At 39.5% G+C, this 144,179-nt stretch overlaps 2 protein-coding genes across 3 annotated transcripts; one reads left to right on the top strand and one right to left on the bottom strand.

The window, feature by feature from the left end:
- Positions 1 to 33,432: 33,432 nt before the first annotated feature.
- On the bottom strand, positions 33,433 to 43,717 carry LOC120537566 (tubulin alpha-8 chain-like). The gene is made up of 5 exons (XM_039766596.1): positions 43,498 to 43,717; positions 39,915 to 40,063; positions 38,458 to 38,610; positions 37,362 to 37,889; positions 33,433 to 33,726 (listed from the first exon to the last, which is right to left on the bottom strand). Exons 1-5 carry the CDS (start codon positions 43,676 to 43,678, stop codon positions 33,433 to 33,435), a joined length of 1,305 nt encoding a protein of 434 aa, XP_039622530.1. The 5' UTR covers positions 43,679 to 43,717.
- Positions 43,718 to 52,695: 8,978 nt separating this feature from the next.
- Positions 52,696 to 105,960, top strand: LOC120537567 (NACHT, LRR and PYD domains-containing protein 3-like). Of its 2 annotated transcripts, none has more exons than XM_039766598.1 (13): positions 52,696 to 52,729; positions 68,294 to 68,449; positions 70,643 to 70,809; positions 73,358 to 73,523; positions 77,079 to 77,144; positions 77,236 to 78,964; positions 81,462 to 81,635; positions 87,840 to 88,013; positions 88,457 to 88,630; positions 89,419 to 89,592; positions 96,005 to 96,131; positions 101,987 to 102,098; positions 105,465 to 105,960. In XM_039766598.1, exons 2-11 carry the CDS (start codon positions 68,359 to 68,361, stop codon positions 96,126 to 96,128), a joined length of 3,039 nt encoding a protein of 1,012 aa, XP_039622532.1. In that variant the 5' UTR covers positions 52,696 to 52,729; positions 68,294 to 68,358; the 3' UTR covers positions 96,129 to 96,131; positions 101,987 to 102,098; positions 105,465 to 105,960. The 2 variants fall into 2 exon arrangements, with proteins under 2 accessions (XP_039622532.1, XP_039622531.1); XM_039766597.1 differs by having other exon boundaries at positions 102,000 to 102,098.
- Positions 105,961 to 144,179: the final 38,219 nt, after the last annotated feature.

Genomic DNA, 144,179 nt, shown 5'->3' on the forward strand with positions numbered 1-144,179 from the left:
AAATCGCAAAAAAAGTAGAAGGACCCACAGCTGAAACTGTTATTTCTATTTATTTAACATTCCACTCCTAATTATTTGCAATTGGACTACATGATTTAGATTTGCAACTTTCATGCAAGCTATCAATTTTAAAAGCTTGAGCTAGACTCAAAGAACCAAACTTCACCACTGACATAGTAAACATTGTACTGATTATAAGGAGATTAATAGCTTACCTTTTGTCATTATTTATCATGTTTGCTTTTACCTCCATTTCAATTTCTTTTTTATTTACTTTCTTTTTTGTTGTTATTTTGGTGACATCATGTTCCCATTTTGTGTATTTGCTTTTTAATTGGCAGTCTCGTTTTGGGCTTCTAGAGTACATGGAAACCCTGAATTGTGTGTGTTTGGTCACAGTAACAAGCTGTGGTAGTATGTATATGATCTGTGACATCAATAGCTACAATTTAACAGTATTTTGTGTTACAGACCCCTTGCATCATTCCTTAAAAAATATCTTGCATAATCCATAAAAAAATAAATAATAATAACCCCAAAGGTGTATCTCTGCTGATTTTAAAATAGCATTTTGTCTGATTGGATTTTCTGTCTAATCTCAAAGACCTTTGACATCTCCAGTTTGGAGAGCATGGGCAACCTAAAATACTCGGAAGCCACAATGCATTTGTTTTGTGATTTTCCCTATTTGTCAAGGGGCATCAGATAGCAACAGCAGGGAGGAATCCTAAATTAAATTGGACCAGAAGCTCATTGTCTAGGGGATTGCAAAATATGCTCAACTGTTGCACACTTGCTCACAGAGAAAAGTAATGTTGGAGTGGATTCTGCTTGGTTTGTTCCTTATAAGAAGAGATGTTATGCTAAGAGGGTGTTCATTAATGATGCAGGGCTGATAGCCACATTAGATAAACTAGTCATCCCGCGGCGTACCATATGCCGCATAATCAGGCCGGTTTTTTAATGATTTTTAAGCACAGGGAGAAAATTAACATTTGAAAAATCGGTAATGTAATAAATCAGCAAGAAAAGCCACATTGTAACAATGCACGGAACGAACCAACACACAATCGTCCGTGACTGAAAACTGGCGGACCGCCCTCGCGCCTTCTCCTGCCAGACGGAGGGATGGGGGTGCACGGCGCGGAGTCTGGAATGGGAGGAGAGGAGAAGGACGTCCATTCAGCTCCGTCCGTCATGCTAGTCTGCTGATTTCTCGTTCAGTATGCACTGCCTGCTCATGTGCCCACCTACAACTCGTCACTTGAGTCGTCGTCTTTTTCTATATATAATCCACCAAGACAGCCGACCATGGTAGTAGCGAAGTGGGAGGGGTGTGTGTAACAAAGGGTTGGGACGCAACCAGTGGGAGCGTATGAGTCGCACTTAGTGGGAATTCCACGGTTTGCAGCCCGAATGGGGTTCAACGGCTTACCCACGCCGGGTAGACACAAACTCAATGTCATGCATAATTATTTATTGAATGCTAAACACTTCTGGAAAGACACGGTTGTCTAAAACGGATTGGTGTGAGAATACAACAGTAAGCGAATGAAAAGATGGAACTCTGGAGAGAGCAAAATACACCACAATAGTGAACCTGCGGCATAACAAACGCCACATAATTATTTATTGAATGCTGAACACTTCTGGAAAGACACAGTTGTCTAAAAAGGGAGGGTTTGAGGATACAACATAAAGTGAATGAAAAGATGGAATGTGCGGTTTTGGCTGCCTTTCCATATATAATTCACCAAGACACCCGACCACGGTAGTAGCGAGGTAGGAGGGGGGTGTGAACAAAGTGCAGGAGCATCTAAGAAGACACATGTTTGTCGCCGATGTGAATTGCTATATGTTGCGTGTAAAACAGTTTGCTATGGTGCACGCGGTCGTGCGTCGTAACCGAAAACTTGGTTTTTAAAGACTGCTTACTTCATTGTGTTTTAACCTCAGTTGTAAAGGAGTGTTTTAAGGACCCCATGGGATACCCCTCGGTTTTGGCTGCTTTTCTATATATAATCCACCAAGATACCCGACCACGGTAGGAGGGGGGTGTGCACAAAGGGTAGGGACGTAATGAGTGGGAGCGTATGAGTCACACTTAGTGGGAATTCCACGACTTGCAGCCCGAATGGGGTTCAACGGCCTACCCACGCCTCTCTGCGCTGGGTAGACACATGGTCAATGTCATGCATAATTATTTATTGAATGCTAAACACTTCTGGAAAGACACGGATGTCTAAAACGGGTTGGTGTGAGAATACAACAGTAAGTGAATGAAAAGATGGAACTCTGGAGAGAGCAAAATACAACACAATAGTGAACCCGCGGCATAACAAACGCGCATAATTATTTATTGATGGTTGAACACTTCTGGAAAGACACAGTTGTCTAAAAAGGGACGGTTTGAGGATACAACAGAAAGTGAATGAAAAGATGGAACTCTGGAGAGAGCAACATATAATTGTCCGTGAGTGAAGAAGACGCATGCTTGTCGCAGATGCGAATTGCTGTATGTAGCGTGTAAAACAGTTTGTTATGGTGCACGCGGTCGTGCGTTGTAACCGAAAACTCATTTTTTAAAGACTGCTCACTTCATTGTGTTTTAACCTCAGTTGTAAAGGAATGTTTTGAGGATCCCATGGGATACCCCTCACAAACAGTTTTACACGCTGCATATGGCGATTCACCTCCGCGAGAAACATGCCTCTATTAACAGTCAACATGGGTCAGAACTGCATGTGACCTCTACGACAGACAAATATAAATGACGCCGGTTTTTCTGTGTCGTCGCGTCTGAGTTTGTGGGTGTGGCTCTACGAGTTGTCGTCGTATCCAATGGTCTTGGAGTTAGTGGGCGTGGCTCCTTCCTGCGTGCGCCATAGGTGTCTCACTTGTCGGCGGCTTAGTGAATCCACGCCCCTTCCGGCATGCTTTCCATGGTTGTCTTGCCTTTCCATGGGTGTCTTGCCTTTGTGAATTATATATATAGATGCTCCAAACATACCTTAGTTCTGTTAAAACTGAACTTGTGACTGGTGACTTTTAATTGTGTGCCTGTGACTGACTGGCCATCTGTGCCCTCTGACATACTTGTACATTCTGCCTTATATTGTGAGGAGAGGCTCTGGGTCCCTAGGAACTACACAAGGATCAAGTGGGTAGGTTGGATCCACTTCTGGGTGGGTGTCCGGAATGTTGTCCCTTATGGGAGTACACTGCTTTTAAAAATGAATGATCATAAGTTTGTTTTCTTAATCAATACAAGAACAAAGCATGGATCCAGTACATTAATCAAGTAAAGCTCATCTGAGCCAACATATAAATTTCTGTTCCTGGCAATCGGTAACTTATTTAAGTTAGTCCATTACAGCCAGTCCATTATAGGGCCCACGCTGTCTCACACACACACAAATTTTAGTATCTGGGTGGAAACTGGAGCACTTGGAGAAGAACTCCTCCAGACACTGGTAGGTCATACAGGCACGTGCAGACTTCCTTCTGCAGATATCAAAGTGTTGTCCACTGTGCAGTGAATTTAAGCAAGGAAATAAATGCACAGATGTTATGTGACAGACAGTGACTCTGCTTGCCTTACAAGAGAGAGGTAGGGACAATTTTAGGCAAGGGATATTTTTGCCACATAGCACAGCAGAGTTTGTTAGAGTGGTATTTTTCTTTCTAAATGAGTAATTTATACAGTTGCACTCTAACACCAAATGTTTCAAGTCATGAAGAAGTCCCAGTAGTGTTTCCTGTCACACTTCTGCTGAATGATTTGTTGGCTGAAGGTCTTCAATGTTAGTGTGTCAGAAAGTGAATGTGCAGCATTGTTCATAATGGCTCTCTAGCCATCACAGAGTTGTAGAAGATGTGAAGGATGTCACTACCCTCATTAAAGTAACATCGTCTCCTAAGAAAAAAACAGCTTGCTTTGCCCTTTTTTATATAGTATATGTTTTCTGAGACCACTCCAAAATGTCATTAATGTGGACCCCCAAGTACTTGGAGGAGTGCACCACCTCCACATCCACTCCCTATATGGTGACTGGACATAGAGGCTCTTTTGTGTGGTGAAAGTAAGTAAGCAGTTCTTTGGTTTTACTGATGTTAAGTTGCATACTATTATTTCCGCACCAAGAAACAAAGTTCTCCAACTGACTCCTGTCCTCTGTCTCATCCCAATTATCTATAAACCCTAAAAGTACAGAATCATCTGAGAATTTCTGCAAGTGACTTAACCTGGTGTCCTATTTTTAGTCTGAGGTGTACAGAGTGATTAGAAAAGGAGACAGGCCTGTTCCTTGTGGTGCTCAGTGTTGCTCACGCAGTTCTTGAGCCACACAAACTGCAATCTACCCGACTTATAGTCCATTATCCAGGACACCATAGGCTCATCCACTTGCCTATCACTGAGTTTACCCTTTAGCAGGGATGGCTGGATGGTTTGGCACTGGAGAAATTCAAGAAACATGATCTTCACTGTTCTGCCAGCTTTGACCAGGTGAGAATAAGCTTTGTGAATCAGATAGATAATTGCACCCTCCAATCCAGCCATTGTCCGTTAGGTAAACTGCAGTTGTAGCCTTCAGTCATCAGTTTAATCCTAAAAATGTGTTTGTAAATGAACTAATGCTCACTCTAGGCTTAATATTTCTTTTGAGGTTTCAGGCTGCTTGTTGCATGATGTCACAATAAAGTTACCTTTTTCTTATTCCAGTTTGCATTTCAGTTTAAATAATATAAAGGACCGAATTCAAGCACTAGGTCACAAACAGCATGGCACCACAAGACTTGGCCAAGGTCACAGCTGATATAACATGAAGGTCAGCTCTTGCTGATTAAGTGATAGCCTTTACTCTGCGAGTTTGGAACTGCTCCCTTCTCATGCAACATACCTTTGATTGTGACTTTTATTTGTAACTCGTGCTGGCAGTGGCTAAAAAGGGCTTTATTTATATCAAATACTCACCCCTTTAGGCTACAGGATTCTGTGTTCTACATCCTTCCTAACAGGAAACTGCGAGCTCTGTATGGAAGCTCTGTATTGAATTTTAAAGGGGCGTTCACCCTTTTAAATTTTGAACTCATAATGCTTATAGGGCTTGTATTGATATGTCAGATTTGAAATTAATTACACATTACATTATTATTCATTTTATTATTTACAGTAATTGAAGGGTATTTTTAGAGATGCATTTGATTCTTTGTGATTATTTTTTTTATTAAATCAAAAACAAAAATAATAAGAGATACAATGTAAGAAAACCATAAGAGTAAAAGAACCCAGCCCAGTATTTTAAGATAACACAACTGTCAATAAACAGTCAAGGAAAGAGACTGCAATCAGACCATGACAGCAAAAGCCTTTGGCAGGTAGCCTTCTGTCTTTAGGACTGTGAAGGCTCACTTTAGGTGATGACATGCTCCTTATTCCAGTGTGTTGTCCTCTACTCTAGCTTGGTTTCAGTGTAAATCTGTAATTCATTTTTCTAAGCTTGCTTGTAAATTTAGTGTTAAAAAGTGAATGTGTTTTTTTGTTTTTAATTCAGGGAACCACTGTTACATGGAATAAGTGGTGTGATATTAGGTAGCAGGACTTTGGGGACCTTCAAAACTTGACTGGGTGATATTTTGTGAGTTTGGAAAAAAGGAATTGACAAGCTGTTATGGGCTGAATGTGATGTTCTTGTAATTAAAACACTTTTCAAGTGTATATTAAGGGGTTTGCACATTTTTGAGGATTGGTTTTTTTAAATTGGTTTTGCTACCTACTTCACATCTGCAACAGGTCCAGCAGGTGCCAACCCCCCGTACCCCATCCCTTTAGAGGAAAGGCAGAGTCTCAGGGCCACAGTGTGATGAGCCCTCCTTTAAAGTGTGCAGAAAATGATCATGAATTGAAAAATGTAATCCAAAACAGGGGAAGATGGCATGAATTTAGAATTTTGAATTTACTTGATTTTAGGTTTATGCTGTATTTTTGCTTGGAGTTTGTTTTAATATTGTTAAAATATTTTTTGTACTGTTTTTGACTTTTCCATGCCACCATTTTGTGCTTTATTTTTGCTTAGCATTGCTACTGTGTGACCGCTGGAAGCCGCAACATGTGATACCATGGCCAAGATGGCTTTGTGCAAATTTCTGAATTCACAGTGCAGAAATTAACATTTTGATTATCAATGGCAATGTTTTGCTATGGGTTTTAACTAATCTGGGTGTAGTTTCATAATATCAATAACTCTTGGAGGTAACAAGCGACTTTCAGATGGGCATACAACAGTGGTTCTCAACCTGTGGGGCGAGCCCCCCTAGGGCGGCGCGAAGTAACAAAAAGGGGGACATGAAGATGTGAAAAAAAGAAAGTAAGAATCAAAAATATGAAAAAAAATCTGTTGAAACCAAAACAAATTAACTTAAACTACATTCTGATACTAGAACAATAAATATAGAGTTAGATAAATGTCGATAAAAGTAAAGTAGATATAATAAAATATGCATCTACATTTTAAAAAAATGGTAGGGGGGGGGCGCGATTAAAACTGTTATGAAAACTCGGGTCGCAAATACTTAAAGGCTGGGAAACACTGGCATACAAGCTACTTTTTTGTGGGTTTCCCAAACCCACCTCTATTACCAGCAACCACTATACAAATAAATATAAAGTAAACCAATCATTTGCAATGCTTACTTTGAACACTTACATTTGGGAATGTTTTTGTTCCTTTAGTGTGAAGAAATAAATTTGTGAAAAATTAATTTGAAGGAAACATGGAATCAAAATGTAATATCCAGACAAGTCAAGGTGTACAGAGCACAAAATCAGATGCATACTGTTTCTAAGACGAATGTGGAATAAATGACATGTGCCGTAAAAGAAATCCCACACTTCTAAACAGCAGCTTGTACTTCTTTTAGGTGACTACAGAGTGTTATGAGATAGTTGCACATCACAGCCTAACTTTACTATTTTTTCAGACATACAGACATTACATAAGCAGCCAACATTGTTTATGCATATATTTAATTATACTGTATAATAGGTGGATTTTCCACAATCCTCATCTGAAGCAAACAAATTACAGAACATAGAAAAATTGGAACACAGTCGTTAGGATAGTGCACAGTGTATTTCTTACAACTCAAATATAATGAAATGCACACAAAGTATAATAATTAGAAACTAATGAACAAAACAAATATTTATGTAAAAACGTTAGTATTGATGCTGATGGCTTACCTAGCATCTACGCCAGCCAGGTATACATTTTCTGCCCTGACATAAGGAAATGTACTATTTCTAGCCTCCATCTCTGCCTCCTCTCCTTCTGCCATTGGGTATCCTGGCTGTAATAGTTGCTATGAATCACTACATGTACAGCTGTCACCGCTAGGGTTATGGTGAAATTCAGATGCCATCAGGCAATTTATGAAGACAGTGACAGTGCATTCTGAATATAGCTATACCTTTACCTGACATTTCACCACACTGTGGGTTTGCTGTTGTCCTGCACTGTATTTTTCTTTAGCCACTCTCTGAGGGTTTGTTACAGATTTCAAAGACTAGGACAAAATGGATGCCGGCTATGAACCAGCAGTCATCCACTACCAAATTACTGTTTCTTGCCTTCTGACACACTCCCAGATTATCTGAAATGTGGTCATTGTTGGTAATCCTTGCCGCAGAATCCATGAAAAAGTCCATAGTTACTACAGATCAATTGTACCCTCAAAGCAGAGGACCTAACTGGGAGTGTAAATGAGAATCACCTACGGCCCAAAGATCAGTCACTTGGAAGGCCACATTAATGTTCTCTCTCTCTCTCTCATTTATCAATTAATTCATTATTTTTCTTATCTTCTAGTACTACTTGAGGCTGTGGCAGGGGTATTTTTATTTATTGATGGTTTTATGGTTGTATTTTATTTGCACTGTCACTTCTCAAATGCACAAGTTCTCAATCCCCCTTCTTCCCTTTTCTTTCTTCCCACTTCTCTTCATCATCAATTGTAATTGTAACAGAAAACATCTCTACTAAAGTATAGCAAGCGTCAACATGAGAGAACAGATTCTTCAAGACTTTTAAAGAACTTAGAAATATTATAAATATATACATTTGTAAATATTTGCAGTACAGATAATTTACATTTTTAACAATTTACTACTATATTATTATCCAACAAATACATGAATGTATTTCATCATTTCAACTACAACCTCTGAAGTAAAACTGTAGAACTGTCACAATGTAAACTTATTCTTATTCTAGCCACGAAGTGCTTAGCAATTAATGAGTAGTTGGGAAGCATGTAGGTTACTAAGGAATTGCTGTGGTACTTTAGTTAAAAGTGAGGTTTGAGAAACACTTGCAAATTAATCTTTGATCTTAAGAATCTATTTAGAGCATAAAACAATCTATACAAAATAGCAGGTCCATGTTGGTCGTCTCCCACTGCTGTTTTATTTTAGCCCCTTGTCTTATTTTGAAAAACCCTTTTTATTTCTTTGTTTGGTTCTTTATTATGTAATTCCTATCATTTATGTTAATATTACTATTTATGCGGCCATCTACTGACGCACTAAGGTACTTAGAGTAATTCTTTGTCAACATTATGTTATTAGTCATTTTTTTGTTTCTATGTGTGTTGTCTTTACCTGTGTTCATCACTGCTAGTTGCTGCTCCCAGCCACATGAAAGGTATGCTGGGAAGTGCAGTCTCCACGGTTCATTGAATGTACATTAGAGAAGTTATGAGCCTGTTTTGTGAGCATTGCTGTTTTCATTGGATTTTTTTATTCTTCAACTCTCTTTCCTTCTGTTTTAGGATTACAATTTAGAATTCTCCTTTCACCTCCTTTTTACTCTTTATAGAGACTGTTTTGTAGCCCATCTCTCTATACAATTTTGATTACATTCAAAGACAAATCCCATTTGGCCAGTTGCAGGCCGTAGGCCAGTGGTTCTTAACCTGTGGGGCGGGCCCCCCTAGGGGGGTGCGAAGATGTGAAAACAAGAATCAAAAATATGAAAAAAAACATCTGTTGAAACCAAAACAAATTAACTTAAACTACATTCTCATACTAGAACAGTAAATATAAAGTTAGATAAATGTCGATAAAAGTTAAGTAGGTATAATAAAATATGCATCTACATTTCAAAAAAATGTTATTGGGGGGCGCGATTAAAACTGTTATGAAAACTCGGGTCGCAAATACTTAAAGGTTGAGAAACGCTGCGTAGGCAGACACTAAATTAGCCCTTGAGTGTTCCTGATCTGGACAGGCAAGTTAGAATTCTGGCCTGCGTTTTGGCTTTGTTTTGGATCCTTACACCTTTTTGCCATTCTTGTGTGTATAAATCATAATAAGTGCTATATCGTCAATTTCTACATTTAGGAATGTAAGAAACATAACATGTGGCCATCTACTGAAGCCGTCAGGTACTTTTTTAGAGTAATGTGTGTGCCCAGTCTGTCTACAGGAAAGAGGGCAATGTGTCTAAGGTAAATAAAATGGACTGTGACATTAAATTGGGTATATAAGATATCTTGGAATTTACAACTGTGTAACTGCAAGCTGTTGTTATAGTTGATTTTGTGAGTGTAATATTTTACTGTAGAATTAAATTTGAAAATATTAACAGTGAAAATGTTAGCATTTATTGACTTTTGCAAAAGTTAGCAGTTTTCTTAAAACCTACTTATAATATTTCAGTTTAAAACCACAAACATATTACTATAAATAAGCCTTACAATGTGCATTAAAATTAAAGGAGCAAGTAAATGACAAAGATCGCCAAAAGCATAGATAATGCATTTATTGCATACTGTATTGACTTTTGCCTAATTAATCAAGCAATAAATTATCAATTAATCAATACATTCAATGCATGTGTGTTCTTCAAACTATCTTGTTTCTTTATTCTTCACCTCCCACTACAGTCCAGGGGTCTACAAGCTTTTTATTCCATTTTTTGTTTTAATGTGAAGCCAAAGATTCACATTCCGTCTTCCAACTCACCATGACCTTCAGATGGACCTCCTCTCCTGGTTTTAAGGCAACCTCCTCTCTCAGTACTGTCAGCCAGGTCAGTGGCACCTTCTTCCTGCTTCTGAAACTGATTGAAGTTAATGGCAACCCCAAATGTATGTGGTTATGTGGAAAAATGAAGGAAACAGGATGATATACAGTAGCTATAACAACAATAACATCAACATTTATTTATATAGAACCTTTTCATACAACAATGTAGCTCAAAGTGCTTTACAAGATGACAAAAGAAATATATGGACAAAATATATTAAAGAATACCAAAAATAAGGTAAGGTCAGATGGCCAGGAGGACAGAAAAAAACCCAAAACAAAATCTGCAGGGGTTCCAAGGCCAAAAATCTATCCAGCCCACAATTGTGCATTCTACCTAATATAAATGTTCCTAAATCAAACCTCTTTGTTTTCATGCTTCACCTGATAAGGGGGCTGAGATATCCAGCTTCATTCCAGCATCTCAGGAGGCTGCATGGTTCTTTGATCAGGTGGTGGCAACACAGATCGCCATCACAGAAGAACCAAAAAGAAAGACAGCAGAGAAGAGTGGGGATTAGTAGTAGATCTCTGAAGAATATGGACCTCTGACATCACATATCCCACCATATTTTAATAGTTGGAATGAATGGCATTGGGCATACATAGTACTGGTAATAATAAATCTGCAAGGTACCAACATTAACTTCATACAGCAAAAACACTCACAAACATTAACCACAGTCTGCATGTCATAAATACTTGACATTTTGGTGTCATCCATCCATCCATTCTCTTCCGCTTATCCGAGGTCGGGTCGCGGGGGCAGCAGCTTAAGCAGAGAGGCCCAGACTTCCCTCTCCCGGCCACTTCTTCCAGCTCTTCCGGGAGAATCCCAAGGCGTTCCCAGGCCAGCCGGGAGACATAGTCCCTCCAGCGTGTCCTGGGTCTTCCCCGGGGCCTCCTCCCGGTTGGACGTGCCCGGAACACCTCACCAGGGAGGCGTCCAGGAGGCATCCTGATCAGATGCCCGAGCCACCTCATCTGACTCCTCCTCTCGTTTTGGTGTCGTAGTAGTATAAAATAGTGACATTACTGTAGTGTCTTCTTGGGGTGGGCATTTGGATATGTGGGGAGGGAAACTAAATGCCAAAATAAGCAACTGCTTATTTTTACTAAATTTTCATTGGGTGGGCACTGTCCAGCCCTGCCTACCCCATGCTATCGCACACCTCTCCACACTCCATTACATCCTTGCACATTTTCAGTTGCTGCCTACAGGCCTGATTAGTTCTGTCTTGTTAATAGCAGCATGGGGTGTCATTTTTTTCAATATCATTCATTTTTTGACTGGCTGTCACAAACCACAAAAACAAAGCACTGCCATAGTTAGCCTGATGGCCAGATGTTTCACAAATGAGCACAACATGTGACGTTTAATGGTAGATTAGTTCTTCTGCACTCGGAGCACTCCTCATCTTCTTGTGAGGCAGCGCCATTTGCTCTATATAAACAGAGACATCAGCAATGTATGCTGTACATGTCATAAATGTGAAAGGCATGCACAGCCTGGCGTTCTGTCCAGGGTTAGCTCCCGACTCATGTTCATTACTGCCTGGTTTGGATTAGAGGGGCTAGAAAATGTTATAATATGTTAGCTATTTCCTTTCCACTTAGAACTTTATGGGTCCTGGGTATAAAATTAAATTGCATCGGGCTCTGCAAGTAGTCCTCCAACTAGCAGAGAAAACTTGGGGGTTGGTGGCATGATTGGCACTCCCCAAAAGAGTTGAAACTGCTGGAGAGCCAATGGGGTAAGGCCAGATTGGGATCAAAGCCGGTGTGGTGCTGAGGCGACACCCTCTGCACGGCAGTACTTGGGTGCACAGACCTGGGGCTGGCCAGATATCTGTAGGTGGGTGTACCTTTTATTGGTCTGGTCTCTCTGATTGCTGTCATACTCTGGGAGTAGCTGTGCCGGATCTGCTTCTTCCAATGGTGTCCGATGTCACTCCTTTTAAAGAGAGTATTAGGAGATTCAAATTAAGGCACTCTCTGGGCACCTTGTCTGTTGCCTCAGTATGTGCCACAACTTCACTCAGTGGTTGATGGGTGTCCACGAGGTGACACTCCTCCGGTCATAGGTGACTTCATTGCGACCACTAGCACTGCCACAGCTGGCTATGAGGATTGTGTCAGTCTCCATGGGTCTGGCGACTGTGGTGAAATTAGTTCCATTTTCATTGACTGCAAAAAGTCAGGGGCTGCGGATCGCTGGATCATGGAGCCACATCATTAGACTTGGAACTCCAATACTGGTGGTGCGGTGAAGAAGATTGATCACATCCTTGTGGGAAGATGCCGGAAGCTCTTACAGAACTGCAGGGTCTACAGCAGTGCCCAGTGTGGTGGATGGCCGGGAATGCAGCTTTTCCAGGACACCGCCTCCCCCAAAATGCTAGATGGCAGCTTCCCTGGGATTTGGCAGTGCCCCGGATTCCCCCAGGGTATCCTGGGATTTGGAATTCAGTTGCACAGCCCCGTTTGGTGCTGTGGGTGCTACCAGGGGGATCTGTAAAGGAACAGAAGGACTAATGCCATATTTATAGCCCAGAAGTACTCCCAGGTCACGAGGACAGGAGTCCCAAAGTACTTCCGGGCTAAAGAAAAATCCAATTCTCCATCTGACCCGGAAGTGCTAACAAGTCATGTGAGTGGAAGAACAGAAGCACTTCCGGGTCAAGGACTATATAAAGGACTGCTCGAGATCCAGCAAGTGAGCTGGAGTTGGGAGGTAGAGGATAGAGCTTGCGGGGAGGTTTGGAGGATAGAACTGTTAATATTGTGATTTATTTACTTGTGTATGGTGGCTGTGGTGCTTAGAACAATATTACTAAAGAAGAATAAAAATTTAAACTCTTTTTAGTACTTTTACTTGGTGTCCTGAGCATCATTTGTCTGTTGGGTAAGTGGAGCAACAGCGACTCCTAGTGTTACACCAGTTTGTGAATTCTGATCATAGACTTGTTGTTTCTACTCTGAAGGTTCAGTTGGCTACCACCAATTAGAAGAATGAGGCTGGACTTAGCCAGATTCCAAGATCAGGTTGTTTCTAATGACTGCACACAGTTTTTGTGAGGAACTTGCAGACTGTGGTGCGACTACCAATCCTAATATGATGTGGGAGGCCTTCCATGACAAGCTGAGGGTTGTGCTGGTGTTAATGGTGCTCCCAAAAGGAGGTGTTTCATCTCGCAGGGCACCCTGGATATCATGACAGCAATTCTGGAACCAGAAACTGAGAAGGATGGCTGCAAGGGCTCTGAGGGCAGATAAGGAGGCGTTTGTTAGAGGAATCTGTGAGCAAGTGACACACCATCTATGGTCTAGTGACCCACATCCTGCTCATCCAAATCTGTTCCTCAAAGTCTCAGTCCAGGCAGCTGATGACGCTGCAGTTGTGACCAGCTGGTCTGTCTACTTTGAGCAGCTATCTAAAGCTGATCCTTTGGGCTAGGATGTTGGACATCTCTGGTTCCATAGTTCTTGAAGCTGATCCTCCAATTAGCTGTGAACCATCTCACTGAGATTGCACAGGTGATAAACCAGTTAAGGGAATGGAAGGCTGCAGGGATCTGTTGTATTTGGGGTGAACTTCTCCAGGCTGGTGGTAAGGCTGCCCTTCTGGCATTGCAAACAATCTCTGCCTCCATTTAGAGACGGGTGTCATCTCAACTGACTGGAAGACAGGACTTATCGTCCCTATCTGGAAAGGAAGCATGCAAGGCTATTGTAGCCTGTTGTTCCAGAAAGTCAGCTAGGTCAGCGAAATGTGGGCCTCTGTTTTCTTTTCTTTTGATCTTCGAAGCTGCACCTTTACAACATCCTTGCAGTTCTTTGGGAAGTTTTAAGGTTATAAGACAAAGATTTGCACTGTTGACAAACTCATTTCTCTTCTTCATGCTGGACGTAACATTAAGTTACAAAGAAAGATTGCGAATTCCCCCAGACCTGCTCCATCATCCAGTTTTATTTGCGGCCACTTCTTGACTTTCTTCATGTATGCATTGGCTATTTGTAGCTGGTTTCCATAAAAGGTCTCAAACTTCTTCCTGGCCCTGATATGTACAGCCTTCAAAAATTTCATGAGGTGAACCTTGGTAAATTGTGCTAAGAATTCTAATTTAACTCGGGTTTGGGTTATCCACCACCTCATCAACGGCGCGGTCAAATGCTCTGACAAAGTTCACATAGACTAATAGGTCACTGTCAAATACTGGGACCTTTCTATAAGGCACATAAGGTACTTGTGCCTTATTTTGCTGTTCAGAGTATTCCTGGTGAGGTTCATGTTTACTTTCATTAGTATACAAAAAAACTACAAACACTTGCACTCTTCATTCCTCTCATCTGGTTTCTCAGGAACATTTTTGGGATTTGGTTTACTTGGAATGTGACTGCATCCTTTAAGAGCTCTCAGTCTTGCATTGGATTCTGCAATTGCTGCTTTTAATGCCAGTTGATGTCTTTTAGCCTTTAGCTGTGCTTCTTCAAATTCTCTTTTTGCTCTCAACTATAACTCTTCCATATCTAGAGGCTGGTATGGTAAGCTCCTCGCTTTCATCATGGAGATGATCCCCTATTGTTGTGTCACAGTCTTAGGGATGACCACTCAGGCTTCCGCGTGGAGATGTCATTTCAATCATGCACCAGGACAGGCTTCAGGCTCCCTTTAAAGTATTTAAGTTATTTTATCTTAGTTTATAAAGTCACACAAGGAGCACTTACAGTTCTTTCAGTTCTTCAACTCCAATCAAACGATGTGCCAATGCATGCAAAGGTTAAGGTACCTGTGAGTCTTTCATTGCTGTTTTCTTCAGTCACATGCTGACGTCAGGCTTAAACAGGCAGGTTTCAAACTTCCCAAGCTGTTTCGTCATGTGATGAGTGCGACGACGCACTGTATCAGTGCATGCTCCCTGCCCTCCCCTTTGTACTAAGCTTTATAAACATTTCAGTGATTCCACTTTTCTCTAAAATTAGTCACTGGTTCAATAAAATGATTTTTAAGAGTTCTCACTCCCTAACCTTCTAGAGTCCTATTCAGGGTCACAGGCTCTGCCCAGTAGGACTAGGTGCAAAGAAAATACAGATATGGAGGAGAGAAACCAGTCACTGACACAGAAAGACATATTTGCTTTCTCCTGGTCCATTAAGACACAATGCAGCTCCTTCTGGCCTTCTCTATACTTCTCCATCAACACCCTCAGTGCAAACATCGTATCTGTGGTGCTCTTTCTTGGCATTAAACCACACTGCTGCTCACTAACCATCACCTCATTTCTTAACTTAGCTTTCACTACTCTTTCCCATAATTTCATGCTGTGGCTCATCAATTTTATCCCCCTGTAGTTACTACAGTCCTGCACATCCCCCTTATTCTTAAATATCAACACCAGTACACTTCTTATCCACTCCTCCGGCATCCTCTCACTTTCCAAGATTCCATTTAACAATCTGGCTAAAAACTCCACTGCCATCTCTCCTAAACACCTCCATGCTTTCACAGGTATGTCATCTGGACCAACAGCTTTTGCATTCTTCATCCTCTTCATAGTTGTCCTTACTTCCTCCTTGCTAATTCACTATCTCCGCATCATCCAACCTCTTCTCTCTCTCTCTCGTTCTCTTCATTCATCAGCCTCTCAAAGTACTCTTTCCATCTGCTCGACACACTCTCGTTTGTGAGTACATTTCCATCTTTATCCTTTATTAACCTAACCTGTGTGAAAGGGCGCCAGGACACAGACAGACGGACATCGTTGTTTCACCCAACACACTCATATTTATTATGCCAATATTTACAAGAAAGTTCAGTGCACGTCCCAGTGCCTCCAGCACCGATCCCCCAAAGTCCAGGCCTCACAGTCCAAATGCCTTTCCAGCCGCCTCCAGTCCTCTCTCCAGCTCCGTCCTTCTTCCACCCAACTTCCGCCGTTGAATAAAGGGAGGTGGCCCCTTATATAGGAACCCGGATGGGCTCCAGCTGCTTCCCAGCAATCTCCTGCGGACACACCCCCGTGTGGCGGAAGTGCCGGCTGCGCACCCGGAAGCCCTTCAGGTGTCCCTGCTCCTCTTCCCTTCAGCACTTCCTGGTGTGTCGGAAGTGCTGAGGTCCAGGGTTGTTCAGGCACCGGGGCGCCGCCTGGTGGTGGCCATGGGTCCCTACAGGGTTGGGCTTCCAAGCCATCTACCTGTGGCCCTCAACATAACCAGGGCAGTCGCCCCCTCGCGGTCTGGAGGAGGTACAAGCCCTCCTCCGGTCCTCCTGGGCGTCGCGGCTGGGTTCCCACCCCAGCCGCATGCGACAGTGCCCCACTGCCAGCGAAGACATGTTGGTCTGAGCGACACATCCCGAGAGGGCAGCACGTCCCCGGAGTGGGTCCTACTATGTACCCAGGGTCCATCACGGCACCCCCTCCAATGCCGATGCGCCCCTCCGGTCTGCACCGCTCTCGCCTCCACGGACCCCGCCAGCCGGGGCACCATGCGGTCGCCGGTAGAGAGTCCTCCCGCGGAGCAGCACGTTCCAGGAGTGCAGGTTCCCAACGGGGCAGGTCCTACTGCTCGTCGGGGCTTTGGTCCTACAAAGAGACAAAAGGGAGAGCCAGAAGCACTGCCTGGACACCCGCACCAGGCGTCCCACCAATCTCTGTACCGGCAGCGCTCTTCCCCCCTACCGGCAGCCCGCGACTTGCCTGTTCAGCTCCTCCGCCGCAGGTTCCATGCCCGTCTGGACGTTGTTGGCAGGACCACTCTCACAGGCGGCTCCCTCCACCCGCCCAGGGGTTTCCCTCTGCCTCCGCAGAGGACGGCCCTTCACTGGACGCATGCACCCAGCGACACGTCCCATCCTATCAGAGGAACCAGCTTTCACCCCTCGGTTCCTCCTTTTCCTCTTGGACGCTCTGACGGTCTGGGTCTGAGCATGGTGAAAGCTCAAATCCAGCCCCGTCTGCATCCCTGCAGAGCGACAGGAGACTGCCGCGGGCTTGGAGCACAGGGCGCTAGCACCCAGGGCATTCATCAGCCCTTGTCCTGCCAGCCCATGCGATCTCGCTCTACTCGCTTCACGTGCAGCCTGCACTGCCGCGTCTGCTGTTGGAGAAGTGCCTACTTGTTGCCGGTCATTCTATTTATTGTCACGGCCGTTTTCGGCGAATTCTCCCTCATGCTGTACGGGGAGGGCAACACTCACCTTCTCCGCCGTACTCTCCCGGCCAAAGGCTCCAGCGTCGCGCCGTTCCTCTGTACCACACGGCATCTCCAATGACGCGACCGCCTTCCCCTTCAGCTTCTCCAACTCGACGGAGAGAGCACGTAGCACCTGTAATAAAGGTGACTCTGCGGGCCGAAGGGACTCGTCCGGCTCACGCAGAGCCACCGGCGAGAACAGGGAGACAGATGTCGGTGGGCTTACCTGTCCATCAGCCGCACTCGTCGTCTGCCTCCTGTGGGCCACTCCCTCTGGCCCAATCGGGTCTCTTTCAGGCACGTGACTGACATTCCTTGGTCCCGCCTCTATACAGTCATTGGCGGGCACACAAGACACACCGGCCAATCCCGTGCCTGTCAGCGGGTGGGACTTCCGGCCTGCAGCCATCTTGTCTCCAGGTGCGGTGGCGTGCCTCCTGGCAGCCTCGCAGCTCCTGTGATTTTTTGAGCTGCAGCAGCTCCAATTTCGCAGCCTCCTCTGCTGCCGACAGCCTGTGGTCCAGCATGCTCCAGCCACGGACGCGGATCCGGATCGTCCCTGCCTGTGGAAAACAAGGTACGTTTGACCCCGAAAGGCCGATTACCGCAGGGCAGGGCGACACCTGCTGCACATCTTTCCCAGCTCGGTCCCTCTGTCTAGCCAATTGGTACAAGTCCTTTTCTCCCTCTTTAGTGTCCAACCTCTCATACAACTCATCATACGTCTTTTCTTTAGCCTTTGCCACCTCTCTCTTCACCTTACGCCTTTTCTCCTTGAACTCTTGACTACTTTCTGCATCTCTGACTATCCCAGTTCTTCTTTGCCATCCTCTTCCTCTGTATACTCTCCTGTATTTCCCCATTCCACCACCAGGTTTCCTTTTCCTCCTTTATCACTCCAGATGTCATGCCAAGCACCCTTCTTGCTGTCACCCTTACTACATCTGCTGTAGTTTCCCAGCTGTCTGGTAACTCTTCACTGCCACCCAGTGCCCGTCTCACCTTCTCCCTAAACTCATCCTTGCAGTCTTCCTTTTTCAACTTCCACCATTTGATCCTTGGCTCTGCCCTCACTCTTTTCCTCTTCTTGATCTCCAATGTCGCCCTACAGACCACCATCCTATGCTGCTTAACTACACTTTCCCCTGCCACCACTTTGCAGTCTTTAATCTCCTTCAGATAAACTCTTCTGCATAGGATGTAATCTACCCGTGTGCATCTTCCTCAACTCTTGTACATAACCCTATATTCTCCCCTCTTCTTAAAATACTTATTCACCACAGCCATGTCCATCCTTTTGGCAAAATCCACTATCCTCTGACCTTCTTCATTCCTCTCCTTGATACCATACCTACCCATCACCTCCTCGCCTACAGTTCCCTTCACCAACATGTCCATTGAAATCCGCTCCAATCACCACTTTGTCCCTTGGGTACACTGTTCATCACTTCATCCAACTCACTCCAAAAATCTTCCTTCTCATCCATTGCACACCCAACTTGCGGGGCATATGCACTAACAACATTCATCATCACCACACCTCCAATTTCCAGCTTCATAATCATTACTCTGTGTCTGACACTCTTTTCACCTCCAAAACACTCTTGACGTACTGTTCCTTCAGAATAACTCCTCCTCCATTTCTCCTCCTATCCACACCATGATAGAACAATTTGAATCCACCTCCGATCCACCTGGCCTTACTCCCCTTCCATTTAGTCTCTCGCACGCACGATATATCAACCTTCCTTCTCTCCATCATATCTGCTAACTGTCTCCCCTTACCAGTCATACTGCCAACATTTAAAGTTCCTACCCTCAGTTGAACTCTTTACCTTGCTCCTCTCCTCCTGCCTCCGGACATGTCTCCCCCCTCTTCTCCTCCTTCTTCGACCAACAGTAGCCCAATTTCCACCCGCACCCTGTTAGCTAACAGTACTGGTGGCAGTCGTTAACCCTGGGCTTCACCTATCCGGTATGGAAATTTGTATTGTTGTCTGCATGTTGATTTGGCAAAATGTTACACAGGAAACCCTTCCTGACATAACCTTCCCCATTTATCCGGGCTTGGGACCAGCATGAAGAAACACACCCTAACCCTGTCAAAATTGTAGGCATAAAAAGCAACTTGCATAAAACGTTGATATAGTAGTTAAATAGTAGTTAAATGCTTAATCCAAGATTTATTTAAAGCCTACAGCAGTCAAGTATGTCACAAATGTGATCATGGACTTCCTGAATTGTGATTATGGTCACTCAGTATCAGGAAGGACCAGTTCATTCAAAGTCAATGTGAGACTAAGTGATTGGAACATAGTAGAAACAAATGTGGTCTTAGAAGAGCATAGTCCATATACAGCATATTCAAATAACTCATTTGGTAGTTGCATTTGTCGCAAATAGCTTACTGAATTTTATAAAACCTGTGGGTATTTAAGGCTTGTCAGGGAGCCTCTAGCCAGGAGCTTATCTGCACAAATGTGATGTTGATTCTGTGTCTCAAGAGCAATCCCTCCTGCACTCCACCAAGTGGAAAGACTGCACTGCAGCAGGTTGAGTGTGTGTCCAATCTTGAGTTTCTGAGTTTCTTTCGTTCCCAATCACAGTGAAACTGCTGTGATATGACGCACACTCCAGCAGACATGTGACTGCTTTATGCTGAGTCAAGTTCACATCCACTGTCATGCGTGCACAGATCATACTACTGACAGTAAATGAAGTACAAACAACAGACAAGGAACACAACACCACACGATGTAAAGGTACGAGTGGTAAGTGTCACCATTTATAGAGGGCAGGGTAGAATAACCTTACATGGAAAAAATGATGGCCCTAACGGGAGTAGCCAAAAGAAAAATAAAAAAAAGGAGGGCAGAATAGCTTTTCCGGTGCACAAGGGAGGATAACCCGAGGATAACCCATCTAGTACTCTGCAGTGCAACTCTGTAGCATAGAAGACATAACGGAGCACATGATACAGATGGGTGTGGAACGGACACTAAAAGTCCCTTCAGCTTTGAGTTGGGAGATTGCTAGTGGATCTAATGTGAAGGAGATCAGAGGAGAATATCATTGTGGACAACTGGATAAACCCCCAAAGAACGTTTTGGTCATCTAGTTAGGTCTGATGGCATACTTTTTTTCTTTATAATTTGTTAATACATTCCCATTTTTGCTACTACTCTGGACTCACTCTTAGGGTTTGAGACCAGCTCTTGAGCACCTCCTAAAGTTCACAAATTTTAATACAGTAAAGCTCAAATGTGTAGTTATTTCTAGGCTGAAGAGGTATGCCGTGATGTGTTTTAGTAATGCACCCAAATGAATGGGGTGGTATGGAGGTGTAGTGGTAGCGCTGCTGCCTCACAGTTGGGAGACCCGGGTTCGCTTCTCGGATCCTCCCTGTGTGGAGTTTGCATGTTCTCCCCGTGTCCACGTGGGCTTCCTCTGGGTGCTCCAGTTTCAGTCCCACAGTCCAAAGACATGCAGGTTAGGTGGATTGGCGATCCTAAATTGTTCTTAGTGTGTGCTTGGTGTGTGGGGGTGTGTGTGCCCTGCCCAGGATTTGTTCCTGCCTTGTGCCCTGTGCTGGCTGGGATTGGCTCCAGCAGACCCTGTGTTGGGATATAACAGGTTGGATACTGACTGACCCAAATGAATGAGATGTTTTTAAGACGTGGCATATGTGTAAGATCCTTCTGGATGATGTGCAGAATCATCGGGGATGTGCAGTAAAAAAAACAAATTAAAGCAAATGATTACAAGTCAGGAGACTTTGAGAAATATGTTTATTTATACACAGTTTTGGCAATCCATATACAAAAATAAACAGCAAGCACACAACACATTGTCTCACAGCGTTTATCTGGCTATGTTCAATAATGTTCCATTAGTCTCTTACATTTTATATTACAAGCTAAACTGCACTGTATAATTAGTTGTTTCGAATTTTTAAATACTTACCAATACTTTACTGTTTTATATTGAAGAATGGCTAAGTCAAAATGTCACACAGCAAACGTAAACCTTTAAATGAGAGCAACTGTAATATTTATTGCTAAACATCTTGAAAGAAACAGCACTCTTGGATAGACATGCTTTTTCTCCCAATCTTTTCTTCATTAGGAGACAACTTACCTTTCGATAGAAATCCAAGTCTGGTGACCCTTAATACTCTTTAATGTCTTACTGAAATCGGTGATTGGAAAATATTAACTAGGCAGTAAACAATTGAATGTCAGTGTGGACCAGAACATACTAGATAAAGCAACAGAAAACCTCTTGAAGGATTTCAAATTGATGGCTTCATGAGGCTCCTCTGTACTGATGTAAAAGGAATGCTGTGACATGCCAGACTCCTTACCTGTCAGCTAAGAACCTGACAATGTGACTACTGTTGGCAGATGATGACCTTAACTGGACTATTGAAGACCTAGTCTAAAGAGTATGAACCCACACTGCTTGTGTCAACCGTACAGGCTAGTGATGTTTCTGTAAAGGTGTCTGGCATGTTTTCTTGTCATACATTAGAACTCTTCACACTACCCAAGTGACAATACAAGACCAAAGATTTTAACGTCCTCTTGTATACTAAATATTGCAATGTTAAACTGTCTTTCCTTACATACCCAATACACCAAAATTGTCAATTATCAGGCCGTTTCCCCAAATAAGCTTAACAATTATACACCTATTTCAAATCAATTTTTCTTTATAAAGTTATTAGAAAAGTAGCTGCCATGAAGGCTTCAGTCTCACCTTACACATTAAAATCTACTTGAGGAGTTCCAGTCTGGCTTTCTCAATGGTCACAGTACAGAAGCAGTACTAACTTGTCTTGTAAATTACTTTTAAATATTTTTGTGGAAGGAAATCCTATGGTAATTATGTTAGATTTAAGCACAGCCTTTGAAACCATCAACCACTCTATTATGTTAAATAGACCTGAAAAATACACAGGGTTCTCAGGCACCATTGTTGTGAGGTTTAGCTCACATTTAGCAAATTAATTTCATTATAGACTTAAATGTTCTGAGATTAATCTGCTATTCAGAAGTTAAATATAGCGTCCTACAGGGCTCAGCATTTAGACCTACTCATATGCAGATGATACCCAGCTATCCCTTTGTTCCAATTAACTATGTCAGTGAGTTAAAAGAGTAAATGGATGATAACTGCTTGAAGAAAAAATGTTAAGTTATCGGTGACATAGACTGCAACAATATTCTGTCACTTATTAACTCAGTAGTTTTCAACATTAGTTTAACAGAATTAGCATGGAACTTAAGACATCATCATTGAGACTAATATGAATATTAAGCATACTTTAGGAGATTATCTAAAACTTCTTTTTCCTGTTTAAAAATATTGCAAAATACTGAGAAATTAATGAATGCCATTATTTCTGGTCAGACTGACTACTGAAATTTGCTATGCACAGGATGTTCAAACATTTTTATCCATCCATCCATTTTCCAACCCGCTGAATCCAACCACTGGGTCACGGGGGTCTGCTGGAGCCAATCCCAGCTAACACAGGGCACAAGGCAGGAACCAATCCTGGGCAGGGTGCCAACCCACCGCAGGACACACACAAACACACCCAGCACACACTAGGGCCAATTTAGAATCGCCAATCCACCTAACCTGCATGTCTTTGGACTGTGGGAGGAAACCCACGCAGACACGGGGAGAACATGCAAACTCCACGCAGGGAGGACCCGGGAAGCGAACCCGGGTCTCCTAACTGCGAGGCAGCAGCGCTACCACTGCGCCACCGTGCCGCCCCCAAACATTTTTATATTCAGGTAATTTAAAATGTGGCTACGGGTAACTCCATATCAAATCATCACAGATTTTAATAAAGCTTGGTATGCTGATATGGTCATATGAGTAACCCATGGAACTGAAATTGTATACGTCTTGGATCAATATTATTTTTAAATTTAAGCTAACAAAGCAATTATGATTATGACTGACTGGCTATATCTCTCTAAATATAAGTTGCACAGAAATGGTTCTCATATTGTGTTAAAACTCTTTTTTCCAGCTCTGTATTTTGTGTAAATACTCTGCTATGCCCAAAATGAAAAATTACTATATTATGAGTGATTATATTATTAAAAATTGAATATCAAAAAAAAAAAAAACTACTTTATTTTAAAATTGGTCAAGAGCTGCCCATAAGGGTTCAGCAGTGGCTGCAGCACCCCCTGGCATCACCCAGGGAGTCTGAGGCACTGTTGCAACCCAGGGGGGCCACCACCTAGCGCTCCTGGGGAGGTAACGCTGTAGATATGCTCCCTCCCCGGTCCTTCCAGTGTGGAGCAAGGGCCCCGGCCATATGCCACACTAGCTTATAATGTCACGAACATCTCCAGAAAATTTGGTCTTTGGCTTTAGAGTCGTTGCTGAGCTATCATTACTTATAGGTGGCATGTGGCTTCATATCACTAATGGGCCTTTTTCACAGTAGCCATATTGACAGTAAATAGTATGGCAAGAACAGGCGTAAGTAATTAATTAAGGTTTCTAATGTGCAATACTGAAATTGAACAGAAGCTTCATTAATGCTACAAGTGACACCTGTGCTTGCCATACTAATTCATGTCAAAATGGCTACTGTGAAAATGCCCCATTCCAATGTGGCTAATATTCCATCCATCCATCATCCAACCCGCTATATCCTAACTACAGGGTCACGGGGGTCTGCTGGAGCCAATCCCAGCCAACACAGGGCGCAAGGCAGGGAACAAACCTCGGGCAGGGCGCCAGCCTACTGCAGATGTGGCTAATATTTCCAATGCCAATCAGAGGGTAGTGAGGTGTGCAAATCGGTGGAGATATAAGCATTGTCTTTGCTGCAGCAGTATACATTTTTTTTGGTAGAGGAGTTGTTTAGACTCGATCAGAAATCTTGTTATGACCCTTTCAAATGTCATCTCAAGAAGATAGCCCATGATTTAAGAGACACCAATGCAGAATCACCCAAGTCTCAATTTAAGGTCAGGTCAGCGCATCTGCAGGAACTGAAAATCACACCCAACAACAAGCAGATCTGTCAGTCAGACCCCTTCCAGTAGTGACTTAGCAGACCCTCCCGATCCTGAACCTATGACTGGACCCTCAACATCTGGAGATGAAGGCACATGGATAGGATGTGTTCAAGAAACTATGCCTGGCACTGGAGAGTTGAGACTGAACTTTTTATATCCTCATGGAACATCTCCATCCTACTCATTCCTATACTGTCCTTATACACAAGTGATGGATCATCAGGATGTGCTTTTAGTATTTGAATCTGTGACAGCAACAGGATGGACATACACAATTTCAAGCAAACACACGATTTCTGCATCAAAGGCTCTGGTGGAGTATAGACTGAGAGTGTAGCCATTGTTTATGCTCTTACATTCCCACCTTACCATTCAAACAGTACAGCTTGTACGTAATTTATTCATGATCCACCCAAGTTGAATTTTGTTCCTCACTCTAGTGGTCTAAGAGCCCATCCAGTTTCAGTTTAGGTTTTGTTATAGTTTTTCAGGTTTATGAGGAAAAGCTTGATGTATATTTTCTGAAAACATAAAATGAAAGCGTACATGATCTCAAATATGATTTACTTAATTCAAGGCCCTTTTTAGTAGGCCAGTGTCTCTCAAGAAGTCAAAAATGTAAACTGAGATAAAATAAAACTATTCTGAATTTACCATTCATTCTATTTTGTTTTAGTTACTTTGGCGTTATTGTCTTTTTTATTCATTTTTACCTGTAAGTTTTATTTTTATTTCAATTAAAATTGTATTTTTACTGCTAGTTCTGGCTTTTGTCTTAGTTTTCATGAACTCTAATAACCATGTACTATTCACTGACCACTAATTCAACAGCATTGTAAGGAATTGTGGTTTCGATCCAGACCTCAGATAAGTAATGATAGCTTAGAAACGACGCTAAAACCAAAGACCAAATTTTCTGGAGATGTTCATGACATTATAAGCTAGCTTTAGTAAAGAATGAACAATTTTAAAATAGTTTTTTTTTTGCTATTCAATTTTTAATATTATAATCACTCATAACATAGTAATTTTGCATTTTGGGATAGCATAGCATGTACACAAAGTATAGAGTTCAAGAAGACCAATTTCTGCGCAACTTATATTTAGGGAGATACAGCCAGTCAAAGTCATAAACCCCTATAAGTTCAAACTTTGTTAGCTTAAATCTCCCTTTATATTGATTGATCCAAGTTTTGTTAAATCTGTGACAATAAGGTCCAAAAGTGTGATGATTTGCCATGGATTTATACCTAAAAGAAGTTTCACAAGAACTAGAAAGTGTAAACACATAACTCCTGTCCTTAAGGGCTTATTTACACATGAGAATTGTACATTTCCAATGTTTAGAAGTTTTAAAGCTTTTTAATAGCTTTTTGCATGTGTTTCTCAGCCTTTTTTGGACATTATTCAGGCACTTTTCAGATTTTTCTAAGCATCTTTACAGTGTTTTCAAAGAAGCATTTTGCAGAAAAAATATAATTGACATCATTTCCATTTTGTAGGCTGTGAAGTGATTTTTATTCTTCCATAATGTCTTCTATGACTTTAGTGCTTTTACTCCTGGTGTACTAAAGAGCAGGTGACGTCAGCATCATGATCACACATTTTGAAAAATTCCAGGATTATACATAAGTATGTAAGCAGTGAGATGTGGAAAAAAAATTATTGTGTTATTTTACCAAAAAAATGCCTGCTGCTATTGGTGCAACATCATGGAAGTTCATGATCTGGTCATCTATTAACAGATAGTGAGAAATGGATAATCGTGCACTGAAGAACTGAACATCCATTGAATTCATATACATTCAGACCTGTATGTACTAAGGTGTTAATCTAATCTGCCTAATTTGAGGATGCTGGGAACTAATGATTATCACAACAGCACTGGGTGTAAGGCAGGAAGCGTAAGTAAAGGACGGTGCACCAAACCTTTTCATGGCCCAGTTGCATAGCCAAACAGAGAAATCTAGTGACACAAACCATTTTATTAAGGTATCTTTAGTTTTCATTTACTTACTAAGGATATTTTGAAATGATGCGAGACAGTGGTGCAGCAGCCAATATTACACAATACAATACAATTTGTTTTTTGTATAGCCCAAAATCACACAAGAAGTGCTGCAATGGGCTTTAACAGGCCCTGCCTCTTGACAGCCCCCCAGCCTTGACTCTCTAAGAAGACAAGAAAAAACTCCCCAAAAAATCCTTTCCAGGTAGGTTGGGCATGCAGTGGGTGTCAAATATTCACCTGGATGGCTCAGATTGTCAATGGTTGTTGTAACTTACTTCAAAGAAAGTGCATCTAACACATTTCCAGTACTCAGTGTTAAAATGGGTAGTCATCCACAGTAAGGCAAACTCATTAATAATACCAATCAATCAATCCAGAAACGCATAGGCAGAACATACAAACGACACAGTTAGCGCTGTAAGGAACGAATGCCTGCTCTGCACTACCACTCTGCCTATATGTACTAAACTTCAACCTAATTAAAACTAAATGTATATCTATAACTTTGTTGAATTATTTCATTGGATTGCAAGGTATGTGGACACTTAAGAGTTGATTTCAAAATCTTTCACCCTACATATGAAGTTTTAAATGGCCAAAAACATGTCCGACTACCAGAACTTAAGATTAGCAATAACAACAACTACAAAATAATTAAAGAATTATGTTAATCAAAATAAAAAAGCAAACTAAAGGCAGCAAAAAACAACAAGATTAAAATTGCTTACTTGAAAACGGAAACAAAATTAAAATGGGTAAATTTGAAATAATATATTTTCAATAAACCAGTAGTTTATCTTCTAATATTTCCTCTAATGTGCACACAACGTTTTAAAGTTTCAGAGCACAACCTTTTTTAGTAACACAAAGAAGCAAATGACGAAATCTACATCCTCATTCCAAAGCCCCAGTAACAATGGCAGGTCAAGCTTTAAGCTACAGCACTCAAGCTCAAGATATGGGATGATCTGCCTGCTTCTCTATGAGATGCCCCTTTGGTCTCAGCTTTTCAGTCCAGGCTGACGACTCACAACTTTAGTGTTGCATTTAGAGCTGCCAATGAGATGTTTCTATTGCACCTCCATTTGTTAGTGATTACCTTAAAAATATAAACATTAGAAACTGTTACTGAACCTGCTCTCTTCTGTTTCTCTTCTTGCTACCCTGCTGTGGCAGTTGGTGCAACTGCTCTACTACCAAGCTGTTCTCCTGCATATGGGAAAACACTAGAGTCTTGAATTCCAGGTATGAATCCATGGAGGAAAGGATTTTGTCATCATGTTAGATTATTCTGCACAATCTTATAAAATACTGTAGGATGCCCAGGAGGAGTCTCCAGTTCAGTGACCTTGTCTAAATTTGCTTAAGACTTTGACTTTTACAATGAACTACGGACCATTCAGAGGTTTATTTTCTCCTTGGAGTTTGCCTTCCTCTCCTCAAAAGCCCATATCTCACCATTATTATTGATGGGACACTCTAGACAGATGTTTCTAGGGTTCAACTTGTTAATCAGTTTGAAATTATTTTGCGTCTGTGTATTTAACCCAAAGTATATTTTTGTGTGTATTTTGTAAATTTTGTACTTTGTATTGTATTGTCTATAGGGTGGCACAGTGGGTAGTGCTGCCGCCTCGCAGTTAGGAGACCCGGGTTCGCTTACCGGGTCCACCCTGCATGGAGTTTGCATGTTCTCCCCGTGTCTGCGTGGGTTTCCTCCCACAGTCCAAAGACATGCAGGTTAGGTGCATTGGCAATCCCAAATTGTCCCTAGTGTGTGCTTGGTATGTGTGTGTGTGTGTGTGTGCCCTGCGGTGGGCTGGCGCCCCACCCGGGGTTCGTTTCCTGCCTTGTGCCCTGTGTTGGCTGGGATTGGCTCCAGCAGACCCCCGTGACCCTGTAGTTAGGATGTAGCGGGATGGATGGATGGATTTCATATATAAAGATGTTACAGTGCCTTAAGCATGTGCACAGTGAAAAAGACTATTCAAAAAAATAAAACTAATGAACTCAATTGAACTGAATTCCACATTGCATTAAAGTATTATTGCTGACTATGTCAATCAATGTCTAACCCGCTTAGCCCTAAACAGGGTCCCGGGGGATGCTGGAGTCTATCCCTGGATGGGACACCAGGCCATCATAGAGCACACACACATACACACCAATCACACACTAGGGCCAATTTAGTACCACCAAGCCACCATGTCTTTGGCCTAAAGGAGGAAACACATGTAGAGAGAACCCAGGATGTTAACCCCAGACTCCTTACTGCAAGGCAGCAGCAGTACCACTGCATCTCCATGCTGCTCTTGCCGACAATGTGCTTACCTTCAAGTTCAGTCCATTTTTTTTCAAATGGAAAATGCTCAATATCACAAAGCATGCAGCATCTCTAGCTGACTCTATGAATATGACAGTGACCTGAGGTGACTCTGATGGGCCTCACAGTCCCCAGTGCAGTACAGCATCTTTAGGATGAGGTGGAGTAGGAGGCTCAGTATTAAGATTTTGTGGCAAAAATTCTGCAGAAATTGCATGATAATAGTTTGGCACAGGCTACAATCCTTATGCAACATTTACAGCATTTCACTGAATCTATACCTCAAAGAAGTTAAGCTGTTCTGAAGGAAAAAGGGATGATGCCTAGTACTATAGTGTTATTCTGCATTGCTTTAGTTCTACTGAAGTTGCACAACTCTACACTGTTTAGCTGGGGAGTACACCAGAAAAAAATGGTACTTCATTCTAGGATTCATACTAGCAAGTCATGCAATTACCAACAGGAGACAAAAAACAATAAATGTAAACATACCAGTCAAGTAGACTGGTAGGATGCCTAGTAGAAGACCCTATGACATACAGTAAGTGGAATTATTGCCAGTTATTTCACATATTTCTGCCTCCAAAGAGCAGTGGCTCAATTTATGATCACATCTCATTCTGTAATAAGCCTACAGGCAAACGTGAGGTTGCTCAAAGATTGTGCTCAGTTAAGACCACCATACCTGAATACATGGAATCAGTTTTACCTGAATATAAAGGTCAAAATTTAACTAATGAAAATAAAATTGTTATGCATTAAATGAAGCCACTGTTTCTCAGCACAAGGTATGAGGAAAATAATTAGAAAAACATAAGGTTATGAACTAATGCCTCCAGAGACTAATTATTAACAACCAATTAAAAACCAAACATATCCCTTCTTTTCTGCATTGAAGTACCAGAAATAGTGAACTCAGAAAAAGTTAAGAGGATGAATATTAATTAGACAGGCAAAACTGCTACATCCCTGTTAGAACCTCAAATGATGTTTAGATTAAAGTAGCTGAGAAAAAATTGATCTGAAGTCACAATAAGCTTGAAGGACACACTGTTGGAGTGGTGTGTGGGTGGATCTTATAGTTTAGTAAAGACAAAACTGAATGAGCAAGCAGAGTGAAAGGGTGCTATTTCAGTGAACCCTTTAGTCCTAAGGAGGCACAAATATCCAGTATGGCCTCGTAATTCATGAGATGTGTAGTCTGTCTTTCTCCATCTACTCAATTTTGGAAACCACTAGTCTCAGTTTATCCACGCAGTTTTTCAGCAGGATATCAATCCATCACACAACACACTTGCACATGTTTGGGATGTGAAAGGACATTTAAGCAGATTAACAGCACCCATATGAATATGGGTAATGAGAGAAAAAAGCCAGGCTAGATAGTGAGAAGTGGTGCCTTATGTCCAGAACTGTGGTTTACCACTGTGTTAACAGAGTGAAATATCTACAGTATATATAATGTACTTCATATTCTACTTCTATATATAATCTACTTCATGTGCACAGAAAATATGCTGGCAGGCAGGACTAAAGTTCATTCAATTATGTCTTACTATGGTCTACATTACATATTTAATGAGCTGCTTACAGAATTTCATATAAAATATATTTTTGTTGTTAACTTTTATAATATCACATTGCTCAGTTTCCATTGTTATTATACATTCTTGCTTTTTATCTCCCTTGTTGTGCCCTGTCTGTCTGTGAGAAAAATATTTCTTGAGCTCTGCCAGGAGATATGCCAGCCACGCTTTTTTTTTTAACAATAGAAAAAAGGGTGGCAGAGCTCCTACTTAAAACACTGATGGGTTTATTGTACCAAAACGTTTTCAAGTTGTAAAAAGCACTGACACACCCTGGGGCTTGGAAACCCCAAAAGCACTATATATCAGAGGTGCTGGAGCACCTCAACTGCTGACCTGCTAAAACTTTGATTAAAGTCCAGACTTCCTTATCGTTCCTTCTGTCAGTTTTCTGCATGCTCCAACAGCAATGGAAGATGATAACAATCAGAACACCAAGAGCACCATAGCTAACTACTGCATTCGTCTCAAATTTCCAGTGGTATTTTCCCAATGTAAATTGCACACTGAAATTTTCAATACAAGGTGATCACAGAAAATGCCCTCCATTCCCTCCAGGAGGCGCTGTCTTGGAGCACCTTTTAGCCACATGTTCATTCCACGATTGTATGCTAAGAAGCACCTCTGGGTGTTTTTTCTACCCACTGCTATCAGACAATTTAAATTTTCCACCTGATTTACTCAGTTTATTTTTATTATATAGATTTTCTGATTGATTGATTAATTGGTTGGCTGTATTATTTGTCCTATGTATCTGAATCCTTTTCTTTATGATTATGCTGTTGTATGCATTTGAATTTCTCATGGGACTAAAAATGTTTATCTAATCTATTGTAATCTAATCCAGTCTATTATAAAACTATTACTTGTGCGGTGATTAGTTTTTCTTAAATGTTGTCTTTGCTGTGACTTTGAGGCAGTAGTATAAGCAGAGTGACATTTCCACAGTGCGTTTTCCAGCACTGCCACCGGGCCATTTGAGGAGTTGACGCTCCCTTGCTGGACATGTAATGTTGAAAATCAGACACTGACATCTTGTTATGTGTGCACTTTTTACCCCCTGGGAAATGCACTTTCAAACTCTGCTTGTCATTTCACTAGCATTTCTTTCATCTCTGCAACTCTCCTGTACATTTACTGCAGCAGTATTTACAGTTTATATACAGTATGTACACATTAAGATTAAATATCAAGTTTTTAATAGGTGTGAGAGGAGAAGTCCAATTGGAGTTGCATGTCATTGTGTATCACATTTTACTAATCTGGAATTAATTCTACGTAGTGAAATTTCTAAAACCATCAAAAAATATTAAGAATATAAAAAAAACATGATATTAAAAAAGTGTAAAGGGGTATTTGTAAGTTACATTATTTGTTCAAAATTGCAAATGAGTCCTACAACAGCCAAATCAAACTGCATTCCATTCATCTAGCCATTTGGAGAACCTAATTTTTGCATTGCTTATTCCTATCAGCTTTGGATGCAAGCCAGCAACAAGCTCCATACGGGACACCCTCATTTAAATCGGGACAGTTACAAGTCGGCAGTTAGCCTAATCGCATGTTCAGATTGTGGAAGAGTAGGTGTGTGTGCACCCAGAGAGAACGCGCACACTCCAATTAAAACACATCCGGCTGGGAATCCACCGAGCCATTGTTTAAACTAGTACAATATATCATAAGGAATGCAAAATTCGCAAGCAACCTGAAATTTCCTTAAAATACAATGATTAATCTTTCTCATTTTATTAAAAAAAAAAAAAAAACAGTACTCTAGGCACGCAAGGGAATATCATTGAAGAATATGTTATCTGATTATAATTTCTAGGTGGCTCCTTGGTTATTTTGACCCATCCGTTTATTGATCCTGCTTAGTTCAATTACAGGGTCTTGCTGAACTGGAGCTTGTCTTGGCAGCTTCGGGCACAAAGAAGGAACCAATCCTGGATGGCAGGTGCCAGACTTCTATTATGTACAAAAAAAAAAATTTTACTAAAAAATGGGTGAACCAAGTAACTGTCCAAAGGATCTCACTGCCACAAATGCAGATTATGTATTTATAAAGACAAGGGAAATAAAAGGAAGAAGTCTGGCCTGTGTTAGTATTGGAAATTAATTTGGATGATACTTGTCACAACAATATTAATGATTAATCATTTCGCTTATTTTTTTTTTTTAAATAAAATGTGTTCTTTTATTATTATTTATTTGATATGTTTCTCCATTATCAGCCAGGTCCAGCTCCAGCGCAGCTATCACCAGGAGCCAGTTCTAGTTTAAGGACTTGGGGGAAGGTCTCCCATCACTAACAGCACGGGTGAGGACTTATGGATTGTCTATGTCATGGGTCACTATGGTTGGCCCACTGCCTTACAGTCAGTTTATATATATTTTTCCATTATGACCAGGGTCTAACTCCAGTGTAGCAGTGTGAAAGATCTTTTTAGATATTCTAATATACAGCTTGCAGTGTAATCTTTATGCCCTAATTATAGATTTTTTTTATTTTAGCTTCAGCTTTGTCAGTTTATTTTAAATAATTTGCCAGATTCTAGATATTCATCATCATTTAGTGATCAGTCAATCACACTATAAAAATGTATCCACCAGCATCTCCTACTAGTGCCAGCCTGCCAGTCTCACACCAGCTAGTGGGGTCAGTCCTTTCTCTTATGCAGTATCCTTAGCATCATCTTTTGTGTGTGTGTATGTCAGGTAGCTCCTAGTAGACTCGATCACACTAGTCACCTGGACTCCACATGTCTTTCAGACTCAGTCCCACCAGCATGCATCCTGAGGCTCAAAGTATATCAGTCATAACATGTACAGCAGCACTTTTCCTGTCATTTTTTTTTTGGATAATATTCCACCAATCCATTTTGTCATCATTGTTTCTTGGGTTAAAGGCGTCCCTATTTTTCTATTTTCTGAATATGTTATTCAAATCATAGATTAATAGTAAAACACTCCTTTTCATTATCATCACTTTTCAGGCTTTTTGCAACTTCTGAACTAATGTTTCTGAGCTGATTAGTAAAATCATTTTTAGGCCTGGAATTGAAGCCATTACAAGATATACTGTTCTGAACTGTTTGGGATGTTAATGTATAACTCATAGTAGCCTGTCAGCCTGTTTCATTTAACCTGAGATGGATTGCTTCACCACCACCACATATTTAATATTCATCCTCCTCAATCTCGGCCTCCATCACATCAATGCCTACCTCTTCATAATCCTTCTCCAGAGCTGCCAGATCTTCTCTGGCCTCTGAGAACTCACCTTCTTCCATGCCCTCTCCTACATACCAGTGAACGAAGGCTCGTTTTGCATACATCAGATCAAACTTGTGATCCAGGCGGGCCCAGGCCTCTGCAATGGCAGTTGTGTTGCTCAACATACAGACGGCGCGCTGCACTTTGGCCAGATCTCCTCCAGGAACTACAGTTGGTGGCTGGTAATTCACTCCAACCTAGAGAAGCAGTAGAAATGTAAGACACCTCTTTTTAAACTTGGTCTTTCTGTTATTCAGGGTAAAAACTTTATTACCACAAAAATATCACTTACATGAAATTGGATTCACTGCAGCTCTAAATGTAAAATATTAGTGCAAATGCACAACATATGGACAACAGCAACTGACTTTACCCAATAACCCACAACTAACCAAACATAAACACATGATTAATCAAAACTTATGGTCAAGAAATTAGGTTCATTGATTTCAAAACTTATGAGTAAGTGTGCTTTAAAATCTGGAAGTCCTGGACTTGACTGACCAGTGCTGCTCACAAGACAGCAGCATCCTAATTACTGTAATAAAGGATTTGTGTGAGAAGCAAGGATCAGCCTCAAGGAGGAGACTAAAACTAAATGGACTGAAGGAGCGAGTTATGGCTAAAGATGATTGGTCACTGAATTAGGAGAGGCACTACTAGTGCCCCTTTGCATACTTTTGGTCTCTATGTCTCTCTCATTTTCTTTCTCCCTCCATCATCATGTCAACCAGAGACTCGAAAGGATATTACAGGCTCTTTTGATATTACTGCTAAGCTTCAGTAAGCTTTCTATGACTATATATATATATTAAATTCCTATAGTCTTTATATTTGAGTGACTGAAGTAATAAAGAAAGTACAGTGCACCTGGTGTAACAGAGATTGCCACAATCTTTTTCTACAAGGTTAGCAGGCTAGGGGGGAACAGTCCAATAAGATGAATATGGGGACGTGCAGTACACCATTAGAAACAAGACATTGGTTGAAAATTTTGCAGATCATTTCTACTGTGGCTGAGCACCTTTGTTACTTGTCCTTCAGACACAGCGGAGCATATGCTGGTACAACCTTAGACATGAGAAAGTCCACACAGACTTCAACTTGCTATAGTTAAATTAGAACGTTCATCTCTCTAACTTAGGGGTGGGGGTCGACTTGTTTTCAATTCTACTTTTTGTAAAAATTGATTGATTTGTGATTGCATTCACTACACTTTTGGCACGCAGACTTATTCTGATAAACTGGAAGAACCCAAACTCTCCTCTTTTAAGTCAGTGGGAAACCGATGTGTTATATTATTTGAAATTGGAAAAAATCAAATACTCAGTTAGAGGATCCGTACAAACTTTTTTCAAAACATGGCAGGATCTAATCAGTAATATTTTAAAATAAGTTCATAAAGCACAGAGAATTTATTAATTTAGGTATGTTTACAAGCCTTAAATTTAACGCCGTTTGGCTTGCTCTCTTTCTCAGGGGTGGGGATCGATCTGTTCTTAACTCAATTTTTCTTTTTGTAAAAACTTGATTGCTTTGTATGGATTGCAATAAAATGAATAAAAAAAATTGATTTTGTATGGAATAACTGCAATAAAATTAATAAAATCTCAAAAAAAAAAAGAAAAGACAAGAATGTTCACGTGAAATTAAGTAGTGTGTGGCCTACAAGTCGTAAAACTGACAGTGTGTTTGTTTCAGTGGCTGAATTTATATAAATGTGTGTTTTTCAGAAAATGCATGGTATAAAGATAATTGTGGACAGCAGAATGAAATAGAGGTAGAGTTCTGGCTACTTTTGTTAAAATTTATATTCTGTATTGCTATTGTAGTGACTCGACCACTGAGAGAAGGGTCAAGTGAATCTCTGCAGGGAGGGAGGCAAAGCCATGTGCACTGAAGGAATATAACAGGAGGTGCAATGAAAAGAGAGGCAGGTTGGCAAAGGGAAGGAGGCATCTCGTGCAGTGTGAAGGCTTATGAGGCCAGTTATCCCACTTGAAGAGGAAGTGCAGTGTCTTTAATTCCCAACAGAGTCATTAATCAGGGCAATAAACAGTCCTTTCAAGAACTAGTAAACAGCTGCTTGTTTTCTGTGTGTTAGCCTTTTGTCATGCCTTGGGATGTTCTATTATAATTTGTATATCGTATAAGGTGATAAAAAGTACTTTTTGATGAGGAAAAATACAGACTATCAAATTTTGAAGGGGTCAGTTTAGACTTGTAAAGTTATCTCACTGTCAATGCGCTTTCTGTAGAAAATCTGATCACGTATGCATTTCACAAATGTTAAACGACTAAGCTGCTAAAAATAATTCAAAGATGCAAAAATATTAGGAAAATAAGCAATGACAGTTTTTCTGTGTTGCCAACAGAAAATAAATTTGTGATGTGACTTAATCTAATAATAATAATAAGTAGGTAAAGACTTTTAGAAATTTGTAATTAAGCAATGATAAGCATTATTTTCACATCTTTGCTATAAATTATGGTTAGAAAGCAATGGAATGTAAGATATAAAGATATTTTTTCATTATGATACCTTTTTAGAAAACTGTCCACCAACGGTTTCTGTGAAGAGAGGAACTTAAAAACTGAAAAGTGTGCCCTCGAGGACATTTAAATTCTTATTTTATTATTTTGAACTGTACAATTATTATAGAATTACTCCAGTTGATTAAAGTGGTTCTTATGAAAAGAAATCTGGAAAGTATATGCAAATATATTATAATGTGATATATACTGTAACATATTATTTTTTTAATATATCGTGTGTCAGAGGTGGCTGGGGTGGCGACCCGGCCGGAACACCCAGGAGGACCAAAGGAGGGCTTGTGCCTTCCCCAGACCATCTGGGGGCGACCTCCGTGGTTCCTTTGGGGGCCACGGGTACAGAGCTTTGAAGTTCCACCCTATAGGGGCCCGTGGTCGCTGCCAGGGGCCGCCCCCATGCCTTTGGAGCCCTGGACCTCAGCACTTCCACCACACCAGGAAGTGCTGGAAGGAAGAAGAGCAGGGACACCCGGAGTGCTTCCGGGGTTGCAGCTGGCACTTCTGCCACATGGGGGTGTGTCCATGGAAGATTGCCGGAACCCACCTGGAGCACATCCGGGTGAGGATAAAAGGGGCCGCCTCCCTTCATTCAGCGCGAGAGTCGGGAGTGGAGTGGACTGAGCTGGAGAAGGGAGAAGGAGGTCTGAAGAAGGCATTGTGTGGCCAGGACTTTGGGGGTTTTTGTGGTGCACTTTGTGACTTGGTAGTGTAAATAAACGTGTTTGTGGGTGAAATTAACGTGTCCACCTGTCTGTGTCCGGGCCAGCCTCCACACGTGATATAAATTTTTGTCCATGCTGCCCACCAATTCATGGATATCAGGGTGAGAATAAAGAATCCTGTTGGTGAATGGTTTCAACCAAGGTGTATTAGCCTCTATGTGTCTAGGTTATTCTTTGGGACAAAGGTAGCCATAGGTTTAAGTTATATCTGGGGGACAGCCGGGTTTTATGCACCACAAAGTTAGTAAGTCCCTATGTAGAGTACTGGAGAGACAAGCTGCGTAAGAATTTCTCATAAGCAGTGCTTATGTGGATAGAGTGTGTGTGTGTGTGTGAAGTTTAGAGTGTGAGAGTGGACCAATTCAATAATGAATTGGTGAGCCCTTCTCATCCCATGATAATACAAACATACTTTTATTACTAGAACACAGGCAGTTTAAGTAACTCACTCAAGATCCTACAGTGAGTCAGACAAGTGGTCTGAACCAGCAGGCTATCTGGTTTCCTTTGTGATGTCCTTACTGCCACACCACACATTCTAACACTATTTGACTCACCTTGAATCCAGTAGGACACCAGTCCACAAACTGGATGCTTCTTTTGGTCTTCATAGCAGCAATGGCAAAATTTACATCTTTGGGCACTACATCCCCACGATAGAGCATGCAGCAGGCCATGTACTTCCCATGGCGAGGGTCACACTTCACCATCTGGTTTGCAGGCTCAAAACAAGAAGCTGTAATCTCAGCCACAGACAGCTGCTCATGGTAGGCCTTCTCCGCAGATATAACTGGGGAATAAGCAACTAGAGGAAAGTGAATACGGGGATATGGCACCAGGTTAGTCTGGAACTCGGTCAAATCCACATTTAAGGCACCATCAAAGCGTAAAGAGGCTGTGATGGAGGACACAATCTGCCCAATGAGTCGATTGAGATTGATGTAGGTGGGCCGCTCGATGTCCAAATTTCTCCTGCATATGTCATAAATAGCTTCATTGTCCACCATAAAGGCACAGTCAGAGTGCTCCAGGGTGGTGTGTGTGGTCAGAACAGTGTTATATGGCTCCACCACAGCTGTAGATACCTGTAGGAATGACCATGGACAAAAGTTTTAATTGAACCCGCCATCTCCTATTTTCGGCTTTCCCAGTTTCCCACCCATTTTTGTTGAGCTTGTTCTCATGCCCCTTTAAGAGACAAAGCTAAATTGTTTGTCTTGTCACTCTGCTACCTCAATCTAAGTGTGACATTAGCCAAAAACAAGTTCATGAAATTCCTTAGGGAAACCACCACAACCCTGCAACTTCTGCAACCCACATCTTCATGCCATTCATATATCTAACCTTTATATCAAGTTCCATTAACTAAACATCATTAAAAATATGCTTTCCAGAGCCCACCCATATAATTCTGTCAGTATTGGGCACAAGGCAGGAGATATCTCTGGCAACAGAGGACAACAGTCCATCACGAGGCACTCTCATGTGTGCTTGTTCTCCCCTACACACACTCTCTCATGACTCATTTAGTTCTACAGATAGGCACATCATTTGAACATGGAAAGAAAACCACACGGTGACAGGGTGAGGATTCAAGTCCAGGCTTCTGGAACTGTGTGGCAATTCAGACTGAACAAATCCTTTAAACCTTACCTGAGGGGCTGGATAGATAGCAAACTCCAGTTTGGACTTCTTCCCATAATCAATACACAGTCGTTCCATGAGGAGAGAGGCAAATCCAGAGCCTGTGCCCCCACCAAAGCTGTGGAAGATCAGAAAGCCCTGGAGTCCGGTACACTGGTCAGCCTGGGAAGAATAGTTAAAGGCACACTTTGTAAGCAAAGCATACAACATAAGTTGTTTAGATTCATTACAGTTCCAGAATAAAGATTCATTTTGAAACTAGAAGGTGCAGGCATCAAAGCAGAAAAGCGGATCTCAAGTTGGTTTATCAGCAGATGATAATGAGTACAGATATGAGGAGAATGCTCTAAGTGGAGTGAAGGCATCAGTGGAGTCCCTCAGAGGTCTGTGCTTGGACTGTGCCTTTTTCTAATTTATATTAATGACATTGATTCAGGTATAGATAATACATTAGTGAAATTCGCAGATACTAAAATTGGGGGACACAGAGGAGGCAGCAAAAACAATTCAAAAAACCTTTTAGAACTGGACAAACAATTGGAAAATGCAGATTCATGGAAAAAAAGAATGGCCAATTATAAACACAAGATTGCAGGATGCAACCACTGAAAAAGATTTAGGGGTTTAAGTTGAAACAATACGTTCATCATGTAAGCAATGTACTCGAGCAATTGAAAAGGGTGTTGAATGTAAAATGTTAGGTTATATTGTAAAAACTGCTGAATATAAATCAAGGGATGTTATGCTCAGACTATGCAACTTAGACCACATCTGGAGCATTGTGTACAGTTGTGACCACCACACTACTGGAGATAGCAGCATTTGAAGCAGTGCAGAGGAGTGCAACCAAGTGCATCCCAGGACTTGAGGACATGCCCTACTTTAACAGATGCAGAATTAAACCTGCTTAGTCTCGAGCAGGAGACTGCAAGGGGACCTAATCCAGGTCTTCAAAATTCTCAAAAGGTGTTGATAAAGTATACCTAGTAGAATTCATTCGACTAAATGGTGAATCACATACTCAAGGATACCACTGGAAATTAAGTGGAAGTGTATTTAGAACTGAAGACAGGAAGCACTTCTTTGTGCAAAGAGTTTGGGCAATCTAGAACTACCAAGACATATAGTTAAGGCAAATAACCTTTAACAAGCACCCTGTGGATGAGATAGTGGGACATATTAGCTTAGTAGTAGAAAAGAAATGAGCTTGATGGACTGAATGGCCACCTCTCACTCAATGTATTTCTTATGCTCAGATGGGACCAGTTAAACGGATTACATTTGAGTTATTCTTATAATAATCAGGTTGCAGAAAGCTTTCAGATTTTCCTCTCCTAAGCTAAAAATAAAAACCTAGGATTTGCAGTCACTTGACTATTTCTGTCTACAATAGCTTATAGTGGCTAATGGGATACTGCTGATTACAAACTGGCACTCATTTTGCTGCAAACAGTACTATTGCTCACCAATTTACGAATACGATCCAGAACCAATTCAATGATCTCTTTGCCAATCGTATAATGCCCACGGGCAAAGTTGTTGGCAGCATCCTCCTTGCCTGAGATGAGCTGCTCTGGATGGAACAGACGTCGATATGTTCCTTTTCGCACCTCATCTGAAAGTAAACCCAACACATTGCTTTAGCCATTGACACTCTATAGGCAAAGCAAATCCACAAGTGGAAAAGATCCACGAGTTGATTGCTGTGTCTTGCACAAATATTCAGCATTTTATGACAATAAAATTAGTTTTAAAAACAGTGGAAATTCTTTATAGCCTGAATTCAGTCTTGCTTACTGAGCACAATATGTCCATGACATGAATAATCATGGAAAGAAAAGTCATCTAAAAATCAACTGTTCGAATCCATTTCTGTAAATTTTAAAAATGTTTCGCTCTCTGACATTCCTCTGCATCATCGAACATCCAATAAACTTGTTCAGAGCTAAAGTGTTGTCAGCTCTGCAATGCAAGCGTTTCTTCACTACATATCACCAACATCCTAACCCAGACAGACTGCATTTCTGAGCAGCATTGCCATCCCAGAACTTTACGAATAACATTCATCTTCAGCCATGTACTGAGCAAACCATCACCTTTATTAATTTTCCCTATTTAATATTTTACTGTAAAAATCACTGAGCATAGCAAATGTTTAGGAATCATCGCTGGCTCTGTTCATGTCATGTAACTAAAGGTTTATTCATCAGATCCCTCAAAGTCTGTGGGCTTTTCCGCTGGATAAAATTATTTTCACTGAAGTCTCTGCAGCAACTCCACTGGCTGCTAAAGTCTTTAGAAATCTTCGATGGAATCTGAAGACTGGCCTGTAAGGCTCGGTGTGTAAAACGGTTTAGACTTATTGGTAAGGTAAGAACCTCAAACCAGGGTGACAGGAAACTAAGGTTCATCCAGCAGTATTGGACACAAGGCAGAAAGCAGCACTAGACAGTGTGCCAGTCCATCACAGGCTCCACTCACACTGAGCCAGTTTGGAATTGTCCTCCTTACCCTGACCTGCACATCTTTGGGCACAGAATTCAAACCCAGGATGCCGGACCTGTGAGATGGGAGTGGTAATTGCCACACCACCATTCTGCAGTAATTAGTAAGGTTCTTTCATAAAAATCAAGAAACAAAGTTAAATTCATGAAGTTACGTTTATCTGAGAATGGAGTTCAGAACAAGGCAGCATTCAGTGCCATTATAACTTTTCAAAAAAAACTAGAGGTATTAGATTACCATGTCATGAACTCAAGTCAAATCAATGCCCCCAGCCAACGCATGGCCATGAAGATAAGTTGAACACCTTTGAGTTAGTCTGAGCACAAGTGTAACTGAAGTCAAAACTACATACTCTGGGAAAAAAAACAACAATTTATCTTTTTGGCATTATGAGTTACTTTTGTTTTTTAATATTCTTATTGGTGTTTTGGCAATATCATCAAGTTAATTGTGTGAATTTGTTTTTAAATGGGCATCAGCATGAAGGGGTATCATTTAGCAATTGGCAATTGTGGTGGCCACCAGAGGATCACTTTGAGAAGCCAATGTAGTCCTGGTGATTAGCTGAGGCACTGAATAGAAACACTTTTTAGGGGCTTTCCTCCTAATATTAGACTTCATTTAGTTCAGTTTTTTGTTTGCTTCTACTGTAAATTCTAGTTACTTTTGCTTTATTATTCTATCTTAGTATTTAATAATTGGTTTGTTTTTATTAATAGTTTAGGGTGAGGAGTGCTAACATCCAGGAGAGACTCGGAGTAGAGCCATTGACCCTCTGCATCGAGAGGAGCCAATTGAGATTCTTGTATCAGATGCCTGCTGGATGCCTCCCAATGGAGGTTTTACAGGCACAACCTGCTGGGAGGAGATCCCAGGGAAGACCCAATGCTCCGTGGGAGGATTATATCTCAGACAGATAGGGAACGCCTTGGGATCCCACAGTATGAGTTGGCAAGTGTGACTGGGAAAAAGGATGTGTGGGCCTCACCGCTAAGACCGTTACCCCCGTAACCCGGCTTCAGACAAGTGGTGAAAAATATATGAACAAATGAATAGTTTGTGGGGTTTGTGTTTTCTAATTGCTTAGTTCACTTTTTCCTTTTCCTCTGTTGGTTTAGTTTTTGCTGTCACCCTGCTTCTTTATGTAATTCATTGTTTAAAGTATTAAAAATTACTTTTTCGATTATTTCCTTTATGTTTTGCTGACTAAGTTGTTAATGAAAATATCACCTAATTTCTAACTTAATTATTCTTTTGAATGAATTTTTTCATTTAGTCACTTTTAGATTTTTAAATTAATTTCATGTGTGTCTAATTTAGTTCAAGTGTGGTAAGTGATGGCCTTTTGTTGAAGTCTACTTTACATCTGGTATGTGTGACATGACCAAGGAATGATCAACACGCGTCCTGACTGAGTCTCTCTAGTGCTTGATTTAGTTCTGCCCAGGCTCTTCTGGTTTCTGCCCCAGTGTGACTCAGCTTCACTTCATTCACTTCTGATCTGAACTTTATGGAAAGGTCAAAGCTGTTACAATCTTATCATGCCATTGTGAACAAAATAAAATTTATATTAAAAAGATATTTATTGCCAACCAACAAAAGAGATATTCAGGGGCTTTCCAATGCAAAATTATGAAGTGTTTAATACAAAGCTTTTGACCCTAAGCTAGCAGACCACTGAGCATGACTTTGAACCTATGGCCACTGACCACCTCAAAAGCAACCAATTGGTACAACACAGAAGGATACACTTGTAATAATCTAGATTGCATCCAGACATATATAACATATACAAACTTAACAGCAAATGAACATTTGCTGCCTTAGAAAGTTAAACAGTATTATTTAAAGACCTCAGCCAACCTGCAGGCATTTTTTGTACCTTCTTTCAAACAGTAAGGAGACTTTTGGCCCACACACCTATAGAGTTAGGGACAGTTTCTATCTCCAGACTGTAAATTTAATGAACAGTCAATCATAATAATGAATATTATAATATTATCATTATGTATACTTTTCATTATTTGCACTCATTATGTAATTAGTAATTTGTAAGGTCTGTATTTGCATTTTACCTCATCACAGTACTCTGTGCTTGTATTTAGAGAGAACAGCACAATACAAAAATAAATTTAATTGAATTGAATATCTACTGTGTATGTATAACAAATATATTTAATGCCATTTTATTGTATAGCTATAAATACATCAATATATGTTTTAAATATATCTATATATACACACACACACACACACAAAGAGGTTGAATTCTGAGTTATGTTTATTTTTTTTGCATTTTCATGCTGGTATTTTATTATCACTTTTCTGCTTTTCTGTGTAGACATACAAGTAAAATTTCACTGTACTATGCACACATGACAAGAAACTTAATTTTAAACAAATGTAGATTTAATAAAAAAAATACATCTCTAGCTGTTCTATCTATGTTGTTGTCATGACCCCCACCAGTTTTAAAAGGCTCAGATCCACCTAAAAGCAATAATAGATCAGAATTTGCATGGATTGAGAAGAAAAGGGACTCACCAATCACCGTTGGCTCCAGATCCACAAATACAGCTCTGGGATTGTGTGTGCCAGCCCCTGACTCATAGAAGAAGGTGTCATACGAGTTGTCCCCTCCTCCAAGAGCCTTGTCATTAGGCATGTGCCCATCTGGCTGGATACCATGTTCAAGGCAATACAGTTCCCAGCAGGCATTGCCCATCTGAACTCCAGCTTGCCCAACATGGACAGAAATACACTCACGCTGGAAAAGGCAACACACTTTATAGCTTAACACAAGTCAGGCCTTTTGCAAAAAACAAAATCTGAAGCCTTCTTCAGAGTGAAGACAAGAGACAAGATGCCTCACATACCTTTGTGTAAGGCAACCAAAATTAAAATCACCTGATTGACTGGAATTTACTGTATACAAAAAAGATGCATTTAGTAAAGGATAGTCATACTCACAAATCCACTTTAGTAAAACATATGAACTTAGCTCTGCCATAGCAAACTAGATGAAATATTTAAGGAAGCCAGGCCATCCATGGACATAAATACACACCACAACTACACACAAACATATACACACACATATTCCTTTAATCTGTTAATGTGAAAACTAATTACACACAATCGAAAGGAGAACTCATAGCCCTCACAATATTATGCTTTGATTTTAATTTAAAAAAGCTAATGAACTGACCATACATCTTGTGCTACTTAACATGTTCCATACTTTCCCAAAGGACAGTTTTTCACATGTGTGCAGAGTACAATAGCTACAGTTCCTTTCTTGTTCTTGTTTCCTTTCCTTTATGAAATGTTTCAAACAAGCCATGTCTTCATCATCATGGATGAATTGGTGTGATCACTGTCCTCGTATCTGGCAAATGGCTTAGGTCAGTCTGGACCTGACCTAATATAAGCAAGTTTTGTTTAAACATTTTTGTCATCAGGAATTTTTACTTAGCTATTTGAGGTATTTTGGTTATTTAAGGGTGGCATGGTGGCGCAGTGGTAGCACTGCTGCCTCGCAGTAAGGAGACCTGGGTTCGCTTCCCGGGTCCTCCCTGCGTGGAGTTTGCATGTTCTCCCTGTGTCGCTGTGGGTTTCCTCCCACAGTCCAAAGACATGCAGGTTAGGTGCACTGGTGATCCTAAATTGTCCCTATTGCGTGCTTGGTGTTTGTGCCCCTGTGGGGTGCTGGCCCCCTGCCCAGGATTTGTTCCTGCCTGGTGCCCTGTGTTGGCTGGGATTGGCTCCAGCAGACCCCTGTGACCCTGTAGTTAGGATATAGCGGGTTGGAAAATGACTGACTGACTAATTGGTTATTTAAGGTGTTATATTCTATTGAGTACACTAGTGCATCTGACACTGATGTAACTACAGTCTTTTAGCTTTCAGTGTCATCTGTCTTGGTGCCTGTTTTGCTGGCTTGCAATGGTCAATATCAATGAACAATTAATGGAAACAAACTCTATATAAGAAGTTGAATTAATAAGAAAATCATTAAATAGAGTTAAGTATCCAAAGCTATAACAAAATAGCAATATTGCCAAATTTGCTCAAAAATATACACTACAGCACTTTTCTGAATTCAGAATAAGAGAAGGCCATCAGCCAAACAATGACATCAGTTAGCAGTCAACTGAATCAATGATTGTGAATTGAGTTAGAAAAAGAAACCTGCAGCCACCATACATTTTAACGTGATGGGGACAAAACCTCGAAAACCAGTATGGAGTGGACAAAGCACAAAGAACACAAGTTCAAATACCAATAAAATGGACTTCAACAGATAGCACAAAATTAATCATAGTAACTTCTTAAGTGTATTGGTATTTCACAACAAAAAATATTACAGAATTATACTCTTTCCATTAACCCTCAACACTGAAAAAGTAAGTATACCTCATGGAATCTTTTTTTTAATAACATACGTGGACATACATATGAAGATGTGATCTTCACTGAAACCATATCAATAGATAAGGGTAATATAACAAACATCATGTCACATTTACATTTTGTAGTCAATTGTATAGTTAAAATTAGAAAAATGCCAACTTCACATGTGGAAACAGTGCACCCCCACATTTATCTCTACCACAATTACCTAAGATTAGAATGAGGTGCAAATTATTAAACACAATTAGAGAGATTCCTGAAAGAGTGTGTTATTTAAAGTATCAGACATTTAGTTTGATTAGCTTTTTGTTATTGAATCGTGTTTTATCATCATGCCTCAATCAAAAGAGCTTTCTGAGTCCTTCAGAGAGTCTGAGAAGATATTTAAAAATATCTCCAAACATCTGTAAGTCAACCATTCTACTGGATGGAAGATCATCTACAAATGGAGAAGATTTCAAACAACTGCTAACTTGTCCAGGCCAGGCTGTCCCATTTGACCAGAATGCAAAGAATGGTGGTGGAAATGTTATTGTTTGGGGCTACTTTTGCTGCATCAGGGCCTGAGCAATTCATCGTTACGGATTCCACAAGAAATTCTTTATGGTACCAGTGGGTACTTGAAGATCATGTGAGACCATCTGTCAGAAGATTGAAGCTCAACTGATAAGGGATCATACAACACGACAATGACCGTAAATGTACCAGTAAATCCCCTATCTGGAAGGACCAAATCAAAGTCGAAATATGAATCCCATCAAGATGATGTGGGGAGATTTAAAACAGGCTATGCATGTAAGACATCTCCTCAAGCTTAAAGTTTCAAGAATTCTGCGTGGAAGGAATTGGAAAACCTGTTTTTACCAATTGATTGTCTGAGTCTGGTAGTCAGTTATAGGAAATGAATGTTTGAGGGGGCAATACTAGCTATTAAAGCCAAGGGTGGACTTGCGTTTTCCATTGAGAGGAATGGCACATCTGTTCATTTTTTTTTTTGTTCTTGAAAAGTTCATTCTTCATTTTTTTTTTATCTAAAAAGGTATTGTTTAAATGATGGTAAAATCTTGATTATGTCTAAACATTTCACAGCGTGTTAACTACCTTCTCACATAACAGTAAGTTTGAAAAGGTTTCCAGTATGAGGATATTCGGATTTGAGTGTGCACATAATAATCCCATTTTGCGCCTCAGCAGAAAAAAAATGTATATAATTAAAGCAGTTAAAGGTACTTACCATGTTTATTTAATTTTTTTAACTGTAAGCAAAAGCTCAAGATGATGTTCAATGGCCTCTTTATGGCTCAGTCTGCTTTTACTGGGGACCCCAAAGAATCAACTTTAAGGCTAAAATCAAATTAAAAGAATCAATTTAACAAGATATTTTTTACATTCCATTGGTAAATGTACTCTACAGAATGCCCACTACTGCTTATTTATAGGTTCATCTGAAAATCCAAATTAGCAGACGCTGTTGCTTCAACATGACTGAGGATAAAAACACACAGAACAAATTGTGTAAAAGAGCTGCACAATCTCTTATGGTCTCCTAAAAATATCCTTTTAAATATTGTGCTCATTTACCCTTATAGGTTAATGAAAGGGCAAAGCACTGCCAACCCTCAAGTCTCTCTCGTCAGGTCTGGGACTGGCACTGGGCTGCTAAGGAGCTTTCAAGTGTTGCTGGAGTTGCTCAATATTTTTATGGGGGGTTAACCTTCAGGTTAACAATTTAGTTGGTGTTCACTCACACCCCACTGCCCCCTCCCAGTCATCTATGGGTGGTACAGTCTAACTACCAAGTGAGGACGTATGTTTGGCCATTCTCTTTGTACCACAGATTTCAAATACAAAAACTGCCCATCCATTTTCTCAACCTGCATATTTTATAATGAGTTGTAATTCAATAACAATTTTACTTGGAGGTGCTATATGTTATGGCTAACAAAAAGGAGAGTGAGGATTATCCTTAGCCGCTTATACAGCCCTGTCCTGTAACTGAAATTTTAAGCCTAAACCTTTCAGTCATAGCCCAGGCATGTACTGGACACAAAAGTAAACTGATCACTGAAATTACATTAGAATGTCTACGTTCTGGCAGCTAGCCTATCACCTCCTTGTAAAGTGACACCTGCGTGTCATAATAAGTGTGCACAACATCACAAAGCCTTTAAGCCCGCAGAACAAAAGCTGTACCAAAAAAGGAAAATGAAAAGCTAGCCAAGTCACAATTATCAGTTTACATCAAGCATGATGAACATATTAACAATTAAATGTTTTATGAAAACAATCTGCCATCAGATTTTTCCTTTTTAGGGCCACTGGAAACCAACCTTTACCTAGGAAGCGCTGTCAAAATACAGGGACAAACCATTAAAAGTTACGGATTTCCATCACAGGACACAGCTACACATATACATACCCATGGTTACTCACAATGGTCCAATTTGGAGTTGCCACTAAACCTAACCTGAACATGTAAGAGAAAGCCAGACTATGTGAAGAAAACCTGAGTAGGAGCTGAACCTTTGACCCTCTTCACCAAAGATTGATTTCCTGAGCCCATTCGTTATAATGTAGGGTCATGGGGAACTGAAGTCTGTCCCACAAACTAAAATCAAATTAATTCTTAAAATGTCATATTAACATTTAAAAGTTTATATATTGCAACCCTGCTCAGGATTAAGCAGGTTTAGAAAACCGTATTGTATATGTTGGAAGAATATTTTTATACAAGATATACACATTTTGAAACTGCCAAATTTTCTGGGTAGAAAAACTGTGTTGGAAAACAGGCACCAAACCTTCCATGAGACTTGGAATGTAAAATCAATTTAGCATGCCCATCTTTGGGGTGGTGATGGGACCTCAAAAAAACCCCAAGAAGACACAAGGAGTTTAACATTGATCCCTGGAGCTGTTAAACAGCTGGGCTAACTCCTGTGCCAAAATGATGGCCAATATTTTTAACCTGAAATTTAGATATATACAGTAGTGCTACCTGATCAGCCAGGAATGGAATGGAACAGTAGGTCCACAACAGTGGCTGAGCTTGGTAGAGCTATAATAAAACAGACAGAAATGCTATTAATATGACAAAGAGAAAGGATATAAATAGGCAGTGCAGCGTATTTACCACCTCGTACACTTCAATAATAACAAATACAGTAAAACCTCGATTATCCGTCATGGATTGGGACCGAGGCCATGTTGGATAAGAGAAAATACCAATAACAGAACAGCTACCTTAAAAATGATATACAAGAGATTAGTTTAGCGAATAGTCATATTTATTTATAAAACAAAACTATATTAACAAAATATTATATACTTTTAACAAAGTTAATTAATTCATATACAGTAATATTGTAACAACCAGTGTAATAAGCAAATACAACTAAAGTACTGGAGTTTTTAATGTTTTATTTGGAGTCTTTGTTCCCTAACAAATGGTGCCCTGTCTTATATGCCGTTATCTGGGTAATGGAGCACACCTCCAAAACAATACAATAATGGAGCATACCTCCAAAACAATACAAGAAAGCTTTCCCTACCAATCAGTTTATTTCCTGCCACTTACATTTTTTTTTTCTCTATATTGCAAACACTCCTGCTATTGTCTCCTGACTCCCTACTCAAAGCTTCCTTCCGCCACACCTTCCTTTTTCTCCGAACTTTTCCTGTCACTCATCTCCTAACAGACGTGTCCGCTCCACACAGAACAGAAGCCCTTCACCCAGTCTCATCACTTACAGCATTCATTCCACCCTTTCTGCTCCTTCACGGCTCATCACAAGCTACCACCTTGCACCTTCCCCCAATGTATTAATTTGAGGAGGGCCCTTTGCTTAACTTTAAGGTATCTTCTAGTACAGTTGAAGTTATCTTGATATAACTTTATGCTCACACTGGAGATAACTTTAAGTAATTTCCTTTATTTTTAGCATTGCATTTTCAATTTAAGATATTTTGAAAACATCTGAGATATCTCAAATATGTTTTAGATGTGTAAATTGCCCTTGAGGTATTTCAAAGTTATTTAAAGATATCTTGGAATGGACAAATTCACATTTACTTCCCAGTGTATAAGGTATAATGAAATTCTTGCTTGCATATCTGGCACAAACTTGTGACAGTGGAACAATAAAAAGACAATGAATGAAACACATGCAATATATACAGCATAAGTCGATACAAGCTGCTTTTGGTTAGCCGTAAGGCCTATGAATTAGGGCATAGTGGTGTGAGTGCCATCAGAAAAACAAGTGTGCAGAATGGCTGAGGTCTTTAATAATACCATTATTCTTTGAAAGGCATCATGCCTTAGATATGTCCTGAACAGAATGCAGCTAGGTGCTGGTAATATTCTGAGCAGGTTTCAAAACCAAATCAAATACCGTAAAGGCACTGCAGATATCTTCAGTTTGACTCCCATTTAAATTGGTAAAAAATAATTATTAGATGTCTTAAACTTTCTAAAATTGTAAAGTGGATTTCTCCTCCATTTCATACACACTTTGTGTTTTTAAGGATCTCTAGTTATCTATAATATATTTTAACATTCACAAAACATCACGGTTATGGCAGGCTAAACCTTGTCCTAGCCACATTGAAGATATATGAACATCACTTTGAGTTGCCTAAAGTAAAACTGAGTGGCAGAGCCATGTTGTGGTTAGCACTTCTTGCTCACAGGTCCAGCATCCTGGAATCAAATTCTATACCTAGTCATCATGTGTGCGGTCTTTGCATGTTACTCCTATATCCACATGGTTCCGTCTGGTATTGCGGGTTTCATCCCACACTCCCAAAGACATGTTAAATGAATCATAATTATTGCCAGTTCTAAACTGACTGCAGCCAGAAATTGACTGGCACCTCACCCAGGGCTGCTTTCAGGATTACCTCTGGCCCAGTGACCCTGAATTAGACTAAGCAAGTTGGTTTGGTAGATGGCATAAAACCTGGTGATTAAAGTCTGTAAGATCCTTGTAAATAATGTGGTAGTATAAAGTCTGTAAGATCCTTGTAAATAATGTGGTAGTATTCCTATCCAGAAACAGCTGGCCCTTCTAAATTTACTGTTTAGCCCAGTATAATAGCAGAGCCAAACCATGTGAGCTCATACTCCACTCATGGACCTGGCAAGACTTTAATATCCAACTCAACACTGAAGGACTCTTGAAGAATAATGATAGTATTAACTACTAGAGTTCTACACTCTCTTACATAAGTAAACCTGGAACTCCATGGCTCAACCCAGCCTCTAGTTAGGAGCCGTTTTCTCCCACAGCTAGCTAGCAGCAAAGACTTGACATTGTAAGGTATCATAGCAATAAAATGAACTGATAATCAAATCCTTATATGATGCTGGAGAAACATTGTCCACACATAAATTACCCTTCAAACCAAACCAAAAGACTTAAAAAGCCATTGAAGAAACCTCTTTAGGGAGGAATATTAACGACCTGATAGCCGTTCTCTCTCTGTCCCATTGGGAATGGGCCCATTTAAGGCTGCTGGGGACTTTTCTAGAATTTCTAAGACAACACCACTTTGGATAGTACAGGGGTTCTCACAAAAATTCAGCAGATATATTTGGGAGAGGGCCATCTCTTTTATGTGCTGGACACTCATTATTGGAAGTGAAAACACCACAATATTTTAAATATTCAGAGATTTTAGATGTAGCCATATTATTTCCCTGTTCTTGATCTCATTTCTGCCCCTCCATTCTAGCACATGGTATAATTCCATTGTAAAGTAATTAATCACAACACATTAAGCATGTTACAAGCAGGACTGGGTTAATTCTGGATGCTTCAAGTCCTTCATGATTATTAATGAAGAGTTCCTACACCATACAATAATAAGCTAATAATAGTTTACCAGTGAAAAGTACCATGCTGAAATAAAGGGTTTGGCAATCAGAGACTGACGTTCACTTACCAGCACAGGTCTCTTTGTGACAAACTCATAACAACTCCAGCTCAAACCCCGAGTTAGTCAAGTCGCATATTCTGCCGTGTCTGCACTTCTTTTTCTTCAAGATACTTCAGTTATCGTCAAACATCTAAAACACAAGAATAGATAAAAAGTCACCATATCAGACAGTAGGACGAGCAGAAATCAAAGTCACTGTGTTAGATAGACAGAGGAAATGGCAGTGTTACAACAGCCAACATGCAAAAAAAAAAAACCCAGCCTGCACTCATGTAAATGGCAGATCAACAAAAAGAAAAATAGATTAGTTAGATTAGATCAATAATCTAACTAAAGTTTACATCTCAGCATGGCAGATGTGCATACATAAAAAAACCTGCAGCCTGCATTCATGGCTAATAAGTACAATAAACAGATAAATCAATAATCTAACTACAAATAACATCTCAACATGGCAGAAGTGCACAATCTAGAGAGAATGTAGGCTTTAAAATCTACTATCTGCTGCTATAAAAGCCCTAGGTTTGTGCTAAAGGTGCCCTTTGGTTTGTTTGACCAGGATGTCATGGAGGGTATGTGACACATTCTTTATGACAGCCAGGCGCTTAGCCAACATCCTTCTGTCTATTCTGCCTCCAAAGACTCCAAGCTAAAGCCATGAAAAAAGCCAGTCTTCCTGTTTTAAGTCAGTGTGCATCTCTCATGCCACTTCTGCACAGAAGATCATAATGGACACAACAGACTGACAGAACAGGTGTAGAAATGTTTCGCCCAAAGCAAACAAACTGAGCATCCTCATGAAATACTGTACAGTCAGCTCTGGTTCTTAAACAGCATCTGTGTTTGAAATGATCAGCAAACGAATAATCACCTGGCAACACTTCCTGGCTGTCCTTACACCATTACACCTTTACAAAGGCAAAACATTCAGCTCTCCAGTGAACAGTCAGTGGTGGGATATTATGACTGTTTGATATAGTTAAGTCACGAAACAAGTACACAACACAAAAAGGTTTTAGATAGTGTCTTTTGGGAGAGAATGCCATCCTGAGGCGTTTTACAAGAGAAGAGCTATACTACAGCTTTTTACATATTTTATTTAATGGAGTCCAGGATGATTTCACCAAAGGAAACTGTCAGAGAAAGCTAAATAGTAAAGTAGAAAGATACAAAGAACTTTGTGTTTATCATGAGCAGTAAGCAGTGGTGACGTGCGGGTTACCAGACAGGTTTCTGATTCTGCAGGCTGAGTTATGTGCATCGTAGCTCAGGTTTCACTAGGTCTACACATTTCCTTGACTAGTACAGGTGAAACGTCCTGCCTCCAAGGAGCTGCAGGGGTGCTGGCCATTTCTTCACAGTGAATGCCACACAGATGGGCCAATGTACCTGAACTGCGTGCCACTGCTGTCAGCATCTGCTGGTGAGTTTGTTTTTTATTTATTACTAGGGGGCTTTGCCCCCTGCTCGCTTCACTTGCCAACCCCTGCTTTTGTTTTTCCGAAAACACCACTTTTAAGATTCTTTTTTTCTTTGAATTGTTGCTATTTCATTAGTTTCTCTTTTATTTCAGAACTTCTGTAAAAACAATATTTGGAATCTTTCGAGTCCCAATGTGCTGAATCTTTTAATGAGGTCAGTGAGACTTGTGTTTAATGACTTTGTACCATAATTCAGGATAGGTTTCTTTGTTTGGAATTTCAGCACAGAGAAAACGATCTTCCTCATCAGCAGTTAACAATTTTTTTTTGCAAAGTAACCAATAAATGCATGTGAGGTAAACTCCATTTTTGAAATTCTCTGACTTAAACTTCAAAGCCTTACAATATTTACATACTTCTGACATATCACCTGTGTCCATATATTTGATCTCTATTCGCCCTTTCGTTATTTCTCCGAGTAATAATTTCTCTTTCTTTTCGCTAATGCGATCTTTACTTTCTTTGTTTTGACACTGTCGTTTTTTTCTGCTTTCATATTCTGTATCTTGCGCTGCATGTGTTTCGTGCCTACTTTATTTTGAGTTTTTTTGAATTCCAGTTTTCATTATTTCTATCCTGTTCCGCATGTGTTTGCCCCCCTTGTTTTTTAACCTCTTTATGACATTTTCCTTTGTTTTCTACTCTTCTCTTTTTTTTCTGACCTCGCTTTGTCCTACTTTTTCTCAATGAAACCTGGTCCGTGGTGATTATTTTCCCTTTATTGAATAATAATTTCCGTTTGTTTGCGCTACTGCAATCTTTACTTTCTTTTTTTGATACTTTCTAATTTTCCTGCTTTCATATTCTTTAACTTTCTCCACATGTGTATTGCACCCACATTTTTTTTTGAGCCTTTCAAATTCCACTGCTTTCCTAATCTCTAACCTGCTCTGCATGTGTATAGTGCCAACATTTGTGAACGTCTTTATGTAGTTCTACTTTGTCTTTTACTCTGTCTTTTAATTCTGAGCCAGATTGGACATGGTTTTTTTTTTCTCGACTCCACTTGTTCCGGGCTGATAATTGCTTTCCTTATTTTCTGAATTTGCAACTAGATTCTTCTTTTTCTTTTTTTTCTCTCCAACACTTTTGAATCTCTTTTCTTTGCGTTGCTCTTTCGTCTTCGCTTAGTCGTCTACATTTCATTTATAACGTATTGTCCTTATACGCTTTATATGTGCTGAGAGCCCTGGATCTGTGTGTGCTCAAACCCTTTGCACGACTGAGTGTTTTGCTACCCGTGGTCTTATTTGATATTGGTTGTAAGTAGGGCATGTCTTGCAAGAATCTCATGTTCTACGTCATCACGAGACGGTCCTGGGTCAATCTCTTGTCACAAAGTCTCATGTTTAAGTTCCCCGTGAGACGCTCCATGGCCAATCTCTTTCGTCTTGTGGGTCTTTTAAGTGTCTTCCGTGATCTTCACATGAAGATCACATCTCGTCTCTCTAGTGTTTCTCTCCAGGATTTTTTTATAATAGAGAGATATATTGTTAGAGTAAAGCTAAACATCAAAAGAATCTCAAATGAGTGTCTTGAGTGAATATAAAATTTTATTATTAACCTACAAAGCTTTAAATGGCCTCACACTGGACTACATCACTGACATTCTCCATCACTACACTCTTGTTTGCCCTCTGATTCCAGAAATCTTGTTGTACCCTATACTAACCTGCTCTCTATGGGTTTCAGGGGCTTCAGCTGTACATCGCCCAGACTTTGGAATGATCTCACTAAATTAATTAGATCAGCTGACTCCATTCATTCTTTTTAAAAACAACTTAAAACTCATCTGTTCAGGAAGGCTTTTAACTTCACCTGACATTCTGCCTCCTCTTTCAGTCTTCCACTCTGTCCAGATGCTCAGAATACAGTAATTTGTGCGTGTGTTATATCACAAATTATATTATTTGCTAGGCTTTTAGTATTTTACTCTGGTTTATTGGCTTTCATTCTGTTTAATGCTTTGTGTACCCTGTATCTACCTGTTTAAGTGTTCTGTTTGGGAAACATTTATATCCAATGTTACATATACCTGCTGTTCCTTTCTGAGACTGTTTGAAGGACCTTGAGCATGGGAAAGGTGCTATATAAATAAAATGTATTATTATTATTAGCATCAAAATTAAAATCCACAGCAGAGATCACAAGCAGGGTTGCATTTTAAAGGTCAAGCCTGAACTTAACTACAGTACTTTGAGTTTAGGCCAGAAATCATTTGGTCAAAGAATCTGAGAAGATTTACGAGTTGTTTTGAATTTGAAATTTTTGAAATTCTCAAAAATGGCAGTACAGTTTTTTTACAATAAATACTAATGATACACATAACTCCACTTCCCATTAGGATCTAATAAAGATGCATTATTTTCAGAGTAGGTTAATTCAAATGATCAAAAACTTCTCATTACTGTACACATGTAGTGTCAATGGTTGTTGCACTATGGATCAGAGTCACTGCCTAGTCACTTGTCTGCATAGTGTTTGTCAGTTCTCTCTTTGGGCATCATTTGCATAGAATTCACACTAAAACATGGCAGGCAGAAAAAAAAAATGTGTGTATGCACAAAAAAACTCAGGTGCATAAAAGTTAAGTACACTTCCCCTTTATAAATCCCAATCAATGTGAATTTTAATGCACATGCACACGCCTACAGCCTGACTCCTTCCAGAATTTTAAAAGAAGAAAACATATAAAAAAGAATTTAAAAAAAGAAGTGTTGAGATTAAAGTCAAAATATCAACTTTATCCTTGAATTTTCCACTTTAATCTCGTAGTTTGTTTTGTCATTAAAGTAGAACGTCATAAAATTCATCTTAAAATCAATATTTTATTTACTAGAGTTTCTCAGATTCTATCGTAAGTAAAGTAGCATGTTAAATACTTCATACTCTAAGTGTTCTCCGACCTAGTCATTAATAGCTACATGCTGCCTAAACGGGCTTTCTCATGCGCCGACAGAAGCATGCAGGCAGTGATCTCCACAGAGAATACATTACATTCATGACATTACAGCTCTCTGAACATTTTAGAATACTAAAATGTACACTTGATATCATTTTCATGAAGAAATGCATTAAAGCATGCATTAAACATGTGGGGGCACGGTAACGGTGAGCTGGCGCCCTGTCCAGAATTTGTTTCTGCCTCACTTAAGATGCTTGCTGGAACATGCACAACCTTGGATGGAATAATTTATTGCAGCAGTACTGTGTGTGTCAAACGTACCAACCACAAATTCCTGTCTTTCTGTTTTCTTTCTACGCGTAACCAATCGATTCAGAATAAACGTCTGTAGTAAATGAAAAAACAGCTGGAAGCTTAGAATGATGATTTTTTAATGCTTCCCAGGAACATTGAAAATTTTTCATTGAACATTTTAATTATTCCATCCATCCATCCAGGGTCATGCCAGTCCGAGCACGCATAAAGCGCAAGACAGGAACAATCCCTGGATGGGGCGCCAGCTCATCACTACCACTACACCACCTTGCCCCCTTGTTTAATTATTAACAGTATACATTATTTCAATTAACTATTTATTTGTAAAATGTAATATACATACTTGTATGCATATTCTATGCATTTCTTTATAACAGTGATATCAAGTGTACATCCTAGTATTCTAACATCACACATCTCCAAGAGGATAGCTCCTGGAAATCTAAATTAACTTAGAAGCTAGTCATCATCATCTGTAAATGCACACTCTCTCTCTACTGAAATGAATTAAATTCCTTTATTGTCATTTTATTTTACAATGAGATTCAATATGCTCCTCCATAAACTTATTTTCCTATAAAATGATAAAATAATAATATGATAAAAAAAGAAAAACATACAATATGAAAACATAAGTACAATATACATGTGTATATAGTACAAATGGTTCATAAAGTGGCTCAGGTTGTGCAAAATTACAGTGAAGTAATTGTAATTGTATTGAAAGCACTTGATGGACTGATTGAGTGCGTTTATAGCTCTTGGGATGAAACTGTTTCTGAGTGTCTTATCTTGGTAGAGTAATGTATATTGCTCTACTTTCCCCTATTGTATTATTAGTATGTAGCCTTAGAATGCCTAATCTCACAGACTTACCACTGTTTATAAGGTATAGCAGAATACCCGCGCTTCGCAGCGAGAAGTAATGTGTTAAAGAAGTTATGAAAAAGAAAAGGAAAAATTTTAAAAATAACATAACATGATTGACAATGTAATTGTGTTGCCATTGTCATAAGTGTTGCTGGCATATATATATATATATATTATATATATATATACACACATACACACACATAAACATACAGTTCTGATCAAAAGTTTAAGACCACTTGAAAAATGGCAAAAAATCATATTTTGCATGGTTGGATCTTAACAAGGTTCCAAGTAGAGCTTCAACATCGGGACTGTATATATACACAGAGATATATATATATATACATATATATATATACATATATATATATATATATATATACACATATATATATACACATATATATATACATACACATATATATATACACATACACATATATATATACACATATATACACATATATATATATATATATATATATATATATATATATACACACATATATATACATATATATATATATACATATATATATATATATACATATAGTATAGTATAGTATATATAGTAACAGACTGAGGAGGAGACAGCACAAAGGTTTGGGGTTTTCCGGCCCTGTATATTGTCTAGAATCCACAATAAATGAAAAATATGGTCTGAGTCATAAACCAATAAACAGTTCATAAGCGCGACCCCAAGCATGGCGTCTGCGGCCATTTTAAAGAGGAGGAGCTGGAAGTGGAGGAATGCTGGGAAGGAACCGTGAGGGAGGATGGGATCACTGACGTCAGGGAAAATGGCGGAGGAAGGGCGGAAGTAGACGTAGTGAGGGCAAAACTGGCTTATGGCGGCGGAGCGTCTTTTTTCCTGTAAAGAAGCACAGGGAGAAAGTTAGTACCCTGCCATTCCCTGCCGGCGAATGTCTTCCCAAGTGTGTCAAGATCCTTCCGCGGTCTCCGACTGGTGCGTGACATATATATATATATATATATATATATATATATATATATATATATATATATATATATATATATATATATATATACACATACATACATACATACATACATATATATACATATCTATATATATATTAGGGGTGGGACTCGATTAAAAAAATGTATCCAATTAATTAGAGGCTGTGTAATTATTAATCTTGATTAATCGTATGTAATCGCACACGTAAATTTGCCACCAATTCTCAAATGTTTTTTTTTTAATTTAAAAGGGTTTTAGTGGGCGATAGAATCAAATAATAGACATGGACATGAATATTGTAAACTCAAGCTCTTTTAATTTCTGTAAAAAAAAAATAATGCTTTTAAACTGCATTTCAATTCAAAACAGAAACAAAAATATCTCTGGCTAAAATTGGCCAGACTTAAAAATAAAGTGGTATTTTAAGTAGTTTAAGTACATTTTCAAAATGGTATTGTCTTTAAATAATAATAACCAAAATTTCAACATAAAGTGCAGTGCATTTCTTAAAAAAATAAGTCAGAAACATAAAAGGTAATTTGACCAGCTTCATCTTTAAACTCTGAGTAACCTTAGCCAAAATTATTTTGTACATTAGGCTAAAACAGTGTGATCATTGAACATTTTGTAATTAGATGTAATTAGAATTACTAACGGTCACGGAAGTCCAATGATCCCCAGTAAGAGCCACAAAGTCCGCTTTCTGTAATGCATCTAATTTTGCTTGCTTTTCAGTGTGCACAAAACCATGCTTTTATCAAGGCTTCGCTCGGGTAGTCTTTTGAAATGAATTTTTCCTCCGATCAGTCGTAGGAACGCGCTTTATTCCGACTCTAACATTTTTGTAGCTCTGATGTGTGCATCAGTGTAATCAATCTACCAGGAAATCATGCATTGACAAAAGTTCCCCTTTGCTTGGAATTGAAAGTGTGATTAAATGCGTTATTTTTTTTTTAACACGTTATGGAGTACATGCATCAAAACTTCTCAGCTGTGCTTGTGCTAAGAAAAGGAAACATTTTAAAAATAACGTAACTTGATTGTGAATGTAATAGTTTTGTGACCGTTATGAGTGTTGCTGTCATCAAGGATTTGATTATAATTTCTTTCAATCAGGTTCGTATTTGGACAGTTTGCACAAAACCACGCTTTTATCAAGGCTTCCGTCGGGTAGCCTTTTGAAATGAAATTTGCCTCCAATCAGTCTTAGGAACACGCTTTGTATCAATCTATACTAATAAAAGGCAAAGCCCTCACTGACTGACTCACTCACTCACTGACTCACTTATCACTAATTCTCCAAGTTCCCATGTAGGTAGAAGGCTGAAATTTGGCAGGCTCATTCCTTACAGCTTACTTACAAAAGTTAAGCAGGTTTCATTTTGAAATTCTACGCGTAACGGTCATAATGGTCAACAACGTCCGCCATATTGAACTTTCTTATTCATGGACCCATCTTCACGAAATTTGGTAGGCGGCTTCCCTGCGTTAACCAAAACCGATGTACGTACTTATTTCGGTGGTATGACGCCATTGTCGGCCGCCATATTGAATTTTCCAACGTCACCAATTTTCAAACTTCCCGTGTAGGTAGAAGGCTGACCCCATCTTCACGAAATTTGGTAGGTGGCTTCCCGGCGCTAGCCAAAACCGATGTACATACTTATTTCGGTGGTATGACGCCATTGTCGGCCGCCATATTGAATTTTCCAAACGTCACTAATTCTCCAACTGCCCGTGTAGGTAGAAGGCTGAAATTTGGCAGGCCCATTCCTTACAGCTTACTTAAAAAAGTTAAGCAGGTTTCATTTCAAAATTCTACGCGTAACGGTCATAACGGTCGACAACGTCCGCCATATTGAACTTTCTTATTCATGGCCCTATCTTCACGAAATTTGGTAGGCAGCTTCCCTGCGCTAACCAAAACCAATGTACATACTTATTTCGGTGGTATGATGCCACTGTCAGCCGCCATATTGAACTTTCCAACGTCACTAATTCTCCAACTTCCCGTGTAGGTAGAAGGCTGAAATTTGGCAGGCCCATTCCTTACAGCTTCCTTACAAAAGTTAAGCAGGTTTCATTTCGAAATTCTTATTGTAACGGTCATAACGGTCAACAACGTCCGCCATATTGAACTTTCTTATTCATGGACCCATCTTCACGAAATTTGGTAGGCGGCTTCCCTCCGCTAACCAAAACCGATGTACGTACTTATTTCGGTGGTATGACGCCATTGTCGGCCGCCATATTGAATTTTCCAAACGCCACTAATTCTCCAACTGCCCGTGTAGGTAGAAGGCTGAAATTTGCAAGGCTCATTCCTTACAGCTTACTTACAACAATTAAGCAGGTTTCATTTCGAAATTGTCCGCGTAACGGTTATAACGGTCAACAACGTCCGCCACGTTGAACTTTCTTATTTACGGCCCCATCTTCACGAAATTTGGTAGGTGGCTTCCCTTAGCTAACCGAAACCAATGTACGTGCTTATATTAGTGATATGATGCCACTGTCAGCCGCCACATTGAATTTTCCAACATCACTAATTCTCCAACTTCCCGTATAGGTAGAAGGCTGAAATTTGCAAGGCTCATTCCTTACAGCTTACTTAGAAAAGTTAAGCAGGTTTCATTTGCGTACATATATATACGTCCATAGCCTGCAGCTCGGTAACCGTTTGAGGCGGCGGGTCCCCCATCCCAACGCCTCCCACGTTGTTGGCTGCCTGCCTATATAAGGCTGTCCGTTGCTCCGGTCTCTACATTCCCTTCCTTGCTTCGCCACGGGATTCACGTCTCCCTACTGATAACTACAGCCTTTTTATTTAATCCACGGCTTCTCCGCTGTTTTATTGTTCGTTTATTACAATTATAGTTATTGTGTAGGTACTGTATTTTAGACTTACTTTAAAATTCCTCAGGTACCCATTTCCTTTATCATTCCAACCGTACCCCCATTAACATGTCTATCGAGGTGATCACCATCGATCAAAGAACTGTCACTTACCGTGTGGTTTCCATGCCCGGAGATGGCACCTACCTTTTCCATTCTCTTTGTTACATATTGCACGGCCATATCAGGCTCACTCTTGATATCCGGAGGAACATTGTGTCTTATGTATTGAATGACTGGGACAGGTTCATGGTGTGGATTGATGACGGCACAGGAGATAATTATACTACACAGGAGCACTATAAGAGTGAAATGCTTAAGCCCTTCACCTATGGATCTGCATGTGAGTTGATGGCTGCCGCTGAATTGTTCGGTTGTCGCTTTCAAGTGTACCGAAATGGCCAAATATTTTACATCTTTCGACAACCGCCAATGCCTCTAAAACATCTTAGATTCACAGGTGACAAAACAATTACATTGACGATCAAGTTATGTTATTTTGAAAATGTTTCCTTTTCTTTTTCATTACTTCTTTAACACACTACTTCTCTGCTGCGAAGCGCGGGTATTTTTCTAGTTATTCATAAAGCTTCAATTGGTTATCTGTCTTTCTGCGTTAACCGCATATTTTTATACGTCTCAAACCAAGGGGGTGCGAGGGTAAAATGAATCGGGAAGCGCGTGTACATACTCAGTGCACCCCCCTCGGGAATCGAACCTCGGATGTCGGCGCTAGAGGCAAAGCCTCTACTATTGCGCCACGGCGTGTGGCTTGTCTATTTGAGAGTATGTAGATCGGGGTATATTCATACATATATATATACCCGCGCTTCGCAGCGGAGAAGTAGTGTGTTAAAGAAGTTATGAAAAAGAAAAGGAAACATTTTAAACAAAGGGAACATTTTAAAAATAACGTAATATGATTGTCAATATACAGTACAGTAATTGTTTTGTGAGTGTTATGAGTGTTGCTGTCATCAAGGATTTGATTATCATTATTTCTTTCAATCAAGTTCGTATTTGGAGGATAAGTTGTGTTCAAGTTACATTCCGTGTTTGTCAACCGTTGTAAAGATAACAGGTTTCATTCATTGATTCGTTTCTTACTGCATCAATAAGCAGCTCGTCTTCCTCTTTATCTGAGACGTGACACACTGCATGCACGGGTTTTTTTTACACTGTCTTCCTTTAGCTGGACATTGACTTTTTCCCCCGTGTGCTTTATTTCCGCAGTAGCTGCACTTATGAATATGCTTGTATGTATCACACGCTTCATATTTTTTTTGCTGCCTTCTCAATTGTGTAATTCGGTTTTTGTTCAGCACTCTTTGGAACTGTTGCTTTTTGTCTGTGCACTGCGTCATTTCATGTGAGCCGCTCGGTGTACATGCATCAAAGGTTCACAGCTGTGCTGGTGCCATCTCGTGCAATGTCCACGGCTGTATTTAAGGTTAGCTAAGACCCGGCACTTAAAATGTTCTCTCGCAGTTTCGCTGAGTTTCTGCCAGACACCACCCTGGCCATCTCATCTTCCTCTGCATAAGCACAGTCCTTCACCCGTGAATATTTAGCGGCAGTGTTTCTATTGGATTGCTGCTGACGGACGACCTTATATGGGCAGGCACTAAATTACGTGGGAGGCGTAACTCCGCCTCCCACGGGCATCGAGCAGAAGTCTATTATAGTATATGGATGAAAAAATAGGTTCCAGTTATGACCATTACGCATAGAATTTCAAAATGAAATCTGCCCAACTTTTGTAAGTAAGCTGTAAGGAATGAGCCTGCCAAATTTCAGCCTTCTACCTACACGGGAAGTTGGAGAATTAGTGATGAGTCAGTGAGTCAGTGAGTGAGTGAGTCAGTGAGGGCTTTGCCTTTTATTACTATAGATTATTGTATATAACTTATCCCCACCTTCCCTTCTATATCTATAACCTCAGGCAATTAGATGTAGTAAAAAGACAAGCAGGAGTTAAGTTACATATAAAATAATGTATTATTGAAAATATTCATAAATAACAAAATGCAAAGTACATTTGAATATTGGCAACCATACAACCTAATAAAATGGTGATGTGTAACTCAGGTGGCACACAGACTTGTAGTTACTTAAAATGTCTCTAGTTAAGGCATCATTGGTGCTCAACTTTCAGTCACATGTCTATTCAATATGTCTGCTGAGCTGTGCTCTTCATTGTGTTGTCTTCATCAGTTCATGGTGTGATGGTCTTCATCAGTTGTTAACAAGAGAAAGATACTTCTACATCATCACAGGTTAGCAAGAGAGATGCAAACAGACTTAGTCATGGGGGGGGGTAAACACTAAATTACATTGCTTTGCCTAAATTACAAATAAAGACATACAAAATATTTATCAAGTTATACAGTATGTAAAATCTCACATCACAACACTCCACCCCGATGAATGTTTTGTACAATGTCTTTATAAACAGTCTTAATTGTTTAAAGAGTCTGATGCATAACTTGTGCTTTGATTGGCAGTATTTGCTCTCCCAGTGTTAAAAGTTTTCCGTGACCATTTGTCCTTTACATATCTTCTTTATTTCAAAGACAATCAGAAGAATGTGAATCTGTTTCTGATGATGTGGATCTGCTCCAGCTTGCGTCAACTCTTTTTGTAGCCTTCATACGTCATCAGATCTGGTGGTTCAAAATGAGACAAGTCCACACCTTCCACTAAACTAGCCCACTGCAATTTAAGTCTATTGTGTGAATTCTTAATCTGTACTGGTTTGTGTCTAACTGCTAATTAGACCCCTGCCCCAAACTATCTGTTTAAGCATATGCAGCTATACAATTAATATCAAAATTTGAAAGGTAACATACCACAGGTGCCAGTACAACCACTTCTGCCCAAGTGAGAGCCCATGTGCCACTACATAAACTGTTCACAAACCAACATTTGTGGCCCCTCTGCACACATTTGGGGTTGACTTAGTTGCCTCTTGTGCTTTCCTACCCATGGTGCAACTCTTGAATGCCATCAGCCTTTACCCGTATAGGCTGGCATCACCACCATGAGATATCATAGCTATGCAACTTATCATTCCCCCTGTAGGCCACCCCTAGAGTTGTTTGATCACCATATGCATACTCGATGTGCTAAACACCTCAGTTCAGAATTGGCCCACTGGTCCTCTGTTTGTACCACAGCTGACAACCTCAGCAGGGCTTCCGTATTTTCCCAATTAAAACTATACCTAAACATCAGAGCCCATATGTCTTGCAAATGTATCAGCCGCACCTGCTTTTCTGAAAGTTCACCAATTTTCTTAGTATACATTTTCCTTAATAATAGTATTAATTATATTAATTATCCCACTTAATTAATTAATAAATACTCAGAATGTATACTTTATGAACCCAAAATTAATCCCCTTATTTTGGTGTTCTTAACTGGTTTGTTCAGTTTCCACCCCTTGGAGTATAAATTTTCTGCAGTAATGAACAAACCTTTCCTTTTAAACTATAGCTATTGTGACTAGTCCTGTTATTGTATGACTTGTGGACTTGTTACTCACTTAAACCCCAGTAAGTGTCTTTTCCTTGCTGTCTCTTCAGTTCTTCTTCATGTCTTTGTCTTTAGTCTTTGCATGTTGTCTTTAGGCAGGTCTGTAGGTAGGTCTGCAAAATGGAAGGTGACAAAGCAGTTTCTGTCCATCTCATTTTTTTGGTTTGCCGACCTGGTGCCAACACTCAAACTTTGCTTCTAGACATTCATTGGAACAGTTTAGCCGCTAGTGCCATGCTACTCCAATGTGCCAATGGTAACCCAGTCTCCTGCATGGATTTTACTCTGCTAATTGCCTTCACTATATATTACCTGCACCAACCCAAAGTCCATAAAAACCTTACAATAGAAGTAGCACTATTGCAAAAGGCCAGAAAATTGAAACAGAAATAACTGTTTTCCCTTTCCTGTCTTCCTGTGATACCCTTTTATTTTTTTTTTCATTGCCTGTGTGTCCTTTTTTATTTTATGGTAACTGCTACCTGAAAGTGTGGGCTAAAACCTCTCCAGAATCCAAGTGCCAGATCCAGCATCGCTCCTAAAACTGACCTGTGTTCTTTACTCAAGACCAGCTCACTTTTGTCCATTTTATTGCATGGAAATTCACAGGCTGTCTTTTTAAACAACTGGTCAGTCAGGTTTCGAATTACTGAACCTAAGTGTGTGTGCTTTTCAATTACTGCTGGCGCCAGCACAGATGTTAGGACCCTCACACCCCTGTGTATTCCTGGCTTGCTGGCTGAGCTTCCTGCTGTACCATCCCCCATCCTTTGTTCTTTGGCTTGTCCTGATCCATTCAAACCAACTCCTAAACTGGTGCACTTTTTTCCTAACTCAGTCATTCTTGCACTAATACTTTCAGACCTTTCACACACAAGCACTTGAATCCCTTTCATTTCCACTGTTCCTTGTTTAAATTCCACACTTTCTTTACTCAGTATCCTTAAGCCATTATCCAGTTCATACCCTCAATTCAACAATTGTCATTCACACTCACCAGCTTCTCTGCCTTCTATCTGATCTCTTTGTCCTAAATCAAATTTCAATGCAGCACTGGTTACCTTTCCTAACAGTGGTGAAATATCTATTGGTGTAGCATGTTCTTTAAATACTGGACAGACTTCAGAATTACCTGGAGATTGTGGTGTAGTGGAGAATAATGGAAGAAAACATCCTTGCTGTTTTCCCTTCCTTTCATCCCTCTCCTTTTCCTCACACTCACATTCCCACTGTTTATCTGAGCACTCATCTGTCTCATGTAAGTCACCCACCCATGTTTTAAGGTTACTATTACCCTAACTTTCACCATGGGTGGTTTTCTCTCTTTGTTTCCCCTGCTTTATGTGCTTTCCACTTCAGCAGTGGGTGTTCTACATGCTAACACTTCACAATTATCACACCAACTGTTACATCTTTCAAAACTCTCACACAACATTCCATTTTCACTTTCATTCACTTTGCTATTTTCTTCCTCATCATGATCTTCCTTATTACCAATAATACAAGCTAGTAAACCTCTTATAACAGCAGCTGTCTTCTTTAAACCTGATCTCTGTTTTCTTGCTTTTAATCCTTCCAGCCCCCTTCCATTTTGTGGCACACTCAGCTCAGCTTCTGCTTTCTCTACCTGAACTACAGGTTTCCTAACTTTAGTCGCTTGCCCCTGCCACTCCACTGGAAGATGGCTGACTTTAAAATGAACTTAGGCATTTCTGAGTCTACAATTTTACTCTAATACAATGTGCCAAATTCGTTATGGGTTGGCCTACTTTTGCCCCTGTAAGCAAATATACACATACATACACAAAGATTCTAAACAAATAAGTACCATATGAATGACGAATGCATGTCCCATCACTCCCTAGCACTTTAATTAGGGACTCACTACGACCAGCACTAACAAACATGTGGGTGTCCTTGTGACACACATGAAGACTCTACACTTTATTGGTTATATTACATTCAGCAACCAAACAATGTTTTACTTCCACTGCATTTGTACACTGGGTGCCATAAAATTCACATACATAAACAAACACATACATCAAAACAGTATTTGCAAACAGGGTTCAAAACATGGTTACCCCAAAATCCTACCGGACTACGCCAATTGGGTCACTGCTTTTTGCAGGTGATGTTGTCCTGTTTGCTTCATTAGGTCTTGATCGTCAGCTCTCTCTGGATCGGTTTGCAGTCGAGTGTGAAGCGGCTGGGATGGGAATAAGAACCTCCAAATCCGGGACCATGGTTCTCAGCCAGAAAAGAGTGGAGTGTCTCTCAGGATTGGGAGCGAGATCCTGCCCCAAGTGGAGGAGTTCAAGTATCTTGGGGTCTTATTCCCGAGTAAGGGAAGAATAGAGTGGGAGATCGACAGGCGGATCGGTGAGGCATCCACAGTGATGTGGGCTCTGCATCGGTCTATCGTGGTGAAAAAGGAGCTGAGCCGAAAGGCAAAGTTCTCAATTTACTGGTTGATCTACGTTCCTACCCTCACCTATGGTCATGAGCTATGGGTAGTGACCGAAAGAACGAGATTGCAAATACAAGTGGCTGAAATGAGTTTCCTCCGCAGAGTGTTTGGGCTTTCCCATAAAGATAGGGTGAGAAGCTCAGTCATCCAGGAGGGGCTCAGAGTAGAAGCGCTGCTCCTCCGCATCGAGAGGAATCAGATGAGGTGGCTCGGGCATCTGATCAGGACGCCTCCTGGACGCCTCTCTGGTGAGGTGTTCCGGGCACATCTAAATCGGAAGGAAGCCCAGGGGAAGACTCAGGACACACTGGAATGCCTCGGAATCCCCTCAGAAGAGCTAGAAGAAGTGGCCAGGGGGTGGGTAGTCTGGGCATCTCTGCTCAAGCTGCTGCCCCCGCGACCCGATCTTGGATAAGCTGAAGAGGATGGATGTATTGTTAAGTTCTTGAGTTTCTTTTGACATTTGTTTAATAGCTCACCTTTTTCTGTAGACTTTGCTTTCCTAATTGCATGTTGACAATGATAATTAAAAACAAGCAGATCAGAAACAGGGGCTAATGACACAAAATGATGAAAGGTTTGCAACCAGAAATTTTAAAACTGGGTTTGCTAAATTTTAATGGAATGTAGCAAATATTTATGTATGGATGATTATCAGTGCCAACATTAAATGTGTGTCAGCTCTGTTGCATTGCATATATATGGACATGGTTAAGTTAATTTTGGCACAGTTTTATCATGCCATTATTAAATAGATATCAACCAATTGCTTTCCATTACAGAGCAAAATACAGTGTTTTGTGTCAGTTTAAAATGCAATACAAAAGCATACAGCAATGCAATTCACGTCCTAGATCGCACATCACAACTAAAAGCAAAGCAATGTATTGAATTTCACTTAGTCGCTATTGCAAGTGTTTTGTATTTCAATTTAAAACCCACATTAATCATGCCAAAATTAATGCCAAAATGTCATTAAATGGCCAATCATCCTGAAAAGGTGGGACAAGGGGTATCAACAGTAGGGGTAAGAGTTGGTCTACTTCTAAAAATTTCTATGTCCTAACGACCACATAGGTTTTGTCAATCAGGATTGATAAACCAAAATGGTGAGAAATATGTTTTTTTTTTTCAGTATTGCTGAAGAAGTTCAATCTTATGTTAAGTTGTCTAAATAGTGTTTTATGCTTGCTTTATATCATATTATTCTTCAGAAAATCCCAAGCGATACATCAAAGAATTTACTAAGAGTCAGTACTGCCATCCCCATCTGCAGGTATTTATAAACAATATTTAGGGGAATATTGATATATGGGCGCTCCAGTTGATGAACTACATAATAAAATGCTGCAGCTGTTTGGGACATCAACTCTTGAATGCCATCTAAATATGTTACTGAAGCAGATGAAAACTCTTCTCCTGTTGCTGCTTATATTACCAAACTTGTAGCCTATTTAGTCACAATTCTTCATTTGATCTCCGCTAATCTTTCTAAATTTGACTGCTCAAGTTTCTCTCTCTTGTTTCTACAGTCTGTATGCTGAGAAGTCAGATTAACTTGGGCAACATCTGACTGCTGTGTTCTGTGGGAGCTAACATGGGTCACCGCAGCTCCAGGCTCATTGAGAATAACTGTATGATGTTCTCCAGGAGAAGAAGGACTGATGAGGATGTTGCTGCTCTGTCTGGTGATTAGACATTCATTTATTTGAATATCTCTCTATTATATAAAAAATCTTGGGATGAGACGTGACTTTCTCAGAGACACACTTTCACATCCTGTGAGACGAGACTTTGTGCCAAGAGATTTAAACACGCCCGGGCCCAGAAATAAAAGACAAAGAGTAGATGACAAAGTAAAATGTCGTAAAGAATTCAAAAACATTAGCGCGATAAACATGCAGAGCAGGTTAGAGATAATGGAAGTACGGCAATTCAAAAGTCTCGAAAAAATGATAGTAAAGATCACATTAGCACAAACGGAAATTACTCAGTGAAATAACGGAACAGTGAAAAGAGATCGAATATATTGTTCAGATTTAAACTTTAAGTCAGAGAGTTGTAGATCGTCTAATTCGTGTTGCCATCAGGGAAAAAATTGGTTGTTTGGTAAAATTGTATTCTCGCAACAGAAAATTTAAAATCCCGCGAGACAAGATTTTATGCAAAGAGATTTGGAAAATCTAAAAATTTACAATCAGGCACATGGTTCAATCATTTCTCATTTGTGTGAATACTATTGTCAGACACAGTTCGTATAGAGAGAAAGAAATGATATTCACTCATGGGTAGTTATACGTTGCGTTGTTACGATGTAATTCCAAACACAGAATCAAAATTCAATGCGATATTGACGAAAAGGTAAAAGCAAAAAGAGAATGTATGGACATAGGTGATATAACAGAAGTATGTAGATATTGTCTGACTTTAAACTTTAAGTCGGAGACTTGTAAATCTTCTAATTCATGTTGCAATCAGGGAAAAGGAGTGCTTTTTCCCCCAATGAAGTGGCGTATCCGCAAGAATGAAAATATTTGTTGTTTGGTGAAAGTGAATTCTACATATGTGTGTGGCAGAGATGCGAAGTTGTTGGCACAAAGCATAGGCAGGGAGGTTGGCGAATGAAGCGAGCAGGGGGCAAAGCCCGATAGTATCACTGAAAAATATTTATCTTCCCATTTCGAAAACTGTTTAAAATATGTACATAAGAGCTTTTAGATAACCAGTCTTTTTAATTTCAGCCATAAGTCTAATCAGTATATCTCACTCAGGGTCGTGAAGGGGGCACAGTTACACACAAACGCTCAGTTACACTGGACCACCAGAGAGCTGTCACATAAGCTTGTCTGCATATGTTCGGGATTTGAACAGAAACTTCAGCTCCTGGAGAAAATGTGCACACTTCATACAGATGGCTCACCAAGGCGAGAACCCAACTTTCAGGAGCTTTGAGGCAGCAACCTTTAATATGATTGCAGAACCTCCCCCATACAGCAAGATGAAATTACAGCTATTTGGAATTAAACCTTCACTCCCAAACATAAATCATGCCATTCATGCATCTTTTATGGACACCAGGAAGAAGCTGCATTGATTTCATTCTTCCTCCCATTGTCTCTAATTAAACAACATACACAAACCTTTGGGATGTAGAAGATAAACAAAATCTACTTCAACAAATCCATCCATCCATTATCCAACCTGCTATATCCTAACTGCAGGGTCACAGGGGTCTGCTGGAGCCAATCCCAGCCAATACAGGGCGTAAGGTAGGAAACAAACCCCGGGCAGGGTGTGCGCACACACACACACACACTTTAGAATCGCCAATGCACCTTACCTGCATGTCTTTGGACTGTGGGAGGAAACCGGAGCACCCAGAGGAAACCCACGCAGACACGGGGAGAACATGCAAACTCCACACAGGGAGGACCCGGGAAGCAAACCCGGGTCTCCTAACTGTGAGGCACCAGCGCTACCCACTGCGCCACCTTACTTCAATTAATGTCCTATATAATTAGAACACCCTGCTACCATAAATTCAAGGATCTTGTTAATGGAGGTAAGAATACACAAACAGACAAAGTGTAATTCTGTACCTTAAATGAAGCTGGAGGTACAACAGAGAAAAGACCACTGCTCAGTATCGAGTTGGCAAAAGCTTCATTTTCTTGTCCACTGCACAAATCTGGCCCTGATATTTTTGACAGTGTCTGACTGCTCATTTTAAACTTTATACTCCTGTAAGATGTACTGCAGTTCATTAAAAAGCTGAAGACACCTATTTTTAAACTTTAGTCTGCTAAACAATGGGGACTGTATATGGACTGGGTGATCCATTACTTTTAGAAAACTGTTTCTGTCTTCACCACTAAATACAGAGCTGAAGAAGAAGTTTTGTAAAGTTATCAGAACTTTACCTCATGAAGATCTCCTCACCCTCACTGAGTACTACAAGGCCCAGCTGGCATATGTGATGACATACGACATCACCAGCATCCTGCAGAACCTAGCCACCAAGCATATCCTCACCAATGACGAGGCCAAGGTAGGCATGTCTCATTGTCACTAGCATTGAATAGCTCATGGAGTGTGTGCTCTGGCATAGTTTATATTGGCATCAGCCACCCAACTCAGTCTGTTACTCCCTGACCTCAAGATGTTGGCAAGATAAAAAATAGCATTTGGTTGCTGTAGGTATCACAGTGAAGGGAGGTAATACATTTTGAGATTTCTGAAAAGATTCTACATTAATTAGTGGCCTATGCTATGTAAAGGAAGAGCATTTCATCAGCTTACTTTGTTTCTGATGTTCAACTTAATTTAAGCTAGCTGATAGTTTTCAGTCCCATTCAAAGATCTTGACTTTGGAGCCAACAAGCATCCCCACAACAACAAAGATCCTTTGTCCTATGGTCTTAGAAGCCTTATGTTTGTGAGTGTAGTGGAAATGGGGATAGAATATAAAGAACATTCCAGATATGACAACATATAATCAGCAAGTCAAGCAAGCAATGTCAGAATGTGTCTTCAGATTTCCAGTCCTTGTTTAGTCCTCCAGATCTTTATCATGTTGCTAAGTCATAACTGAAGTCAGATATATTAATACAGTTTTGTTCAGGTTTCCAAACCACTCCAACTAAGCCAGGGGCTGACCAGTTCTTTGATGTGAACCTGCACTGGATACTTTTATTATGCAGGTTGATTGGTGGTACTCGTAAGCTTGTTCTTTATGTCCCTCTTTATATTAATATTTTAACTTTTTTGCTCACAATGAACCTGCATGAAGTGTTATCACTTGTAGAGAATTGCTTCAAAATACAGACTTCAAACAAAATGGACACTTGAAAGCACAGACTTTCAAAAAATAGAATAAATCTCTCTATTATAAAAAATAGAGATGTGATCTTTTGAAGAGAGACAGAGAGACAGAAACACTTTCACGTCCCAAGTCACGTCATACTTACAGCTTTTGGGAGCAAGTCCCGTGATACACATGCAGAGCAGGTTAGAGATAATGGAAGTAGGAAAATTCTAAAGTTTCAAAAAAAGGAGAGTAAAGATCTCATCAGCGCAAACAAATGGAAAATATTACTCTGCAAAATAATGGAACAGTGAAAAGAGATAGAATAGTGTTTGAGGATGTCTGGGGGAGAAGAGAGACGAAATGCAGATCACGCAGCATGGCAGCAGCAGCAAGCCAGCAGCTGATTGAGCAAAGAGGAGGTACAAAAAACAACTATTATTTGTTTCCCATTGTATTACCATTTAAGAGGGGTTTCAGAGGAAAAACCGCATCTCCGTGGGGTGCGTTCAGCCCCCCTCTTCACAATGGCACATAGCGCTGATCTAGGCGACCGAAGTGCAGATCACGTGGCACGGCAGCAGCAGCAAGCCAGCAGTTGATCAAGCAAAGAGGAGGTAAAAAAAAAAATTGTATTTATTTCCCATTGTATCACCGTTTAAGAGGGGTTTCGGAGGAGTGGCTGCATCTCCTTGGGGTGCATTCAACCACCCTCTTCACAATGGTGCGTAGCGCTGGCAGGGAAGGGGGTCAAAGCCCCCCAGTAAATAGAAATAAAAATGGAATGTTCATATAAAGTGACTTCATCAAAGATAACAGTGGAGCTGGGACATTTCATGCTGCCTTGTAATGCTCATATAAAACACAGAAAAGTTTGTTCGTAATTGCTTGAACATGACACGTGCAGTCATTATTTTTTTACACCCAGCTATGCAACTTTTGATGTTTGGGTCCAGATGTGAAGTCAGGGTCCATCTCCTACAAATTTAGACACCGTGAGTCGCTTTGTGTTTCACAGATGAATGTACTACATGTTGCACTGTAATAATCTTTAAGTATTTCTTCCTCACTATTATTATTTTTTTATCAACTTAAATATTCTGTGAAAATAATTTTGATTGTTTACCCCACAAATGGTAAAAGGCTGACAGCGTGCACATAATCTTGTGGTCTACTCATTCTATCTGAAATCCTCAATAATAATTGCATCTTTGGTATTCACTTACAGTAACAAATAAAGTGATTTAGAAACAACAGAATAAATGGGGACAGCATTGTGGCACAGTGGATAGCGCTGCTGTCTCATGGGTCTAGCAACTGGTGTGCAGCTAAAGTACCCAATTGAGGTATGTGTAGAGTGTGCATGTTTTCCCCACGTCCACATGGGATGTCCTCCCATATCTCCAATGTTGGGTTAATTGAATACTTTAAATTGGCTCTGTGTGCTGCACGGAAGTGAGTTGGGTGATAGACAGATGCCCTGTCCAAGACTTTATGGTCAGTAGCACCAAGATAACTACAAGTTGGATAGAGCAGTTTTCCATCTACTGTATGTAAATGCAACACTTGGAGTGCTCCTGCTTTACAGCTTTAGACCAAGTGCAAATGCACTGTCGCTGTCCCTGTTCCCTCACCTGCACTGATATGGGTGAATGGGAGAAATGTAAAAGATTTTACACAGTACTGTATAATAGGAATTTTAGCATGAAAAGATTGGGTGGTCTGTGTGCAAGAGACATCAGTGTGAGATCAACAGCACAGATTGAGAGTAGAATTCTCTCTTTTCTTTCAGAGATTCAAATCTAAAGAAAAATCTGAAGGGGGTGTGGAAGCCTTCATCAATGATATGATGAAGAAGGACAGAGCATTGCTCAGCCTATGGGTTGGGCTAGCTGAAGAACTTGTGCGATTTCCATCACCAAACCTAACCAGAATACTAGAGGAGGTGACACAAGGGGGTGAGTTGTTGCCATCTCAATTATGTTATAGGGAATCTCAAAATGAGATGAGACTTCATGTTGCACCTGCTATTGCAGTTCCCTCAGCGCTCCAAGCACCTGCCTAATGTCAGTGTGGAGTTTTGGGGTCTGCTGGTATTTTCTAGACCAAGGTTACTATTGTAAACAAAACGTTAAACAAAAATCCAAACTATTAATAAAAAAAAAAAACATTTTCCTAAACTACACTAAAATAAAATGAGTAGCAAAACCAGGAAGAAAAACAAACAATATACAAAACTATTGAAGTGCCAGAGAAGACTAACTGAAATATTTTCAGTTTTTGCCTTAACCAGCCTTGAGCATGGGTTAATCAGGGTTGAAATATATCTGAAATTGATTAAAATATATAAATAAAGATTTGTTCTTTATTTTTCAAAGACATTTCCAGAAACTGTAGTTGCCTATCGAGTCTCCTTTATTTCTGTACCATTATCACTAGTGATATCATTCACCACTAGTCACACACACAGTCATCCGCAAGTCATCTTGCTCTCCAGTGATAGAGGGCAGGTGTTGACCAGCATTTGGGACAACAGAACAAGGCTTTTGTTGCACTTTTGGTATATCAAGATATAAATTAAAACCCTGAAGTTGAAATGAGCTAATCAACAAAACAGTTGCATTATGAACAGAAAATCATGCAGCATCCAGGTTTCACAACCATACAGAGCAATCAGCAATATGAACGTTCTGAACAGCCAAATCCTTGTCTCTACTTTCATACTTTTTCTTTCAAAGACAGACTTCTAAGTCTCTCATTGCATTTAGAGCTACATGTATTCATGTTAATATGTCCATCATGCTGCATGCATCAATCTGAGGAACTTAAAACTTTTGACATGTTTGAGTTGTTTGTTCCTGTATTGCAAACTACTGTCAATTCTTTTATCTTTTTTCTTGTGCTACTCACCATCCAGTCAATCCTTGTATTTCTGATTTCTTGTCCATACTTCAAGCTAACACTATCAGTTTTGAACAGAAACAAATGGGCCTAATCAAACAACTTTATTGAGTGCTTCTTTCATGATGTGCTCCAGATAAATGTTGGAAAGGTTGGGTGACTTTTTTACACTTAGTTGTGTCAACCTTCTTTGGGATGGAAATTACTAGTGACCCACTCCAGTTTTGGGCACTGATTAGTGTTACTTATCTTTGCATTACCTTGACAGCAGTGTGTGGTGGACGGCTGGGATGCCCCGAATATGGAAGTACTGGAGGAGAGTATGGAAGTTTAACCCTGCTGGGGCATGTGGCCACCGCCAGGGGGCACCTGGATGCTTGCAGGGTCCTATTTGGCAGCACTTCTGCCACAAGAGACTTGTTGGGCATTTGTGCTGGAGTGTCTATTGTAAATAAACCATACGCTGTGTGGCAATTTGTGTCCTGTCTGTCTGTGTCAGGGTTAGGGCATCTGTACGCACCCTTGGGCATCACAAGCGTCACCACAATTCTTTATCAGCTGTTCTTCCACACTGTCAATCCCCAAGGCTTTTCTCAGCGTCAGCTTGGCTACTGCTGCTCTGACCTTTCTCTTCAGACTTAGAAGCTCCTCTTCTTTGCTTTAATATACCTGTAGTATGCTGTTGACCAGAGTTGATTGAGCTTATTTTGGCATTGTACCATACAGCTTATAGCTGTATTTGTGCTAACATCTCTTGATTTCATCCCTGCTCATCAGGAGTCTTCCATCATTGTCTCTTATGTTGTTGCAACATTGGATGGATGGTGTGCCTTTTTTGAGCATCCTCACTTTTTGAAAAAGAGTATGCATATCATTCTTTTTGGTTGTATCTTCTGTTTCTTCAGCCAGTTGTCTCAACACGTTTCAATTTCTTTGTCAATCTCCTCTTGTATTCTGGAGTACTGCAGTTTCATTGAAGGGTTTTAGATCATCTTACGCTTTGCTTCTCTTCCCTGAACAGTGTAGGTTATGTGCTTTGTTGCTGATCTTTTTAAAAACCGTTTATATTCAATCACTTCTTCAGCTATTTTTTAATTGTGCCGTTAATGACATCTATTTTAGCCTCGTCAATAGTCACACTGACAGCCTCAAGATGACTTTGTAGAGCCAGTTGATATCCCAGCTTCACAATGATTTCCTTGAGCTTCTTCAGGTCCATCTTCTTACTGAACTATCACTTCTTCGTACCGCATCAAAACCTGAGGTCCTTCATTACCAGTTTGTGATCAGTGACTTTGATTGTGGAATTGAATGTATTAAGGAAGTAGTGTCTGTTTGTGTTGCTCAAGATACAATCAGTCATCAGTTTTTTCCCCACTCTGCTTTATTGCTTTCATAGTACTGTCACATTAATTTCCTAGATGTCTTATATGCAAAACACAGGTTTTTGATTCACTGCTCCATCTCAATAGATAAAATCACATAACTCACCCATACAAAAGCAAGGCAAGCTATTGGGACTGCATTAAGACCTAATCCTTGTTTTCATGTTTTTCCCTTCCTTCAACTGTGTTCTAAGTTTTATAGGCCAGAGCCCCATCCTGAATTAGACTCTCAGATTCTGCAGTCATTAAGTCGCAGTTGTCTGAAAGGACTATAAAAGATTCATCTGGCTATAAAAGACTCATGCTTGTCAAAGTGCCTTGCTAAGGCATCAAATAGATTCTTCTAGTTTTTTCTGCCACATTGTTACTTTAAAGTTAGGATTATTGGTATTATTACAGTAATTGTAAAATGAGTTCTCTTTTGGGGACCTTCTCCTTTGAAGACCTTAGTTTACAGCAGGCTCACAGAAAGAGATCAGAATGGCTGGGAATGAGAACCTTGAGCAAGGATCTTAACTCTCAGCAATGTTTGATGGCTATGTTCTTCTTTAAAAAGCATGCTGGGTGATAAAGTTTTTTTGAAATTCAACAACATGCAAAAAAAAAGAGATGATGGCAAAGGAGAAACAGAGTCAATTTTAGAGGTAAATCAGAAAATCTTGTGATTACTCTTCTAAGTGTCATTTTATAGAAATCAAGAGATTAATAGCCAAAATGAAATCACTAACCAAATTTAAAGGCCTAATTCTTTCTTGAATTGATACCATTTTTTAAGTGCTGTTGTATAGGACAAATAGCCAGTCTTTCATTAGTTTATAGGCTCAGTCAGGAGTTTGTTTAAGTACCATTTTTGCCATTATACATCATGTTGCTGTGGGACTGCATTACTAGCAGAGGGCAACATTGATGTCAGTAACATTACAGCACATACACAAACAACCTGACCAAAAAAAATTCAATAAAATTACAATGTAATGACATCATGATAACAATAAATATTAATCAGAAAAACAGTTATAAATTTCCAAATTAAATAAAATAAATCATGACCATAGTTAACCAGTCCATGAAAGGTATACTCAACATCTCAGGTGAGTATGTCATAAATGACAGATTGAGGACCCCTAGCTATTTAAAATATTCTACAGTCCATGTCTTCCAGAACTTAAAAATTTCCCTGAATTTCTCTAGTAGTTGTCTTGTCTGCTTCAATTCTATTTTGTCCAGGACTGGAGCTTTCAAAGGACATTCAAGATAGTCTCAAGGCCCCCCTCAGTGAGCCTCATTTTAATGGTAAGCCATTTTTCCCCTGTTACAATGACCAGCAGTTGTTCTCGGCTTGGATCGCCTACATTTGTTTATTTGTTCTCATTTTGACTTCCAGGTCTCCAGGACATGCACAGAACCTTACTGTTTGAATCTGCAAAGAATCTGAAGGCGCAGCCTTCACTTGGAGTGCCACTGGTTATGGATGTAATCTTTGAGACCCGTTACACAGAGCTGATGGTCATTAATCAGTACAGAAGGACCCAAATTGAGACTCAGTATGAACTTGGGAAGACTGGAAGGACACATGCAGAGCTGGTTGAGGAGCGAGCAAAAGAGAAATGTGAGCGAATCTGGACTGAGCAACTTTTCAGAAGGTGTCCCAGAAGTAGGACTGCCCCGAAGGTAGTGGTGGTCAGTGGAATGGCTGGAATTGGGAAAACCACAATGGTACAGAAGATTATCCTTGACTGGGCCAGAGGCTCTCAGTACAGAGGGTTTGCATTTGTGTTCCTGTTTAAGTTCAGGGATCTAAACATCCTAGAGGAGAAGGAGCCACAGATGCCTCTGACCAGGTTGATTGTGAGGCATTATGAACATCTCAATGATGCAAGACAGACACTAAGAGAAATCCTTCAGAAGCCTGAGTCTCTCCTGTTTATATTTGATGGACTGGATGAGTACAAGCACAACCTTGACTTTACACAGGGACGGCTCTGCTCAAATCCAGAGGACTACTTTCCCATTCATATTCTGGTCACCAGCTTGGTCAGCAGGACATTGCTGAAGGGTTGTTCAGTCCTGATCACAAGCAGACCAACCGCTCTGGAGCCCCTAGATATGGACAGAGTTGATCGACACACAGAGATTCTGGGTTTCTTCCCTGAACAAAGACTGACGTACTTTAAGAAGTTCTTTGGTGATGCCGATCTGGGCATGGAAGCTTTTCAGTATGTTGAGGAGAATGCCATTCTCTACACCTTATGCTTCAATCCCTCTTACTGCTGGATTATCTGCTCACTGTTGAAGAGCCACTTCAGTACACCCAAAGAAGAGCATAAAGCAGCACCCAGAACTGTCACAGAGCTCTTTGTCATGTTCCTTTACCATATCCTCACCAATCACAAACGAGACGCTGATGACAAGAGGGGGATTTTGGTGAAACTGGGAAAGATGGCTTATTATGGGGTAGCCAATAGGTTTCTGGTGTTTTATGAGAAACAAGAGATGTTCACCTTTGGTCTCCAGCCAGTTTTGCCATCCGCATTCCTCTCTGGGTTCCTGAAAGAAATCCTGCAGAGAGAGAGCGCCCTTGAGTACACAACGTACACTTTCTTCCACCTCATCTTGCAGGAGTTCATTGCTGCCTGCTCCTTCTTCCTCGACCCATGTGGGGATATTGATGAGCTACTCAGCAGGCTGGATTCCTGTGAAGATTGCAGATTTGAGATTTTCACACAGTTCCTGGCAGGTTTTGCTAGGCCATCTGTGTTTAAAGCACTAGAGGGAATCCTAGGAGAATTAGAGAGAAAGCCAGCAGCGCGGGTCCTGGATTGGGTGAAGCAGAAAGCTGAACGGGCTCTACGAGGTGGAGATAAAACTGAAGCTCTGCGAGTTTTACACTGGCTCTTTGAAACCCAGAATAAAAAATTAATACGAGACTCAATTGGCAAAGATTTAAATCTGAATCTTAGTACAATAAACATGTCTCCTCTGGACTGTGCAGTGCTCGGCTCAGTCATCAGCTGTTGTGGAGAACTTGAGGTTCTTAATCTTTCATACATACATCTCAGTCCTGAGTGCATCAAGAGGCTGGTGCCGGGTCTCATTTGCTGCAGACGTGTCAAGTGAGTAATAAAACTTCAGGAAATTTAGTTTCACTACAAGTAAACACCAGTGGTCTCATTCATAAAAAACATTTACAAGATTCAGTATGCAGCATCAACTCCTAGTCAGGTCATGCATGATTTAAAAATTGCTGCAAAGAACCCAGATTTGATTGTAATCATTTTCATAGGATGATGAATACCAATCAATCATAAATGGCCATCATTTTTGTGTTATTACTGGGTTAGCACAAATTTATGCTCATTAATGTCCGGTACACTAACAGTTGGGATCTATTACCAAAATTCATGGAAACGACACTAAACTTAAAGAAGAAATACAAAACTAAATCAAAACTGGAATCTGCCCCTAATTTTATTTTATGCCATCCAAAGTCTCTTACAAATCTTCCCTTTATTTTCACCATGTTCTGTCACTATAGCCTGTCATAATATCAGAGGACATACATCAATACAATATGCGCACAGCAACCATGTCACCAAGCACACAAAATGCCGTGATAACCAGAAGCGTAAAAAAGTAGTGCCTATAAAAAGAAATATACAACATGACAGTCGATTTTCATGAGAAAAAAAACACTACAAAACAGTGGAGATTTCAGTGTTACTATGACTACAAAAACACACACACAAACAAACAAACAAAAACAAATAATTGTTTACTCATTTTAGATAAAACTTTTCATGGCAGCATAAAGGACAATGCAGAAACCAACCCTAAATTAGGCTCCAGTCCATTACTGGGCCCATTTATTTTATTGCACACTTGCACAAGATAAACTTAAACTCACCAGTTAATCTAAAGCCAGCAGCACATTATATGGCTTCTAGTTGGAGGGGATTTTAAACTTAGCAAGTGCAGCTTCTGAGTATCCTCTCCTTGAGGATGTCAGATTACACCTCAGAATCACAGCAAATGACAATTACATGGCTCAGTGCAGACTTTTCAGCACAGGTTTCATACTTCTAAAGTATTGTTAGATCACCATATTCATTCTTGCCTATATGAAGTCCTTCCAGGTATGACCAGTTGAGCTGTAATCTTGGTCCTTTCATTTAACTAGTCATGGCACAACAAACACAACACATCAATGGACAAATCTGTCTTGTGTTTGGTATCGTCCAAGGCACCCACATTCCTTCTTTCCTTTGGACTACATTGTATGCATTGTACTGCTGCGTGATCACGCAATAATTGCCAGCTTTTGCACATACACGATCCTGACCCTATGATTGTTAGGGTCAAAACCTGTTTGATTTTGTTAGGATGAGTCACAGACCAGTCGGATTTGCTAAGATTGTCCAGCTACATGATTGCCTCAACCTGTAAAGATTATTTAAACAAAACCTAGGACTGAAAAAAAATCTGCGTAGTATGACAGGAAATTTAACATATATTTCTTTGGGTTGGGGGAGAAAAACCCATGTAGACCCTGGGAGAATTTGCACACTCCACATAGTCAAACACTGGGCATGTGTTCTGAACTCATCATTATTATTACTGTGAGGTGGAGGTATTTTATGGGCAAAAAAGGAAGAGGAGCCTGGACAAAACAGGGGTCAATTTACAAAGATCTAAACGTCAAAATAAAACAAGAGGACTAGACAAGATCAAAGCATTAAACAAAATAAAGTCAAAACCACAAATCAAAAGCAAACTGCTAGAGCAGGGATGTCAAACTCCAGTCCTGGAGGCCCACAGTGGCGGCAGGTTTTCGTTCTAACCATTAGTCACCAATTTTTGCTGCTAATTAACTTCTTTATCTTTAGTTTTAATTAACTTGCTCAGGCCCCTTTGTTGTTTCTTCTTCCTTAATTAGCAGCCAAACAATAATGAGAAACAAAACAAGCCACCACATGACCAGCTGTGCCATGCCCATCACACAACAGATTTAATTAACAACAAGAATAAGTTTCTCATTAAGAAATTGGTCAGAGTGAAATTGGTTGGAGTTTGAAGCCCCAATTTAGCTTGTCATCTGTTGGCTCTCATTTATTTCATAGGAAAATAATTTAAAAAACTGAATCCTTAGAAACAGGGCTACTAAAATGAAGAGAAAAGAAATTAATTAGCAGTGAAAACTGGTCACTACTTTGGAAAAGGGTTAAAATGAAAACTGTAGCCACTGCGGCCCTCCAGGTCTGAAGTTCGATACCCCTGTGCTACAGAAACAAGTTTTCTCACGCTAAGCAAAAGCTCTCACCACCAACATAAATCTGCTTGCTCAAAAATAAGGCAACTGCCATGACTCACACGCACACAAAGGCATTACAGTAGGATCATACAAACCAGATCCAAAACGGCAGAGCATTGACATAATCACAATGATATGCAACAGATTAAATAAAAGAAAAAAAATCATAAGACTGTTGTCTAAAATGTGCAGAGCAATGGCATCATCAAAATGATGTGCAAGAAAAGCTACTTGATAGTGCTCTCCTATTGACCTGTCCCTTTCATTTCATAGTTCACCTTGTCTTTCCTTTCTTTCTGCAGGCTTCAGTCATGTGGTCTCATATCTGAATGTTGTGAGGCTCTTTTCTTGGCTCTGTGTGCTAAACGCTCACACCTAACTGAGCTGCTGCTGGGAAACAATCAACTGGAGGATTCAGGAGTGCGTCTCCTCTGTGAAGGGCTGAGGAATCGTTACTGTCATTTACAAAAACTGAGGTAAGTAAAACTGTCAGGCCAAGTTTATTATAATGTGTAAATATTACCCTAAAAGTCTTACTTTCATGTCTCCTCTGAACAGTTGTCAAAAAATGCCAAATAAGTAAAATGAAATAAAGGTAGGCATAGTGTGCACACCTCGTGAAGATTATACAGCCAAAACATTGCGTCTTATACACACACACACACTGTTGTACTCTTAATTACAACTTTATTTGGAACCAGCCACTTGGCCCTACGTAAACCTGTCTGGATCTATGTCCTAATGTCTGTTAATGGCGTTTTCACTGGATAGCCACATTTCAGGTAGTTCTTTGGCACTTATTAGTCCTGAATTTTACTTGCACCGAGTCCAATTTAAATGTGTGTCCTGTTGAACCCAGCATATGCAGGCTTGAAAAGAAAAACATGCACATAATGAATAAGACTTTATAACCAACACTCTCCAAAACCCCACCTCATTAATTCCCCCCAACATTCCACCTACCCTCCCCTCGTTATTTGCTATATATTGCCTTGGATTCCTGTAGGTCTTAAAATTTTCCTCTGGTGATGACTCCTGATAGGAGTCAAAAGCTTAGGAATAAAAAACTATTTTATGATACATGATTCATTTTCTCCTTTTTTGGATTTCCAGCTACAAATATATACTGTGAGGTCCAAAAATTGAGCACATGGTAGTGCAACATACAGTCATATGAAAAAGTCTGGGAACCCCTCTTAATTCTTTGGATTTTTGTATATCAATGCCTGAGCTTTCAAAGTAGCAACTTCATTTTAATATACGACATGTCTTATGAAAAGTAGTATTTCAGCAGTAACATTAAGTTTATTGTATTAACAGAAAATATGCATCATAACAAAATTAGACAGGTGCATAAATTTGGGCACCCCAACAGAGATATTACATCAATACGTAGTTGAGCCTCCTTTTGCAAATATAACAGCCTGTAGACGCCTCCTATAGCCTTTGATGAGTGTCTGGATTCTGGATGGAGGTATTTTTGAAGGGGCGGCACAGTGGCGCTGTGGGTAGCGCTGCTGCCTCACAGTTAGGAGACCCAGGTTCACTTCCCGGGTCCTCCCTGTGTGGAGCTTGAATGTTCTCCCCGTGTCTGTATGGGTTTCCTCCCACAGTCCAAAGACATGCAGGTTAGGTGCATTGGCAATCCTAAATTGTCCCTAGTGTGTGCTTGACGTGTGTGTGTGTTTGCCCTGTGGTGGGCTGGCGCCCTGCCCGGGGTTTGTTTCCTGCCTTGCAACCTGTGTTGGCTGAGAATGGCTCCAGTAGACCCCCGTGACCCTGTAGTTAGGATATAGTAGGTTGGATAATAGAGGGAGGAGGTATTTTTGACCATTCTTCCATGCAAAATCTCTCCAGTTCAGTTAAATTTAATGGCTGCCAAGCATGGACAGCTTGCTTCAAATAATCCCATAGATTTTCAATGATATTCAAGTCAGGGGACTGTGACGGCCATTCCAGAACATTGTACTTCTCCCTCTGCATGAATGCCTTTGTAGATTTCAAACTGTGTTTTGGGTCATTGTCTTGTTGGAATATCCAACCGCTGCGTAACTTCAACTTTGTGAGTGATGCTTGAACATTATCCTGAAGAATTTGTTGATACTGGGTTGAATTCATCTGACCCTCAACTTTAACAAGGGCCCTGAACTAGCCACACAGCATGATGGAACCTCCACCAAATTTGACAGTAGGTAGCAGGTGTTTTTCTTGGAATGCAGTGTCTTCTTCCGCAATGCAAAGCACTTTTTGTTATGACCAAATAACTCAATTTGTGTCTCATCAGTCCAAAGCACTTTGTTCCAAAATGAATCTGGCTTGTCTAAATGGGCATTTGCATACAACAAGCAACTTTGTTTGTGGCATGAGTGCAGAAAGGGCTTCTTACTCATCACCCTGCCATACAGATGTTCTTTGTGCAAATTGCTCTGAATTGTATAACGATGTACAGATACACCATCTGCAAATAGATGTTCTTGCAGGTCTTTGGAGGTGATCAGTGGGTTGTCTGTAACCATTCTCTGTGGTGTAGCGGGTCCACAGCTCAAGTCAAAAAGGCCACTTTTTAAATAAATAGTCGCTGCACTCGTGGCTTAGAGAAGGGGCGTGGTAGTGTGGCCGAAGTGGTTCCCTGGTGATTCGTGATGCGGACAGTACTTGCTTAAGTGCACAGGTGAAGAGTTGTCCGCATCCGTAATTGTTGCTGGGGGCTGCTGATTGCCACACCTGATCCACGTCCCCGGATCATATAATAGAAGCGCGTGGTAGATGAGAGAGAGGGAAAGAAAAAAAAGAACAGGAGGTTAATGGAGAAGAAGGAAGCAGGACGGAGAAAGCCGGTCAGAGAGAAAGAAAGCGAGCAAGCGAGTGCAGATTCTTGCTGTTTGCAAGTAGCTGGGAGAGACAAGCCCGAGTGGGGTGTTTGGCCAGCACCCAAGGGCCGACAGTAGTGGTCGCTCCTGCTGAGCACTTGTTTAGAGCAGGAGTGACCGGGAGAAGGTTGGCTCACTGCAGCAAAGGAAGCAGGAGTCGGGGACTTGGGAAGTGGAAGCCCCAGTGTGAGCGTTCTGGTCTCTGGGGAGCCTAAATCCCGGTCTAGGTGAGCAGAACCGGAGCCAGGGATTGGAAAGGCCACCAGACTGGTACAATGAAGAAGGTCAGCTGCATGTAGGGTGACTCCCCTGGTGCATAGCCTGGATGGGAGAAGCAGGGGAGTCACCAGTAAAAGAATGCACTGGGCTTTGTTTTAAAAGGCTGCTTCCAGCCATTGTTTTAGCCTCATTTTTAAATGATTTTTTCTAGTTTGTTTTTAACCTCCACAATTCACCGTTTTTTATGGATTATTTACTTATTAACTTCAATGCATTGCACTTTTTGCACCATCCCCTTGTTTCATTGTTGTGCCTCACTGTCCAGCTCATCGGTGACATTACTGACGGTGTCGGGTTCGAGGGCTCCCAGAAGCTGGATGGGAGCATGGAGCAGTACCCTGCATTGTCACATTCTCCTGCGCATATGCTGCTCCTCTATTTTTCTTGGCCTGCCAGACCTGGGTTTAACAGCAACTGTACATGTGGTCTTCCATTTCCTGATTACATTCCTTACAGTTGAAACTGACAGTTTAAACCTCTGAGATAGCTTTCCCCTAAACCATGATACTGAACAATCTTTGTTTTCAGATCTTTTGAGAGTTGCTTTGAGGACCCCATGCTGTCACTCTTCAGAGGAGAGTTTAAGGGAAGCACAACTTGCAATTGACCATCTTAAATACCTTTTCTTATGATTGGACACACCTGTCTATTAAGTTCAAGGCTTAACGAGCTAATCCAACCAATTTGGTGTTGCAAATAATCAATATTGAGCAGTTACATGCATTCAAATCAGCAAAATTACAAGGGTACCCACATTTTTGCACAGCCAGTTTTTCACATTTGATTTGATTTCATACAACTAAATACTGCTTCACTAAAAATGTTCAGTAAACACCCCAGTACTCCTGTGTTCCTAAGAAATGAAAGACATACCATCTTTTTTGTTGAAAGTAGAGTAAATTATTATGCAGGCTGAGAGGGGTTCCCAAACTTTTTCATATGACTGTAGATAAGGCACAGCAGCTGCTCTCCCAATCTCTACAGCTTTTCAAAGCTTTTGGCTCTCTCGAGCAGGTCTGGGTAGAGGTGCTCAGTCATGCAGGACTGCATTCCTCAGACAGGAATCTGAATTTATGTCATTCCAAGTGAAAACAGTATGAATTCGTTTTTGGGGGCGTGGCTTAAGTGCCCTCGCTGGGTGTCTTCTTGGAGCTATGGAGGAGAAACGAGAGGGTATAGTTATTGTTCGTGTCCCCTCTTGTCCCGGCAGAAGTACTGAATACCTTGTCTGAGCCTGGAAGGTGATCCACAGATGCCATACGTAACAGTACACACACACACACAATTGCATGAAATATATAGAATATGTATTTGCAAGTATTCTATACATTTGTATTTGTACATTTCAGATCAGCACATCAATCATGAAAACAAGGATGGAAAACATAAAATAAAAAAAGAATTGTAGGTACTACTTTGAGCACAATCATGAGTGCCAGATCCAGAAACTTGTAGACACAATAGAGGAGCCAGGACTACCAGGAGTAAGATGTGTAAGGTTTAAATACAATACTGTGGTTTGATAATTTCAGAATGTCAAGGGGTACATTTGATTCCCTATGACAATTGCTATCCACAAGACTCTCTTGGAAAAATATGCGCTTGAGGCACATTGTTTCCATCAGCTAACACATAGCAATTGGACTGTATTGGCTGGCAACAGTCACTCAGATTTTTTGAGTTCATTACCTTGCATGCTAAGTCAATGTTGTTATCCATACTGATTTCCAACGCAAAACTATGTGAAAGGCTACATAAACATTGAAACAAAATCAGGAAAATGTACAGAGAATTCCAAATCAAGTGTTCCAAGTCAGGTGACATTTAACTCTCACACGTCTGTATCAGATTCAGCATCACAAACAAAAGTGGTCTAAATCTGATCTGAAAAGTTCTGCTTCAATTTGTTATTTTTTTCTTTTTTTTTGCTGTTCACATTTCTCTAAAAAGTTGTCACATGATCAAAAAAAAAAAACAGGAACTGATATGTAATGTTCCAATAAATCTCATGCATACATGTACAAGCAAAACAGTTACATTATTCTGGATACTTTTTGACTCGTCCAGCTTATACTTTGAAGAATGCAAATAAAATTTTAAGTTCTCCGCCCATTTGCTAATTTTTCATTTAGATAGCAGAAAATTAAATTTTTTAACATTCAATTCCCTGGTACCCTGAATTGGATATACACAGGTTTGAAACTGGACATGTGGATGGATATGCTCTAAATGGTTGATTGACTTCTCTCTGCAATTGGGCAGATTGAGTTTCTTACAGGGAGGCCACAAAATGTGTGAGTCGGCAATAACACCTCTAAGACCATCACGTTGAGCACAGGGGCCCCACAAGGGTGTGTGCTCAACCCGTTGCTCTTCACCCTGCTGACCCACGACTGTGTACCAATCTATAGTTCCAATCACATTGTCAAGTTTGTGGACGATACAACCGTAGTCGGCCTCATCCCCAACAATGACAAAGCCAACTACAGGAACGAGGTGAGCCAACTGGTCCAGTGGTGTAAAGACTACAATCTCTTCCTGAACATGGGAAAGACCAAAGAGATTGTGGTCGATTTCAGGAGAGGTCATTCACAGTACCCCCCCACTGACCATGGTGTAGCTGTGAAAAGGGTGAGTAGCACCAAGTTCCTGGGGACATACACCTCAGAGGAATTCTCCTGGTCAGATAACACTACATCACTGGCCAAGCAAGCTCAAACCCACTTCTACTTTCTATGCAAACTAAGGAGAGCACAAGTTCCACCACCCTTTCATGTGCTCTTTCTACTGGGGCACAATCGAGAGCATCCTCACTAACTGCATCTCTGTGTGGTATGGAAGCTGCACTGCCTCCTGTAGGAAGTCCCTGCAACACATAGTGGATGCAGCCAGTAAGATCATTGGTACCCCACTGCCTTCCCTCAAGGACATTTTCCACACCCGTCTCACCCGTAGAGCCATCAGCATTGCCCCCTGCCCCGTAACAAGAGTCACTATCTACCAAGTACCCTACCTCAGCTGGTATTATACAAGGACTCAATATTACATCTGCTGCTAACTGTCTGTCTTTTTGTACATCTCATAAGCTATACTCTATAATGCACCTTCTCATTTTTTTTTTTACTTTAATTGGCTTTTGCACTAATGACTATTGCACATTGTACACAGGTCTACTTTACACGTTCTAATGTTATTTATCTTATATGTTATACTTTATACTTTTTACATTTTATTGTACTTTAAAGTTGAGAGAGAAACAGTATTTCGATTCTCCTGTATGTTCTGCACATATAGTGAATTGACAATAAAAGGCTATTTGATTTGATTTGATTCTTACGGTCTTCCATTCTTGCAGCCCTCTACCCAGACTTCACCAGGACAGCTTTGTAATTTGTCACTTCTGGTCCTGAGACGTGACGATCTCAAGGGACTTAAATTGGAAGGTTTCTTACATATATCTCAAACAGCCCTACTGTCAGTCTACATTCCTCATAAACTTGGTCTTAACTTGCTCTTTCTTCATCTCTGCAGTCTGGCATCATGTATTCTCACAGCTGGATGTTGTGAAGCTCTCTCCAAGACACTCTGTGCAAAACACTTACACCTAACTGAGTTAGAGTTAGGAAATGTTAAACTGGGGGACTCTGGAGTGCATCTGCTTTCTAAGGGGCTCAAGAACCCAAACTGTAAATTAGAGAAACTGAGGTAAGTGCTGTAATGTCAGAAAGATAAAATAATGACAAAAAGATGGCAGCATGAGATGTAAGGGGGCATCATCATATTTAAGGCCCCCTCTCTGTTGTTTCTACTTATCACACTAATTAGTACTGTCATTGGAGTCCATCCTCCATGGGGAGCTGACTCACATTGTACTGTCTTGTTTATGCCCATGCCAGCATTTTGGCAGAATGCAGGATTTTTTATACATTTGCCTGGTCTTGGTTTGATCTGCCACTCATTCTTCAGTCTCCTTATTTCCTCTGATTGACCTAGTTGCTCCAATGCTGAAACATAAAATGCAAGCTTGGTACGGTACTTGTCTTTTGATGTCAATACTGGAAATACAGCCCCAGTATATATACCGCTGAAACGAGTGTGAGAAATTGTCTGGGTATCTGCCCAACTCGTTGTTTCTCTTCCATCATCAGGCTGTGGTCCTGTGCTCTTACCTCAGGTTGCTGTGAGGCATTGTCCTTAGCTCTCTGTGCACAAAACTCTCACTTGACTGAACTGGAGCTGGGAAACAACCTCCTGAAGGATTCAGGAGTACTTCTATTGGCTGAGGGACTAAGAAACACAAACTGCAAATTGGAGAAACTGAAGTGAGTAAACATTAGGAGTGTGTGTGTGAGAGAGATGATTATCCACTTACCTTAGTTAAGCTGACCCTATAACCCTGTAATAGACTAAGCTTAACAGATGGATGCCCAGTTGGACTATTTATTTGATGCAAAATGAATCTGAAATCTTTTCCTGACATAAGGGACCTAAACTATCAATTTTTTATCACAGTTGGTAAACCCCCAACACATACATGGAGGATGGTGTTTGAGAACCTGTCTACCATTTAGGGCCTCAAAAAGACTACAAAAAACCCTGGGCCAGAATGTTTAATATGGGTTATTGGATTATGATGAGCCTTGTAAATAAAACACAAAGTAATAATAAAACTAGCAAGGAAGTGAAAGCATCCAGTAATCTATAAACTCTGGTTCTCTTCCTAGTCTCCTTCTCACCAATATGTGTGACTAATATGTTATATAGTCAGCACCATCACTGACTATAATGTATCATTCACAGAACCTGGTGAGGAAAATTGCAAAAATACAATAAAAGAAGTGCTACTAATACTGAAGTCAGACGAACGAGACACATAGTTGAAGAAAAAACCTTGACAACCTTTAAGAAGTATTTGGATGAGCTACTGGGACAGCTTAGCTATTAGTTTAACAAACCATCTTGAAGGACTGAATGTTATCCTCATTGTTATCAAATATCCTATGTTCTATGTTCTTAAATCAGTCAGAATAAATCAGAATAAAGAAGTCCCATTACCTTTATACATGTCTGTTGTGGCTGATCTTCAATTCTTCTCTCGTCACCTCTACAGGCTGGACTCGTGTGATCTCACATCCAGATGTTGTGTGGCTCTCTCCTCTGCTATCTGTGCCGACCACTCAAATCTGACTGAGCTGAGCTTGAGAATCAATAATTTGGGCGATTCAGGAGTGCGCCTGCTATACAAGGGGCTGAGAAGCACAAACTGCAAATTAGAGATTCTGAGGTGAGTCAAAGATATAAGTGAGAAAGAAACTCTCCTTATATGAATTTATTACTGAACGTTTCTATGGACTGCAGTCAGTGCTAAAGACATATTACAAATGACGGCTCCAGGCAAGATTGCAGAATAATGCACAAACTCTGATGACCACCAAAAGCAGGAAATAGAACAATGATTTAATTTTAACCACTGAATTACACCTTTCTTTTATTATTTTGTGCATTTGGTTTTAAGTGCTACCTTGCACCTTTTCCATGTAAACCTGGGATTGTCACCAAACTATAAATGTGTAACATCAAGTAGATGAAATCATCTGAATGCAGGATTATGCCATTGTGCCCACTACCTCATGTATTGATTAGTGATGAGCAGACCCTGTTGAATTTTCTTTGTGTCAAATTCAGCAAAACCATGGAAATGTTGGTGAAATTCGACAAAATCCGCAAACGACATTGAAGTCATTGCAGAAGGAGGAACTGCACAATTTCTTAGTTGATGATAATGGTGCAATGGTCTTTAAAGTGTCCCTGAGGGCTAGGGAAAAGTTTGCCAACTATGCTTGACCAATTATTGTGTCCAAATATGTGACTTGAGCTGTGGAGCAGCAATGTACCACTGTGCATTAAACAACAAAAGACGCAGACAGAACTAATACTACAAACAAAATATAATAAATGGAAACAAACTAGCAAACAGTAAAAATAGACCATTGTGTTCACAGAGTTCCAATCTTGGTGTACACATTTGCTGCGCCACAAAGCAGCAGCAGTTTGGGACTGTCTTGTTCTATTGTTTTAAGTCCTGGCTCCAGGCACAGCGAAGCATTCTTTTTGTTTCACATGTATCTGTGTAGATGCTTAGGACTTTCTTCTCCCATCAAGAAGAAAAAAATGCCTTGTAAATAGTAATAAATCTTTTGTTTTTATTATTTCACAGTGTTTCCCATGTTTTCTAATGAGGGGAAGGGAAGGTGGAGGGCTTCTTTAAGACTTCTTTAAGCTAATTTGCGTGTATAATTAGCTATGCGGTACTGATGTATAAGGATCAGTGTTATTTATCCGGTGGTAAGGCTGTGAATACTTTTCTTCATTTTTATGTGGGATGGAAATTTGGCAAGTGTTACTCAACTTTGTGGCTTCGGGACCCATTTTGAACCTTTTTTAGTTCACTGATAACCCCCACTGTAATTGAAGAGCCAAGGGGGTTGAAATGACCCCATATGGAAGAGACTACTAGCAGCCATACACTCTGTTGCAGGTGCAAATCTAGTCTACACAGACAGACAGGCAGCATTAATTGCTCTAAAATCATTTACTTGGAGAACCATTCTTAACATTTTTAATGCTGAATCTTCATGACTCTAAATAAAGTCACTGTTGCAACATCAAACAGAAAAAAAAATAACCACAGGCCAATAGAGCTGACCAGAATATTAGATGTGGACTGATTCTTGAAAGAATAGTTGAGCAGACTGCTGTACACAGGAGCCACTTGGGTAGAACATCTACTGTAACTGTTGGGTTTACTAATTGTCTTTTTTCGCATTGATATTTTACATTTAACAAGTGATTAGACACCTGTTTTTATTAGAGATCAATTTATTATTTGATTAAAAAAAAGTATGAGTATAGCAAAGTAAAACATTTTTGTATATACATATCATAAGTCATCTCCCCCCACCCCTGACAAATACAAAAGGAAACAGAGTAAAAAACAAATTAATAAAACACGCATGTCACTGAAAAAGCTCAGCGTCTCACACATCTGAGTGAGGGAAAACTAAATTTATAAAGGTAATGCTCTTCATGATTGCAAGGGGCACCGTACTCACATACCTCACAGATTCAGTGTCCTAGGTCAGAGTACTCAAAGTCAGTTCTAGAGGGTCGTAGTGGCGGCAAGTTTTCGTTCCAACATTATTTCTTAATAAGAAGTCCTGCTGCTTAAGCATTTACGGCTTCGGTAATATTTTATGGTCCATTTTAGTTGTCTTGCTTGTTAAGATTCCTCACGTTTAATTACTTATTTTAGCCTTAAATAGCTACCTCCACTGTTTTAAATTACTCCTTATCCACAATAAAATGTAAATTAAGAACCAGCAGTACTCCTTCTGACTTGTTTTCAATTCCACCTGTGTGTATTTATCATGGACTATCTAGTTTAATAAAATATTTGGAAGGAAACCAAAGATATAAAAGTGAAGGATTGAGATGTATGTGTTCTGTTTTAGGCTTTAAATTATTTGGATGATATTTTTGGAAAGGAAAAAATCTAATATACTATAATGACCTAACATTGCAGAATGAAAATGATCATAGCCATAAAATTTACTTAGGTCTATTATTGGCATGGGCTGGTTTCTAATTAAGTAATCGGGTTGGAACAAAATCCTGCTGATATTATGGCCCTTCTGGACCGACTTTACCAACTCCTACCATAGATTCAGATCCTGTACCTGCATACTGTCAGTGTGGGGTCTGCACTTTCTCCTTGTTATCTACATGTGCTGTATTACAGTTTTCCTCCCACATTCCCAACGACGCATCTCCCAAAAGATATTATTACATGCTTATGATGTTCTTCTCTTCCTCGGCAATATTTTATGTTGTTACATTTAATTCTTATGAAAGTTTTACAATACAAAACTATCTACACCAAGTCTCTCTTCCACACTTAAATCACCTCTGTCAGCAATCAACCTTTTTCTCCCTGATCTTTTTTTACCAAAGTCATTCAAATACTTATGTAATGACATTAATCAGCTACTTCTTACTATCACTAAGCCATTGAAAATGTTATGACATCCTTCTACCTATGCTTTCATTAACTTTCTGATTCTCCACTCCCATATTCCTCCCCCTATACTTTACAAGTCTCTTACCACAATCAAGTGGAGGATCTCCTCCTTAGGTTACCAGCACTGCTGACAGGCTTCCTCTCTTTTGACAAATGGTAATCATTATATAGTCAGCTCTTCTCAAATTCTCCAAACTAAGGTTCAATGGGTCACCTGTAAATCATGTATGTAAGTGGATTTCCACTGTGAATCTAATACAAATGTGGACGTGGACGTCCAGTGACTTCTGATGGGATCTCTCTTGTTTTTTTAAATTTTACTCAAAAGACAAAAGCTGGCATTTGTATGTGAAAAAACTTTTTGTTTTCTTTTTCCCACATGCTAAATGTCTGCATCATATACTCCAGACATTCTATTTGGTATCTGTTTTTGTACATCACTTCCAGGATTTGTCTTTTTGTATTTGTGAATCGTTCGTATGTATCATCATTACAGTCACCCTATGACCCTATATGACAAAACACCTTACTAAGTAAAGCATTAACTATGACAAAAAGTGTCCATTGTCACAAACCATAGCAACACCCCAAAGACTGAACTAACTGCCAGCATGCTTGCAGAAAACAGCATTCCAAGAAAAGAACTGACTGCTACATTCCACCACTGCTTTGATGCTGATCAATGAATAGAGTTTTGAGTGTTTAATGGACAGTTTTACCATCTAGGAGGAAGTACTTGATGACCCTGCCAGATAGCATGTCCATCAAGTATGCTTACAATGGAGTATCTATATATACAGTATAATTCACTAAGGCAAGACAACCATGGAAAGCACGCCGGAAGGGGGGTGGATTCACTAAGCCGACAAGTGAGACACCTATGGCGCACGCAGGAAGGAGCCACGCCCACCAACTCCAAGACCATTGGATACGACAACAACTCACAGAGCCACGCCCACCAGCTCGGACGCGACAACACAGAAAAACCAGCGTCATTTATATTCGTCTGTCGTAGAGGTCACATACAGCTCCGACACATGTTGATTGTTCATAGAGGCATGTTTCTCGCGGAGGTGAATTGCCATATGCAGCATGTAAAACTGTTTGCGAGGGGTATCCCATGGGATCCTTAAAACATTCCTTTACAACTGAGGTTAAAACACAATGAAGTGAGCAGTCTTTAAAAAACGAGTTTTGACGACGCGCACGACCGCGTGCACCATAGCAAGCTGTTTTACACGCTACATACAGCAATTCGCTTCCGCGACAAAAATGCGTCTTCTTAGTTGCTCCTGCACTTTGTACACACTGCCCTCCCACCTTGCTACCACCGTGGTCGGGTGTCTTGGTGGATTATATACAGAAAGGCAGCCAAAACCGTACAGAGCAATGAAAAGTCTACGTGAGTCACAGGTTCATCTGGACTGTGCAAAGACGACGACTCCTCGAGTGACGAGTTGGAGGTGGGCACATGAGCAGGCAGTGCATACTGGACGAGAAATTAGCATGATGGACGGAGCGGAGTGGACGTCCTTCTCCTCTCCTCCCGTTCCACCCTCCGCGCCTGAGCGCCGCACGGACGATTGTGTGTTGGTTCGTTCCGTGCATTGTTACAATGTTGCTTTGCTTGCTGATTTATTACATTACCGATTTCTCAAATGTTAATTTTCTCCCTGTACTTAACAATCATTTAAAAACCGGCCTGATTATGCGGCGTATGGTACGCCGCGGGTTGGCTAGTAATATCCTAATAAGCTTCCTAATACGCATCATTTAGAAATATAACATTACAACTGGTTAACAAGAAATCATATTAGGGTCAAATTCACAATTCAATATATCTTCCCTGGCAAATATATTATATTGTATTAATATATTAAGTCACAAAAAAAGGCTTCTTGTAAAAATTTACTGCACCCATTTAAGTAATTGTCTTCTGAATCTTCTGGTCTGAAACAATCTTAGCTATCGGTTGGCTGTAGAAACCTTTCACGTTATACCCATATTACATGTACATTGCCTTCCTCCTCAAATACCGTCTTATAAGCACTGTGAGTGTGGTAAAGATGCTATTTAAATAAAACATATTATTATGAACATCCACAAATAATGAAGGGATTACTTGTCCATCTAATAATTAAAAATGTTAGTCCTTGTAGAACAGTCCAGTTGTCTGGGTGTACTGCTGTGAAGATCCTTTCATTGTCTGTCAGAATTACAATCACAACAGTTAGTTCAGTCCACAAGTTAAATTTTCTTTATATTTCAGTCCAAAGGATTTCAGTAAGAAGCTGATACACTTCTGCTTTTCTAACCTGTTTCTCTTCCCTAGAAATATTTCGCCCATCTGTACACCAGCTTTTCTTTTTCTTCAAAAGTCATTTTAGCATTCACATCTGACTTTTAAGTGTAAGTCCTTTATAGGGTGGGCAGTAAGACCATTCTCTGGAACTGCCTTGGGTTTCTGCAGTTCATTTGTGTCTCCTTATTACACTTTGCAAATACAATTTTCACTTGGGCATCATTTGAGTACAGGTAGCGTCTGCTCTTGGGTTCAGTTGATAATTAGCACCGGGTTCGGGCAAATTACTGCACAGCATTACCACAGCAGGACCTGTCTGCCTCTTTCCATGTGAATGTGCCCAGTATACAGCTCAAGTAACTGCTTTTCTTTAACAGCCTTGATGAGGTGCAAAACGAGCCACCAGCGAGCAGATCAGCTAACTCAGGAGTCTGTGTTAATCAAGCATTATTTCATTTTATGACTTTTTAGTGTTCTCAGTCTGCAACATTTCCAAAACTGTTCTGAAAGTACCATCCAAATGTTTTAATGGCCAGAGTAGATCAATATCGCTCAATATTTTTTATTTTCAGTGTGGTATTAAGGAAGGCAACAGCACTACCACTGCTCTCCATACCACACTCAAAAGAAAACATAATGAGAAATATTGATCTACTATGGCCATTAAAACATGTGGAAGGTGCTCTCAGAACAGTTTTGGGTTCTCTCGGCATGAAGCTTGCATGTTCTCCTGGTTTCCTCCATGTGCTCTGGTTACCTCTCACAGTCCAAAGACATGAAGATTAGGTGACATAGTGCTGCTAAACTGGCCTATGTTTGAGTTTGTGTGTGGGTGTGTGTGTGTGTATTCACACTGCATTGTGCCAGGTGACTGCTTGGATAGTCTCCAGCTGCCCAGTGACCCAGCCCTGGACAAATGGAAGGATGGATTTTTCTTTTCAAATATTTTATTTAAACAACTATTGATTGAAGGACAAATGGGACAGAGGGGTCAAGCTAACAGGGCATCTGTTGGATTGCCTTGCATCTCACTGCTGTCCGGATGCTAGTTAAGGTTGGAAGAAACAATTACGTATTCTGAATCTTAATAGACATCAATAAAAAGAAATTTTAAAAGCAAATGTTTCATTAACAGCAGTAATTGGTTACTAATTAAGAAACTGGCTGGAAAGAAATCCAGAATGGACTGCAGTCATCATGGATCTGTGTTTGGCAGCCCTGAAGTAGAAAGTGTCTACCAAGATATTCCAGGATATAAGCTCAGGATCAGGTGGCATTCTGATATGTTATTAATTCTCACTTCTGTCCCCTTTATAGACTGGATGATAATGGGATCAGCAATGATGAAAAGAAGAACCTGAAGTCACTACAGTCTGCATTAAAACAATCTGGACGATGTGTGGACATCAGTGTCTGGGAGCGCCAGCTGTCATCCTTCTGACTGGTACTCCTGTCACTTTATTTCTTCATGGAATCTGCTAACTACTTCACATTGTAATATTTTTTACTCTTTAGTTTAAAATTAGGAAGACATAACTCAGAGGTAATCTCAATCATTGAGCCCCTTTACCACGATGAGAGTTTGGAGCTTGTGTTCCACTCTAAACCAGAAACTCAATCTACGTGCATTGTAACAATACAAAGTGCTTTTATTCCTATTTTTCTGCATTGAAACTCTTTCAACCTGCAGACAGGCTCTGGCCCCGAATGGAGTTAAATGGATTTGAGGTTGCAATGCGTTTAATTAATTTTCTGTTAGATTACATCATTTCTTTTATTTAACTCATTTTCAGTATCTACTATCATTTCCAGAAAATAACATTTTCTCTTAATTGTTTCTTTTTAAACATGTCTTACTTACAGTCATTTATCTCCTTCTAACAACTCTAAGGTGCCAAAGGTTCCAGAAAGAATTTTACTTTTAACAAGTTCCGTAAATAACCATGGACAGAAAATAAGGATATGAAATACCAGTGGGTTCATCATCTTAGATGGACTCTTGCTAAACAAAATAACATGGGATAAGTTCAGGTTTTCTTGATTTGATAGCATCCTTCTAGGCAGCAAAATACACTTTAAAGACTTCTGTTTTGTCAAACCAATATCAAATGCAAAAAATAATTCACAGAATAAAATGTTTCTTTGCCAAGCATGGTTTCTATAAGGTACCTAGTCTTGCTAAGCCAGACGTGATTCTGAAATGAAAATACACATCTAGAGACAAGACATTAAAAAGTGTGTAGTGAAGCAGAGAAATCCTGCACTGCAAAGACTACATCCATTGGGGTTCCTCAAAAAAACCTTCCCATTACGTGTGTTTTAAACCACTGCCAGGGTTTCAGGGAGACAGCATAATGTACTGAACAAAAGACTTGAAGCTGAGAGAAAATAAAAAGCTAAAATTGCTCAGTTACACAAGATAAATTAAGCCTTTTAATTAATTTGCACATTGTAGACAGACACACACACGTAGAACATCACAGCTACTGGGCTCCACACATTTGACAAGTGCCCGTCTATTCATTTAGACGTGCGGTCAGGTGGTGTATCTTCATCTGTGCATCATCTACTGGTGCTGTTTGGCAGGTTTGTTGTTTCGAGTGTTTTGAGTACTGAAATCTGCATCTCTTGTGGCTCTTCATTATCGGAAATCCTTTTATGTGTCACACTGTTTACTTCAAATGCATACTTTGCAGTTCATATTTTCAAAAATATAGCTGCCAATTCGTACACTTGTGATAACGCTGAACAGCAGAGTATACACACAGCACCTGTGACAATGTATCATTCACATTTACTATTCGTCTATTGATACTCTTGAATGCCAATGTATAATCTGATGCTATAGAAAAGTTTTTATAATTTTTAAAACATGGTATGTTTATTTTTAAAATGTTCAATGGGCTCTATGCACATGCGACACACTGTTTTTGACTGTAGGTGGTTCATTGTAAATAGAAGCTTACACTCTGTTGGACCAGGTTAACAAGAGGACCTCTTTGCTATTCAAAATCACCACCCCAGCTTTGAGCACTGCCTTCATGAGGCATTGGATTGGTTTAGAAATGAGACACTCTGTGAATCTTCTAATTGTTGCCATTCTATTTTAAGCAAAATTTACTCATGGTGGTCTGCAGACATATATATTATATATTTGGCTTCACTGAGACTTGGAGGAGCTGCTTTAACAATCCAATTGTTACCGCCATTATTTATTCACAGTTTCCAACAATGGCTAACTGACACTGGACTTCTTTTCTGTTGTTATAGATTCAACTCTTCAGTTTCTTTGTGTCGTCGTCTCTTTGAAGTATTTTACATTTTCCCTCATGGCAAGTGTACAGCTTTTTGACCAAGTCTTCTTTGGGAATGCATTGTCTATAATGGCTGCTTGTCCCTAAAAACAGATGTTGTGTTCTGCTCAGACACTTTTCTTGACTCTTCCTTTACCTTTTTTTTTTCTAGTCTGCTAAAAAATTTATTGATAACAAAAAAGGTAAAGCTTTCCTCTCTCTTCCTAATTCCTGGCAGCACCCTCCATATTATCAGTGGCAGGATGAGGTGAGATGACAGACACTTAACAACATAAGCCAATGAAATAACTTATATTTAATTAAAAATACTTGCAGTGAATAAGGTAAAAGAAATAAACCATACACACTCAACATCATACCATCCTCCTATGATATGGGTCTGACACCTGATCCCACCCGCCTTTGATCCTGCACTATACCACGTCCCACCACAAGGGGTAACTGATGATGATCCCTCATTGTAATACCATACTTTATTCAGTGATCCAACAATGATGCAATGCCTGCAAGTCAGCATTTCAAAGAAGAAGAACTCTGTGTACATCTGTACAGATACATGGAATTTATCACAGGTCTCTGCATTTCTAAAACTTGAAAAGATGGTCAGAAGTGCAGACACAACCCATCCATATCACAGCTCAGTGTTTCTCTCTGAATTATAAAATGAAGGAATAATTTCATGATAAATTTGCTCTGTCCCCTCAGCAATTCCTTATTGAAACTACTTAGTTAAAAACTAAATTTAAAAAAACTTAGCCCATACAGAAAAAATTCTAACTATTTATCCATCAATCCATTCATTATCCTAACTAATAAAATAATATTTTAACTCATATCCTTTAAATATACAACATTTTGCATGTGCTATTCTATTAGATTTACTTTTATCTAACATTAAAATATAATGTCCTTGAGTACACCATGATTAACCATTAAGTTAAATGAATTCTACTCAATCTGCTTTGAGCCTTTGAGAATTTCAAACAAGTCCTGGATTAGGTCCTCACATAATCTCCTCTGCTTGAGAATAAAGCAGTTTGATTCTCTGAGTCTGTCACAGTACGACATGTCCTTAAGTCCTCGGATGCACTTGGTTGCCCTCCTATGCACAGTTTCAATTGATACCATGTCTTTCTTGTCATATGGTGACTAGAACTGCACACAATACTCTAGATGTGCTTTCACTAGCACGTTGTATAATGATATAGTTTGGTGACAGTAAACAGAACGCCTTCTACCTCATAAAGTTAATTTTACTTTCAGGCACATATTACATTTTAGATTTTATAACTTTTATGATTGAAATGAAACATTACGTAGACACAATCTATCTTTAAATAAAAGAAAATACAGGATATTGAGCATATAAAGTATTTATTTAAATAGCTGTCTTCACTTACATCTAAAATGGGCCTGGAATTTAGTGCATTTAATGTCTCAGTCTGAAAATGTCCAGCAGGACTTAATTTTATTTTAGTCTTCAGAACTGGGCCAGTGATCACCTGACTTTCTGTAGAACTTTCTGTATCCTGCATGAAGTATTACAATGCTGTTGCTAGGACTTTGATTTAAGACAAGCCCTAATCCCCTTTGTAGTCCCAGTGCACTCCAGTGGGTGGTCATATTAATCAACTAGACATTAAGCCTGTTACAATAACGGGCGCTAGAACAGTAGTGCATAAACATTAGTAGGAACAGTCTATATTAAATGGCAAGGGACCTTGTATGTGGCTGTAATATGCGTCACTGTATTGTGTGCCTTTAATTTTCTCTCTCAGTAATACTGGTTTGTATTTCCGTAAAATGCCTGTAATTTTGTCGGACAGTAATACAGTGGAACCGAAGTAATTTCCCCCATAGGATTGTATGTAAATACAATTAATCCGTTCCAGACCATATGAACTGTATGTAAATATATATTTTTTTTAAGTTTTTAAGCACAAATATAGTTAATTATACCATTGAATGCACAGCGTAATAGTAAATTAAATGTAAAAATATTGAATAACACTAAGAAAACCTTGAACAACAGAGAAAACTAACACTGCAAGAGTTCACACTATAGCCTTACGACCTGTTCGCTAAAAACACCTTTTTTAATGAGTTTTAAGCACAGGGAAAAAAATGAAAATTTTAAAAATCCGTAATCTAATAAACAACCAAGAAAAGTAACATTGGAACAATGCACGCGTGCGCTTGTGTGTGTGTCTCTGTCGCGGGCCTGCGTGCGTGTGTGTGTGCGTGCGTGTCTGTTCCCCATGCGGGCCTGCCTGTGTGTGTGTGTGAGTGAGTGTGAGTGTGTCTCGCGGGCGGGCCTGCCTGCCTGCTTGCTTGCTTGCTTGCTTGCTGTCGTGCGTGCTGTTGGTGTCTTCAGTTCAGCAGACTGACCTATGTGTTTTCATTGGCTTTCACCTCTAATCTTTTTAAATAACACCTGAAGTTCCTTGTAATGCAAAAGAACGATTACTATTAAATGGAGAATTCTAAGTAACTGCTGATAATTATTTGTGAAACTCAAAATTCAAGTGTGTACATTTAGTTTGAGCAGTACCAGTCTGGTTTTGATGTCGGCAAAGGCCCCACTTTGCGGTGTCTCAAAAGTGACTCTAAACCATCCCAGTATAAGTGAGCCTGGGTGCCAAGTATCTATTGATGAATTTGTTCTGCACTCATCAAAAATACATTCCCGCCCTACACACAATGCCTATGGGATAGACTCTGAATCTGTGAAACTAACAAATTAAACAATTTTTACATAATAACCTAATAAATTCATAGTCTTGAGCTGGGCCCAGATACATCCATGTGCTGTCCATATCTTTTCCATGAGGAAATGTAGTATGGAAGCAGCATATTTACAGGCCCATGGACCTTTTTTGTGCCCAGTCATGGTGTCTTACAAGTGTGTTTACTAATAGTAGCTGGCTCGTCACAACTCTATAATGAATGAAAGGTGTTCAGAAAGTGGACCAGCAGATAGCTTGAAAGTGAGCACCACCTTTATTATGCAGTTAATCTTCTCCTTTAAACTTTTAAATTATGTGAAAACAATTTTGACATGGAAGGCTATTCAGCTCCATGCAGCTTGTCAATTCCTATCCTTTGAAAAAATATTTTCAGGCTTAGGCTACCACAGTGCTACCATGTACCACAAGATTTATTTTACTCTCTGTGTAAAGAAACCAATTTATGTATTTGCACTGAAGAACTTTTTGGGGTTTTCGTTAGTTTATATTGGTTGCCTGTTGTCACTTCTCAGGGAACTGGCGGACAGGTCAACAGTAACTCAGCCAAATTGCACTCCATCATACTCACTGTGCTATTAGTAATTAACCAGCCAGCAAGTTGCTACATTCACATATTGTTTTAGTGTGGGTGTACATACATAAAACATAACAGGTTTATGCCGTCATTAAAAGGTAATTTCTAGCAGTGTCCAGTTCTCCTAACGTAATCAGAGCACTTTACTGCACTTATATTACAATATGGGCACTTAGCAATCGAAGCTGCTTTTCTTAACCATTAGCAGTTACATTCCATTAACGCACAATTCATCTGTGATGCAAAGATGAGATTGACGAACATCAGTTCTTGGTGGCCTGTGTCAACCATGATTAGTTTATTCTGAGGCAAAGTACATTTGGAGTCTCATTTATAAAACTTAACATTGGATTTCAGCGTGAAAATATGCTTACAACTTCAGATAAACCACTATGCTAAACTAGGAAATTAAAGATGATAAAGTAATTATTGCAAGAAAGTCAACTCTTTTTTTTTTTTTTTGGAAAACAAGACAAAGTTTAGTTTAGCTTTTTGGTCCTTTTCCAGGGAAAATAACTGCTTGATTACACAGCACACCTGTTTTAATGTTTTCTGATGTCAAAGTAGAGCCTATTATGTCAGGGCACATCTGCAGAAGTAAAATGACAATACCTCATTCCATCTAATAACTATTGATCTGCAAAGGTTTACGTAATTTTATCAGTCTTTGTTTTCAGTTGGTGCTCCAAAACCAGACTGGTAACTTGCCTCAGGCTGCACAACAGAATATAAGAAGGATGGAACCCAAGGGCATTTTGGAAGAAATCTCCCAGAAAGTATGTCTGTGTTATTGGCCATTATACATTTGTTTGTAATTATTTTATATCTGATACTATGTATAATTTAGAGTTTGATCATTTTTAAATTGTAAACTGTATGATCTTTGACCCTGCTATAGAGAGTATTAACGCTGAAAAGGTATATCCCTTTTTCTCTGTGGGCACACTTTGGAAACTCAGGCACTGAGGTTCGCAGTCTGAAAATTCATAATTATTGAGCATTCTGTCTAAAGTTATACTTTGAATTAAACATAATATATGTTAAGTTAGGATACCTAGCCCCTGTCCTTTCACTAAAAAGCACACACTAGTTAATAGCACTTAACCTCTGTGACTACATATAAATATATACATATTCTTGTAGTTCCTCTAAGGGTATACATGTATCCCTAAAACTTTGCAGACAATAAAAAGTCAATGCCAATTCAAATATGACAGTAACTTATAATCAATTCATAAATATAAATATTAATAATAAATTGGAATCAGATTAAGAGATTGGCACCCTTATTCTATTGGTTAAGCAGTGTGACTGCTGTAGCTTAAAAGGCAGGTGAAATAAACAATTCATATAATAACCATAAAGACATAGTTAATAAAAGTATAAATTAACAGACAGCTCACTGTCCTTTGTTTATCCAATAGAAAAAAACATAACTTTATAACTTATTTAGGGTACCTTCACATTGCTGCTAAAAGTGACAGAGTATACATTTTTGGTTCATATCACATTTATGTGTTTGAATATTCAAATTAAACTTTAAAACTATCCAAATCCAATATGTATATGAATAGATATCCATCCTGAATGCACCCTGCCCGTACAAAATGTAATAAAAAAACAAAATCAGCAATCAAATGAAACCTAATAAACAAACATGAATCCCAATAACATGCCGGATGCAGCATTACTTCACTTGGTTTTCAGTACAGGATGTCTGTGAAATCATCAGCTTGAGAAGGAATGGTAGAGAAATAAAAAGTGAAAAATCAAAACCAATTGCTTGCAATTGTCACTCCTGTATCTGTACAGAATGACATATGGAGCCAGGACTAGAAGGAAGAAAAAAAGTGAATGGTTTGGATGAAAAACAGTGTATTGACAACTTCCGAATGTCAAAGGGGGTGTTTTATTGCCTATGACATCTGTCCGCAAGGTTTTCTATGAAAAACATGTACTTTTCTTTCAGAATAACAGTGGGGACTGAATTGGCTGCTGACAGTCACCCCAAATTCTTGTTAAATTCAACACCTCAACCTTATTTCCATTGGCACTTTGCCATAGTACTACAATGTTATCCACATTGACTTCAATCCAGTGAAATGACGAAGGTCACATAAACAGAAACCTAAAATAAAGAACATTTCCAGACACCTCTGATTCAAGTGTTCAAACACAGGTCACAGTCAAGTTGCATGTGTCCATAACAGATTTTGAACTACGTATGAATGAAGTCTAAATCTGATATAAAAAGTTTATATTCTGTGTCTTTTTTCACAGTTCACAACACTAAAAAGTTTGGGTCTGTGTAACGTTTAAGTGAAAAAAATCAGAACTCAGCTAAAGTGTGCATATACTATAGTCATAAATACTTCAGCACCAGCATATCTAATTACAGCGTGAATTTACATCTGAAGTTATTCAGTTGCATTCAACCACAGACAAGTGCTTCTAATTAGATGGGTGGATTGGAAAAAGTCCCTGCTCTCCTCCCATAATGGCACCTGTGATATGTTAGTCTCACAGACGGTCACGGCATCAGTTGACAAAAGCCAAAAAGAATCCTTTAGCTTTAATACATTTTCAACCCCTATGTGGCCTTTCAGCTTTTTCTAATTTCCCGTTGCAAAGTAAGGTGTAAACTACAAGAAGAGACAGTCTGTTAAGCAGGTGTCCACCCAATTTTTTGAAACACACAGTTTTAACATCACCTCACAGTTTAACTTTAGTAAGCAGACAGAATTTGGATGAATTTTCCCTAAACACACATTCAGTTTTCTGTTATTTTAAATTATATAGCGTCATACTAAATAGTTCTGCTTATTACACAAATATGGACGTTCCAACCATCTTAACAACTGTTTCATGTTCCAGAATGCTTAGTTCTCTACAGAGGGCCTCCTTCTCCTTCAGTAGCTCTTGTACCTGAACCCTGAGGACACCAAGTTCCTCCTGCAGATGTCCATTTAGTCTGAGGTGCTTGGTGACTTCTGCATCTCTTGTGCGCACTTGCTCCCTAATTAATATCAGTTCAACTAGATTGTCATGGATGGTGGCTTGCTGAGCTTTTAGGACTTCCCTCAACTTACACATCTGCACATCCTTAGCTTTAATTTGGCCTATCAGTTCTTGCAGCTTATCTGCATCAGACAAGACCTGGGAGGCCAGCTTGCTGTGACTCTGCCTGAGGCTCCACAAATGGCCTAGCATATAAAACCCAGAGGCCACCAACAGCCCCTTTACTAGCATCAGAGCTAACAATGGACAGTCAGGTGACTGGAATGGGGTCCCACTTGTATTTGAGGTGGATATGAGGGCAACTGGAGTCATGAAACTGAAAAAGAGCATGGCTCCTGGGGCTCTCATAGGCAACCAAGCAAGTGTGTCTCTCTGAAACACTTATACTCTCTCTGTGAGGACTCCCCAGCTATAGACAGCAACAGCCACTATATACTTGTGCTGTTGCTAGGGAACCAAGCAAAAAAAAAAAAATAAGGAGCTGTAATGCAGCTATTGACCAGTAGGGCTCCACCAGACTGGTGTCTCGCGGAAGGTGCCCTCCCTGTGTCTCAATTCATTGGCATAAACTGTGTAACAGAAAAGAAAAAAAAAAACAGGATTAAGTGGATAGTTGGTGTTTGGGTGATGTGATGGCTCGGTGGATGGATGGATAAGGTGATACATATCCGTTATGCTAACAAAAACAAAGTGAAGTGTTTGGGCAGGAATCTGAACTTGTTTATCTGGATAGAAATATCTTTATTCTAACCAATTTCTTTACTGGCTCAGTGTTCATGAAGCAGCCATCCATTCTCCAACTCACCTAACACAATTCAGAGTCCACACTGCCTAACCCTGCAGTGTTCGTGTCAAGAACTGGTGAGGCAGTTTTCTGTTGTTATGCACATAAAATTTGAAATAATTTACCAATAGAAATATGCCAAGATAAATATGTGGAACATTTCAATAAACTTCTAAAAACAACCTTTTTTATCTCGGCTTTCCAGTAATTATATCATAATATAGTGATCTGATTATAAGTTTAGCGCTTTGATGAGTTAAGAAGTACCCAGTATTAATCCATTGTTTTTTATGCTTTTTGTTTCCCATCCTATGTGGTGGTGCTGTGCTCTATTCTGCAGTCACCTGAGGAAACGAGGAGGACTGGGAAACCTTATTATTAGCTGTACTAACTGTATCAACTATGCCAAGTGGAGGGTGGGCAACCAGCTGGCCAAGGTCATTCTGACTTTCATAATGCAAAAACTAATTACCATCAGACTTAATTAACTGATTTGCTCGTTTCTGTCTTCCAATTGTGGCCCTCCAGAGGTTTATTTTTCTCCTATGGCCTATCGTAAGAGTTTTTTGTTTCCTCTCCTCCATGTCAGCTGGTCAAACAATCACATTCAGGAATCAAGAACTTCACCTACATCCTAAATCAACGGAAAGCGCTATGGACTGTTTTACTGGACTTTTTATTTTTTCATAAATTTTATTAACATCAGACTTATACTGTATATATTTATTTTTCTAAATATATTAATTTGATCTGGTTGTTGTATTGTAATCCTTAATGCAGTGGTTCTCAACCTGTGGGCGGGGCCCCCTAGGGGGATGCGAAGTAACAAAAAGGGGGGCGCGAAGATGTGAAAAAAAGAAAGTAAGAAACAAATATATGAAAAAAACATCTGTTGAAACCAAAACAAATTAACTTAAACTACATTCTGATACTAGAGCAATAAATATAGAGTTAGATAAATGTCGATAAAAGTTAAGTAGATATAATAAAATATGCATCTACATTTCAAAAAAATGTTATGGGGGGGGGGCGCAATTAAAACTGTTATGAAAACTTGGGTCGCAAATACTTAAAGGTTGAGAAACACTGCCTTAATGTATAAATAATATTTTAATTAGGTGGTAAGAGTGAAGGTTTGTTCTAAACTTTAATTGTATTAATGATAATAATCCAAGTAAATGTTGTCTAGCTTTGTTTTTGTTGATTAATCTATGGAAAGCACATTGAGTTGCATGTAAATGTATTATAAGGTGCTATATAAATAAAGTTATTATTAATATTATAAGTCATGAAACATCTCTAACTAGGCACCATGCTATTTAAATAGCACTGCTACATTTATTTCTACAATAATAACTTTTTGATGCTATGATTTTCAGAATGTTTACCATTAAATTAATTTTCCTCAAAATAAAATATCTGTAAAAATCGAATGCTGCACTTTAATTTTCTGTCTCTGATGTTTGATGCTATTCATCCATCCATCTTCTAATCTACTTAGGGTTACAAGGTCTAGCTCAGCAGCATTAAATATAACACATAAAAATAAAATTCTCAAACCTGCTTTAACAACTTCCCAGCAGCATCAGGTGCAGGACAGAAACCACTCATGGAGAGGGCATCAATTAATCACAAGACACTCATGCAAACCCACAGAGTCAATTTAGAATCTCCAGATAACCTAATGTGGAAGCTAACAAGGAAAATCCACACAGAAAATGGCAGAACATGAAAATTCTACACAGGCTGCTCATGGACACTGGATGTGTGGGGCAACACTGTTTCATGCCACCCAGCACTGGACATATTCATTTAAATTAATATGTAAAACATTTTATAAACTGGAACAGTTCTAAAACAAGTATTTACTAATAATTCTTATCATAAGAATTTGTTAGACCTACACATATCTTAATATTGATATTATCTTATAAGGACAGATTTTTTTACTGGGTTTTACAATTTCATATATTAACAGAAATTATTTATAATTAATAAATTAATAAAACCATCTGTCCAAGGACATTCTGACTTTCATGATGCAGAAACTGATTACCATCATTTGCACTTTCTTTGACTTTGTCCTTTATTATCATATAATGACCTTGTTATTAAGGTGCTGGTTAGGCTCCCCTAATGTAAAGGAAGGAGATTCTCACACAACATTAATGCTGCCTATGTGGCTGGGGAACTCTGCAAGAATGCCATCATCTGCTTCATCATTTATTCCAGGTTGGCTCAATCATGTGATATTGTTCTCATGTAAATAATTAAGATATGGATGTGTAATTATTTTGTCTATGAATATGCTACAACTGAATTGGCACTGGCTTCCCAAAACCCGGAAATGAATAATATTTTAAATCTATTGCAATATGCTGACACACCACTCCGAGTTAATGTCTTGTGTTGAGTGATGCCACGTAGACTCCAGACAACTCTAAAAAAAGATAAATGGGTCATGAACAGACAATATACATGTAGGTGGTTGAGTGAGCGAGTGAGTGGGCTCTGCAGTGTATTGGCAATCTGTCCAAAGCTGGTTTCTACCTTCCACCTGAAGTTGCCAAGATAGGATCTTGCTCCTTGTGACCCTAAACTGGAATAAGACGGTCTGGGAGGTTTATGTCGTCTTTGCTAGATAAGCCCCAAAAGACTGCTGTATCAATAGCAGACTTATATAAGCAGACAAAAGTATTTAAAGCAGGGAGGACTGTACCAAAGGACTGTGAGTGCCAATTTAGAGGGAGAATGAGCTAGAAGAAAGAGTGAGCTAGCATTTGAACTAGCATGTAATCAGCAGCAGATGAGTGCATCTATACCAATAAAGCAACTGGGATTCTCATATACACCAGTGTCAATATATACCAAAAATTAACCACAAGTTAAAAAAATAAATAAAAATAAAAATTAATTGGTTGAATCATGGTTCAGAACACAGCAATATGAAACTGAGATATGGAAGCTGAATAGCAGACAGGTTACAAATGGAATATGACTGGTGTGCAGAAACAGAACACGACTTGTCACATTTGAGGTATGGACAGCCCACCACATTCTACTTCCTGTCAGCTGTAGTGAGCTAAGGAGCACAATGAAATGTTCTGTGGCTCAATGAATTCTTTTGATTTATGTGGCTGAGATGGTGAGAGAAGGAGGTTATGGGAGAAGCTCTGTGAGTCCATGGAGACATTCAGCAACTGCTAACAATGCTTAGTGGTGGTGGGAGTGAACTATACTAGAGAGGTGTGTATGACACACACTGGCTTACTTCTCATGAGCACAGTATCAACACACAGATAGTCATGAATGTAAATTGTATTGTGGTAGCCAGCAAATTGCTCTGAAGATGGGCGGGGCTAGACGGGTGATTGACAGTGAAATGTCAAACAGGAATGCTGAGCTCTGTATTCTTCGAACCCCTGGAACATTCACATTTTACTTCATAAACCTGGGTAGGTTCAAGAAAGCAGGTGGAAATTCCCAGGGCACTAGACAAATACATACATGTCAGAGTAGATAAGAGGAAATGGCGTCTTAAACACTGGAAGAGTGAATGTAACTTCAGTAACAGAAGAGGAATAGCCTTGGTTAGTTTCAGGAACTGTTATTTTACAAGGTGACCCCCATGGTCATAAGAGCGGGAAGGTGATTCTTCTGGAAGTAACACAATGGATCATTACTCTTTACTCTCATTTAGTGTCTGTGTGTGTCTCTCTCTGTCGTTCTTTTTTTTTAATAAAATCAAATAAAATTCCATACAAGAAAGTCAAGTTTGACAAAACTAAGTTTGAAACAAATCAACAACCACCCATGAGAAAGAGAGCTAGGCCAACCAAATAAGACTTAAAACTAGTAAAAATGAGTAAATAGATAAATGAACAAATGTGACAGCGTCTCCGTGTTTCTATCTCAGTACTTGCTACAGTATTTTTCTTGATGTTGTTATAAAGTGGTTTACATGCATCTTAGTGCAATATCCTACTTTATCATGTTTCCTGCTTCTTCTTCTTCTACCCCTACTACTACTTTGAATATGATTATTATTATCATTATTATTATCATCATCATCATCATCTTTGTGGTAAAGCCTTAGTATTAGTATTAGAGAGCTATAAAACATCATCATTAATGCCATTTTGTGGCTTAGCGGCCATAACATTGTGACATCATTCATTCCCAAACATTAATTCCTTCTCCTCATTGGAAGTGGGGTGTAGACCACTTAAAACTAATTCCTGAGTCCCACTCAGGGGTAGGACAAATTCTTACTGTAGTCAAATTTCTACTGTAATTCCTATGAGTAATTCTGAGATACTTGATAAATACTAGCACAGATTTTGGTTATTCAATACTATTAAGGACACATTGGCAGATGGGAACAAACTGGGAAGCATTGGGTTGAAGAACATTTTGGTTTTTAGTGCTGCCTGGATTAGCACTGCAAACTGAATTTTGGTAAAGGAGAAATTTAGAGACTTAAATAAAATTTTCCAAATGGGCCTTGAGCACATGTGTCATTTGAATTGTATTATGAACACTATGTGAACCGAGTAAAATCTCGTGATTTTTGCCTTTTCCTCCAGTTTCCTGGCAACGCTTCATCCATAAATAGACGAGGCAACTCTGCAGCTCTTCACTCTTAACAGAGTTCTGCTTAGGTTGTATGGTTCACCTTTGTTTTTTGTTTCTTTGTGTCACTTTAGCAGTCACATAATGTTTTCTTTTCTAATTAAAATGGAGACCTGGTTGGCCCCTGTTGCCTCCTTCTTTGAGCTGCCCTTGTCACTCTTTCTAGACCTTTTTCTCCCTGGATCGGCTGCTTTGAAGTTGCTGTTCATCATCTCAAGATTCTGCATCGCCTATCGAATGTGGGAAGCCACCAAGGCAAAAAATGACTTAGTTGAGCGGGTACTGTCGGACACTGATAAGATTCTGTACATGATGTGCCAAATTGGGGCTAAAGATGCAGAGCTACGCAAGCTGAGGGAGGCCCTGAGGGTCCACGATGATGCCCTGCAGGACTGCACCAATGACATGAAAACACTGCAAGAGAAGGAGAAGAGGAGAGACGCAGAGATCGACTTGTATGTCAACACTGTCCGTGAAATGCAAGAGGAGATTCGCTTTCTCAGGGAACAGAGCCAGTGGAAAGATGCTCAGCTCAGAGAAAACAAATGGCTTATCAAGGAACAGCAAGGAGAAATCAACTTTCTGCAAAATGAGAAAAAAAAGAAAGGAGAAAATGAACAGGGAAACCAAAAGTGCAAGTGTAAAACTGTCTTGTGCAGGAACAGGTGCAGGGCTCGAAGAAGAAAGAGGAAGCAAAGTCTGAACATGGATCAAACAGGCCATGATGGGCAATTGAGACGAGGTGAGTACTGGGGCAAAACAGAAGCAAACTATTGATAAGTACTGTTGCACCATCCTGTTTGTCAGTGGTGAGTGGCTGATGTCCAATGGTTTATGGCAAGATGTCTGATCATCCAGCTACTTTAAGAGAAGAGGGATTAAGGTCAGTCCATCCAGTTATCTATGGATAATAGACTGACCAGTTAACTGAGGCTAATGTCAGGGGATCTATATTTCTGCTTTGGGAGTTTAACATTTGACCATCTGACTGTTTTTAGAAAAAGGCAATCGTCAGACTGAACCTCCTCCTATCTAAAGGTGATGTTCATATCACATCACCCAACTACTTTAGAAAAATACTTACTGTCAGGTCACTCAACTCTCACAGGAGTGAGGTTCATGACTGACCACCCCTTTCCTGAAGGGTAATTAAAGGTTTGCTCATCCAAATATGTATGGGTAGCGATTAATCACTCAACTGTCACTCACACCAAACATGGGAATTATTTTTGTTTGGAAGTTAATATGCAACCAGCCAACTGCTATAGCATGTCTGTCCTGACTGGTGAATGTCACACTGCCTAGCTCCAATCCAAGTATAACTCTCCCAAATACAATCAAAGCCAAACCATTTAAGTCCCTGTTTGGAAAATAGTTAATGTGAAAATCATCTTTGTCCATGGAGGAAAGTTGACATCAGACCACCCATTCATGAGTAATGTCATCCATACCACTGTCTATGCAGGACAGTTAATGTCAGACCATGCAACTGCAACTGACTTCAGACCAACCAGCTATACTGTGAATGTGAGGTATAAGGTCTCACTTTAATCAAAGCAGGCATAGAATCAGATCATTCACCTGAGGGATAAATATTGAACTGTGATGGTGTGTTTGTGTTGAATCTACACTTTGATATTCCTTATTTTGTTCCCATTATTTTGTAAACGTTAGTGTTTACAGCAGTTGGTTTATTTATACAATTACTGTTCTGACACCATTTTGAATGTTGTTTTTTGTATGGTTGCCACATTTTCCGGATGCCCTTTGCCAATCACATGACCTGGAGACCAAGTGTACAGTGAGTATGAACAAAGGGGGTGTCTGAACAATGCAGGCTAATCAATTAAAAAAAAAAAAATCAGTGAATAGATCATCTTTGCAACAGTATTAATGTTAACAATATGCATCCTGGGCAGCACGGTGGTGCAGTGGGTAACGCTGCTGCCTCGCAGTAAGGAGACCCGAGTTCACTTCCCAGGTCCTCCCTGCGTGGAGTTTGCATGTTCTCCCCGTGTCTGCGTGGGTTTCCTCCGGGTACTCCGGTTTCCTCCCACAGTCCAAAGACATGCAGGTTAGGTGGATTGGTGATTCTAAATTGTCCGTAGTGCATGCTTGGTGTGTGAGTGTGTGTGCCCTGCGGTGGGCTGGCATCCTGTCCTGGGTTTGTTTCCTGCCTTGCCCCCGTGACCCTGTAGTTAGGATATAGCGGGTTGGATGGATGGATGTGCATCCTATGGACTTGCATTACATGAGGTATCACTAATGAAATGCACTGCTTCCACATTCTTACAGTAAGAGCATGCAAAAAAGAAAAAAAAATTCCTGAACCTTGTCCTCTTCACAGTGATGATATATTGTAATGAAAAAACTGCAGTACTCCACTAGATCTATTCTGCGCCATTGTAAACTGCAAAGACATGCAACTCTAATTAGCCGTGTCATAATTTAATTAAAGAACAGCCTCTCAAATATTTTCTAAAAGTATTTTCCATGTACAAATTCCGAGTAGTTAAAGTTTTTACAAGTAAAATGCATTTTTGATTCATCTTAATATAATTATGATTACACCAGTAACGGCGCACTGCATGATAACATGCAGTGAATACACTTGACTTGAGCATTCCTAGTTTTCATACTCTCTCTGTATGTATACCATTCATTTGCTCAGAGGTTGATGTGCTTGCTACTTCCTGAGCAGCTCTTCTTTTCTCCACCCTAGCGACCCGCTTCTTCTCTTCTTTCTTCGGCACCTTTTCACATTAAAACTGATTAAGTCAGTTTTTTGTGTTGCAATTACTTAGTATGTTTTCCTTAATTTTTCTTCAATCTGCCTCATGAATGATTAAAGATATGAAGAGGGAGGTAGGGGCAGTGACCGCAAAGGTGGTAGGGATGAGAATGGCGCCCGTACGCATGTGCCACACGGCCGCTCTGCTGGTTGCTGCCAAGAGTTGATTCTACAATAGAATAAAATAAAAATAAAAAGAGGAATAACCTTGGAGGTCAATCATCACCCCAAAAGCGGATAGTAGATGCCATGCAGTATACGGGTACCAAATTTCAGGTCAATAGGTCAAACAGAGTTTGCGAGCTACAGGTGATTTAAAATTCTGGACAGACGAGCAAACGGCCACGGTAGCGTATTATATATGAAGATTTTTTTACAATTGTGGTTTATATGATTGAAATGAAGACAATGAGCCCCAGAAATGATGTTGAGGTAGGCTAATTAGTTTATGGAATACTCATTTATAAAATAAATATCAAATGATAGTACACCCAGAAAACAAAATTGTATTGTGGGATAATAAAAAAATATAGGTTTGTCATAAAGCCTTAGAATGGTAAACAAATAATGATAAACAACAAACCTGTTGTAAGTTATTAAAAACTGCAGCTCAAAAAATGAATACTTTAACATGTCCCTAATATACATCATACAAACAAAACCATGGCAAAGGTTAAAACAGTTTGACATAGAAAATTACTCATTAGTCACATCCCCGTCAATCTTATGGTCCAATGAAATTAATATGGGATGGAAGGCAAAAGTAATTTATCTAATCATATGTCCATATATCCTACAAAAGAAAAAACACTTCATGAGGTTTCTTACTTTTTCACATGAATATAGCTTTGTATTTTACATTTCTTCTTGATGGGAATTGGGAGTGCCACCCTTGAAAATTTTTGAATTGGATAATGGAGTGCTCATCACAAGTATAAGTCATTGAGAAATATTTCTTTTACAAGCAGAAAAGACGAAAAAGAGGGTATTGTAAGGGACCATAGCAAAAAGCCATTAGATTAGTGTGGCCCCCTTAGTGAAGGCAGAATGTGTGTACCTTTTGTCCATAGTTGTACATCTGAAGGTTGGCTAGCACAGTGTCCATCCCTGCATCTTCATTCATACTTCCACTACCTAAGGGTGCCAGTCAATTAAAAAATATATCACTTAAATGAACATTCCAAAACGTACAACCTTGCGGGCTTGTCACTCTCGCATTCATATATATTTCTAGCAAAAAGAGCTGTGCAAGTCTTATGTTTATTGGGCCTGTATTCAGGAAGGAACTGCACTCAACTAGTCAAGCCATTACAGTGACTGTTCAGTTCCTTATCATCATACTTAGGCCTTCCACCTTGCACCGTTAGATGTATATTAATGCTTCCCTCGGTATATCCGGGGAAGAGACGTTTATTGCAACACATTCTTTTTCTTATAAACACACACAATAATGGTTGAATGACTAAAGTGGTGTAGTAAAGTATGAAGTCCTCTTACTAGGTGAGTATGTCACTCCTACCAAATTGTCAGAGTGACATTTTTGAAAATGGTGTACACAAGGCCAAACATTCAAAGAAAGAACATAATTAATATTAATTGAGAATCTCTAAACATATAGAGAATAATAAAAACTTCAATTTTAATATTACACAGAACCTTGCTCCTTATTCCATGCCACACTGAGCCTTATGGTCTATCATCTCATCCTTACTACATTTAGCTATACTGTTTGCTATACACTACTCTTCTCACCCCAAGGGCTCAACTACTTGTCCCCTGAGTCACAAGCCTAATAGGGCCTAGAATGTGGGATCTAGTTGCATTAATTGACTACTAAAAATCCTCCTTTCTCATTTCTGCAGCTGTAGAAACACCAGTAACCCTCAGGTCCATAGCTACAGTAGCCGGGACGTCAGGACACTCGGAGGCAGGAACCAGCAACAATAGTATTAGCAGTGGCACAGGATCCCTGAAAAATATCAGCCTAAATAAACACCAATGGAAAAGATTCCAGGAACTGCCAAGACAGACTATAAGAATGCAAAGAACATCATCGTCATCATCATCAGTAGAACTGCTGGGTTCATCTGAGGAAATTATTCAAAACAATGAAGTTGCCATGTATTCCAGGATTGTCCAAGATCATGGCAACAATAGCACTACTAGCAACTATACAAGCCCCCAAGAGATTGGCAATGATGACAATGACAGAAATGCTCATGACAGCGGGGTTGACGATGACGATAGGAGTCTCCAGGACAGTGGGGTTGGTGAAGACAGTGGAATTTTGTGGGATGGCAACATGGATGAAGAAAATGAGGCCTTGTGGACCAGCATTAGTGAAGATGGAAGAGCACTCTGGACAAGCATCAGCAATGGCAAGACCCTTTGGACCGTTGTCAGTAGTGGGGATGTAGTTAGAACCTTCAGACACAGCAATCTTGATCAAAGCATCAACAGCAGCCTGAGGACCTCTGTCGATTTTAGCAGCAGTTACCCAGCTAAGATCCCAGTGGATTTCAGAAGCTCTGCCAACCCCAGCAGTAGTGGTGGAGCCATAACACCATGGATGTCTTCTGAAGTTGCAGTGCCTCAACCTCTGTGGGCAGCCACTACGGCAGCAGTAGTAACACCAGGAAACCTCTGGGCCAGCATCCCATCAAGGCACTCCCGACTCGCAGAAGCAGCAAGAATGGCCAAATTCCGGATTGGATCAACTGGCTCAGATTCTTCAGATATGGTAATGAGATTCTCTGGATCAGAATCATCAGCAGAAGGAGGCATTCAATGCCAGATTGGTTCTGCTGTTGTACCCCATAGAAGACAGACAAGTTTAACAAACAAAAGTGTAGATGACACCTTGGGCACTGGCACTAGAACACCATCTATGACTAGAGGTGAAATTAGGAAAAGAAGGCAAAGAGATGAAAAGAGAAACACCGGAACCAGTTAGAGCTGTCGGGTTAGGGGTTACTCAACCATGATTGACTTCTCTAACACAGCATAAATTTCTTGGTTAACGATCCTAAATGGTCCAACATAGGCAGTTAACAAATATAAGAATATGATAAGACCAACCTAGAAAGTCAGTGAGAGGACAGGGCATGTATCTACTACAATTAAAAGCAACAATACTTCTGTGCAAAAGGAAGTTGGAATCTTAAACTAATTTTTAAGTATCGAGTCCAAAGAGCATCTATAGGCACTGTCATTACAAAAGTGCAATTTCCTTAGACAGGAGCAAAATTTTAAACCCAGAGCAAACATAATTTGAGGTAAACCTGTCAGACATCCCTCATAAATTTGGATGAAAAAAGAAGGTGGAATATTAGACAAGCTGTGACGTCATTAGATGAATTTCATCCTGGTTATAGCAATGGTTATCCAACACCTCACACATGCAGAAACAACCATGGGGTAAGTATGTCATTCTTATTACATATTTTGCTATTCAATAAAATGGCATAATAAGAGTGGCGCGGTGGTGCAGTGGTTAGCACCGCTGGCTCATTGATCCAGGGTCATGGGTTTGCAACTGGTCGTTGTCGGCGTGGGGTTTGTCCCTTCTTCATATGTCTGTATGGGTTTTTCTCAGGGTACTCCACTTTTCCTCCAATATCTCCAAGGACATGTGGGTTAAATTAACTGGCTGAATGAGCATAAGTGTAAAAGTTTGAATGTGTGGGCCCTTGAATGAACTAAGACCCTGTCCATGACTGACTCCTGCCTCGTGCCAACTGCTGCTGGCCTCCTGAAATATGAAATATGATTAAGGAGGAGAGAGACTGTTATGTTATGGCATGTTAATATATACAATATGTTATTAATTTATTCAGGGTAGATTTTGCCTTTCATCCACTTCTAGAGGAAAATGTTACAATCAAATATGACCATTTACTGAAAAAGATGGTTCAGATAATATCTAGGTGGACTGATGAGAAACATACAAGGTTAGCTTTAAAATTAAAGGTAACTTCAGCCATCCATTTTCCAAACTAGCTTTTTAATTACAGGATTATTCAGAGACAAAGCCTTTCATTGTAGCATTAGACGTAAGTACCAGTCAAGGATGAGATGCCAATCCTTCACTTAAACGCCAGCTACACTGGCTGAGCTGGCAAGCGCGTTTTAAGTACAAATTCTAACTATCCCAGCTTGATCACTCAAAAGGCTAATGAGAACAATTTAATTTGGATACGATATGTCTAAAAACAGGTCCGTCATTTCTGAGAACCCAAAGGTCAAAAAGAAACACTTTAGTATTGCCTAAGACATCAAGATAATGAAAATGAGAAAGACCTACAATGGCATATCAAAAGAAATAGTACAACTAGTCGAAAAGCAATCTGAGAAATCTTTAGCATCAGCTTTAACTAAAGACCATTATGGTATGTTTAGCGGACTTAATCCAATTCTATACCCATCACAAACTTGAGACCCTTGTACTCTAAATTTCTAACTGGATTTTGAAAGCGAATACACTGTATTTAGTATTGTACACGGCATTTGTGAAACTCAGCAGTCTAAAGTCTGTCTGCTTGCACACAAACTTTATCCAGTCCGTCCAGTTTGTCTTTGAAGTCACCCTCATCAATTAAAATGGGATGTGCATTAAACTCACTTTCCTATACTTGCCTGGCTCAGCAAAACCATCCTTCTCGTATAATAATATAGCTTCTGCAAACTGCTAGTCTACAGGTATTTCTCATAAGTGTAGTAAGTAGGCCCTTGAAGAATATGTTTGGTATTTTTGAAGTCAGTTTTTCACTGCTGTGGCATATATCCATATGTCCCAAAGCTGGAAGCTGTATATATATTTTTTTAAACATGCATCTACTTAAGTTGCTTACAACTGTAACCAGTACGGCCCCCAGACAGAATGTGAATCAAAGGGCTTAAAACCTACAGCATATGTCCATTTTGAATTGCAAAGGTTGTAATTTTAGTAAAACAACAACTTTGCATGTTTCAAAAGTATGCAAAACAAACAACAGATGCTTGGCATGTGTTTGGTTCTCTGTTCACAGCAATTGGTGTGAAAGGAGGGAAGAAAGGCTGCAGCTTTTCCGTTTGACAGTTCTGTGTCATACAGGATCATAAATAATCTGGGGGCTTGTAGTTGTTTACTATGACACTTGCCATTCACCTAAAATAGCTTAAAAATGCAGATTCCCCTGAATGTGAAGGTAAAAGTGCTTATGTGCTTTCAATAAACCCTTTCAGTAATCCTAATACTTTGGGGCTAACTTGTCGCGTTTAGATGTAAACAGTTTAAAGTCACGGGAGAGATGGGGCCTTTCCCATCAGGATGTGGAAATGGCAGTAATGAAACCTTCATGCACAACACCAGACTCAAAGCTGCCAAGTAAGATACCCTTCGTCTTGGAAGTGAACTGGAAAACGTCACGCAAATATGGGGAAAATAAAATTCTGAACGTATGTGTCATGACTTCCTTTTTATAGTATTATGTAGCACTTGAATTTGAGGTTTGTCAGTTCAAGGTTTTTGTTTCTGCCAGAGAGTGTTACTCGGAGCTCTTTTTATGGTTTAAGCGCTGCGTTTTATTTTTGTAACATCTTGGACACCATTTTGAGTACTCGTCATTAGGTCCACTTTCCTGCATTTCTGAAGGCTGTAGCCTCAGAGGTTGTGACCTGTTCCTAAATTAACACAGCATGATAAAAGGACAGCTGAGAGTTTGTTTCTGTTATGTTTCAGCGAGGGTTCCTCTCCTGGCTGGGGTAAATATTCATGCTTATATCTTTGATTGATTTTTTGATTCTTTCATTTATGTGGTTTATGTGCTTTATTCTTGGTTTTTTATGTTTGTAAGCCCTATGCCTGTGTCCCATGTGTGGGTGATCCCCCAGAATGCAGAAACATTTGATAATCACCGCTAGGACCTGCCCTCCACCCTATAAATCTGGAGGGTCTCCCACAGTTCCCGGTGGTTCACTTTGAATGTGCCTGTGGATGACAAGTATACTTGCGCATTTTTCTGTGCTTTGTGAATTCCTGGATTTGTTTGGCTACATTGCCTATTGTTTTAGGAAACTCCAATTTGCCTTTTCTGCTCTATAGAGCTTGCTTTTGTTTCAGAGCATTTTTCTGGAAATAAACCTTTTTTAGTTTATAGCGTTGTGTTTGCACTTGCTACTACCCAGGTTTGACAATTTTCCTCTGCAGTGGGCATTTTTGGAAGAGCTGTTTTGGGACTTGAGTGCTTTGGGACACCTAAGTTATGACAGTTTATTTATCTGATCTGCAAATGCCAAAACTTTATCAAAAAGCTTTGCTCTAAATATTCTCAAGTGCTTCACTTGGTTTTTGACCTCCTCTTTAGTTTTTCAACTTCGATTTTGTCTCACAACTTTGGCTTTGTGTTGAAATTGTGATTTCCTGGCCTGTCCATTTATTGTTATTTTCTTATGCGCCTCTCCTGGTGCTGCCCAAAAAGTTTATTTGTCAGTTAGTATTTGTCAGTTCACTGTCAGGAGAATATGAAGACCACATCTTTATCTGACATTATGAGGAATTACCTTGAAGTAATGCGTATCTGCTGCTAACAAGTAATCAGTTACTGCAATGGATGTGTCTTCTTACTCCAGCTGACTTAAACTGAATCTTGAATTTAATTTGGGAAAATGGAACAAATATCTCAAACACCATCGAATTACCTGCATCAATAACACAAAGGGCCTACTCATATGACAAGGTGGGCTGGCCACTGGACATATTAACGTTTTACTACAGCCGTAGCTGTAATTCCCATTTTCTGTGTCAAAAGCCTTCATCCTTGCTAGATGTTATTTCACACAAGCACCAGCACTCCCAGACTGACCTGAGCTGTACATTTTCCACTCTCTGTCTGGTCTCTTTTTTCCCTTGTCATTGATCAGTCACAGTTAAGCATAACCTAAATTATTAAGAGATGGTTCAGCAATGTGGTTGACGGTAGAAATCGCTGCTAGTCTGCCTAATTCTTGAAGCTGCCTACCAGTAAACACATATTTTGGGGTGAAGGTTTGGTATGGCACACAGAAAAGGAATAAAGTGAAGAGTAAGGGCTGTTCAACAATGGAGAAGTCTCACAAAAGTAAACTGATATGCATAATACAGACCTCTTTAAGGCACACTCAGCTTCAAAGTAGACACATTCAGAATGTTTATAGCCTAATTTAAACAGGTGTATGTGTTTTCTTAATTATAAAAACAGCTTTAACTAACACGCTAAGTGTTTCTAGGGAAACAGAGGCCTTTGAATTCAAAAATACCAAACATAACCTTAGATAGATAGATAGATAGATAGATAGATAGATAGATAGATAGATAGATAGATAGATAGATAGATAGATAGATAGATAGATAGATAGATAGATAGATAGATAGATAGATAGATAGATAGATAGATAGATAGATAGATAGATAGATAGATAGATAGATAGATAGATAGATAGATAGATAGATGACTTTATTGTCTGTGCCCCAAAGGGGTCACAGAAATTTCCCTTTTGACATGCTCATGAGACAAACAGACCAAAAAAATACAAATACAAGCAAACCATAGAAAAAATCTACTTCATCTGATTCAGAACAGATACTACTGAGGGTACAAAAGATTTCTTATATGCATTCTTCCGCGCCAATGGGGTTTTAAAGCTCCTACCTAATGGCAGCAATCTAAAAAACACATAAAGAGGGTGAGAGACATCCTTCACAATCATGGTTGCCTTCCTCAACAGTGCACGGTTGTGCAGTTCAGAAAGGGGAGTTTGAGGTAATCCAATTATTTTGGAAGCCTGCTTAACTACACGACACAGTTTTGTTCTATGTTTAACGGTTAATAAGTTGTACCAAGATAAGTAATTAAAAGTGAGAACAGATTCAATAAGTGATCTATAAACCAGCGTTAAAACCTCCTTGCTAACATGAAAGGCTCTAAGTTGCCTTAGTAGATGGAGGCGCTGCTGTGCCTTCTTATATACAGCATCTGCATGCTTCATGAAAGACAGACAGGTGTCAATCTCTGTCTCGAGGTATTTAAAAGTCTGAACCTGCTCCACCAACTGACCCTGGATGCTAAGTGGCTGGAACGGCAGTGATGGAGCCGGTCCTTTGGGGCCACAACACAATTCCTTAGTTTTAGAAACATTTAACTCCAGTGAATTTTCTGCCAATAACTGAACCAGTCTCTGGACCTCCTGCTGATATGCAGAGAGGGCAGAGGTATCAGTCATATGGGCCACCAGGGCCATGACATCAGCATATTTATACAGTGTCATTGCTGCACTGCTGCAGGAAACATTGTTTATGTAGACAGAGAAAAGAAAAGGGGATAGAACACATCCCTGAGGAAGGCCTGCATTTAAAACGGATGTGCTAGAACTTATACCATTTAAAAACACCTGCTGTGGTCTTTCTGTTAAAAAAATTTTTACCCATAAAATCAGCATGGGATGTACCTAAAAGTCAGAGAGGCGGTATAGCAGAATATCTATCTGAACAGTATTAAAAGCAGAGGATAAATCCATTAATAAAATCCTTGTATGTGGATGTACCAAATCCATTTGTCTAGTAACAGTATCTAAAAGTGTGAGACATGCATCGTCCACTCCACGCTTTGCTTTATATGCAAACTGGAGTGGGTCAAGTTTGTCCGACAACATGCTGGAGAGATAATCACACAGTACTCTCTCCATACATTTACACAAGACAGATGTTAGGGCTACTGGCCTGTAGTCCTTTGGATCCTTGGCATGTGCCTGCTTGGGAATCAGAATTATGGTAGATTGCTTCCACTGACTTGGGACACAGCTGGAATCAAGAAGGTGTTGGAACAGTCTTGTGATGACCCCACCTAGCTGAGTAGCACAATCCTTTAACACTCTGCCTCCAAGCCTGTCAGGGCCAGAGGCTTTATTAGGGTTATGTTTATGCAAGATGGCAGTCACCAGCTGTTCATCAATATTTAAGGTCTCAAGTCAGGAGTTACAGGAGTCCAAGTAATTGGTGTACTTAGGCTATTGAACCGGATAAAAAAGTTGTTTAATTTTTCCACAAAGGGAGCAGGATCTGAGCAGTCAATTTTTATGGGTTTGGGGGCCCTGCCCATCATAATATTTAAACCCTGCCATGCTTCCCTTACGTTTCCCGAGGTTAGTTTCTGCTCCACCTTGCCTTTATAATTTATCCTGGCTAATTTAGCCTTTCTTCTGAACTCCTTTTCCAATTCCCTCACTTTTATCTTATCACCCATCAGGAATGCTTTCCTTTTCTGAACCAAGCAGTCTTTCATGTCCTTAGTAACCCACTTTTTATTATTTGGATGAATAATTATTTGTTTAGTGGGAGTGACCATGTCTTTCTGGCCATATGTACTAATGTGTTAACTGTACACCAGGAAGGAGCCAGGGCTCCTCCCCTAGTCTATCCCTACATCTGCCTGTAGCCCCCCTGGCCCCTCCCATGTATATGTCTGTTATGTAGCAACTTTCATTATGTGGCAGTCAAATGATGGTGGGGCCTCAGATGGAGGCATTTGCAGATTGCAGTTGCCACCATTAAACCCACACTTTTATGTCCCCAGTTTGCTTGCATTGGACTGGAAGTAATTTCTATTGGAATGCAATTTTATTAAATTGTAACTGAGATGAGAAAACCATCTTTAATATAATCTTTTCCAAAAAATCAACAGGGAAGGATTGGATACACAGAGCTTCATATGGCCTTTCACCCTAACCAAAACACAAACCAGAATCAAAAAATTAAAATGGTTCAACTGACAGGAAGAAAGGCAGTAATGATGTGCAATTTAAATATATGATTTAAATTATGATCTGATGTCTGTCTGGAGTTTACATTTTGTAGCTGCGTTTTCCCAAATTTACCAAAGTTCTGCAGCTTCAACTCAAAAAATGGGATTCAACAAAAGCCTGAAGCGCAGAAATGATTCCACAGACAAATATCTTTGTTTTTAAAAGTTTAGTTAAGTTTCAAAGTAAAACAGTTCACACAAAAAATAAAATTAAAATAGCAAAAAAAAAGAAAATATTAATGTTAAGAAAAGTTCAGTTCTAGGCTTAATCATGTTACATCTCAAATCGTTACCATTTCAAAACGTTTCAGAACCATTTCTAAATGTTTCTGGACTATTTCTAAACGTCAGAAAACTGTACGCTTATCCCATTTCTAAGCTTAAAATGGGTCTTTCAAGTCCCTCTTTACTGGGGCTTGTTCTAAACAAACTGAGCTTATTATCATACTGTTACTCAGTTATAGTAAGAAGGTTCTCTCTCTTGCGAACTTATAGGGGGAAAAGGCTATACCATAAGCTATGACTATGAAAGACATTTATATTCTATTCAAATTAAGCAAACATCAATATTAGTTTAACTCAAAACTTTAACTTTCTAAGATTGGCTCTTACACCCATTTTGAATTTTATTTTTTTCCAGAGTTTAGGATTTTTGACTATTCGTTTCATATTTTTACATTTTTTCTTCCCATACAACTAAAGCTAAACTAAAGCTAAAGTGAAATCCAAAAGAGGCACAGGGTTAAAAGGCCAAAAACAAATTGCATTGACCAAACAATACTAAAGAAACTGTGCTTGCGCATGGCAACAGGGGACAAACAAACCCCAAAAGAGCAACTCAACTTACATATAATTTCTTAATTCATACAAGGGAGGCTAGGGGAAAGGAGATGTCCACTCACCCAGCAATGCTCTGGCATCTTACCTTGAGGCAGTTTTGGAAAACACTATAATAAGGGGGCCCTGCACCACATCAGTTAGAAATAAAAAAAACTACTAAAAAAAGAAAATGACTACATAACAATTAACATAAAAAAGGAAAAAATGAAACTGTTTCATCAAGCATTAACTACTCTCTTTCCAAAGAAATATAAGGACTTACTACAATGTGCATCATATAGGCCAATTTCACTTCTGAATAATGACATTAAGATACTCTCCAAAGTTTTAGCTAGGAAGACTGAAAAAGTGCTTCCTTCTACAAAATCTCAATACCAAACTGGATTTATTAGTGGCAGACACTATACACACCCATTACATCTATAACCCCAGAGATCTTATTATATTAAAGGACTATTTATTTACCATATTGCACATATGTGCATGGATAAAATTACTTTATACCAGTCCAGAAGCCTCTGTCTGTATCAACAACATTTTCTCAAACTACTTCAAACCAGAACGTGGTACTTGAGAAGGATGCCCCCATCCCCATTGCTATTTGCAGTCACCATTGAGCCATTGGCCATTTCATTTTGAAATGTGTCAGAGACAAAGGGGATAACCAGAGAAGGACTTGAAGAGAAAATATCACTATATGCAGATGATATGGTAATGTATATATCAGAACCACAAACCTCCGTACCAGTAGTCTTTAATACACTCGAAGAATTTCAAGAGATAGCTGGACTTAAAATTAGCTGGAACAAATGTGTGTTTTTAATTTATATTAGCAGATCAGTTTAAATACCTAGGGGTAAACATCACAAGTAAATGCAAAGATCTTTTTCAACAAAGTTTTTCTTTAAGAAATTAGACTCAATTATAACCTCATTTATTTGGAATTCAAAACATCCATTCTTCCATAAGGCGACTCTACAATGACCTAAAACTGAAGGTGACATGGCACTACCTAATTACCTAATTTTATTACTGGGCTACTAATACACAAGCTATAATGACCTCGAGATTGACACCAACTGAAGAACATACACAAGCCTGGTCTGCAATAGAAATAAAATTTTGCTGTACTACTTTAAACGTCCTGCTCTTTGCCCCAGTAAACACAAATTATCGTCAATATACTAATAATCCAATGGTCAATCACTAAGAATTTGGAACCAATCCAGTAAACACTTTAAGACAGAAGCTTTTATCTGGTGCACCTCTACATGATAATCACCTTTTTCTACTCTCTCAGACCTACACAGTATTTAAATTTTGGCAATCGTTCTGGCTTAAAACACTTACAGAACCGTATACAGATAATGTCTTTGTATCTTATTAACAACTACACTTCAAATTTAACTTCACATCAACACAATTTTCCACTACTTTCAAATCAGAAACTTTGTTAAAAGGAACCTGCTTAATTTTCCTTACCTATCACCCAATTATATTCTAGGAAAAAATATCGACCAGTCTTGAAGACTCAGATAGCATCTCAATAGTATATAAAAACATTTTAAAGTCCCTTCCTTTCAAATATCCTAGGGTATGAGAAGGAGTGGAAGGCAGCCATGCATAGAATACACTATAAACTCCATATGCATAAAGCATTGAATCATTCGACTGTAATTGCCTTTACCTCACTAGTAGTATACAGATTCCTCTTACTTAACTGGAAGAATTCCACTCCACCTCTTTTAAGTCAGTGGGAAACTGCTGTACTATACTATTTGAAATTGGAAAATAATAAAATTCTCACTTAGAGGATCTGCTCAAAACGTTTTGTAAAATATTGTAAGACTTAATTGATAGCATTTTAGATTAACATTTTATATTGGGAAAGATTTTCTCCCTTCTTGTTTTTTTTGTTGGCTCTCCTCTCTTTCTCTAGGGCGGGGGTTGATTTATGGTTTTAAGTTTGACTTGATTGTATTTAATGTCACTTTCTTTAGTGTTTTAAGTCTTGATTGTATGGAATGTTAACTTCTTTAAATAAAATCTACAAAAATAAAAAAAATGAAAATTAAAGCCATAAACAAGATTAACAAATGATAAAAAAAATACAAAAAATGAGGCAAAATCAAAGCCAGAGCTCAGACTGTGACAAATCCAAACAAAAATATTTTTCCCTTGAAGTTTTTTTTTTTTTTTGTTTTACTACTAGAGTGCTAACACCTCCCACAAGTTGCTTCTATAAATCATCGTAAAGACTTTATGCTTCAACAAGTGCAGAACCATGATGTCACATATTCACACGTGTTTGGAACACCTAACCGGCAACAAACTCACTTACTATAGGTCATGGCAGTGCATATGAAAACACCAAACCTCCAACAACAATGAACTGTTTTAAAGAAATTGAAATTAATACGGACTTGAAAAAAACACAACAAAATGGGTCAGACTGATGTCCAGCACAGTCCCAACTGTCCCCTGTGTCTCCATCATGTGACTGTCGCATAATCAAAGTTGAAAAAACGTTAACATTTTGATTTTCATTTTCAAATCTACCCATAATTCCAAATCAGCATTTGTTTTTTGCAGTTGCCAAGCTGGTTGCTACCGTGATGCATCACGTGGCATGACATACTTGATGTTTGAGTATAAACTTAAAAAAAGACAAATTTTCCATTAGTATGTTTATTAGGGAAAGGGTATTCAGATAGCCAGTAATTTTGCTTCTCATTTTAGGTTTTGTCCCTAGATTTTTGCTACTTGTGACTTTGCTCTTTTGCCAATTTCAGATATTTTTTGATTTTTCTGGTACATATCCTTTGTCCGTCTGGTTGTTTGGATATACTTGATTTTTTTTAGTCCTGGTTGAACTTTGTCTTCTCTAAAGCATTTTCTTAATAGTACTTGTAGTACTTCTCATGTTGCTGGCCTCCTTACAGCTTTGCTCCCTATAAATATATGAACTTATACAGGTAGATAAATCAGTTCTAGAGCTGGTCTTTCTCCAGTAAATCTATTAATTGTAATTTAATGTGGATGAGTTGTTTTTCCTGTTTTTTTTTTTTTGGAGTTTCAATAAAATTTTTATTATTTCTTGGAGACAATAATATAACCTCTCTATCTTATATCTAGAACAGCAACTTAGTTTTTTCTTATGTTTCTACTTAACAAAGCATTTTCAGCCCAATTCAAGGTTGTGCGGAGTTAAAGGTTGTTCTAATAGTACTGGGAACAAGGCCGAGTCAGCACTGGACAGGACGTCAGTCCACTTGATGGTTCAATCAGCACACACCTGCACTCCCATGGGGCTAATTTTGAATGACTTTAATGTGCAAGTCCCACACCGTCATGAGTTTTGATTTAGGCAACATGTAGTTTCTTTTTCCGAGTAATTTTAAAAATTTTAATAAGTAATTTATAATGACCATAGGAAATATTGCTGTTTTTGATGTCTTTTTTTTTTGATGGTCATCACCATTATGAGTTTTAGTTTCATGGCGGGGCCATCTTGTTTATTGCAACAGCATCTGTTGCCTGTCACATGGACCAGTGTCCTATGCATGCTATCATCTTACTTCAAATGTCTTAGTTTTGGGACAAAATAAAAACCCTTGAAGACAGCAGTTTTGTTAGGGAAGAGCTTATAGGTTACTATTAAATATGCCACCTATGTATCTTGATAATGATGATTTTTGGATGTTTGCAGGGTTGTGAGCTTCACAAAGTCTTAAAGACACTTCCCTATTTACCTGCATTTTTTTTGTGTGTGTAGCACACAGTAAACTCAGTTCTATTTATGCCTCTTGTTTACATCATCCAGATGCTACACATTGCTAGGGGTAGAAGTGGCTCCCTGATGTCTACGTATAACACTTTGAGTAGGTCAGAAAAGCACTACATAATTATTATTATTTCTGGATTATTAACATGCTTGCTTTCTATACATTGGACTGAAAAGGTCAATGAGGTTATAGATAGACAGATGGACTTTATTTGCTCCCAAAGAGAAATTAAAACTTTAAAAGTTCAAACTTTAAAGTAAAAATTTAAAGCTCAAGAGAAATATATATCTATATCAGACATAAGAACCTCTGGCTGGAGTACAGGCTTGTAAGTGGCAGTAAGATGGTCAGACTTGTTTAGAAGTACATTTAAAGGCATTAACATTTAAATACATTAGGTCCAGCTTGTTGACTCACCTTTACAGTACTGATAATTGTGATTGCCGTGTTTAAAAATAATCATCAACAGGATGATGCATTTCATAGTTTGGACCACACATAACAGCTTTAATTGTAATGTGCTTGCTATTAATATTTCTCATTCACATAAATCTCCTGACACCTTTTCTGTTTTAAATAATATATGAAATAGGTGGGTTAAGAGGGTCACCACAGTAACAAAAATAATAACTTTTATTTATAAGTGCCTTTCAAGGCACATAAGAACACCTTACAGAACACATTAACAACAACAGTCACAATATACAATTAATAGACTATTACAATACAATAAAACCATGAATTTAAATTTATTAGCTAAAATTTACATCAAGCAGAATAAGCCATCTTAAAAAGATGTGTGTTAAGGTAAGATTTAAAGGTAAGAAGAGGGTCAATATTATGAGTATGTTGTGGGAGAGAGTTCCAGAGGCGAGGGGCCTCAGCTGAAACCTCTACACCCTATGGAAATCAAGCGAGCAGGAGGTATAATACGATTGATAGAGGAATAAAGATCTAAGCATGCAGGAAGGAATGGAGAAATGAAGAAGGTCAGAAAGATAATGAGGTGCCAGATTATGGACGGTCTTGTAAGTAATAAGCAAAATCTTAAAATCAATGGGATATTTAACAGGGAGACAGTGAAGCTGGTGAAGGATAGGAGTAACGTGTTCAATGGAAGGGGTTCTGGTAATAATACGAGCTGCAGCATTCTGAACCCATTGAAGCCTGTAAAGGAGTTTGTGGGGTAGACCAGAAAGGATAGAATAACAATAATCAATACGAGATGTAATCAGAGCATGATCAAGAATAGCAGTGCGGCAGTTGAAAGAGATGGGTGTAAATGTTATTATGTTATTACGTTCTATGTTACGTTCATTACGTTCTATGTTATTACATAGATTGAAATATGCAGACCATGAAATATTATTAATATGAGGCTCAAATTTTAAGATACTATTGATAATACCACCTAAGCTCTTTACGAGGGAGGAAGAAGAGATTAGAGAATTATTAATTAGTCAATGAAATATTATTACAGTTGTCTAAAACAGATTTCATTCTTACCAGAAGAACCTCTGTTTTATCACTGTTTAATTTAAGAAAATTAGCAGACAGCCATGATTTAACTTCCTGCAGACAGAAAGGCAAGAAGGTTGAACAGTGGAATCAGGCTTCATAGACAGATAGAGCTGGGTGTCATCAGCATAACAGTGAAAATAACAGTGAAAATGAATATAAAATTTCCTAAAGATATGACCAAGAGGCATAATAAATAGAAGGGGGCCCAAGACAGAGCCCTGGGGAACACTAAGAACAACTGGACAAACTTGTGATGATGACTCAGTACTTGAATTTACTGTAACTTGCCATTAGATGTTACAATTCTTTCAACTTAAAAAGCAATCAAACTTTCCCCATTATAGACAGGGTGGCCAGTTCTAAAACCATTATATACTACTTTTATACTTTTATCATGCCCCCTGAATTTTGCCCTTACATCCTCAGATGAGCTGTTCCTCCGATAAGGTATGAGAAGGGCTCCTTTGGCGGTAGTGATCACAGTGCTACCAGCCGAGTACAGGAATATTTAATATATCTCACTTTACACTGCTCAGTTTCTTACATTTTTAGATGTTATGGACATAAGATATCCTTTAGATTCTCTGTGCTCACTCTATGACATCTCTGAAGTTTGCAATTCATTAAAAAGTCATTTGAGATGGGCCAAAGTTCAGGTCTTCAATTTAAAAACACATTCTGAGCAAATTTGAGAGCAGGAAGGAGGTCCTTGGTTGGGTGGTTTCTAATGATTGTGACTGTAAATGTTATTACATTTTTTTCATATTTTGAAATATTCCCACAATAGCATACAACACCTTCCCCAAAAGAAGAAGGAGGGCTCTGCACAACGATTCAGGTCTCTTCATAACCACTGCCTCATAGGATGCAGAGCACTGACCAGTCAGGCTGTTAGACGGAGTGTCATACTTGGTTCAAATGTAAAATAAATTCATTTTCCCTCACTCTAATTTTGATACCATTGCTCTATTTTACAAATCAGCTTTTGCTCATCATATACAAAATCAGCTTTTCCATGATGTTTGCTTAACCCTTGTTGTTACTGTTAAACATACACCTTTACAGCCTACAGATTTTTAAAACTTTCTCTTGACACTCTGCTCCTAATGCCATTTCATTTCACTCTTGTACTCACTCTTTGTTCCTACACCCTGAATTACTGCTGCTTTATGCTACAGTTGTTAGGTATCCATCAGAGCAGGCAAAAACAGATTTCTTTCTCATTTTGACAATGGAGAATAACAGCATGTTTTTATTATTGTAAAAGCTTTAAAAAGTACATTTGGTGTCGGCAATGCTCATTTCGCTACTCCAGCTAACACGCAGTTTCACATGCAGCTTGGCTCTTAGTTGTCTGCTGACTATGCACACACAATACCTAAAACAACAGGTACTGTGTTATTAAAATAGGCATTGTGTTATATATATTATATATTAGGGTGTTTTTTGTTCTGTTTTTCTTCTTGTGTTTTACTTTGTGATTTTGTTAATGTAGTAGTTTCCAATTAAACACTCACACTCATTGTTAAAATATAAAAAACCTCTAACAGTAAAAACATGTTAAATAAACAATTATAATGTGGAGAAATACATAAAATTGTTAATATATCATTTAGTATATTCGGTTGCTTTGTTTGTTAAGCACAAAGACTTACTTTACTGATTGTAGGTTCACTTCCCGGTTCCTCCCTGTGTAGATAGCGCTTTGAGTACTGAGAAAAGCGCTATATAAATGTAATGAATTAATTATTATTATTATTATTATTACCTCCTACATTTTTGTGAAAGAGTGATGGGCAGTGACATTGCATCTTCTGGTCTTAAGGAAAAAATATTAAAACAAGAAAAAATGTATACCTGGCACCTAAAAATTTAAGGCTATTTTCAAACATGCAGTTATTTTTAATATAAACATACAGGATAGTTTGACAGCCTTACAACTTAACACACTCTTGTGTTTTACAACAAGACCAGTCAATGACGATACTGACTGTTGTGCTATAACTTCCAAACACACTATAAAAGGTGTTGTGCTTGTTGTTCTTGGGGTCTAACTAGTGCTCCTCCTGTCCCATCAGCTCTACAAGCATTGGGAATTTTTTTGGTCAAATCTTGTTTTTATTTTAAATAGAACTGATGTGATTGGCTGTTTGGGACAATGAGCAGAGTGTAATATCAAAGGAACAAAGTTTTTTATAAGGTCTTTCAATTATTGAAACTAAGTTTGGACAATCACCAAAAACATGCCTTGACTTTTGACAGCTTACCATTTTTCTGCATCTGGCTGGTTCTTATCTCCCTCCTTTTGAGATTTTGTAAGTGTGCTGCATGCAATCCACTAACTGAAACCTATTAATAAAGTAACTGTTGTAATCCAGTTATTTGCTATAGATATGTATATGAAACCACTTACAGCAGTCAGTGTACAACTATTCAGTGTACTACAATTTTCCAAAGGACTGGGCTGGAGATGGAAATAGGGGTAAGAATATTGAGTCAGGGTCTGATCACAGTTTCAACTGTTTTATATGTGTCTGTACTTCACTGTTCCCATCCCTGTAACTCAGCACTGGAAGAAGCTGGTATGAAAATGTAATTTATTTCAGATGTGAAATGCAACAACGCCGATAAGAAAAATGCATTGAACTTGCAATAGCAGGCAGTAAAAGATGTGTGACTGAAGTCCAATCTATTGTACAAAATGTAAGGTTTTTCTGTGGATATTGGTAAACAAAATTGTTTTAAGGACTGGCATGAATGAGTACAGTACTGGCATAAATTAGTACGTAATTTTTTCAAAAAAATAAAATAATTTAAAAACAACTGCAATATTGTTAATTTTTTTCCAAAAAAGGACACAATACTTCAAAATAGTGGGACACCTTGTTTCAAACAGTATACAGGCAGTCCCCGAGTTACGTACGAGATAGTCACCACCCCATTCAGCCACAACCCTGCAGGTGGTGCAGTTGTAGTGCTGCTGCTTTGTCGTTAGGAGATTGTGGGTTCACTTCCTGGGTCCTCCCTGTGTGGAGAATGCTTTGAGTAGTGAGAAAAGCGCTATATAAATGTAAAGAATTATTATTACAACAACCGGGTCACCACTTGCAGCATCACGAGCCGCCCACCTTTGAAAACGAACGGGGAAGCCGTTCGACAGACACTGTAATGCTGTGTGGTGGGCAGGCAGTGATAGGCCCCCATCAAGCCTCTGTCCTGCACACGAGCAGTAGCTGTGGTCCTGGTGACTTTGGACCCTGGGTCACCGCTTGCCACCCACTGAGAATGAATTGGGTGCGGCCCCCACCACCCCATTCATCAACTGGAGCCACCCATTTTGCAAGCAGCAAAATCATCCCCTCCAGCCACTGCTTGCAGCTGCCCCAGGGAGAAGATGACGGAGCTGCAGCCCCATTCGTAAGTTGTATGTCAGATGTCCATAACTTGAGGACTACCTGTACTTTTGCATCTAAAATTGGTACAATAATGCCTGATATATTGGGGCACAAAATAAACTTGATTCCAGGGCTGTGCATCATGGAGTACATCATAAAGTACCAATCATTTATGGTAGTGCATTAGACATGCTCAAGTGAGCAAGACGGCATCTGACCCCTTACTTTGTCAGCTCTACATTGGATTTAAGGGATGTAGTAATAACCTGGGACTGCCAGAGTAAGCTCTAGATAGTGGTACAACAACAGCAGGGTTTTCGCTAATACTGTGGCCAATTCTGCCTCCACCAAAAGAACCCTGAAGAACCATCCTTTCACCAACTTGATAGTATACAAATATACACTGAAGAATCCCAAAGACTTTTGGCACTACTTTGTCCTTTAAGGAATGGCTTTCTTACTGTCACTTGCCATGTCAAACCTGCAGCACAAACTTTCCTTTTTCCTATCACTGTTAAGCTGTGAGGTGCCTATTACACAAGCTGGTGACCCGCACAAATGGGTTTGTCTTCCTTTGTAGTTTCTTCCAGTTTCCAACTGCCTTTGGATTGGACCCAACTGTACTCAAAGAAACATATAATGCTCCGTTAATTGATGTAAATGACAGAAGTTGGGATACCCGTGCAAATTGTTTGCTTCACCTTGAAAGGCTTAACTTACTTTGTAACCTATAAATTGTTGTCTCCTGAAGAAAGTCTATGAACAGCATTACCAAATCTATTCTGAGTGGATTTGGTTTGCAGCTACCTGATTTATCTTCAGACAATACAGATTATGCTTAGGCTCTAATAACTGGTCCAATGTAAATAGTTCAACAAATAATGGCCTTTCTAGGAGTAGATGCTGTGGTCCCTCTGAGTTAACTTTAAAAAAAAGCATTTGTTAATGGTACACAATACAATAGCTGACCAGGGTTGGAGATGGGAAAGGATCAAGCTAACTACAACCAATGGACTCATGCTAATGATTTTATTCACATTGTACATTTATCTTGCTGATGAAGCATATTTGCAGGTGGTACGGGAATGCAGAGGTTTGGCCCCCAATGCTGTTAATCTAATGACACCGCATTATCACCTCCACCAGTTGATACCTAGCAAGAAGGATCTGGTGAATCAGCAGTCCTCCAACGCTCATCTGCTTTTCAGTCTTAGCACTTTATCTCTGTAAGCTGGAGACAAGGTGTGGTGCCTTGGGGGCTACTCTTAGTTGATTGACTGACAGATACTCCACTCTTCATACCTTGCAGTGCCATGGGTGCACCAATACTTGAACATCAAACTGGCAATCCATTTCAGGAGTTAAGGGGGGCTGAGGTCGTCCAGTCCATCATAGAGTCCACATAAACACACACATACCCACATTGACTTGGGCCAAGTAAATGTCTTTATTCCTCTTATGTCATTAATGTTATTTATGGAAGAGAAGGCATTTAGAAAATGTGACACTTACCTTATCATGGGATCTAAAAGACAACAGTATTAGAATTCACAGTCAACTGACTAGTGGAATGTGAAGTAGCTCAGCTGAGTAAAATGTGCAGCCTGTCAATGTAGAACTAACACTAAGTGATGGCAGATATGATTAGGCCGAGCAGAGCAGCAGATGGGTCTGGTACAATCTGTATTCTTAATGAAGAACACTTAATGATGTCAGTTTGGGTAGACAACCCCTAGGGGGTAGTATGTGTTTGTGTGTCATAATTTGGTGAGGTGTACCAATCCAAAAGAAACACCAAGAGATGGACACATGTTTATCTAAAGCTTACTGATACAGCAGTTAGCTGCATAGGTTCTTGTTTTCCAAAACTTGCTGTTACGGTAACTGACAGGCTACCTGAAATTATTCTTTGAGAGAAACCAAATTCCCATCATGAAACAAACAGGTTTTTAATTACCATGAATGATCTGCAGAGATGTGTTTACGCCTGTGCGTGTGTGTGTGTAATGAGTTTTCTTCTCTCTTCCCTGTTTCATAGTGTAATGTTTCAGCTGGTGATTCAGAGGCCCATGGACAGCTACTGAGCAGTGCACTTCAGAAGGTGCTGTGGGATATGCAAATGAAACACAGAGCACAGGAAACAGGATGGAGTGTGGAAGGTGTTGGAAAGGAGACACCCTGTTTCAGCATTGTTGATAGGGAGATAGAGCACACACCGTGCAGGAGCGGCAAGTATGTGGATGAAAAAGAGCAGCACAGAGTGCAGGAATAACACAGCACAGCTCAGTAGCTGTCCAGCCGCATTGGCCCTCTGAATCTCCAGCTGAATACAATATGTTTGGCACTCACAATTGGTGCATTGCTGCCACCTCCTGTAAAAGAGTATAGTTCTTACCTCACTGTTGTTAAGTGATAGTTAAAAGGATTTTTTTGTTTGCCCATGTCCATTTAGGGGCTCTGTAGAGTTTGCATGGGCTGTGAAATTACATTGTAGCCTATGAAATTGATGTCACATGTGTGAGTGTGTGTGTGCACGAACATTTGAGAAGAAGGATTGCATGGATTCACGCAGATATTTCAACTCTACTCAGCCAAAACAGACAAAAGAGCAAGAAAAGCAGACTGCCACAAAGTGGAAGAATTCAGAAATATAACTATGAGGTAAAAAGAAAGTATACCTTTTTGGTTTCATTGACAAAAGAATTTCCATGGTTAGAACATGATAAGGTAAAGGACACAATGTTCTGATGGGTGTGTGTTAATTCATCCCAATTTCTGACACAATGAGCGCTTTTGTTACTGAGAGTGGTAATTTTAGGAAAGACCCTATCAAAAAGCATGACAAATCTGTGCATCACAGGAAGTGTATGGGTGTCTAGTCTGCAGCTTCTTTCCACCAATAGCAAAGAACATAATAAAAATGGGTATAAGTGAAGAGACATGAAAGAAGAAAGTAGTGTGTGCAAATTCTGATAGCACTGCAGTAATGATGGGAGAGAAAACAGGACCAGCTGTGAAACTGAAACAGTGGGTACCCCACATCATAACACTCTACCACTATGAGGCACACAAATTAGAACTAGCAGTAGCGTGAAAGGCTATGAGTAGCTATTCCTCAAAGAAGCAGAGAGAACTGAGTAAAAAAAAAAAAAGTGAACTGCCTAATGAGAAAGTGGGTCATTTCAGTCGCTTGAAAAGCACATGGTGGCTGCCAAGCAGGCCGAGTTGTGTAAAGGCTGTGGGGAAAGAAATACACTCCCACCGTTGTGCATATGGGGAACATGGCAGGATGAGGTGACGGTAAGTCAGGGGATGCTGTTAAAGCAAAGCTTCCTAATTTCATGTTGGGAGTACTGCACCATCTTATCTGACTAGAGTATGGCAACTTAAACATCATGTGAACAAACCAGTGGAGAAAACCACATCATGTTTACTCAGCCTGAGAACAAAACCAGGAGAATACCAGAAAGCTTTGGAAACAAAGTTCACAGTGAAAGATGATGGTAGAACGTGCTACTGTGGAAATCAGCTCACATAAAGCCAACAACCTGCTAGAAGAAGTGAAGGTACAGACAAAGACACTCTTGATGCTGAGCTTCAGAAGATTATTGACAACACAGTTAAGTACATGGACAGCAGATTTAAAAATGTGTCTGAAAAGCCTGTCTCTTGTTTCAAAGCTTTTGACCTTTCCAGTCTTCTCCACCTCACAGAAGAACTGGCAAATTATGGGGATGAAGAGGTGGATTATCCATTCTGACACCGAATGACCTCATGCATCTCTCTATAAATGTGGAATTGTTTGAAACTTTTTGCCCCGACAAGGCAATTGGTTCCTGCACGCATTCTGGAAAAGGTTCAAGACACCTAGAAGGTGACACCCCAGCAAGATCAAACAACAGAGAAGTGGAAGGTAATGCACAGAAGCCAAGGAAGAGGCTGATGAAGCTGTGCACAGAAGCCAAGGAAGAGGCTGATGAAGCTGTGGCCTCAAATGTTGAGTGGGACTTTCGTATTTGTGATTTCAACTGAGATCTCAGATTCAGAATCTGACATAGACTGATTCAAGTTTAAATTCATCAAATTGTTCATTTAAGATTCAATTCAGTTAGAACAAATTCATATTTATGTTGATTGATGCTGACAATTGTTACTTGATTGAATAATTTATGTATGATTGTTGCTATTTGTGTTTGGAAAATAAATGGTTTTGCTTGATCTTTCAACTGTATCTAATTTCTACATTAATAAATTGTCTTTTGTTCGGGCTACCAGGGATTTTGAAATTTTGCAAGCCCTGCCTTGTTAGTAAAACAAACCAGGAAAAATGGAAGACAACTCTACTCAACAAGTCACCAACTTGAACGGATTAGGCACACATGCACATGTTAAGCTGTGAGAAAAATCAGAGCATTAGGTGAAAAATCTGCAGTGAGGTGAGGGAAAGTTGTAGTCCAGTGAGTGTCACAGGTCAAAACCAAAGTCGATCATGGGGCAAAACCAGCAACTACTAGAGATTCCAGTGGCCAAAACAATATGGCGGCTTCTAGAACATTATTAAAGAATGTGAATTATTAATGCATTAGAAAGCACTCATAATTTCATGACACTATGGAAGGAACAACACAGACAGGGCATGATAATTCCTCTGTATGTCCTGGATAGCCCAAAAGGGAGTTACTGTTCATCCAGAATGCTACATGGCAGAAAAACTGCCAAATGTCAGTAACACCAGAGAGTCTATGGAAGCCCAATAGGGCTGAAAGGATGTTAGAGGGCAGTACATGATCAAGAGGAGTGGGACTGTGCTCCTTAGGCTGGAGGGGAGAAGTGCTGCCTTATAAATGAGAATACATCTGGACTTATAATAGACTTGGGCCTTTATGGCTAAGCAAGGCTCAAAGTTGCTGTGGTCTTACTAGCTACTTGTGGCTTGGTAGACTTGAGCCAATGATCATGTCAGATATGACCCAAGCACAGGGTTTAAAGTGACCACATACCTTAGGTTCATTGGGGCACAGTAGGGATGAGGATTAAGAGAGAAGAGGAGAGATGAAACAGATGGGAGCTCTTCTAGTACATTTGATGTGAATGAGTAGGTGAACAATACTGCCTTTAGACAGCAGTTCAAGACATGTTTACGATGTCATCAGCTTCTAGTCTACTGTTTTTATACATTTGAGCTCTGCCTGTGTTTATAACCTCTTGTTTTTGTTTTCAAAATAAATGCCTATACTTTGGGACTCTAGTAGCACAGTTACATACATACTCCTAAACCAAGCGAAACAAAAGACTTGTAACCCCACCTGCACAGCAGATTATGCTAGATTTGGGCATGTGGTAATTCATGGTTCTACCAAGGCACTCATCATCCCCATTGACCTCTTCATTACTTCCACTTCACATTTTTAAGAGCTTCCAAAAATTGACATTTTAAAACTTCACCTGGATTACCTTTGGAAAATAGAAAATTGGCCGAATAACAACTTCTGATAACACCACCATTATATGCCTGATCATCAGCAATAAAGAGATGACTTAAAGAGATGAGGGTTGCCTGCCGACACAGTGGTACCAGACAATAATCTTATCTTTAATGTCAGAATAACAGGAGGCAGACTGCACTAACATCTGCATTGGAGGGAACGCTGTGGAGAGGATCATCAGCTTAAAATCTCTTGCAGTGACCATCAAAAATGATCTGGAGTGAACACAACACATCTTGGTATCAAGAAATAAGTGCTGATAAAGTTGGTTAAGAATATTACTGGCATAAAGCTGCCTTCTGGGCAGGCATGTTTAACATTAACTGCCTTAGAAAAGCAAACAGGTTTATTTAAGACCTCAGCCATCAACAAGGTCACTTCTCTTCCTCCTCTGCTCAAGACCAGTAGTCTTCTCACTGCTAGATTCAGGGATGATCTCATATCCTCAAGTCATAAAGCTACTCAATGACAACTCAAACAATTATTGTATGCTGTTATTTCCATTATCTGCTGTCAGTATTGTATTACTGTCACTATTCAGTATGAAATTAAATTAAATGTATAGTCTAAACAAACATCTAAGAGATCTAAATAACATAGCTGCAGGCAGACAGTGTCTGGGTAAGAGGTTGGGGGGTTTACTAATGCGAGGAAATTCCCAAAGGTGCCTTAAAACATAACATTCTCCAACCCACCTTATTCAAATTTGATTTAATTTGCAGGGCATATGCCAACCCTGGATCGGGTGCAGTCCATTACTGGGTATACACCCACAAGGGGTCAATTCACCTAACATGGTCGTCCTTGTGATGTGGTACCCTAAGTGAACTATTGCATACACAAACACCACTTTACATTCTTTAAATCATTCTGCCATGGTTCTGCTAAAAAATAACATTTTCAGAAATTCTACCTGAAGTCATCAATGAGCCGATAAAGTAACACTCTCACTAACGTTTGTGAAATATGGAATTAAAGTTTTCGTACTGACTGACCAATGTGCATGCTGCCAGAAAACACCTCAACCTGAATGAAGGTATCAGGTGTTCCCATTACACGATACAAATGTGAGTAGCCATTGAAAACAAAAACCAATAAAAACTGATTTTGGAGTTAACGTTTTTCCTAACAATGAGAAAGTGATGTGGGGAGGAGCGATTTGAGCACTTATTATGGCAGAAGCCTTTGTTAATTTATGATTAACTTATTGAATGTGTATACAATAGTCTCAGCACCAAGTTTCATTGGTGGGCATGATGTTTCTGCTGGGGTTGAGGAATATGATAGTGCAGAGAACAATGTTTGATTCTTAGAAAGGGTGCCTTATTTTAATTCATCACTGCTTAATTATTTTAATTGAACAGTACTCAATTTAACAGGATGATTGTTATGGTGTAAAGTTCAGATTTAATTGTTGTAATCACAGTAGCATGACTAATGTCCTACATGATGTAATCAAAGATCTTGGTGAGCTCCTAAATCATGGTTCCAAGTAAAAGCCTGTTGGCAGGAGCAGCACTAGTTCTGGCACTAAGAAGGTAATAGCAACAACAAAATATTTCATATGTGAATGTTGGCATTTTATTAACATTCCTGTTTGTGTGTTTTGTGTTGCATTCTGTTTGCTGAGGCTCCAAAAGACCAAGCATTTGGAATGTTTTTATTCAAGGGACAAGGTTTGAGAATTGTTCAGTGTTAATGGGAAAACATGGAAGGTTCTTTGAACATTACAGTAACATTATGTTGCAACATTTATAAATAACGCAAGAACCCAGAGAAAACTCAAATGTTCCATTAACATTAAAGATAATGTTATTGTAACATACAAAGAATTTTTTACACCTTAAGTTCTCTTAACTGGGGCAAACAAAAGGTGTACAGGCGACACAGATGCAGCACAGAGACCAGATGGGCACCTCCATTATGAGCTGGGCACAAACAATAAAATCAGCTCACCTGTCTGAAGAAAGCACAACTGAGCACATGAGGGATGTAGGCTGGCACTAGGTGTGTGTGTGAGGCAGTAGAGTGCCAGAGCATTGTTAATAATGGAATACTGTGCCAGAAAATGAGAATTTTTGTATCTGGTACTTACTTTGAAAACACTTCTCTCATGTTTTTGTGAAAAACAGAGATCTCAAAATTCCTGATACACCAAGGACCCACACTGAATAGCAGCAAACAAAATCAAAATGGCCATGAAAAATTCCTCTCAAATTCCTTCCTTGTCATTGTGTTGTGTAATCCAAATGTCATTTAGTAACATTTTTACAAAGTCTTGGACAAATGCATTTCTGGAAAATATTGTTAAATAAACCACTTTAGAAAAATCATCTTGTGAGTGGCAGGGGGGGTTATTCAAGTGAGAATGAGCCTTTGAATTGAAGAACCGCTACCCCCTCATTCATTTGTCCGTCCTGTCTCAAGTGGTGTAAACATTAGAGTGTGGCCTGAAAGGGAAGTACAAGTACAGACTAAAATACAAAGAAGAGAGATCGAAAACATGACCAGGTGGGAAGCCTGCCTTGAATTTGGGCATGGCAGAAGGTCAATTCGACCGTTTCAGTTTCACAAACTGCCAATAAAAATTCCAGAAAAATGACAAAGGCAAAGGGTAGCCAATAAATAAGCACTACTCCTAACCAATGAATGACATGGAGGCAGGTCTTTGTTTCAAAAGCTCAAGGCACTTCTTTGTTGAGTATGACAGGATTTTCCAGAAATAATTTAACAATATTTTAGCAATGTGTCTGAGCCATCTCAAGCATACATCTGAATATAGTGACAGGTAGATGTGCGATGCATGTGATTTTTTTTTGTGGACATTTTGATATTGTTTGCTGTTGTTTAAGATGGGTCTCCATTTAAGCCTATTGTATCAAAAATTTCATTGTCACATTTCCATAGAGAATAGAAATATTAAAAGGGTTTTCTTGGCTATGACAACAAACACCATAGGCGGAGTAACAGATACAATAATGATCATTTTTGGTTGGGGTCTTTCTTTACATGGAGTACAGTGAAGTAAAGTGGAAGGGCTGCCAGGTGACACTTGAACCCATTTTTTTTTTTACTGATATGTGGTGAAACTGAGGTTCAATGAGTTTTGCTTTCGCTTGAGACTATGTGGAATAATGAAGGAAATCCTGGAATAAATGACATTTTTAAAGAAATACGGAAAAAAAGTTAAGCATCCTGAACAGGAGCAAAGGAGTAAGAAGACTATGTCAACATTCAAAATACAATGGAAATGGACATCCAATGAACCATCCACCTGGGAATATGCAAAATCATGCTGCTTCTACTCAGAAATTAAAATATTCTGAAGACGAAGTGGTACAAGGATTTAGCTGACCAAGAAGAATCATGTAGCTGCACAACCCGGGAACCAAAAAAATGATGAGGCAGAAAAAAAAAAAAAGATCGAGGTCTCAGTGGATGCCAAACAAGGAGACTGATGTCAAAATGGAGTAGCAGGCCACTCCTCTGTTCTCTCTGCGATTGCTTCAGCACCTTTCATATTTAGGCCCCCTTGAGCTCCGTGGAAAATAGCCACCTGGAGGTACAAGAGAGAAAAGAACAGAAAAAAGGAGTGGACTACAGTCTAGATACTTTGATACTGGCACACAACTAGACATTATGTTGTTCAAACCTCTGCCCTCAGGTGACCCCAAGTCGCCTGAAGCAATGCTAGAGATGTTTTTCATCAGTAACATCTGCAAACAACAGCAGCACTGCTTCTACCTTCATTATTGAGTAACAGCCAAATAATTGGGTAAAGAATGATATGGCACTCTGGGCTTCTGCCTCCCAGAACTAGCAGACTGTCTTCTGTGTGGAGCTTGAATATTCTCCCTACAACTCATTTCCTATAGACTTGTGTGTTGGGGTCACTGATACTTCCAAATGGGCCTGGCTTTGCCCTACAATGGATTAGTGTCTTAATCCACAGTCTGTTCCTCCATGGATCTGATTATCTGAGACCACCATATTATTAAAGCAGGACTGCAAAGCAAGAACCACACATACATTGGTGCACCACAGGACACACTCACTTAATTGTAGCACCCCTTAGAGAACTGAAAAGCACACTCCAATGAGCTAGAAAGCTGTGTAGTTAAAAATGGGACTTGGGGGAACCCAAACCTGGACCTGATGGCATCGAGCAGAGTTGGGCAGAAAGTCCTAGGGCCTCATTTGTAAACATTGCGTAAGCACAAAAATGTTGCGTACACCCATTTCCACACTCGCATTGCGATACATAAAAACTAAACATGGCATAAAGCCATGCACATTCCCCTCCTTGTGTACACATATTTCTGCTAGGTGTATGCACGTTTCTTCTAGGTTTTGCAAACTGTGGCACCCAGTAACAAAGCAGTGCTGCTGTTCACTGTGTGGTTTCCCTTTCTTTTTAAGATTCACATCTATCACACAGGCTTTAACAAATACACTGAAATTAACCACATATCATTTATAAATTGAAGGCACCTGATTGTAATCAACCTGTATCAATAAAATGGTGCACAGAATGGCCACGCTACTCCAACTACCATAGCTGTTTTAGTATTATTACTCTCGATGCTCAGTTTCTTAACCAATTTTATGTGTGTGTGGTATCACAGCTGCACGGCACCTGATCGGAAAGCTCTGTGGCAGCTTGTGCAGAGAGTGCAAAGGATTATCGGTATACAGCTTCCAGCTCTGGAGGACATTTATACCACACACTAGTTCAGGATTGCCACCAACATCTGCATGGATTCCATTCAGCCATGCACACTGTCTTTATAAACTTCTCCCATCCAGCAAACACTTCAGAGCCTTTCCTGCACATACCTCGAGGCTCAGAAACAGCTTCATCCCAAGTAGTATGTTTTTCATACACGTTACATCATATTTGTCTTTTTCTAGGTTCCACACTTATTGTTTTTGGTCCAGTACTTATCCCACATTCTTAAAAAACAGCTTGACATATGACCAATGATAACCACCACAGAAACTCTTTCATTTAAGCAGGATTTTTAGAGTTTACTCCATTTACTCATGGGACTAGGCCTATGATTTGCAAAGGTTTTGCACATGTAATTAAAAATTTCCTGTGGTATCACTAAAGTGCACTTTACATTTTTTGGGGGGAAATCCTGCAAAATTTTAATTTACCCCTCAATGATAACCACAACAAGCTGCGCAGAGCAAGGCAGACACGGAGCCATACGACACTGAATGGTGGAAGACTCCAATCATTTCAGCATTAAACCCGCTAATGTGCTCATTTATAAATTAAAAAAAAACACAACAAAGCAGAATGAAAACCATGATGATGAATATCATTAAAAAAAAGTAAAAAAAAAAAAAAACACTAAATTATCTTGATGTAACATGCATAGATGCTTGGTACATTCTAATAAAAGTTTACTGAGCTTTGCTCTGTAATTTCTACATTGACCCCAAAAGAGGGAAACTGGGGAGCAACAGGATATTTCATTAGGCCAGAAGTCCAATTAAAAACATAAGCTGCCTGGTATAAAAACCTTCAGCCAATGAGGTTTACAGAAATTTCCCAACCAAAAATCATAAATCTTCATCTGTTACTCACCCTGCGTTGTTTGTAGTAATGTCCAAGAAAACACTTTCAATCTCATGTTTTCACGAAGAACGGAGACAAAAACGTTACCGGGGCGGGGGGGCAGCTAAAAGAGCTGGAAACAATATCAAAACAAATACGAAAAAATCTCAAATTCCACATGTCCAAGCACAGGACGCCCCAGGCACTTATATTTTTTATTAAAGTACTGTTAAATAAACCACTTCCAAAAATTAATTTTGTTAGCAACAGGTACAAGTTTCCAACTAGGAAGGAGTCTTTGAATTAAAGCCCCACCTTCCTTAGTATCTGCTCGTTGATTGGCTAGCATTCACGTGACGTGAACTTTACAGAGCGTGGTTTGAGAGTGGAGTACAGTATAGTGGAAGAAAACCGAGAGTTCAGGTGGAACGTGTACATCGGTGCCAAACAGGTCATAAATTATACATTTTTGTGCGCATTCTTTTGGTCTGTATGAGAATACTGTCATTTTGCATGCATACTTCATCGTGCCTGTATATTGTCAGTTTGAATTTCCACTTGTATATCACTGATACAGCTGCGTTTGTTGTTGGTTTGTGAGTAAACTGCATCGGTTTACGCTCATATAGCCTACTATCCGTTTTCGGATGAATTCTATTGGCTTGCGTTCATATACTTCCGGTCCATTCGCCAGTCAGTAGATTTGTGAATGCACTATATTGAGTTCATGCACGTCTTAAATACTGTTTTCATATGGGTAATATATCGTTCCCTCGTATGAACGCAATAGGTTTTTATGTATGTACGATAGTATTGTACGCATGCAAACCAATATAACCCCAGTTATATTCGAATGGCGGCTCGCGGGCCACATGCGACATAGAAACGACATCTGCGTGCCGCCACCTTTTTTTTACAAAAAAGGCACTGCTATTCATATATGTGGTGATTTAAGACAAACGTTATGTTCCCTCAGTATGCAGTAGACGTTGTATTAGATAGATAGATAGATACTTTATTAATCCCAAGGGGAAATTCACATAATCCAGCAGCAGTATACTGATACAAAGAAACAATATTACATTAAATAGTAATAAAAATGAAAAGAATTAAAATAAAATTTTATTTTAAAATTTTTATTAATGTGTGTGTGTTACTGTTACCAGTTGTTATGCGTTTGTGCACTGATCTCTTTGACAGCCTTGATAGATCTTTTTTTATTCC

Source organism: Polypterus senegalus, chromosome 10 (assembly GCF_016835505.1).
Source record: "Polypterus senegalus isolate Bchr_013 chromosome 10, ASM1683550v1, whole genome shotgun sequence".
NCBI lineage: Eukaryota > Metazoa > Chordata > Cladistia > Polypteriformes > Polypteridae > Polypterus > Polypterus senegalus.

Coding starts and splice junctions, on each gene's coding strand:
- LOC120537566 (XM_039766596.1), bottom strand. CDS start 43,678: ATGGGCAATGCCTGCTGGGAACTGTATTGCCTTGAACATGGTATCCAG. Junction 40,064..43,497: donor TCTGGAGCCAACGGTGATTG/GTGAGTCCCTTT, acceptor GTTTACTTTCAG/ATGAGGTGCGAAAAGGAACA. Junction 38,611..39,914: donor TGGATCGTATTCGTAAATTG/GTGAGCAATAGT, acceptor TATTCTTCCCAG/GCTGACCAGTGTACCGGACT.
- LOC120537567 (XM_039766598.1), top strand. CDS start 68,359: ATGGGTCACCGCAGCTCCAGGCTCATTGAGAATAACTGTATGATGTTC. Junction 70,810..73,357: donor TCACCAATGACGAGGCCAAG/GTAGGCATGTCT, acceptor CTTTTCTTTCAG/AGATTCAAATCTAAAGAAAA. Junction 88,014..88,456: donor TGTAAATTAGAGAAACTGAG/GTAAGTGCTGTA, acceptor TTCCATCATCAG/GCTGTGGTCCTGTGCTCTTA.